Raw genomic sequence first — 118,655 nt, forward strand, 5'->3', positions numbered from 1 at the left:
GTATTAGCCACGCAGTATCCTTTAGCGAGCGCAATGTCCTGAACCTGTTCAGAGGATCGATAAAACCAATGGGATGTGGTATGCAACCAATCCGCGCCATGCACAGCTGTCACTTCGTGATTGTATCCTGATACTTTAGGGAGCACATCCATGTATATTTACTACCGTCTCACACAGGGGTTAGCTGCGTGCATACAATTGCAGTCAGAGCGATGTGCCTTGCGCGGTAACAGCCTTGCCCGAAAGGATCTTACAGTTTGAAAGGGGAAGAAACATGCCGGCCCTGTCCTGCTGGATTTGCATGCGCAAGCCCACAATGGCGTACACCTGATGATTTGCTTGAAGTCGCATACATGGAAGGTGAGGGTAGCGGAGATAGCTTTACGTTGAACAGAAGAGAAGAAAACTTGGACTCTCATTCCTTCATTGAGCAAATGGATGTGGAACTACTGCTCCCCTGCAGTGTGGGGTATCACTCAAGTGAAGTAAGGAGAAGCCCGCAGGAGAGCGCCGGCGCCAGCTAGTTCTTCGTACCCTACTCCAGTAACCGTATTCTTGCAAGCCTCGACTCGTCGTCAGTCTTCTTGTATGAGTGAAATGCATGTGGTACTCAGGGTGAGGCAGACTGTGTGCCGTGTGGTGGACCAGTCGCATGTCCTACATCTTCCACCAGGGAGCATTGTTTCGTCCCCTTTACTGTAGCTCTACCTGATAACCCAACGGAATGCGTCCCGTGCCCCGCAGGTACAGCATCTAACTAGATGTTTGCACTCTGCAGGGCGGGCTAATAGCTCAATAAATTGCATTGCGCAATTCGCATTTGATCTCGGCATAAACTCAATATTTTAAGCACCGAGGTCTCCCACCGCTCATGCATATTGCAGGGCACTACCACCAGTGGTCACATGCATAGCGATTCTAAGGTTACAGTTACACGACTATGACTTAAACATTGCCATGTGAATGCGCACAAATAAGGCCGGTTACGAGTGCACATGCTTACTACCCCATAATGCAATTTTTCTGCAGGCCACTCCTGCAGTAAAGGTGCAGTGGAGAGATGCCCGGACTTCCACTATGCCAGATTAGGGGACGGACTCTGCCGACTATGCAAAGGCGGTTATTTGTGCAAAGGCGGTGCAGACGCTCCGGATGAGGGCGAGCTAGTTCCGGTCGGGTAAGTAAATGGGAGCATTGTGCTTTGTTATTTTCAACGTTTGAAATTCCTACAGTGTGACCTTAATCCCGTGCCTGCTCCTTGTGTTCGGAGTACAAGAAGCACATTCTTGGGTAATGCTTTGCTTGGAATCCAATTCCCCTGCGTGCTCAGATACTACCGGTCTGACCATGATACAAGTGCACATCCCTGCCCAAATGGCACTCTGGGATTAGTGGCTGGAGCAACTAGCGTACAGAGCTGTTCCCCTTGTCCTGCTGGGTATACTTGCGAGCGGACGGATAACGGAGGGGAGTATACAAGAACGGTGGCAAGGAGCTGCCCTAAAGGCCACGTTTGCATTCCAGATGCTGTCCCGTGTCCCGTTAGTAAGCATGTTTTACTGAAAGGATACGCATTACAACTGCACGCATATGCCACATAAATACAGAAATGCTGCTTTTTGCCTTGAGAGGCAGCACTAGCTGCTTTAGCAGATGTAAATTTTGGGCTTTGTCCCGTAAGTTCTGCTTGGATACAGCGTTTTACCAATGTGAAAGCTTTAATGTAGACATAACAAATGGACGAATATTCCACGGAGCGCATTGTGTTTGTTTCTTCATTTTGACCAGATACTGTCCAGCCTAACCTGGGGTCAACAGCAACAGAATGCGATGTCTGCATGTCTGGTACTTATACCCGGGGTTCTGGGCAAGTCAACTGCATCGCTTGCCCAACCGGCTATTATTGCATTACAGGGGTGGGCCCTTTACCTTGTCGTTATTCTACTACACCTGGCTCATTCCCAAGTAAGTTGGACAACCACACGAAATTACAATGGTGCTATTTTTGGTTGGATTTCGAATACCAATATGTGCAATAACACCACTTCTTGAGACGTATGCCTTCTCTACGCTGCGATATACAGTTGAGAGGCTCGATATGTGTTCCCGGCAACCTGGGGAGTTCGTCGTGCAAAAAAAGGAAAGGATGTTCACAAACACGGACACTTGCCCCGACGGAAGTACGCACCCTGATAATCTTAATGATGGCACTGGCTTGTTTAGCATGGAGTCCTACGCCAGCTGTTTGAGCTGCCCTGCCGGATATGCCTGCCCTGGTGGACCGGTCCCCACAAAAGCAGAGAAGTGCGTGAGAAGTATGTGATGGGGAATCCAGTCACATTATAATTGAGGGCTGGGTAGGGTAGGAGTGATGATTCTGAAGGAGCGAATCGCTAACAAAGAATATCACAGGCCACTCGAATAGGTGTGATTGCTTTCCGTTAACCAGTTCTGCCGTTAAAATTGTTCCGAGTCCGCAGGTGCGGGCACGGATTCTTCTGTCCTCGAGGGACCTCGACCAAATCAAAATTTAGCTGCCCCCCTGCAACTGAAGGCCATGGCGATACGCTGGAGAGTTACTCAGAGTGCAGCTTGTGCACAGCGGGGTTTGTGCGTCAAACTGTTGGAATAACATTCTTCACCATAGCAAATCACTTTGTTGCTAAGCTACATGTGTGCGGCCACATTGTATATAGTGGTTGGTAGATAGAAAAACTGGAATTATGCTTTTCATGCCAGGCATGCACAGTAACTTCGAAAGTTGGATGCCCGGCAGGATACTATTGCCCTGAAGGTAATGAATTTTAAAGTGTAGCCGAACACCCGCCGAAGGATGCTTGCCTCTGACCTGCATCAATTGATGGAAGAAATATTAGCAGTACTCGTTGTTGAGAGCGCCCTTGTACTGGTAGCCCAATTCTTTTCGGTGTCTGAGAGGCTCACTCTTCACACTGGCTGTGTCCTCCAGGGTCGTGGAATGCATATCTCCATCCTTGCCCAGCGGGCACCTTTTCAGCCATTCTAAACGCAACCTCAAAATCAGTATGTGTGAGTGTTCTTCCGGGGTATTGGTCTTCTCCTGGAACGCTCATTGCCAACCTATGCGGCTTTGGAAACTACTGTCCCCCTGGGAGTACGGAGCCTATACCATGCCCAAGGAAGACCTATTCGACCCTTATTAGTGGAGTCAGTACAAAACATTGGTCAAGCTCGTACATCCCGTGCACTCTAGCAGCAAATGTGTTATAACATCTGAGAACACATGCGAAGGAAAATATATGCATTGGTCATTGTTGCTTGGTGCATTACAACAAGATGCGGACGCTCTATCCTTTGCCGTGAAACAATTGCGCCCATCAGATTTTAAATGACTGCGTATCGTGCCCCGGAAATAGAATTTGCCCGGAAGGATCAACAAAGACATATACATGCCCAAAAGGTATGCCAGTACAATCCTCTGTCACAAAATTGGACGGTGTGTCGAAATTCCGTAAGTAGGGAATTGTATGGGGCATGTTTCCACATCGTTAGCTTGAAGCAGAAGTTTTGTGATAGAATACGCCACAACGTACTCATACTGTGAAAAATTACAGCTGGAGGTGGTAATCGTGTTAGGGAGCCGGACACCGGGTGGCATCTAAACCTTACTTGCTTATGTTCTCACTATATCCTTGCACGTAAGTTGAATGTGCCACTACGGCCAATGCCAACAGGCTGGTACTACAGTGATGCCGGCAATGGAGAATGCGTAATTTGCCCCTTGGGATACACTTGCTCAAACGGTACACCTACTCTCTGCCCCACTGGCTACTACGGAGCGTATATGCCGGAAAAAGAGTCACGGGGATGTGTTGCTTGCCCACAGGTAAAGCTGGCCTCAAATGTCTCATTGAAATACACTAGCACGTAGCAGAGGCAAGAGCCAAATATGCTAATTTAGTTTCTATCCTCAAATTATTCACAGAGGGGCTATTGTCATGGCCTGTTGTAGAGGTTGACAGCTAAAATCATGGGATCTTCGACAAACGCCCGTGCCGCTTCATTTGCATAGCACTAACAAAAACAAAAGCTTCTGAAAAACCAGGGTACAGCCACGGGTACTGCATTGCCATTCACTTCGGAGCGCTGCAGGGCTACTACTGCGATAGTGTAGGAATGACGGCATCGTCACTAAAGCCTTGTACCGCTGGGTTTACTTGCCATACTACCGGACTTGGTACGCTCTTGAAATGTCGTGTGCATTGTATTGAAAGCACTGCTCTCTATGAAGCATGTCTTCAGATGCTAGACAGATCTGTTGCATGGACTCCTTACACAAAGCTACAAACAACATGAAAATTTGCTCTTTCCTAAATGTTCTGCGGCAGTGGCCATTCCTATCGCCTTGTATGATAAGCTGAAGCTGCAAAGAAAGCTTACCTATCAGGAGATGGCATGAATGTGTGATAAAAGGGATTATGAATGCGCTCGCAGAGAGGCCGTTGACAAAGTGCCCAGCAGGAACCTATTGCCCATTGGGGACAGCCTCCCGCCTAGGTATACCTTGTCCACCGGGGACGTGGAGCAATAAAACAGGACTCGCTTCCATGTCAGAATGCATGCCCGTTCAAGCGGGGTCTTTTTCGTACGAAGGAGAGACGAAGGAGGAGGGAAGCGGGCGATGTTCCAAGGTTCGCTCTCCCATGATAAAGGCATATATTAAGGTTTTTGCCAGAAGGAGCTTTTACTGACCTACTTCAGGTCAATGATTTAGTTCAGGGCTTGCCGCTACTCCTGGGTATGTGGTACTAATGGGTTTGCACTGAAGTGTTTTCTTACCGTCTGCACAGGGGTACTATTGTCCTGAGAGGTCGACGACTTCCATGGCCGTAGCATGCCCCCCGGGGTAAGTGTGGTGTTGCTGTAGTGCTTTGAAGCAGCTATATACATAAACAATTTACATGAACTGCGACAAGTGCGCTGTGCACTTGGCTTGCTGGAAGGTGGCATTGTTGCAATGGTGTCGCAGTTCACACAGTTGCTTCATCCGATGGCGAACAACCCCAAGTGCCTGAACGTAATACTCAACTTCAACTCAACTGTTTCTGCGAGTGTGCGTGGCCCATCGCTACAGAACATACAATCCCAATGATGGAGGAGCATCGATTGAAGACTGCCTCGAGTGTCCTGGAGGAAAAGACTGCAGTAGCAGTGGAACCGCAGAGCCCCTGCCCTGCCCAGCCTCGTACTACTGCCCTTCGGGCTCGTCAAAAGTTTTTGCTTGCCCTGTTGGGACGTTTAGGTAGACTATAGAATTATGCTGCTATATTGACCTGGAAGCAACTGTGGTTGAATGAGAGAATTCCATTATTGCGCACAAGGTGTTGCTATAAGATTTCTCGACATCACTGTTCATGCCTACTTTCAGCAATGAAGTCGGACTCGTTTCAAAGGACCAGTGCACCCCGTGCCCAGCGGGGAAATTCTGCAGTATTGCCAGCTTGGCAACTCCGTCCGGCAATTGCGAACCCGGTTTTATATGCTACGGCATGGCAGAAACACCTACACCTACAGACGGCAAGACAGGTGAGAATATTAGTGCTCATTTGTAGAAATTACGCCTGCACTTTGTGTAACAAAATATGTGCTCTGATGAGTTGCATTCCCGACATTTGGAATGCAATGCCACCGGCTTCAAGATTGTCAAATAAATCGTGCTCGCAAGGTTTATGCCTCATATTGCCAGCCAGTGGCGTTAGAGAACCATTACATGTGTGCTTCGCAGGAGATATGTGCCCTCCCGGAGGCTACTGCCTGGCTGGCGCAACAGAAGTCACTCCATGCTCACCTGGGTTTTACAATCCTAGATATGGTGCTACATCTGCCGCTGCTTGCTTGCATTGCCCTTTCGGCTCATATTGTAGCGGCAGTGCAGTGACTGATGGAGGTATTACGGGACCATGCAGAGAAGGTTACTACTGTAAAGAAGGGTCAGCGAACGACCAAGCCTATCCCGCACCACAGGGCTCGTTTGCTCCAATGCGCAGTAGCAGTCCGATCCTCTGCTACCCAGGGACATTTCAAAGCGCTCAGGGCCAGGCCAGCTGTCGTGCATGTCCTGCTGGAAAGTACTGTCAGAGGATTGTAGGTCATTGAGGAACACATACAAACACCATGCTGCCATGTAGAATCTCCGTATTTCTCAAGAGCAGTGAATGATTGCATGTAGCATCAGCCATGAATACGGCGGCCGCAAGTATGGCGCTGCTTCGAAGTAGATGTCTACCCGACATATCGTACATGTGACACCAGGGTAGCTGCATTACTATTATGCATGTCGTGTAGCTAAACTGGGCAGAAGCACGTGAAAGAGCTTAGCCTAGAATGCTGGCAATCATGCGAATAGTCCAAAAAAGGCTGTATATGTAGTGATTGAAGGTTGACAATAGCGTTGCACGTACAAGCGTATACTGCGTGTCTTGTAGGCGCACGTGCATTTCTACTCAGGGAATGACTGATGGGACGGTGTGCCCAAAATCATCATATTGTCCAGAGGGGTCTGTAGCCCCTGAACTTTGCCCTGCAGGAACCTATTCCAGCAAAGAGGGCTCGCAAGTCAGTTCGGATTGCTCTCCTTGCTCTGAAGGAAAATATTGTGGAGCGAAAGGCCTTATGGCTCCATCTGGAGCCTGCCAAGCTGGATTTTACTGCGGCGGAGGAAGCGCCTCATCTGCTCCACAAGTAACTTTGTATATGCCGCCAAAGTTTTGTGCTTGTAGCTCTACCGCGGAAAGGGGCCAGACAAAAGCAGGCAATATAGTAGTAGTGTGTGGGCTTTGCGCTTTGTTTAACACAAGCTTCGTAAGTGTTTTTTTTCAGGCCCAAAATGGGGGTAACCAGGTGTGCCCAGCAGGACACTACTGTCCAGCTGGTAGCCGAGAACCTTCTCCATGCCCAAAAGGGACCTATCTTGGTTCACAGCAGGCACAAAGTGAAGCTGCATGCCTTCCTTGCAATCCAGGAATGTGAGAATTGCTGCCCGCTCTCACGATCCATGGCGCAGGGTCCACCAACCTACAACACTCTTCAGGCAGCCATGACAACTACACTCTGGTTTTCTCTCCTGCTGCGGTTCAGGAAGTGTTTTATTGAAGGTCTAGCTGCTCCGCAGGGACCGTGCCCTCCTGGACACTACTGTCCAGCAGGTAAGGAGCTCTGCCTGATAAGCACGCAATTCTTGGCAAGGCTCCGCGGAGCTGTTGATTTATTGGACTACTTACCACCAGATTGAAACTCTGTAGACTAGTTGCCTTTGCTTGAAGTGTGGATGACTCTCTATTAAATTATGTGAGGAACAGGCCAACAAGCAATTCCGTGCAAAATAGGCCACGAATGCCCTGAAAAATCTGCAGAACCCTCTCCTTGCAGACCCGTAAGTGAACTCAGCAAACTTCGGCAACGGCTAGTGACGATTAAAAATCTATAGAACCTAAACTACCAAACCATGCGATAATGTCTGCGCTATGTAGGGGACATATGCAGCTTCTGAAGGAAGCGCTCAATGCCAGGAATGCCCTGCCGGATATTACTGCTCCGATGTCACTGTAGTCCCAGAGGAGAGTAAAAAGTGCCCTAGTGGCTTTTTCTGTCCAGCAGGTACTGGGTATGAGAAGGAAAATCCCTGTCCACAAGGTTCGTCTTTTTGCCGTGACGTTGCGAGTGGCAGCTCCTGAAATGTTGATGTCTGATACCTCGTGGGAGTCCCGCCAGTCTTGGTCCTAAAGAAGGAGTGCTGCCTTGGTCTACTTAGGTCCCTCCCCGCCAAGAGCAGAAACTTTGAGTCACGATTCACTCCTACATTTTTAGTTGTACCCGGACAGCTTACTGTATTCTAGTCGCACTTAAAATGCTGTTTGAATCTTCAGGGATGATGAATCAAGAAAGCGGTGCTCACTCACTAGACGCCTGCCAGCCGTGCCCAGCAGGCGGATACTGCACAGGGCCAGGCGCTGCTACCAAAAGTGGACAGATCGACGGCGGATACTATAGCTCTAGTGGCGCGATATCTTCCAAACCAGTTCCCGGTAGCAAGATGCTATAATAAATAGCTGAAAATTTGTGCAGAATCTTACTGAGAGCCCTTATTTAAGTGCCTTGTAACCTCCACAGAAAATGGGGGAAGTAGTCATGAATCTGTTTGTAATCAGGCTGCAGATTGCTCGCAGCAGTTTTTGGGGGGCAATCGACACCATGCACAGGATTCGAAGGCTCGATAGAAACATTTGTCGAGGCCCAGTTACAATGCCTTAATAATGACCAGTGCCAAGGAATAGTCGAGACTCCGGATGGGGCCTTTTTCCTCAGGTTAGACAGGAATAACATCTGGATCCGCACCAGAACCTGCGACGCTTTTGATTAGGTAGACTTAATTGCTATATAGTTTAGCTACAAAAATCGCGGAAAGTTTAGGCACCGTATGTATGGGCGACCATTACACAGTGGCTAGAAAGTCAGTACGACAGAACGTTGCGCCTTTGCACGTGACAGAAATGATCCTGTACTGCGAGCGACTGCTTTCCAGTATATTTACTAGCAGCAGCTCCATTGTCTGGCTGATGAAAGAGAGTGTTTGGAGACAGAAATCTTTTTGCAGGTGTGGAACCTATAGCAAGGAAGGGGACCAAAAGTTCAACTTGTTTTACCCAAAACACTGCACTATCGGAGGGGTGTGCCAGCCGGGGACGTACTGTCCACCAGGATCAGCACAACCACAGCCATGCCCTAGCGGGAAATTTTGCGCTGCTTACGCCCTCGAAGTGCCTTCTGGGCAATGCACCGCAGGATACCTATGTCCAGAGGGTACGTAGAGTGCCTTAAAAGCCTGATCCAATAGGGGAGGCATGGGCACATCAAGGGAATGTGGAACATGGATGGACACCAGTGAATAATTGTACTTTTGTTGAACATATGCGCTGCAGGTGCAAGAAGCCCGCATCCCGCCTCGGGTTTGTGTCCATCAGGTCACTATTGCCTGGTTGAAACGAGCGCGCCCAACCCTTGCCCAGTGGGAACAATAATCAGTGGCCTGTGAGTAGTGAACTGACACAACCTAAAAACAGGGGGCATGCATATGAGCGCATGTGCAAAGTAACACGAGTGCTATGTGGGGAAACTGTTGTGTCCAGTGGGGGATCAGCAGAAGCCGATTGCTTGCCTTGCCCACCAGGCTTTTACTGTGACATGCAAGGGCTCTCTAAGCCAAGTGGCCTTTGTCCAGCAGGTATGCATACTATTAGAAAGGTTGATGCCGTTTTCCCTTTGTGAAAGTAAAGCTGTTGAAAAACTGCGTAGGTAGACGGACCACATCCAGATACGTTTGAAAGTTGGTCTGCAGTTGGAGAGCCTTTCTGCGGCAACACTTTCGCAAAACTTTTAACTAAAATAGCCAGACTCATGCGTATCGGAATCTCTGAGAACAGGAAGGTTTTGCCAAGCAGGAACACAGAGCGCACACGATGCTGAGGAATGCAAAGCAGGCCACATGTGCCCAGAAGGAAGCCCCACTGCTATACCATGCCCTCCCGGCACGAAGCAGCCGTCTTTGGGGCAAGCAACATGCATGGAATGCGTTGCTGGTAAGGCTCAAGTAGAGCTCCTTCCAGCTTAGAAAAGCATGCTGTCAATCCTTATGACAATACAGAACACTGGAAAAACTTGTACGCACAGCCAGGAGACCACAGAGTCTACCGCTCAACTTCCTCCTTGAAGGCAGTTTCAAAACACGAGGGGTTCTAAAGAGTATTTATGCTTGCTCGTATCCCTGTCGAAGGTTTTAACGGGGCTTTTGCATGCGGTTCATCAGGAGAGATATGTAGCGGGGGAACTGTAAATGGAACTAGGTGCCCCGCAGGATTTACATGCCCAGCCGGGACCATCGTCTCCACTTCATTCCCATGCCCTGTGGGCACCTATTCCCAGGCGTCCGGCGAGAGTTCCTCGATTTGCATTCCCTGCGAGGAAGGCTTTTACTGCGACTCTCCAGGACTCACCACACCTACAGCAAAATGCACGGGTGGTGAGCCTTGTGAACAAAGGTGGAGGCGGACAGACTTTCCAGGGCACCCTACATGCAGCTGTGCCTCTATACTATTGTATTTATCCCTCCAGGTTCACTCTTTGTGCGTGTTCAGGTTATTATTGTCCTCCCGGTACCTCATGGAAGGAGCCTATTACCTTTTGTAAGCATGGAGAAATATGCCCACCTGGATCGGCGGAACCACAAGATTGCCCTCCAAATCACTATTGCAACACCGTAAAGCTTGCGGAACCATCGGGTCCGTGCAGTGGTGGATTTATTTGCATTTCACGATCCACTACTCCCAGGCCGACTGAGGCGCAAAATGGGAGTGCATGCGAAGAACAAATGGCTGGACGGCCTTGCCGGAAAGGCCACTACTGCCCTCGACGTAAGATAAAAGCTCCTATCCTCCGCACTGGGTGTAGGCTGTTACCCATATGCCGAAGTCTTTACGCATAAGTAGCTGTCTGCCTGACAATACATGCAGGCGTCATGCTCAGTGCTTCCTATCTAAAACACTGTGCATACTGCGGCAACTGTTGTGGACTCATCACAGCGGCGTCTCCCTTGGTGGCAGGGACAGGATTCCCTGGCACTGGTGGTGACGGACTCCCTGGTCCGCAAGCGACCCTGATGCTGCCTGCATACGCTGTTGTGGACTTGGCTAGTCACGACGTATATATTTCGGATTACAGCAATTTCGCTGTGAGGGTGGTTTACGGCGATACAGGTATGGGGTCAAGTGCAATGCAATGAGAGCCCGCGTTAAAGGCATGTGGATGGAGAGACCCTTCACAGTTGTAGCCCGAACGATTTTTGCAAAGCTTATTGCCGTAGGGTACAGGTATCTACTAATTTCCAGATATGCCTTCCCAGGTACAATGGATACCGTGGTGTCGGCAGCCACTGCAACGGGATCCCTGAGCTGGATTCGGACAGCTGGACCTGTCGGTCTTGCTTTCTGCACAAATACGAGAAAATTGTACATTTCCTACCCCGGTTCGTATTCAAAAATTTCGCTCGACCTGAATCGCTGTGTTTGCCTGTATAGGGCGAGAGGCACTGTGCGCCAATTGAACTATTCCATCTGCAATAAATTATGCTCCTGACTTCCTTTTGTCAGGTCGAAACGCTATTGTGGAGTACGATGTGGCATCCAAAGCGCTAAAGCCACTGGAGAATATTGGTGCAAGCCTTGCGAATCCACTAGGCTTGGCGCTTGATGAGGACTGCACTAACTTATATATTGCCGACAGTGGAAATCACAGTGTTGTGAGACATACGTTCGGCACTGATGGCATCACACGCATCATCGGGACAGGCACAGCAGGTCAGTATATTTGGTAGCATAAAAAATGACCACAAGCCTTTTTCATCGGTGCATGGCTTTGTGACATGGCAGTTACACCATGCAACGGTGCGCTGTGAGGCCTTAGGGGAGAACGGAGTTGAGACGCCTCCCGACACTATCCAGCTTAATTTACCATCTGGGGTGGTCGTAGACAAACAGCAGCTTTATGTTGTGGATTCAGGCAACAAGCGAGTAAGCTGAGATAGCCTTACTGTGCTTCTTTGCTTGGGACGAGTGACTAGTCCTATGTAGGCTTTTCGCACTGCATACAGTGTAGTTATATTCCCTTAGCGGGCAGCACCTTTAGCAAGGGAAACGTCCCTGCTTCTGCCCCATATTACTGCTTTCAGGTGCTGCGGATGGACATGACGAGTAATCAGCTGCTTAAGTCGATTGGGAGGAGCCTCCTCAAACAGTCATCTGATGCTGTTGGAACGGTATCAGATGCTGATTTGACTGCCGCATTGCCGAACACCCATGCTTCTATGCTCAGTAGCAGTACTGGCACTAGCGTCCGAGCTTCATACGCATACTTCGAGCTGCCAGTATCTGCAGCACTTGCTCTCCGGAAGGTAAGGCGGCCAGGTGAAGGGCACAAGTAATGTATTTCGATCTATAGCCGATGTCACAGTAAAACACAAGGCAAAGCTGGATGCGTAATAGCATCCCCTATGCTGTGTGCAGGACAAACAAGTGCTGGTGGTCTCTGATGCTGGGGCTAGAGCGTAAGTAACACTGATACAAGACATGCGTCTTCTTGCAGTCTAACGAGCTGGGCCTAGCCTCCTTATTATTGCACGTATCCGCATCCTTCTTGATAAATTGCCGGCTTGTTTAAAAGTTACAAACTTCTTTTGTCGTGCAGCCTTCGAGAGGTTGATCTTGACGCAGAAACCATGTCTACGTTAGTGGATTACTCTTCTTGGGAATCTGCTGTAGTTGAGAAAGCAGCAAAGAGTATTGCAGCTACAGGACTGCACATGGCATTCCACGGCGTCAGTACTTTCTACGGGGTAAGGATAAAAAAGCGTGACAAATGGCTAAATATGTATCAGTGTGTAGTAAAGCACAGATCTTGATCTACTGTGTTGTTCATTTTCGACAGTTGCTGCTATGCGTTGTGATAGGCAGAACAGAAGCAAACAGGAGTTCTCTTCGCTGATAGTTATATGCACCGAGTTCGCCGAATCGAGATAGAGACAGATCTTTACTCGCTAGATCCGACCGTTGATATCCCATGTCCTGCTGGTAGGACCAAGATGCGGCTAACAGTGGTAGCCTCCGTTGTGCCAGCAGGTCCCCGGGCTCAAACAGAATAGTACTGAATCAGGCTTACACAGCGTGAAAAACGCTTCGATTTTTTGGGCCGATGACGTCACGTAGTCATTTATGTGGCACAAAGGCTTTTTTCCTGCAGGAACATATCTACCATACACTGGAGCGGCTTCGGAGTCTGAATGCATAAAGTGTCCTTATGGAATGTACTGCGCCGAAGAAGGACTCAGCGAACCACAAGGAGCTTGCTATGAGGGATATTACTGTCCTCGAGGATCGAATTCACCCACGCAGGAGGAGTGCACTGCTGGCCACTTCTGCAAAGCACATGCTGGTACAGCAAGCACCCCAATGTAATTTTGCATAAGGCAGTCTATGCCCACTTGGTAAGACCCCAAGGACTTTGCTTGGGGTGCTGGCTGCTCAAGGTGTTGGATATGCTTTTAGGCCTCTACAGCTCTGATGTATGGTGCCTCCTACAGGTGCTGTTAGCATTTCTGCTCCGTTGCCCACTACTGGAACGCTATTACGCTTCCTGGAGGCTAAAACGGATTTGGAGGTGTCTGCGAGAGCAAGAACACTCACATCTGGGTGGTTTAGAAGTGGTACCACTACTACGTGCTGTAGAGCTGAAGCGTGCCTCAATAAATTGGATGGAGACACGAAGGAAGAGGATTTACTCGTGATAGAGCTCGAAAATCCTATGGACCTCGTCAACATTCGCATTGAAGCGCAGGGGGATCAAACGAATACGGTGGGATAGGGCCTCTACTCACCCTCTTACGCAGACCTTTTATCTTGCTTTAGTATTATACCAAAGTGCAAACCCTTTTTAGGGGATGGTGCTGACTTCGTTTAGCAGATATCCTTTTTGAAAACTGCAACAGGCCCTTTCTTGACGTGATCCATCTGGGTCTCTTCACCTGTGATAAGCAGTAGAGGGCATTTTATAATACTATTTCTACTCAATGCAGTCCTTTATTGGAGCTGAATTAAGGCAAAAGGGCAGTTGCTCCAGTTTCTGCGGGAGAAATGTCGAATCCAAGGAATCCACATGGCCCGTGACCAATATGCATCAAAAGGGGAAAGGAAGCCTATCTCTACCAAATGCAAGCCACTACGCCATCAATGTAGAAAGCAGCGCTGAGGCGATGACACATGTACAATCAATCGTTCTGCGCTTTCATCACAGAAATTCATCTGGCCTTGTGCGTGTTGAGCTTACAACTCGGGATACCAGAGGTCAGCCTATTAGATAGCATAATTAACTCAGTTTGACTTGAGATACAGTTTTGAAGTTATCCTTATAGCTAGCAAGCAGTAGTACACCTCAGCCCCGGAGCACTTTTGGAATAACGGCATGGATCAATTGCTTTTCAGCCCTTGCGCAATTGTCGATGGCGCCTCAAAGAGCTGAGAAGTTTGATAATCTTTGCGAGTGTTTCTGCTTCCAAAGGCCCCGTAGCACAGCAGCAGTGCCAACCAGGAACATATCAGCCAGATACCGGAGCAGCGAGCTGCGTGGTATGTCCCGATGGCTACTACTGCGACGAATTCGGTCTTACTACACCTAAAGAGTGCCCAGTGGGCTACATATGCCCTAGGGGCTCGACGCGAGCCACATCGCATTATTGCAAACTTGGATGGATATCTACAGTAAAGGCATCAACAAATACAAGCTCTTGCGCACCGTGCGAGCAAGGGAAATTCTGCGCTGAAAGAGGAGCGAGCGCATCCACTGGTGACTGTTCAGCTGTATGTACTCCGTATGACAAGACCAGTCAATGCCCCTTGCAGGGGCGGTGGCTCGAGCTACGTGTGTAGTACATTCTTTGTCTTCTACGGCACTCTGTTAGGCTTTGCATAAGAACAGTTAAAGGTAGGCGCATAGTGCTCGAAACCGCCCTCTCCTGATCAAGATGCTTTTCCCAATCTTCAGGGCTACTACTGCACAGAAGGATCTTGGACTGCCACGCCATTGGCTGGCATGATACATCCAGACACAGGAGAGGAGTCAAGTGTTGGTGATGTGTGTCCACCAAACCACTACTGCCCTCAGGGAGCATCGAAACCTACTGCATGTCCAAGGTGAGAATACCGAACCGTTTGGCTCTCAATGAAATCAAAAACCTCTAGTCTATCTGAGCCGTTCGGACACCTGCTCATAAAAGAATTCTATGCGGACTAAACTTGAGCATCGCTAAGGGGGTGTGCAAAAATATTAGGGGCATCGGTATCAGGGTCGCCAACAGTGGTTCTGGTGTAACTCTTCTCTGCCTAGTAGGGTCAGTCATTAGCAAAATGGGCAGTCAAAAGCCTTTTCCGGCTGCAAAATAATTTTCAGCACTGGCGCCCTCCGGACATTGTGCCACAAGATGCTTGCTTGACTGGCGTACTTGCAGAGGAACGTTCTATCAAATCGGAGGAGCCACTTCTGCTGACGAGTGCTTTCAGTGCTCAGCAGGATTCGCTTGTGTTAGTGAAGGTGTACAGATCCCGTGTGCAGCTGGATATGTTTGCTTGGAGGGGGCAACCACAAGTACACCTACAGAACTGCGTATGGGCAACAAGTGCCCAGCGGGCTCTTACTGTCCGGAAGGTTCATTTGCCGAAAAGGCAAGGTGTCACATTCACAAAAGATAGCGTTTGGATATGAGCAGTGCATGAAATAAGTCGTGAAACGAGGTTGTGCCATTCTTCATGCCGGAAATGAATGCAGCTGAAATCTTAGTACACAGATTATGCGGCACTAATGTAACTTTGCGCTCCTCAGCTCTGCCCTGCTGGCACATTTAGCGCTGCAGGCCAAGCGTCCTGCACTCCATGCAGCAGCGGCACTTACTGCCCTAGTCCAGGAGCTACAACGGACGGCCTACCTTGTCCCAAGGGTCACTTTTGTGGCAAACAAACATCCATACCAAACCCATGTACTCCTGGGACACTCCAGGACGAGATTGGCAAAACCTCTTGCAAACCGTGCCCGCCGGGCAAATACTGCTCAGGATATAGGGCAACAGCGCCCACTGGAAGCTGTTTTGCCGGAGTAATCTGCGTTGAAGGCGCAACCCATCCGCTTTTTATCGAAGATGTGTACAGGCTTGAGGACAAGAAAAATGGGCTTTGCCCCCCCGGCCACTACTGCAACGAAGGGGCACTAGAGCCAGAGCCATGCCCTGAAGGACAGTTCCAGGTTTGATACCAGACCCTAACTTCAAGAATGTGTGCATAAAGCGCTTGTGTCGCGTGCGTGTGATCATGAGCTGCTTCTTGAAAAGTGGCTAAGCTACACTAGACACGCATTACTGAGTAGGTATATAATGTTCGTGACTCAACGCTGATATGCTTGGTTTCGTCTGCAGGATAAACCCGGAGCTAAGGCTTGCATGGACTGTCCAGCAGGCAAATATTGCTCTGGGAAGGGAAACACAGCTCCTACTGGGCCGTGTTTTCCGGGTTATGTTTGCTATCGAGGCTCCTCAACTGGACAACCGGACGATGGAAGCACAGGAGAACTTTGTCCAAAAGGATGGTTCTGTGAAGCTGGCACAACCCACCCCACTGCGTGCCCTCCAGGCACACATACTGACAAAGCCGGTCAGCAGACCTGTGATGTATGCACAGAAGGATTCTATTGCAACACAGCTGGGGAGGAACCAAAAATATGCCCATCCGGAAAGGTCTGTGAGATGCACCCTGCCAACCTACCCTTACTAATACTTCCTGATGCCATGTTTTGGTGGGAACTAAGCAATTGTCTCCAGAAAGTACGATGTTAGTGGCTTTCTGGCGTTGGTGCGAGCTTCAGATATGCCCGGAGGGCAGTGCACAGCCTATGTTGTGCCCGCTCGGCTCAATACCCAGTGAAGAGCCTGACGCTGACGATACCTGTGTTCCATGCCCGGCTGGAAAATATTGTAGGGGGGCGATCATTGCTGGGGAATGCCTTGCAGGGTACGGTATTCAGCATGGATATAGCTATCAAAGTCCCATTCAATCTGTTTGCATTTAGAGTATCGAACCCACTGCACGCATTTCACAAGGAAGGCAGATTCGCTTTGTGAAGCAGCTTCGCTGCGAACCACTTGTGCTAACACAGGTTCTTCTGCGGTTTGGGAAACTGGGTGCCTAACCCGTGGATGGAACAGGTGAACAATGAACCGTACGTGCCGCCCAGAATTGCTTCGCAAGGCAGCATGACGATGCTGACAATGGAAAACTGGCAGGAAACTGGAGAGGAAGGATATGGTGGCATACCGTGCCCAGCAGGGCATTACTGTCCTGCTGGAACCACAAAACCAATTGCGTGCCCTGTTGGGAGCGTGCGGCAAGGTTTAATGGGCCGGTGGGAGACTGATTGTTCGATCTGCCCCAAAGGGTGAGTTGTAATGGGGCGCCATTGATGATTTGGCTTTCTGTGGATTCCGCGGGCGTTACCAAGCCTGTTAAAAGTAGGATGCGTGGTAGCTCGGAACATGCATTAAGTTGTTTATTTGGGTAGATGATCTCGGCATATCGTGCGTAGTTGTGTTTTGCAGTGCATTGGAATGCGTGGCATGGTGAGTAGCGGTGACTCAGCCCCTTAAGCGCGGTGTTTATTAGTTGACTGACTACAACCTTTCAGGTTCTTTTGCCCATTGCTTTCGCTCGTTCCTGAGCCCTGTCCAGCTGGTCACTTTTGCCCTTTGGGCTCTACGAAGCCACGACCTTGCTTTGGAGGCACCTATAACCCTCACCAGGAAGGTAGTGGGACATCTTCATGCTTACTGTGCTTGGCTGGATATCTGTGTCCTGGTGAGGGGAATGGTGAGCTTGGACCAGAAAATCAATGCCCTACAGGACATTATTGCTTGGAGGGGAGCCAGCAACCTATCCCTTGTCCACCAGGAACTTACGCAGATGAGCAAGGCTTGAAAAGTGAAAGCGGCTGTAAGCCATGCTCAGGTGAGTAGCCCTCTCCCGTATTATGGGGCTTACTGTCCAAATAATTTTTTTCTGGTAGTAGGAGCTAATTGATGAAGAGCTTGAAGGTCTAATGTTGCGATGCACCGCTGTAACTCAAGCTGTCTGCCCACAAAGCATCCCACCACATGTTCATCACAGATATGGTCAACCCTTATAGGATAATCGAGATGTCTTTATATGCTACAGTACAGAGAAACATCCCTGAAAAGTCTTGCAAATACAGGGCTGAGTTAGTGAAGAGGTGCTCTTTATTGTACGGATGCGTGACGAACGAAACAGTTAACTGATCAACATGTGGATGTTTTAATGCGCAGCTGGAACCTATTGCCCTTCGGACGGCTCATCAGGGCCTGGGTACCAGTGCCCCGCAGGGCATGTCTGTCCTTCAGGCACTGCGATCCCACGAAAGTGCTTGCAGGGGACCTGGTGTCCTGCTGGAAGTGGCGAGGCGCAAAAGTGTCCTGCTGGAGCAGTGTGCGCAATAGGTTCAGGAGCACCACAGTCATGCCCCCTTGGTTCCTACTGCCCTCTCGACAAATCAGTTCCTATCCCGTGCCCAGCAGGCTATATAGGCTCTGTCGACCGGTCCGATACCAGCTCATTGGATACGGGATGCACTATATGCCCGAGGGTAACAAATGCAACGTTGGCTGCACAACTAGAAGAGTGACAACCTTGAGACAGCGTACTGTACGTTGCAAGAGCCAGTTGAACAGAAGACAAAGCGCACTATTAGCTACAAGGAGTGCGTTTGTTTTGCCATATTTTTGAAGGGTACTTACTCGGATGAAACAGGGATGAGTGAATGCCTGCCATGTCCCCCTGGCTACGTTTGTCTTGAAGGCTGCAGCGCCAGGTAAGACGCAAACCAGGAGTGCAAATGACCAGTCACTATATAAGAACCGGTGAAAGAAATAGAGCCCGCTGTTGGGGAGTTGGGGCAAGTATCAAAAAAGGGAAAACATTTTCTAGGCATGAGGGAAAGCTGCAGCTATCCATAAGATCGCCGCCAGCGCAAATGTGTGCAGCATGCCAACAAGCATAGAGAGAGACAAAGGCTACAGGTGTCCACCTGGGACATATTGCCCCTCAGGATCTAGTAAAGAAGTATTATGCCCTTCAGGGACATATGGTCTGCAAGCGGGTTCCTCAAGTATTGACTCTTGTTTCCCTTGCCCTGTAAGGCTCGCAACTTTTGGTTGCTAGTAGGCTGTGAGGTACGGCATTTGAGTAGCTGCGTGATGAGGAGTATTAAGCGTCTTGCACTCTCACAGGTTATGTGCGGTGCTGCAGTCAGGAACTTACAACAATATGGAGGGCCAGACAGGCTGCATACTTTGCGGGGCCACTGCAACATCAAATTCACAAGCAACGTCTTGCTCCTGCAAAGGGACGAATAGATCGTTTCAATCAGCTGACAGGTCATGCGTATGCCTATCAGGATTCCATTATATTCAGGGGCAGCAAGACCTCAGTGATCAAGATGGAGTTGAGCCTTGTCAACAAACGGTATGGCAATAATCATCCAAGGAACGTGCTATGGACAGTCCCACAGACTGAGTTTGCCTCGTTCTGATTCTATTCGATTCACAGACAACTACCATTGATCAAAAGTGCTAGTTATAAGGCTATTTGTGTATGCAGCTGTACGACGAATGTGGGGACGACACTTCACGTGACGCTACAGGGGCGTGCAAGACCCCGGATGAGGTTTGCACCAGTCAGTGCGGACCTGGCGGAGGCAGCTTCAGCAGCATTTCAGGCCTGTGCATGTGCGCCGGCAGAAAATCGCTGGATGAGGTGTGTGACGAAACATGTAGAGCAGCACGTCCTCAAATGATCCTGAATAATTCGACGATAGTACTCGACGATCCTGAAAGCCTCACCGGCGATAGAGAGTTTGCTTTGGATGAACTAACATCCCAATGGGGCCTGGCTAGCGGCGCATTCAACTGCAATGAGCGCACAGGATGCACTGTCCGGATTTTCGACACCACTCTAGGTTAGCCTTTTCAAGATATCTGATGTACCGATTCACCTGGATGCTCGGTTTCTGTAAAAAAGAAGCCATCAACAATGCAGTTTTCGGCGATCCAATAGAAGCAGCTGTCATTTCGTCGACTAAGACATATGAGCCTACTGCCCTCTAGGTATTGTCTGTGCAGTTGTCACAATGATGTTGTGCTCCAATTATGCAGCGAACATGAACGGGCTCGTCGGCGTACCACAAAGCCTCGTGGATGATATCGATGAGCGAATTCAACAAGTATCGAAGGACCAAAGCAGGCTGAGTGCAGAAGAAATAAATATACATTCGTCTGCAGGGGGTTCGGACTTTGGCTATTTTGGTGTGTCAGATCCAGTGCAATGCTTGCCACTGGGTACCACTGTAGCTTGGTACATTCGCCCGAGCCCCAACCCTATTTATCCTGTGTACCTCCGGAACAGTTTGCTGAACACGAACAAAGAATTCGATTATGGAGCATTCAGGTGAGATAATGCTGCCAAACCCAGCTGTGCGCTCTCATAAGAATGTAGGGGCATCGTGACTGCACAAAGTAAAATTTCGATTATCCTGTTCTCAGGAGCCTCGACAACGAAATGCAAGCAGGGGAGCAGAGAATCCTTTTCCTTTTTACATTCAATGAATCAGGGTTGTACACGTTTGGCCTGAATTCTGACCAGAACAAAATTTTGGTGCTTCGAGTTATGGAAGCTAGGAGGCTGTGCAGGGAAGATGCATTGCTTCCCCAGTTGAGAACCGTTGAGACCTTGGCTGCCGTCGCTGCTCAACTCCCGTCTAACATAGAAGCTACCAGCTTGTTCATGGCTGCGATACTCGCTATAGCCATTGGAGTGATGGGAGTGCTTGTCTTTCTGGCAGCCTGGATATTTACCCACCAGCGTCTTGAAAACTTTAGAGCATGCTCCAAAGCCTTGAATATCCAGTTGCCGCCTAGAGCAAAGTTAGTCCAGCCATAAAACTCATCATGCAGCCAGCTGTAAGTATCAGCCATTGTTTGCTGTGCTCACATGGTTGTGGAGTCTGATGTACTGCGAGCTGCTTATGCACAGTGATGCTACCGTTGATGAGATGGCCGACCTTGTGCTCCATACTCAAGCTAAGGTATCAAGGAAGGAGGACCCTGGGGTATTGCGCGCAAGGCAAGCTTTGGCGAAGAGGCTAGATATGCAAGATCCACGTGTATTTATCGCAGTGCTTATATTAGCAAAAGATATTCAAGAGAAAACCGAGACTCAGTGTGAACAGATAAGAACGCAACGTTGTGAGGGTCTCTCGCAACTGGTCGAAATAACAAAGTCCATGAAGCATGAGCTTGTTAACCAGATAAAGGAAGCTGTGAACTCAGAAGTAAGACTTGCTAGATAAGAAAAGGACACCTTCAATGATACACATGCGCGAGGGGTAGAGGGCAGAAGCAGCTATCCACTAGTCTCAAGAAACCTACTTAGTCAAGTACTTGGAAGCGCTGCCGCAAGGATCAGCTGTCTAAAGCATTACTCACGTTCCGTTACCAAAGCATACAGTTGGTCTACAGAAGTTTTGGGAGTGCTGTTAACCAGATAGCTTTAGCAAATCGACAGATGCAAATATCTAAGTGCCCCGACATACTTTGGTTCTATGGTTACACGATGTCGTATTCCGTTTAATCCATTGTGAATAACTAGGCGTGGAGCAAGGAGGCTGATGAGCTTCGAGAAGATATCCTTTCGTCTCTACTCAGCCTTTTAAGCCTCAAACGAATTGATCTAATCAACAATCTAGCACGGATGGGAAAGGAACACGAGGAGGTCAGCTGGATTTGGTAGAAAGCTTCTCTGTTGAGAAAATAAATCTTGCTCTCCTGTTGGGTAACCGAATAGGATGCACGGTTGTTGCACTAGCTGTGTGTTACAGGTTATGGCTCTGAAAAAGAAATGTACCCAGCTACTTTGTCTACAAAGTACAAGTGAAATAGGGTCACAGACAGATTCCTTGCACTCAAGCATGCTGCTGCCAGCTCTCGACGAAAAAGGACAGGCGTCAATGTCATCTAACAAGCCCTCAGTAGAAGAACAAGTGGAAAGCCTTCTTGAGGAGTTTAGAAGAGCGCAGGCGGATGCTGATGACAAGTTGCCTTGTGTAACTGAGCTATACAAAGCAAAACTGAAGACCCTTCTCAATGACGTGAGAAAAAGATGCACGAGACAGGACGGTGACCTACATCGATACTAATATCCCTTGGTGCATGCTGTGGATTTATTGCCTTTCCCTTCCGAGTGCGTGGCAAACAGATACAAGAAGAGACCCAAAGTGCACTGAAGAAAGTAATTTTAGCAAACATCGAAGAATTTGTAAGTGTAGGGCTTTCTGTTTCAGCCACTCATCAGTTGAACAATTTACAATGCGCTGTTGTTTCATCACTGAGCCTGCTTCCTCCACATTACCAGCATGCGGGTTGATGCTACTGCTGCTTACGCACTCAGCTGATGATTGGCAGCGCAGAGCTGGAGCTGAGCTCGGCCAAGGCCAGTCTAAAAATGCACCAAGATGAGGCCGATGAGCGCCTAACGGTTGGGATTTACAACATCGTACGCTGAACAATAGGCATCCTGATGCACCGATGATAGCGAGCACAAGGTCTCGTCTCACCATTAAATCAATGCGCATTGAGAAAAAAGAGTACACTGCACTGAGTCCTATATGTGCTTTTCAACGCTGTTCCCTTGACGAGCCAGATGTGCAAGGCCGTTCGGCAATTTGAGATATACGGAGCCGCCATTGAGCGTGAAGTTAACACCTGTATCAAAGCAACAAATAAGGCTTTCAATGATGCGAAGGCTACGATAAGCACAAGCGCTATGAATTCAATGGAACCAGCCAACGTGCTGAGGGCAGCTGTAGCATCGAGCCTCAAGGTGAGCTTCGAACGCTCCAATGTAAACTCCAAAGCAAAACTGTACTGCCTAGCGTACGCAGAGCACGGAAAACTCTTTTAAAGTTACATATAACGTTAGGGGTGAAGTCTGTTTTGAGGGGTAATCTTTATTTGTGGCTGGGTAATGGGTGGATACAGGAGGCACGCTCACGAACGCAAGTCGCCGCAGGGCAAGCCCAGGATATTATCTCCACGTTGGAGGCAGAGGCACTAGAACAAATTACATCCTGGAACACAGACTACCAATCAGAATTCGAACACATGCATGATGTAAGTGTCACCAGAGTCACCCATAGGGATTAATTGTCTCTGAAATAGTCGAGACCAACTTTGCGTGGCTTGTACTCATCTCACGTGCAATGACCTCAGACTGTTATTACGGCACAAAATGATGTTCTCAACCGCGCCTATGGCACTGAAACACGACTACTCCTGGCATCGATGCAAACTACAAGAAGTCGACTGCTGGAGCAAATACACAAACGGTACAAGGCGATTGGCCTTTTCCAGCCTAGCAACAGGTGCCGATAATATGACTTGTTCACGGGGTCTCTCCAGTCAAGGATGGAAACGCGTGTCAAAGCACTGTTTCACTTCAGGCATGAGCGAATCCACGCCATTCGATGCTCGAGCTTATTGGACGAGCTGCAAGTCACACTAGATGCCAGTATTTCAGTCACCGGCCGCAAAAAGCGGCAACAGCAAATCGATGAAGCTGTTGACGAGGTGGGCCACACTTCAACCAGCTTGGTGGCAGCCTCACATTTCTATAGGGCAGCCAAAAGTTATGCCTAGTATCGGCAAGCATGCGGCATGCAGGTATTACCACAAAGCGTGCTCCGTTTTACAAAACGCTAAACAGCTTGGTGGACTGCTGCACTGTACCAGACCTAAACCTTTCGCATGTGTGGATATTGAGGTGTCATGGTTGCTACAGCTGTGGAAAGTAGATGATGAGAGACACGCCCTTAGAGTTCCTGAGGCTTTTGTCCCGCTCTTCAGGATGCTGCGATTATGTGACTCCCAACATACAGGTTTCAAAAGAGCTGGGCCGACTTCGCGATTCTGAGTTGGAGTCAGCAGCTACTACGCTTGATCGCGCAATCGCTTCAAGAGCAGAGACTGTTAAAAATAGACAAGCTGCATTCAGGTCCCACAAGCTTTTAGTGCTACAACGCCTGCGACACGTAGCCATACAACACAGTTCAACCAAAGCACAGGCTACGTTTGCGCTAGTGCGCCGAGGACTACTAATCCTTTCTGCCCAGTTAAAGGTTAGTATGCGCTTGACACCACGGAAAAGAAGTTATGCCATCTGCGGTTTCGGCAACGCATCCTTTTAGGGGCATGTGTCCAATTGTGTGTAGCTTTAGTTATAAATATGGTAACCCTTCTGTGTCCTATGAGTCCAGGCAGCCATGCACTGCGAAGCAGCACTCTTTCAGCATTTGGCAAAGTATGGAGTAGACCTGGCGGTAGGGAAAGCAAATTTACCGATCATGTCAACCGTAGTATCTCGAACAAAGTGGACACATAAATCGTAAACCAGACGTAAAGTAGTTACTCAAGACCATCGTTCGCTGGTAATACTCATTTGCTCTTGCAGACAGTACTTCAGAAGAATCCCGATAATATTAATGCGGTGGGGACCATGCGGGAGGAGTTGCAGATTCAGCATCGGAGCGTACTGGCTGAACATAGAGAGAAGACGCTTGAAAGCCTCCGAAATCAACGGGAAGAAGCAACTGAAGAGCTTTGGGAGCTGGAATCTAGTGCAAGGAAAAAGCTTACCGAGGAGCATCATGATCAAACAGAACAGATCCAGCTTACCCGTGTATGGATCGAAGAGTACGAGCGGTCTAGAATACGTTCTTTTCCCCAGCACGAAGCTTTAAAGCTGTCTGCGTGCCGCACTACATATTGACCTCACACGGAAGCTTGAGGGAGAGCCAAAGGAGAGTAAAAGGCCAAATGGTAACTGGTTTCCATGTTTTCAGGTCACTGCCAAATTTCTGCAAGTGAGGCTTGTGAGCGACATGTGTGCAGCGCAGCTGCGCAGGAGGATGCCGCAAGAAATGAGTACGAAACCAGTGTTTTCAACATCAGAAAACAGCACTTAGAAGGAATCCGAGAGCTCGACCATATCAAGCTGCTTGCATCATTCAAGCAAAAGTTGCTGAACAGGATTAATGGGGAATTTTTGACACGCGCAGCTGAGGTACCCTCATAGAATCCCAACTTAACTCGCAGTGTACACTCTTATTCCCGCAGTTAGCAGTTTCCACTTCTTCTAGTGCTTTTCTACCCCCATCCAGCTTTTCTTTTATAGAACACTGGCTACAAATATCCAAATAACAAACAGAATGCCAGTTGGACGGCATATGCATCTTTTCACCCAGGCAAGGAGAGATGGCCTAGATTCGGACGCTGAAGAAACACTGCTGGTAAGGGCATGTGACCTATCCACACCGCCCAAGCACGATGTGAATATCACCGGTACCTGTTTGCATACATACAAACCATTTTAGTAAGGTCGTTACTTCTTCATGCAGACAACACCCCACAAAAAACCCGCTACACGATAGCCTCCGCTTTCGTCATCCAGGTTGAAAGTTCCTCATATGTGCCTCTGCACTTGTGACCGTTGTATGCAGCAAAAGTGGAAAAATGCAGCAGCAGATCTGGAACATATCATAGCTCGCGAAAGAGAAGTATATCGCCACTATGCTGAGAGAATGTGCATGGTTCAGAGAGAAAAAAATTTCGAAGCGTTTGCTGATTCACAGGAGCGTCGGCTGAGACAGACAGCTTTAACAAAGTCTCTAGTGAGAATCTACACATAGCCTCATTGTGAATCAGACCTTCCTACTAAACTCTAAATCAGAAGCAGAGGATACTGACTAGTCAAGGTGACACTACGCCGATATCGTGGCACGATAAGGGCTAAGCTTGCATTTCAATAGACTTTCCCGTCGCCATGAACACAGCATGTAAACAAAAAGAGGCTGCAAGGCCTTTGATAACAATATAATAAAAGCTCAGAATTAGTTTAAATCAACGAGAAACCGTATATTAGCTGTCTGCGGGTTTTGCGCTTGTCGGACCCAAATCGTCTTTCTTAACGGTTAGACATTAGGTTGTCTCTAAACACATTTCGCTTCCATGCTGCTGCAGGAGCTGGCGGAAGCACGAGAAAGCGAAGAATATCTTCATGAGAACCTTAGGTTCAGCATGAATGAAGTACAAAGGATCGTGTGGAGGAGTTGTGCCCTGTCAGGGGGAGGCACTACTCTGCAATCGTATGCCGATGTTCACCAAGTGTGGATTATTGCCCCTGGAAATAAGCTTTACAAAACAGCTACTGAGTTGCAAAAGCAGCTACGCTACCGTCGCAAGAAGTGTATTGACTATTCCACGATAAAGCAAAATTCTGTTGAAAGCGGGTCTAAAAGAGCTATAGCAGTACTGCAGAGTCAATCCATTCAGGAACTATCTGATGATACGAGTGATACTGAAGAAAGCAGCAGGTAGGAAATCCAGCATGACGATATAGTAAGTACCAGCGTGTGCAATGTGTTTCAATGCCGTTTAAAACACTTCTTCCACAAGGCCCCCTTCTCTGGTGCTGACATTCTTCAGGGGTGCTGCCGTTTTAGTTCAAGCGGATGCACCAGACACCATTGCAGATATTGTATCAGATGCACAACGAAGACTAGAAGAGGTGCTTATTGAGATTGCAAAAGAGCAAGAGGTACATCAAACTGCACCACTAGTCCCAATGTAATCATACTGAGCACTGTATCGTCAGGTGGCCCACAGAACCACAAATGTATTCCATTTGCCATTGTGCTAGTCTTATTCGATGATCATGTTTCCAATCTTAGGATGCAGCGGAACAGGAAAAAGTCGAGATACAACAAGAGTCGGCACAACTGCAAAAGATGCATGAGATCGCCAAGCGGAAGCTAAGTGACGAACATAGAGCAAAACTGGCACTGGTGACTGATGATGCAAAAGAACAGCTCCTCAGAGGTACGCAACAGTGCCATCAAAAAGTCATGGAAGTGCCACCAAAGGTAGCTGGGTTTCAGCTATTTTAATTCATCTGAACATGCCTCTTGAATGCCGCACTGGTAAGTGAACTGCAGCGGAGTCTGCTTTACTAGAAACGTGGGATGCAATATTGCAGAGCATGAGAACGCGCTCAGCCAGATGGACGCAGCGCTGGAAGCTGAACAGAAGCAGCAAGAAGAGCGTGCTCATTGTAAATTTATTGAGCGCCAGCAGCGTCTGCTGCAAAAGCGCCGCGAAGCCGAGGAGCAGAAGCAAAAGGCAGTCCAAGCCGCCGAGGCAGAACTTGAGGCACGCCTCATCGCTCTGGCCAGCAAGGTGCGTCTTAAACAGAAATGCCACTGCAAGGGCAATACATGTATGTTCTGATAAGCACATAATCTACAAGACTCTTGGAGTGTGGCCTTTGCTTTTGAAGGAGAAAGCTGTTGAGCAGGAAGAGCTGCAGCGCTTGGCCAATCAGGGTACCGATACTGCTGCAGTAGTCGAGGTGGGGATTCGGCTGTGCTAAATGGCACAATGTTGCACATACGCGTTGTACACGACAAGAACAACACATGTTCTGTTCATTATAGTCTAAGTAGAAAGTAACATCCCATTGCCCCATAGGCTGCTATTGCTGCAGCTGCTTGCTCGAAGACATAACAAGGAGGTATCATGCCTCCTTCAAGAGCTGTCTTTGAAAAAGGCAGAAGACATAAGCGCGAAAATCGAGCAGTTCTGGAGTGCCAAAGGAGGGAGGAAGTTCGTGACAACATAAGTGCCCTTCGTTGACGGCAGTGCTCACTTTAGCTGCTACCTCCTGCCCCCTTTCTTCGTATTTACGTGCTAGTACCAAGCCAAGCCTTCGCGCTTGTTTGTCTACTTCCTTGCAGCTGCGACAACCGCCCCGATGATGTGCAGATGTTATACAAGGTAAGCTAGTACACTATCTGGCGAACAAGTCCTTTTCAATTCACAGATATAGTGACGTTCAAACGTGTCGAACTCGATGACCGTTTGCAGGCCGAGCTACAGGAGCTTCTTTTCGTGGAGACGCAGGCGGTATGTGTCTTGCCCATGTATCGGTTTTTAAAGTCACCTAGTTGCACTGAATGAATTTATATCAATATTATAATGGGGGCTGGGTCCTCTTAAAAACAAAATGATATAGCCCGACAGGGCAAATTGAAGACCGCACCACGATTGGGTCCTTTGTATGCCAGGCCGAAGACCGTATGACTTTGCAGCTGCAGGAATTGCAGCACAAACAAGCTAGTGAAATAGAGGACATTTTAAAGCATATGGAATGTAGATTGAAAGCGAAGCAGGAAAGAAAAACAGTGCGCTTTGAGGGGATTTGAATCTACCACACACGCGGACACAGTTCTCTAAGAGAACACCTAGTAGTCTAGAACGGTGGAATAAACATCTTTAAGACCAATAATTTTGTTCATATATAAGTCAAGTACATTTATCTGCAGAATCTGTCAGAACAAGAACAAGCCTTTCAATTGAACAAGGAGGCTGAAGCTGCAGCACAAGAAGAAATTGGAATCCTTGAACAGCGCATGGTGGAAGAAGAGCAGCAAATCATAAAAGAGATGGAAGAAAAACGCCATGCATACGACAGGCTGCTGGGACAGCTGCGACAGCGAAGGGAGGCAGAGGAACGGCGACGCGTACTACGGCAAAACCATGTGAAACGAATAGAAAGAGAGGCGCCGGGCAGCGAATTGAGCCATCTTATGGGCCAATTCGCCGAAGATACAAAGTTGCTTGACAAAGCATTAGCAGAAGAAGCTGAACGGCAGCACAGCATTATGCGGAAGAGGGCACTTCTTAGAAATGCCGAAAAATCTGAACGCTTGAATACGAAGCGGCTCGTTGAAAAGCAACGGTTTCTTATTAATCAGAGCGAGATTCGGAGACGTGAAATAGCGCTTGTGAGTGGCCGCCCACCAGCACGTCAGGTGGTAAATAGCCCAAAACAGATAAGCTACGGGATGAGGTTGACCTTTGCTGCGGGATAGCCCTTTACAAAATTTTTCCTGTGGTTCTTTGCATTTGACTCCCCATGGGCTTGCTGCTTTTTTACAGAACACTGCGAGAGCAGGCGCAAGGACCCAGAGGCATATGGTTGAAACAATGAACAAGAAAGAGCTGGAAAAGAGGTATAACTACGGTTGCTAAGACGTTCATATGGCTGGCATTCCTTGGTAGATAAATATTTGAAACTGACCAAACTGGGTCAAGCCTTATCTGGTGAAAAACAACCTGCAGGTTTTAAGTCCCCCAAGTCTTGTTCTACCATCGAGTATTCAGTGCTAAAGTAATTATGGAAACAATGCGCTTTTTCATTCAGAATGGAGCTTGCACATCGGCTAGAGGAGCAACGGAACTGGGCTCCTATTTGGCGGGAGATCTTTGAGGAGGAACAGAACGCCGGCACGTTCGATTCTTGGGAGCATGATGATGAGCAAATTACATGTGAGCTTTGCCAGTATTAGCCAGGATTGGAGACTCATAGCAATAGGAGGGAAGCAACAACCGGAGAGTAGCCCTATCAGGAATCGTAACTAAACAAAGTATTTTCTTGTGAGACCTTAATGCTCAGTCGCAGGGCACTTTGCAACAAATCTGTTGCACACGGAGCGGATACTCATCAGTGAAGCGGCCTTCATGCGTGAACTTCTTGGAGGTTTCCGAAAGCTGAGTTATATTCTTTCATTGATTAAATTGGCTCCGAACACGGAGCCCATGCGCAGTCAAGACGAGATGCCAGGCACATCTTCCGAGAGTGAATCCTCTGTCGAATCCACTGGCTCAGAGGTTATTACGACCAACTTGAGCAATAACAAGAGCAGCAGCAAGAGCAGCAGACTGGACTCGAGTAGTGATTCATCTGCCTCCCAGGTCTCCTTAGGATCTAGTTCTGGCGACAGTAGAGTTAGCGGCTTTGAGGTATCGTCGAGCACCAGTGGATTATCAGCCTCAGAAGGCAGAAGTCAAAGCAGCTGCACTTCTGGTGACTCCAGCAAAAACTCTGCCATCAGTAAATCAGGAGATATAGCTGATGGCTTGAGGGGCAATCCGAATAGGGGATAGACTGAGTTAATATCCTGGAAACTTCTGTTAAAAAACTTACACGTGTATCGTGCGCAGGAGGGGGGAGAATATGCCCGAATCTTGATATAGATTTGCCAAAGGACTAATTAAGGCCGAGCCTTGTGTACTTTGAATATACTGTGGTTCATGAAGACATATGAAGGCATGTGCATTGAAGGTATTTCCAGCTGCCATGGTGCACGTATGCTCGCAACAAGCAGCTGCGTCGTTTTTGCCCGTACCCTTTGGTAGGCATAGGTAATTTACTGCTCTGGCAGGCCATAAGAAGTGCTAGCATCACACCTTTACTTTGCCGGTGTGAAATTGAGGCTCCCGAGTCGCAGAGGGGTCTCTGCTTCCATTCTAGGCTTGCAAAAGCAGCTACATTTTTGTACAGTGGCATCTTAAATGTGGTTACACGCCTTAGACTGCAGATGGTCCTATTCTCCTGGAAAATACTGCTACATCATGTGATATTGGATGCAACATGGGAAAGATGAATTAGACGCTAAACGCGCACTAAACCGCCCGGGAGCGTTCAAATTTACTGAATAATTTGACCTGACTTTTACAGAAGTACTACGAAGAGACCCAAGTAGTAGAGATGTACTTCACCTAACGTAGAGGCAAGATGGCAGCATGAAGCCGTTTCTGGGCAGGGACCATGTTTCCAGCACTCTATCCAGTAGTGTCTCTTTTGTAAAGAAAAAAATTGGCCAGCCCGTAATCCGAGCTAGTCCTATTCCTCGTACTTCGACACAGACAAACGAACATGTATAAAACCCATTGTGGTAGTAGGAAAATACCTGCGGGCTCTTTCGCCTTAGAGTTGCAATGGTAGAATGTCTCTTTGAGGTTCATTCACTATCGATTCGCAGCATGGCATTCTAACCCCTAGTGTGTAGTTCGCATTTGAGCCGTTCGCTCAAAGCACCGACTAGCTGGTGGGGTGCCCAAGTAGCATGATCACGGAGCCTTGTTTTTGTGAGTACCTTCAGCAGTGCAGAAGGATTGATGCGTAACGTATCAACGGTAGCAAAAGCTTGCGTGACATACAGAGTTATCAATTTACGTGCTCAAGTTCCTATACGGACACCTGTACCGCATAAGCTCTGATTCCTTTCTTTGTGTATTTGTATCTTCCGTGGTACAGACACTGCTGCTCTTGCGGAGCTCAATGCTGATTAGCAGGGTATCAGGTGGTCTCAGAGCTACAGGTGGTGAAGGCCGTCGGGAGTCGAAGTGGAAGCACTCCTGCAGATGCCGAACACGCAGCGCCGATTTTCGTACAGGCAAACTCCACCTTCAGGTCAAACTATTTGGTGGTGCTTCTATAGCTACGTTACGTGCTGCTGTGAATGTGAACTATTAGGCAACTAAAGAAATCAAGTGATGGTATTTTTCTCGGAACACTCACGCTCTTCAAGCGCATTTTTGGCTTCCTCCAGTAATTTTACACCCCTTTTGAGGACATACACCAATCCATAATAAAAGAACTAGGTTGCTTAAACAACAGTTCGAGATTGCCACCTGTTCTTGCCATCTTACTGATTCTGTATGCTCATATTTCGATCCACTGTGTGAGACTTACACTGACGGGGGATCATAAAAAATTCCTGAGCCTGATCTCGGCAAGCTCCAGGAGCTAGTAGCTGAACAGGCAGCGCGCAGCCTCGCATAAATGATTGCAACGCCTGACACAAAACTGGCAATAGTTTCGTGCGTGGTGGTCCGACGCCAGGTGCTTGATGGTAGGCGAAATTACCAAAGGAGAGTCTCAAAATTTGTATGAGACTACGCAAACACCTTCAGCATTCCGGTGTATTAAAGACATGATAGCATACCACTCCTTCGTGAGTGGCTCTGGAGGATTTGCCGCTTGAGAATATTGGTTGCCACAGGCTCAACCTCCCAGTTAGAGTCAGGGACTGCTTGTGGCGTTCCTTCTCTATTCGCGCGAGTTTCGCGTGTAAATTCGATACGGACTGCCTTGCAACCTTCCTCAAGCCCAAGAGTTCTGGTCTTTGCAAGAACCTTAACCGTTGTGTCACCGTTCAAAGTTTCTCGCTCTGGGCTTTGAGATATTAGTGCCCCTAAAATAGCGACTGGAGCGGTAACGTGAGGCTTTGATTCAGGGCGGTCTTGTAATAATACTCTGGCTGGCACCACCTGCAAATTTACGTCGCATTTGTGCTGGGAATGTAGCAGTGGCTACCTGAGAGGCTGGACACTGGCGAATAACGGTAGAAGTAGATCATGAAATGCGCGCAGTTCTTTAAATTGTCCTGGGAAAGGTTGCAGGGCTGCAATGTGCCATATACAGTGTGCGCACTTTGGTATTTACTCCCACTGTCGATAGCTGCGTCCTCTTTAGGATTGATCGTGGAATTTGGCTAAGAGCACCACGGCTAGCTCCTAGTTCTCTTTCGAACTTTGGATGAGTCTTGCGTGTAACCATTCCAGTGGGCACAATCTGCTTACATCGCAGCGTTTTCAGCCCGACGGAGTCAAACCAGTGCAACACCGGTCTTGTCTGCCTCGCCTTCTTGACTAAAAACACATTAAATTGCAATAAGTGAGCATTTTAATGGGCAGCTCTGGGAGCCTCTATTGTAATTGTAGCTTCCTATACATCCATACCTATACTGTGTCTGTCACACAGCAAAACTTTACTTGCAATTCAATGCGTACAGCTGCTCAGACAGCAGCACTCCTCCAGCACATTACAACCACTTATGGTTTTTCGAGGCCTGAAGAGCACCTGTGTGAGTTGTTGCACAACTGGCGTTTGGCAAAGTGGCATTTAAAAGAGTGTTGTGAAGCAGTAAGCTTTCAGCGTCCGTTGCTGGTGTGGCTGCAGCACAATTCGGAATTGCAAGGACAAACCTTTCATAGCTGTGGGCCATACCAGGCTCGAGATCTTGTACAGAAAGAATTGTTCTTTGACTTGTACCACGCGAAGAAGATAGGTCGGAAATATATAGTAGCCGAAATGTAATTCACATGCAATTGAGTTAAAACCAAAGCATAGCCTAAAAACCCCGAGTTCGCGCGAAAACTTATTCTGTGGGCATGCAGGAGGAGCCAGAGTCGCGTTAAGCTCCACTGTGACACAAATATCACTTGGCTTTACTGTTGAGCGACATGCTCTCAAACAGGCGACTTGCGGCAAAAGAACTTGCTTTAGAGAAAGTATCAGAGTATGATAAAATCAACAAGGGGCACTTACTTCCAGCTAAAGACTGCAAAAGCAAGCGCTGCTTTTGTGCCGACTCCAACAGCGCCATGGCATCTGCCCGGAGCTGCAATGGAGGCCTTCGGTTTGAGAAAAACTTGAGACAAAGGGCCAGAGACCATCCAAATCTGCGTACAAAGGTTGTGGAGCCTTTCTTCTTCCCCCGGGAAGGCACTCATCAAGCGACACCAACGCCCAGAGACAAAGCACGGATTAAACGTTTCTTGGATACAGAGCAGGGCTTGTTTATGCCATTCGATTAGCAAGGGAACAAATCTGCCACAAGCCCAGCAGCTTTTGTTGCCTGTCGAGAATGCCGGAGCGAAGACCGCAAAGTACATGGCAAGAGGCAGCAACACTATTCCCACGCACAATTGTGCGATGTGCGAACGCAACAAGGCGTATCCATTTACGATGAATTGAGTTGCTTACTTCACCACGAAGTATGCTGCTGCTGCAGTTGCCGCTGTGGCTAGACAATTGGAGGAGTGCAGTAAACAGCTTCCTCCGAGTTCGTTGGCTTCCTCTATAAAAGCAACAGCTGCTGCCATGTCTACTAGTCTTTGTTCAATAATGTTCTGTGTGAAAGCCGTAAACACACATTGTGGCCATGCTGTAAAAAGGAGTGTCGAACTTGGCTCAAGATGACAAATAAACTTCCTGGGTTTACGATGTGATGTGTAGACACAACACGGCAGGACTTTTATCGAGGTCATACTGGATCCTGGGATTTCTCTTTGATATTCCAGTAGAGCGTAAGGCTACGGGATGGCATCGAGTTTGTCTTGCCCGAATTCGCGCAGGACCGTGTTTGTTCGATTCTCCGCGGTGATCCTTCGTCAATAGCCACAATATGAGATACTTTGTTGGCCTCCAGAAATCCATAGTCAACAGATACAGAGGGTGGACCAAAAAAAAGTCCATCCTTTAGACGGATTGGTCCAATGACTCGGTTTTCGTTTTGGTCAAGCAATCTAGCACATGTCACAAAATTCGTGTCGGATTCATTTAGGTGCATGTTCTTTCTCGAGAGAGCCCACAGGGGAGTAGCAGATGGTGTATCCTCTGACACTGCAGCATTCATGCGCACTAATTGACATGGGCTACAAGAACGAACTTGTTCTATCCGCTGGGTGCCCATTGTAGGTGGTCGCAGATACGACTGCCAACGCTGATGCTGCATAACGCATTAAACACTAGCAAGCTTTGAACTGGCTGGGGGACCTATAGTTCCGTAATAGTATGGTCTCATCATGACAGGCCATTTTCATATGCTTTCCTTTGCCAAGAGGAAACCCTTCTGCCATGCAGCTGCCTACTGACTGTAATGGCTGCTGGATGTGTAGTGTAAAGCGTTGCAGCGTCTTCTTAAGTCCTATGGTGAGTTGAAGTGCATTGTAAAAGGGGGACTCTCCGACGACTCGGCAACAGTAATTGTTGGTACTGCACCATTGAATACCGCAAAAATGCTGCTGGGGCTGCAACCTGCGGGCTAAGTGGGCAGAATGACCCTTGAATAGTGCTAGAAAGATTAAAATACACTACTTCCTGCAGCTGTAATCTGATATCGTGGCACATAGGATGCCGTGGCACTCATCTTACAGCGCAGCGGCTACCAGAATGGCAAAATGAAGTGGTCAGTGATCAGAGGAGAAATATTTTCCCCTAACCCTTGATCAGTACAACTGAACATAATAAACTGGCAAGTAACCAACGGAAGCAGTATTGATGCTTATCAGAAGCAGCCCCGCCTTGTCCTTTCCCACTTGGGGATGCTCGGAAACTATCCGGTAATTCAGAAAAATCTATTGACAAGCGTTGTAGGTTGACTCTAGAGAATGAAAGCGCCGAGTATAAGTGATAAAAGTTTCAGCTTTGTTGAAGGGTTAGTATTGCCTTTTCACACGAGCGTCGAGGACCCAACAAGACTGCAAGCCTCCCGAGCAATGCAGCGACTGGGGATGTCCGCGCGGTAACTTCTTCCGGTGTGGAAAGCTCTAGTAACAGTGAAGCATGGGTAACGTAAGGAGACATGTAGAAGCAATGGTATGGAAGGCGCTCTGCATAAACAGTGAAACACGCCTTCTTCCGGGGAAGATGCCAACAAAAGTGTTCCAAGTCAGGGCACACTATGAGCCGACCAAACAGACCGTAAATTTTTTCTTTGTGTTATTTTTATAGTTTGTGATAATTTTCGTTCTTCCAGCTGGGTTTTTGGTTCATTTGCTATGCGCCCGCGCTGTCGCAATCTGCTGTCTTCCCAAACCTTGATATCCGATCTTCTCAGTTCTACTTCACCGGACATCTTTTAGCTGCCTGTGATGTCTATTCCCAATTTTAAAACTGTGTACACGTAATGTTACATCTCTGTCGACTTTTTGCGGCCGTGTGCGACGATCTAGCCCTTGCTTTGGTGAGTGCTCTTAATATCACAAGGGCAATCCACGTTGAGCCATGTAAGGGCCTTTTTTTAGGGTAAACATTAAAATAGCTTCTACATAATTTTTGGACTAAAGAAACATCTCACCACACCTGAGCTTCTTTCCCTAGATGAGCACTAGGGTCGTGTGTGCTTTCTAGAGAAAGAATCTCAGGTGTGGTCACCGCCAACGTTCTGGAGCGTGTATGGTTGCCGAAGTGTGTTGACGAAGACACTACAGCAAAGAGAAGCGGCTCATAGGAACTATTACCTCTCTTATTTGCGTTTATCTGGGTGATGCGTCTGGCACTATCAAGCACTGCGCTCCAACGATTGTTCTCATTGTTCTTGGTGAAAGCTCACATGTCCTGATTAGCATGCATGCCCACATTACGTCTTCTAATGGCGGCTCAAGTTCTAAACTGGATTAAGGCTTTTGGTGAATGTTTTTGGAATAGCAGATCATAGGCCTCCAACGTCGGATGGGATGCTTTTCGTTTGAACGACTTAATGGTGACTTGCTTACAAGCCCTTTTTTAGCGTACAAGCTTCAGAGTGGAAGAGAAACTGGAAGGATCTTTCCGTCTTCTGAGCAGAAGCAAGAATGAAAAGTAACTCATGGCTCTTCAGACACTCAATGCCTCCACCCTACTTTGGTTTGACCCTTGAGTCGTAGCTACCGTAGACAACTCGGCTAGGTGCTGTTGTGTACCGCAAATGGCATGCAATTAATTGTGTTAATAGTTGAATTTGTACCTGTGCCAACCAGCAAAATTCCATATCCTACGGCCTCAGTGGCACTTGTTAAGGCTGCATTTAGTTCCAATGCCATTCGGAGAGTTGAACCTTTCCAGAAGGCCACTGTTCCTCTCCGACTGATCGAGACCCAATCGCCGGTGTTGCTTGAAAGGGCCAAGATGCAGAGGGCTGGAGCTTCAATGTGCATTAGCACATGAATACACTCTGCACTCTCCGGCCGCCATACACGCACTGTCCTGTCAAGTGATCCTGAACGTCAGAGCAGATGAAAATGCTGCCATGTTCCAGTACTGTACAAAAAGTCAGCAGAACACCAGTATGTACAGCAACGACCTCCATGTTGCTTTACCGGAGACAAGGAGGCCGTCAACAATCTTCAGTGCGGTGATCGAATCCTGGAGAGCAACAGGAAAAACTACAATGTTTGGTAGCTGGTAAGACAGCTAAATCTCAATAAAATGCATACTATTTATTTCTTCACATATCTGATTCTCACTCATGAAACGATTCTATCTGGACTTACAGAATGCCCCATTAGCCGCTTGACCATTGATGGGTCGTCCATGTTGTGCCTCCTAACATCCTTTCCGTTTCCGGCTACGTATATAGCCCCACACAGCTTGGAGACATCCAATATGTGAAGAGCGCATTCTCACCTAGGCCACGGCCAGCACGAGAGGATTATGAACGACTTGTGAATGGTACCCACCGGAAAAGAATAGGCGCCTATTTGGGCAAGCAGTAACGTAAAGAACCTCCGTGCATTCGTCTCCATTACCTCTGTACACTTCCTATGATAAATCAGTGAGAGGAAAGAAAACACAAAGCCGGAAGGGGAGATATTTCTTGCCCAAGTCTTAAATTAATGACTGGCACGACCTTGCTATGGATATTTTGTGTTGGGCGCGCAATATGCAGCATTTGATCTCATTATCCAAATAAGACAACAGTTGGTTTTTTTTGAGGCACTGTGAACATACAAGCTGTCTTGTTACAGGTCGATCCTCCATTGCGTTGACCGACAGAAGACAGATTTTCCCGTCGTAACCACAAGTCAGAACCATAAAGCTTTTGTACTTTATTTTGGACAATGGAGTGATATGCTGGAGGTTGTTTTCTTCCTTACTAAGCTCCCTTGTTTCGGGCCATGATTCAATGCAAGCAACTGTGTTTTCATGAAGTGGCTTTCCTGCGCAACGAAAGGCAAACGCGCTTGTCTTTCAATTTCATATCCCTAAAAAGTCGCCTGCCCATTTTTTAGTGCAAGAGCTGTCAGGAGAATCACATGCACTGGATAGTATCGAGGTTTATCGTTTAGGCAGCACCGTTTGTGACGGAATGGTGCATTGCGTGTTTTTGATATTGGCATAATGGTATGGTGAGTCCTTGCCTTTAGTATCTAAGATTGGGGTTGATATATCGCTTGGTAGTTGCCAACAGCGAACTGAGCCATTTTCATGACCAGTTAAAAGAGCATCCAGGCCAGACAGGAAAGTGAAGCTGCACGCAGAACACGAGCGCATTGCAAGCCCCTCCGCTTAGTTCTGCGGTTCTGCTGAAAGTATAAATAGACTTCTCAAAACACTTCAAGAGTATTTGAAGAGCAACGCAGAAGCTATGAGGATGCAAGGTTACATGCCTTGTAACTTCGCTGTATTTGCACTGTATCGTATTGACCTCGGCACCTCGCTGAATATCCCACCTGTATGTTCACATCGCATTTTTTAATCCTTCAGTTTAAAGTGCATATACCAAAAGAGGCAGTCATCAGCCGTATTAATGTACGACTAGTGTAGCGAGCAGCGAGCAAAAACCAAGCTTGTTGGCGCGTGGCTTTGACTGACAGGCGAAATGCTTGATCTGTTGCCACAGAAAGCAGCATGTGAGTACCTCCAATGGGCATCCATAGCAAGTGTAGCAGGGCACCTACGAATTATATGTCGAATCAGGGACACGAGCAAAGCGAGCTTTGTAAGTGGAGTTCAGGAAAGCCACGTAACTAGCACTGCCACAGGCCAAAACAAATGTTCCGTTTGCTGACAACAGTACCTAACCTGCGGTCCTGCCTACCTTCATGCCCAGATAGATTAAGGGTGTTTTTGGCATGCTGCGCTCGGACAATATAAATAGATTTCGTAGATGCCACAACTATACTCCGGGCTTCTGATCACATGCCATATTCGCACCTTCTTACAATGACCTGGTATAGAGGGGTCTTTGGGGAATGCTCGTTGGGATGAACGAGGGCTTGCCACCCGGATGGTTAGGCCTCTCTTACCTAAGTCCACAGAAATATGAACAATTTTGCTGTCGCAAATCTGTTGCGAGGCTACCCTTTCGTGCGAATATATGTTGAAATAACTCAACATGCCCGAGTCGTCTCCAGCAAGAAGAAGGCTTTCCTTGGCATCCCACGCTATAGCGGAGAAAGGTACGCCGTGGGAGTTTGTTTGTTTCCACCAAACCTGCCCTAAAAACGGATCAACAACGGCTATTCCAGCATCGCTTCCCACAGTGACGACTACGGACTCCAAGGGAAGTGCATATACCCGGCGCGTACACAGGCTATGCATCTGCATTTTGCGAATTATGGTAAAAGTTGCGTTGCTACGCCTAGAAGGCCGTGCTGAAGTAGACAAATTCGCTTCTGATTCCTCCGAAATTTGGTCTTTAAGATATTTATTGCTTTCCAGTAGAACTATAGAACCATCCGTTGACCCTGCACAAATCCTCACTTTGTCTCCAGCCCATCGTGCCGCAATGCTCTCAAACCATGAATGCTCCAATATCTTTGTACCTTTAGTCGTAGCTGAATACAAGCAAGGCAAAGCAGTGCCGTTCGGCTTTCCGATGGCGTGCTGCTGATTACATCAGAACATTATGTTGCCTTTATTACAGCCATGACTGACGGACATGTAGAAGCAGACCCATTTTGGACTTTCTGTACCAAGGTAAACGTAGGAACCTTTGTCCATGCAGCGTCAACGCTCCAAACCAGGAGTGCCCCGTCAGTTGAAGACGATACAAGGTAAGGGATGCAAAGACTGAAAGTCACAACTGTGCCACCATGCCCTCCCAACGTTTGGACACATTCTAAGCGTTTCTCAAAGACGCGCCAAACTTTAACTGTTCGGTCTGCTGATCCACTGAGCAGCCAAGGATCGGAGGTCCCCCAACTCTCCTTTCCAGAGCTTAACAAGGGAGTTACTCTAAAATTGTCTTGATGTGGATTAAGCACAACCTGCAAGCAATGCACCGCTCCACTGTGCTGGCAAATTTTCTTCACCGAGGCAGACCTTTCTGGAGGACCGGTGAGGTCATGCTGGAAATAGAGGATCTCTCCAGAGGTCAAGCCAATGAAGGTAATCTTGAGCTCAGATGACCGGAAAACAGACAGAATCTGATTGACGGTCTCTTCCCTAGTTCTGCAAGTTTTGTTTAGCAGGTCAAAGTCTTCTTGAAAGAAAGTGTTTGTTACAGTAAATGATACTTCATAGGACAAGTTAGGCGGGCGTTCCAGGGCGGCTATCACATCAGCTTTGGTACCCAGGGCAAGCGATGTGATTCTCTCTCTCCGAACTTGGTTTTTTGGTACAAGTGAGTGCCTCGAAGAGGCTCGCAACGGCCTGCTGCCGGGCTGCATTGACGAATGCGCCTTTTGGCAGCTTCCCACATAGTATGGGTGGCAGGACAGATGTAGCCTCCCACGCTGCCCCAAGGGAGGCAGCGCGAAGAGGTTGCTCTAAATGGTAAGGAAAGAACCTACCATGGGCCGATGCGTACGCTCGTAATACACAGTTTGCAGGTCAGCGGACAGTCGTAGACATACGCAGCAAGATTGGAAACAGTGGCACAGAGATAACAGAAAATACGGCAAAAAACATGAAGATTGCAAGAGGTTCCCACCGATCTCACCCGGAGAAGCGTGAGGCAGAACATGACGCAAAGCCCATCGATCCGCTGCTGCCTGCCCCAGTCCGCACAAAGCAATAATGTTCCAGGAGGTGCCAAACCAATGCAATGATCATGCATAGGAAAGAAGAAAAGCATCTTAATTAGGTCAAATATGGTCAAAAAATACATGTCAATGGCTGATCCATAAGCCTTCTTTCTACCAAACACTCCACCCGGGTTCTCCCCAGCCACCTTACACTGCAAACTAACTAGCGGCCGGCATCAACTAGTGCAAATCCAGACCAGATAACAGAAATGAGGAAACCAGGATGAACGCTCATGGCTCGAGAATGACATGCACACATTTCGAACATAGGGGGACGATGGAAATCCGAAGTCCGCTGTTCATAACCAAGACGCCCGCACGTAAGCAGCCTGTGCCTGAAGCGATCTTACACTCATTCAAAAGCATTGTATTTAGCTTCTTTACTAGTCAGTGTCTAGATAATGGAGCTATTAAACATTGCAATCGGGTTTTGTTATGAGTTTCATCCCATGATACAAGGCTGGGTCACCCCACATCCATCTGATAACGCTCGGAAGAGCTGATGCCGCTGGGCGAAGGACTAATAGGGGGAAGCACACAACAGAAAACACTTGGCGTTTGGCTGCTACTTAAGCGCTTCGGGTAGCTATTCATGGTGTCTGATGATGGAGTAAGAGCACTACTGCCCGTGCCCCCCCATGTCTTGGTGCTGATCGCCCTTGATCTATTCAATCGATAGATCCCCAGCACCAAATTCCGTAGAGAGAAAAGTGCTTTTCCGCCACCCAACTCTTGACTGTTGCTGATCATCTAAGCCCAATTTTCTCACAGTAGCCTCGTCTCACAGTCCCTTTAGCAGTACCTTTCTGGATGGTGAGCTGTTCTCCTGAAAAAAAATAGACCATAAATTGTACGCTTGTACCTACACAAAACGTAACTACACAGAAGGACTCTGGATATGTGAAAATAACTTTTGTGACAACCATAGGACTCCAAAGTCCTCCCAAACTGACATGCAGAGATATATCGCACTTTGCAACTGGTCACGAGATAGTAAATTACGTGCATATCTTATATGCTATCTTTTAGCAAAAATATAAAAAGTGCATTTTCAATGAGGGCTTTCCCCTTCTTGGGCCTTCCAGAAAAGGCATCGGGAGTGCGGAGCACGAAGTCCGGTGTCAATGGGGAGGACGGCCTTTTTCAAGATGTAGAGGGGCGATGTTTGTTTAAAGGGTGCACTCGTGCCTGGTAGGAGAACAGGCAGGGACTTCACTGGAAGTCAGTTCTGACAATGAGCATCTGGCACATCGATGGCGTGGCTCATATACCATATTGAACCGGGTCGGCTGTAATATTGAAAAGGACTGCTAGAGGGTGATTTTCGAAAATGGTTTTTTGGTGGACTCTCTTGCTGCAGTGTACCTCTAGAATGGGCTATACGAGAGTGCATGGTTTACGCGGTGCTGCTGATACAATGATGAAAGTGCTGTTATCACATCTATATATCGTGAAATTACCAAAGCAGGGTATCTTGCTGTATGCCAATCCGTTCTCTCAAATTGCCGCTTTGAAGGCGAGATGATTGCTCGCGCAAAGGTGCTGAAGATCGCGCCCTGTTACTCCACAAGCTACAGTGCAAACGGCGCTCATACTTTCAAGGACTGTCGTGCTGCACTAGAATGCGTATAGTTCATGTCGCGGTTGACACACTGACTAAGGACATTCTCACGAGAAAGAGAGCAACACCCTCCAGATCGCACCTGAAGTTAATTAGATTATATCCCGCATCCTTTATGTGGCTCTATAAGGCTTTTCGGCGTCAGAACAAGGCTGCTGGGTTGGCGACGTATCCCCATAAAGCGTGGCCTGTGTAAATGTACTTGTGTCAAGACTGGGTAGACTTCGCAAAAGCTTATGTGAGTCTGCCAGATTATAACCATACAAAGGTATCAGATAGGTGTGAACCGCTAAGCGGCAAGTAGTTGGGGTGACAGGAACAGCTTCCTCATGACCCACTGTAGTGCTGAACCTACCACATAAGGCGGGCTTCTAAATATTATGTACTCTTATTTAAGCACGCGGCCTCTGCCTCGGAACCATGCCCCAGTTAGAGTTTAGGATATGTTTGGAGACTCTGTGAAGCAACACTTACGAATGAAGAATTAGGTCACACACGGTGATTCAACAACTAGATTTCAATTTACGCCACCATCGAATTCGCATTCGCGCAAACATTCTACATACCCGGAAACACCCTCATTCCTTTGATATCATCTTTCATTATAAATTTTCTAGGCTCTCTACAAATGTAGGATGGTGAGCTCCCGTTCGAAACTGCACGAGGGGACTGATGCAATACCGTAGATAAGTGCAAACGAGATGCCATCTACATGCAGCATGTGCCATGGGTTGTAGGCTAATACTTATTGGATTTTACACAAATATACAACGGTTCATGCGGTAGTACCGCGAGTGTGTTAATGCCACCCCACTTAGCCTCATCGAATATCAGTCCACCAAGCATTCCTGCGGCAGCACTAGTGCCTCTAAAGGAACAGAATTGCCTCGGGTGAACATTCCTTTTACAACAGCAAGATGGTTTAGGGTGCCAAACTGAATTAGAATCCATGCTAATGTCATGCGTCTCGGGCGAGTGCCTTCGATGTACCCGATCAGCGCACGGTGACTGGACAAACTTCAGGAATCTGAAGCATCAACCTACGCACTCCGAATTGTAGACTGACTGCTTCGATGTGCCACCAATATACACTCAAAAATAGCATAATTTGGGTGTTGCGAGATTCTATGCCCAAAGCCAATCAAAAGGCGATCAACAGTACTCTCTTCGACTAGTGAGGTCACTTTGTCACGGCCAGCCCTGGTTACCAGCAAGCTTCATGCGCTTCGCGCATATACAGTACTACAGAAATTAAGCTTTTACTTAGCCAGAAACTGTCTATGAGTTTACGCTCACATTCAGTACATTATCATGCAAAGGCTTAGCGCAGCCCTGTATCGTGCGACTGGCCCGCACAGGTGTCACAAACAAAACTATGGAGTAAAACTTCAAGGCGGACAACAGAGCAAAATGCAAGCAGTAAATCGAAAAATGTCCGGAATATTTACCGTGCGGAGGGCTTACTAAGCCTGCCTGGCTGTTTACAAATTGATGGTGTTCAGGAGTCTTAGGCTGGTGGGCAGCACCATATATTTGAACTCTACCAGTATCCACTTTCTTCCGTGTAGCGGGGCCAGAAGAAGCACTTACTAAGATAATTTCAAGTTCAGCCGTGTATCAATGCAGTTGAGCTGCGTTTACTTGCAGTAGATTGCAGTAATAGTGTCTTTGTTCAAGCGTCGAGTTTGTCACGCTGCCTACCATCCAGCATCTCCTGTCTCAGGCCCTTCTCGTATACGGCAACCGGGTTCAACCCAGATCTTTGGCCTGTAGATGGCTTTGGCTCAATCCCTTTGAGGCAATGGAGGGACCTGTTTCCCGACTAGTGCCTTCTCTGCTGCTTGCTTGCGGCTCTGGGCCTGAGGGCTTTTGCTCTTTTTCGGATGGACATGTCTGCGAGGTCACCGGGGGCTATTTGCGCAGCACGAGTTTCAATGGCACCACTCAATATATCCCTCTGTACACCGATTCTTGTAAGATGGGACACGCGGCCCACAATATAGACGGATGTGGTTACGTGTTGTGTGCTAGTTGTGACGAGGCAAAGCTAGTTGCTTTGGGCGGGTCCGGTGTAGAAGGAGATATCCAAATGGTGCAGCTCTCGTGCACACCTCCGAAATCCATGTGGAAAAAAAAGCTTAGTGCATCATGCTCGATGGAAATTCTGTGTCTTGATTTTTCACCATGCGGAAACCGATTATTTTGCCTGTCATCTGGAAAACAGAAAGTCACCCAGCAAGAATTGCACAGATTTGTTGTGCAGTATGTAACAGTGCTGAGTGCAAGCGATGGGGCAGTGCAGATATGCCATCAGTTGCAATGGGACGATGTGTCGTCTTATCCCCGTAAGCTTCTTGCTGCAACTGGGGAGCTATATGCTGTATTATCAGATACAAATGTGATGATGTTCCAGCTATTGAAAAGTAGTGAAGAAGCATTTACCACGTCTGGGCTGCTTCTGCCTGTAGCTGCTGCTGCAGCTAGTGGGCAGCCAGAATGCCCGGCACGGAACATGACTATATGCGGGAGTTGCTGGGTAACTGCAAAAGGGTCTCACGGTGGCAACGCCAGTACATTCCTGTTACTGGCTGTCAGCACTAAAAAGCTCTTGGCGATTGGAGTGGGATGGTTAGGCGCAGAAGGGCCATTCCTCGCATGGGTCACCAGTACAGAGCAAAAGTACCTTTCGTTGGCAGCAGTGGACAGCAGGGGGATGGTGTTGGGGCTAACAGATAATTCAGTGATCCACATCTTCCAGCTAAATGAGCGAGCAGCAGCATCGCTGATGCAGAAATCCGAAGCAGATCGGCAGCAACACAACTTGGAGGCAAGCCTACACAAATCATTACCTAATATGAAATAATGTTTGGGGCGTGGCACTTCAGTAGACGGGGTGTGCCATCCAAAGAACGCAAGTAGCATAAATATTAACAGGATCTTCGCTACCAGTGACACAAATGTCAAGCCTGTTCAGCAAACGCAAGAGTTTTCCAGGCAGGCACTTCGGCTAATCAATTAGGCGGTGAAAGGGCGTAGTGCATTGTCAAAGCCTACAGGGACATCTAAACCTGTGTGCATTTCTAGGGCCTCCATGAGTATCAAAGGAAAGCTATAGCATCCTGCTTATTGGAGTTGCAACGGAGTTGCCATACTGGGATAAACGCGCCACCCTTGAAGTTTCCATCCCAAGAGAATGAGTTCACACCTGCGCCCACATCTGAGGACCCTGAAACACTGCTTCTCTTGCGTGATGAAATACACTTCCAGATTCCAACATCAGGATATATCCCTGAGAGATTCAGCCCCAACAAGTATGGCATAGACCCACCCCTGTCCAATTATATTGCCATAGTATCAGTACTGCTCGTTCCATCAACCAGCTACGCATGCGTTTAGTCGCGCCGCTGAATATACTGTAGGGATAAGTGTTAAATATTCGTGCACAGCCAAGGCACAACTTAGCACGCTAGGTATTTCGGTAGCTGCTAACGCACTGAGTTGCACAAAAGATGAGTTCCAGCTTCATTTTCTTCTTTCGATACCTCCTGAGCTTAGGAAGATCAAGGCCCTCCAACTGCTCAGCAGCCGTGTCGGGACGTTGTCTCCACCCCTTTTGGTGGATAATCTGGGCTGTGTGTGGAGACTTTGCGCAAAGCACTGTCCACCGGTATGCGAGTGTTGCCGCGCCATAATTCAAATGCCATAGGGCCACTACATTGACGCTGCACGCTGCATCATCGTATTCAAGGTGCAGCGACGGGAGAAAGAAAGTTAAGAAAGCCTACTAAAGCATAAGGACGAAAATGTAGAGAGCATATACTTCCTCAACGCAGAATCCTACGGTTGGTGTAATAGCATTTTTGCGCTTAGAAGGAACGAGGTAGCATCTGCGAGAGCATTAAACGGTTTGAAATGAATGCTGCTGCGAAGGCTTCCGACGGCGAAGAAAGAAGGTAACCCAACACAAAATGCGATAAGAAACAGGGCAGAAGAGCTTTGTAGCTCGAGTAGGAAAAGCTTTTATGTGACTTGCTTGTGCGTATGCTGCGCCCGAAGTGAATTGGAATCCCTCCCAGTTTTGGTTGGCACTTCATTCGGTGGGCTAGTTGGAATGAACATCGTTCCGGAAGGTGACAGCGCCAATTGTTCTCGCTTTCGGTTGATCGGCGCACAGCCCTGTGGGAGAGTTACGTAAGGAGAATCGATGCACTCTTCACAGAAAACTTTGCTGCTCTATTCAAATTTACGCTTCCTTATTTTTGTTGATGACCAAAGCGCCAGTCCCAAAGTCGTGTGCTGTAGCATGCTTGTTGGAGTATGGTTTCGGTATGGAACAAATTGCGCAACATCGAGGGCTTATGAGAAAATATCCATACGACAGGGAAAATTCGTGTTTTTCAATAATTTGTGCAGCATCTGTGTATATTTAGTTGTTCCTAAAATTCAGGGAGTGGCGGGTGGCATTGAAGAAAAATGGAGAGCGACACCACGTGTCACTCCGGATTTCTGGCTCTCTCAATCTGCAAGAGCCTATAAGCTGCGTTGGCATATCACCAGAAAATACCGTACGCAATGTGGGCCAGTCAGAAGAATGGGAGCAACAATCGCAGTGCATGCTTGGCCTTGCTGGAGGCGCCGTTGCCTGGGTGAACAAGGGAGGTATTAGAGCAATCTGCCAGTGCGTACATCTAGTTGCACTCGCATTCTTTGTGCTCTTAGCCGCCTAACTGTCTTTTGCCTAAAAGCTTTTCTGATTCTGTGAGTTAAAATGGGGACAATTGAAAGGATGGCACAGTAGTTTTAGTGTTGGAGGACATTTGTGCTGCAGCCGTCCCTTTGGTCGTACTTTGCGATTTAGGGTAGCCACCATACCAATTAAAATTCTTGTAGGCAACCAGTGTCTTGAAGCATCACTTGCCGACTACCGAAAGGGCAATGCAGATACACCAACAGGAGCAGACGTGGTACAACGGGCCGTGTGGGCTGCCGTGTGCTCTAACGGTCAAGTAACTTTCCTCATAGAGCCGCAGGAACATGAAGTGGAAGCGACAACGAATGGGAATAATGGCAGGATAAAACTCGTGCAAACGCTCTTCCTTGGCGCGTGTCTAGCTGGCGAGATCCAAAATGTACAGCGAATCCAGCTACAGCGCACACAGGCATCTACGGCTCTGCAGTCTAATTCTTGAGGTTTTTCTTATTGTTTATTCGCTTGATAACACTTGATGTTGTGTACCATGCTTCTTTGCAGACGTCTTCGGTGCAGCAAGGACGCCAGAGGTCGTCGGCTCCTGTTAACATTCCAGAAGCTTGCGGTTGCTGGCTAGACCAGTGTCCACAGTCATGGCATAAACTCCAAGAGCATGAATCACGCACAACAGGGCACGGAATGGCAGTCTTTGGAGTATTTGCTCTTGGGTTCGTAACCACAGCGTTTGGCGGCACCCAAAATGGCATTGCTTTTTTCACGCCTCAGCTCGAGGGCACTAGGTCTTCCCCGAATTCGCAGGTACACTAACAGTATATATTTTTTGGCTTGAAAAAGTTTGGCAACCACTTAGCTACTGTTGCAACCACATATAGGACGAGCAAGTGAATGCTTTTACAGGAAAAAGGTTAAGTTTTGTTCAAGCAGTATGCTGCACGTATCGAGGGGCTCTTAACCAATATGTCTGCATCCTGGTCGACTCCCTTTTTGCTTTCTTGGTGATATTTTGGCTGCCTACGTGGAATACAAGACTGTAATTAGCGGAGCGCTCTTTTGTTTGAAGCTGCGCTGCTTTTTTGTCTTCCCAGATTTGTTACAGCAAACTCAGTGTAGCACCGCTTTGTCTCGCCAGTCGAGGCCCCCTAATTGCGGTGGGCACAGCCTCTGGAGCAATACTGTTGTTTCGCACAGAAGTGCTAATCAGCACGTCCTGCACCTACTTTTCGGCATTTGCTGCTGCTGCCACAGCTAGACCGTTGGCATCTGTCCGTCCAGCGAGCTTTCCAATCCAGAGGGTCCAATTCCTATGCAAAAACGGAGACATTAGAGAAGATGCAGAAGAAGCGGGACAGTTTCACATAGAAAAAAGTTCTCTATACTTGCTGGCTCTTGGATTAGATGGCTCACTACATGAGGTGAAGCTGCAGAATGAAAGTCTTCAGAGCACGCCGTCCCATCTGCAGAATGCCGATGGGAAAACTAACTGCTACACAGCACCAGTCGTGCAGAGGGTCCCTGCAGCAGCTTCACCGCCCTTAATCATATCCGCGGATAACCACCAATGCAGAAGCACGCCTCTTCTAGTTATAGCACACGCCAAAGGAGGACCTACTACGGTGGTCACACTCTGGGAGTCAGGAATAATCCAGATGTGGATGCTCGCCGAATCCGCATCAATATCGGATGTGGGCCAGGGAATGCAAGCCAATCCACGCATGTGTCCTGTCACATTGGAGTTAAGATGGTAGGCTAGCACACATTGGGTACTTTTACCCTCATGATCGATGAACATTATTATCAATCTCCTGTAAACTGCGAGGCTACCATGGTGTCCAAGAGGCCCTTATCCCTGCTAAACATTATTGTCAAACACAGACCCAGCATGGGCTGAGACATTGCAAACTTGAGCAACTCTCGGTATACGCGTTATATATATGCAGCGTATTATCTTCCACAAGTTCACTTAGAGATGCTGATAAGAATGTCGGCCTTCATGGGGATCCCGGAGAGAAGCACACCGCTCACACAATGTCAAGGCAGAAATCGCATACTTTGGTGACACGCTTAAAATCACTTGCTCCAGACGTGTACGCTCAACGCGAGGATCTGATAAAGAGAAAAAAAGATATCCAAGAGGAATTGAAGGCGTTGGTCGACAGGGTGGCAGTGAGCGCATCTTGCGATTGCCAGTCCATACCTTGAAAACACGTTCCCGTTGGTTGCATGATAGACAAGGCTATGGCCTACGCTGCAGAAACGGGTGCATCACTGGGCAATACTTTTATCTCTGGCTGTTTGTTGTCGTTGTGGCTTTCTCATATCAGGAGAATACAGCATGCCGTAGCGTAGAAACGGAAGCTGGACAAGTGGACGAAGATGTACGGCTTTTAATTAAGCACCAATCCAATACCATTTTAAAAGAGAAAAAGCAGGAGCTGCTGGTTCTTCAGTATGCATTTGCTGCTTTCCATCGGCAGTTGATGGAACACCTATACTCAATAATTGTCACTCCACCAAAGGAGCTCAGAGTTGCGGCTGAGAAACCCGGAGATACTATCACTACTCAGAACTACTTCATACTTGAACAAAAGCCAACGGACAGGGCAATAGCAAAAAAGTTCTTATTTCTTCGGTAAGTCCAAAATATTCGTGCAACCTTCTAGAAGATAACAGGCAGCCACACTTCCTTGCGTGCTTACGCGACAAACTTTTTCGGAGTGGTAACGATAGGATTCTAATGCATGTACTCTTGATGTTTCAGTCGACTGCAGCTGAGAGAGGACATGTGGCTTCGTCAAGTGGTTCCAATCCATGAATCTATGTTACACATGCAACAGCAGGACAGTTCTCCTGTCCCTGAGGCTTTTGGCATGATCGCTCATGGCTGTGCCAGTCTTTATCGCATTACAGGTACAGTAAGTGGCTAGTTACATGGGGGTTTCTTGTTTGCGAACCTCTGGCTGGTGTTCTCCTGTTAATTCCTTTTGGCACTTGTTTGTGTGAGACTTCGTTGATATGCCGCTTGGTCTCGATCTGCTAGCAATCGGCTTAAGTTATTATATTTGGCGCGTATCCTGCAGTCATGTTCTGCTTCCAGATGATGTTGAGAACGAAAGTCCTGCTGCACCCGGTCCGGTCACACAGGCATCACCATATGCGAGAGGATATAATGTGGCGAATCACCGGTCTGCAATCTACTTGGACGAACCCTTGAAAAGCCTCACAAATATGCTGCAAAACCCGTCTCTACTTACAGCTAATTCTGCTCGTCGGAGTCAATTTTGGATATTACGCGAGGTGTCGGCTGAGGTAGGTAAAAAACAAAGAGCCATAAAAGCTAGTGGTAGATGCATGTGGCAAACCGTTTGTAGCTGCAGCTTTCGCCACACTGCTCATCATCTTCAAGATGTGACCGCATATAATCTTGAACATATGCTTATTTGAATAAGCTGCAACTTACTTACAATTTTCTTGAAGGCGCATGAGATTCACCCGTACTACAGGTTTGTCTCGCGGGGCTGGTACATTTGGCATGTGACTCTGCAGCTCCAGGCCGCTTTCAATCGCCGACTAGATGAGTGTCAACGGTGTGTCATACTAAAGATAGACAAGATGCAGCAACAAGCTGAAAAGGCAAAAGATTGCGTACTGCAACTGGGTGATTTATCCATAGTAGAGCCATGTCCAGAGATGTCAGTTCCCTCGCACGCTGACGTCGTGAAAGACCTTGTAAGTGGCAAAATACTTCATTTTCACAGTCACTCCGCACGTACGCCACACTAACAGGCATATGTATGTCTTCCAATCCAAAATATGCATTAATGCGGCTAGGTGTTGCCTTTCTCGAGGATTCTTTATGCGCTACGTAGAAAAATGCATTCGCGGGAGTGAAGAGTATACCAGGGGCAATAAGATTCACGGGGGAGGAAAGTGAGACAGCAATCTGTGAAGAAGGAAACAAACCAATAGATATGACAGCTCGGAGGGCTCTTAAAAAGATGATGGGAGGAAACTTGGAGGCCGGAAGCCCACCAAGTGCATTGGAATGCAAAGCCGACAAGTGGTACGGACGGAAAACCGATAAGCTGCATGCTACTTAATGTTGTATAGCGATGCAATGCGTTTTAAAGCAAGAGCCGAGCTCATGTAAGCAGTGCTCTGGTGTGGAGGGCTGTTATCGAGGCTAAGCCATTTGCAACTTGCACATGTTGAGAGTGCTACTGGTACAGGGAGGAGTGGATGGGGACAGTCCCTCCCGATACTATGACAGATGTCCAGGCAACCAAATTTGCCGCATACCGAGAGCAGGAGAGAGTGATAAAAGAGAAGCAAGAGGTACTGAAGGCTAGGTTACAGAGCGAGTTGAAAAAGCTGAGGTAGGAGAGCGACCTGTAAGGTACATGGATGCGCCGCACTGTGTTTCACGAATACATTTTGGGTCCGGCCTAGAAATGCTATAAGCAAAAACACACACTACTGCACTATCGCGTAGACGATGGTTGCATAATATCTTGTGAAGCAACCTGAAAGGTGTAGGCCGAACAAGGGAATTGGCACAGAACTAAATTGTGGCACGAGATCAGTTCAGAACGTGATTGGAGGAGTGCGGGGAGGTTCGAAAGAAAGCCCTCAGAACTGGGATTAATAAGACTTAAGCAGTAAGCTTATGCTGTTTTCCTTCGCAGGGGTGAGATTACTTCCACTGCTTTGCAGCTTCGCGATGACATGCGCGTCCTTAAGGGCTGGAAGTGAGACAATTCGATGCTATGCGAAAGGGCTTCTGGAGACCCACAGCAAAGCCTACAGTCACAGTCACTGCAGAATGAGCGAACCAGATCTAAATAATCGTGCAGATACCGTGTTGGCTGTAAAAACTAGGAAACGCCAGAAAGTCAGTAGCTAGATTGAGCTAGCATAAAATTGCTGCAGCTCACTGGTAAACCAAAAGTCGATTTCCCTTTGTTTGCACCCCTTCACGGTGACACGAGTAAGGCAAGCCACCTAAGGCATCAAGGGACTATGAAGTAGCTTTTGTGCAGCGCGACTGTCAGTGTTGTTGGTGGAAAATACCAGGGACTTGTACGAAGAGGAGCTGCTCCTCACACAGCTAACTGCTTCCCGTCTTGCAAAAATTATAGCACAAGAGGCAGCACAAGAGACGGTGGAAGGCAAGCTACAAGTCAATCTTGACGCTGCCAGGGCAAAGCAACTAGAGCTTCATACAAAGTTGCACACACAACAGCAATCCTGTTGGCTATTGGAGGAAGAGCTAGGTGCAGCAGAGCATGAGCAAAGGGAGAACGCAGCTACCCTAACAGCTATTCTTGGGAAGTATCATGTCCATTCTGAGGCGCTAACCCTCATAAATAAAGCACTCAGCAATGCGTGAGTAGAGGATTGGACAGAAATGACCGCTTTTCAAGATAAACCTTGGGTAGTTCATTAACAAGCTTTACAGTTATTTAGATAGTTGAATTATTAGGTATTGTTGAATATGTCTGGTAAACAGGAAACGTGCTGTTGCGTGCCGCGACTGCAGAGTTGGTTCGTACAAAGCTCAAAAATTGCAAGATCCAGTAGAGGCGCAAGAGAATCCAGAGCAAGCCCTGAGGAGAGGCAATATCGCTTTGGAATATCATCTGGAGAGATCAGCGGAAGCTATAAAAGTGCGCAATCAATGACAAACTGAAGAAGGGAAAGTCAACTCACGCTACGCCATATAGTCTTAAATACAGCAGCAAACAAGCGCCTACATCATCAGCATAGAGTCGAATGCAAGAAATCAATAGCAGCAGTCCATCGCCACATACACTGGCCTTTTGTACTTGCATCAATTACAGGAACTACGTGGACTTGATCCTGATACCCCACTACGAAAAGTATTGGCGGCTTCAGTATGCAGTGTCGCTTCTCGAGAGCGGCTTGCCTTTGCAAGCAAAGCCGCCGATGCTGCGCGCAAATGCCTGGCTCTGCTTAAAAAGGTATTACAAGGCACAGGCAGAAATACAGCTAGTGAAGCCAATCAGCTTGTCGGTAATTATGTTTGCAGATCCAAACGCACGCGATGTGATAGTGTCGCATTGACTGAGTGGTGATTTTTGCATCGATAGAAGATGATTCAAGCTCAGAGAGAAGAACTTTCACTCAAATGCCAGCTCGAAGCCGTTTCTGAAGTGCTAGAGCAGATACATTATGATGTAGATTTCCTTCTAAGGATTAAAAAGGGGGCTGTAGGAGAGCTTCCTGAGTCCGTTGCGGAGCTAGGGGAGCCGTTCAACTTTTCCGATTCTTGTCTTGTTGGACAAGACATCATCGATCAATACAAACAAAAACTTTTAGCTGTTGGAAGGATGAAACTTAGTGGCCTCGAATCTGTGAAGGTAGGGCAAACTGTTCTGCACTTATTCATCTCTAAGGTGATAAGATGATACATCTTGAGCTTCCGCAGAGCCTCTTGGAGGAAGCAATGTGGTATACACAATTCTACAGGCACTTCGCCACCAACTGGAAACAGTGAAATGGAGGACCCAGCTAGTGGACTTAAAGTCCAGGGATGTGATGGAGAGAACGAAGGACGTTCACTTACTTCGAATTACCAAGAGCATGCAGAAGGTGTTACAGCCATCATGCAGGTTTCCACATTCTGTAATACAGGAAGTTTTGATGTAATATGCTTTTCTAGTAGTTTCATTGTAGGTACCGCAATACAGAACAGCATAAGCGCAGTCAGTTGCTGCCTGCCAGCTCCTTTAGAAGTAGCTGTATAATTTTTGTGAATGGCGAGTTATCCTGAAGCCTGGTAATCCCTGACCAGAGGGCGGATGCAGCGAGACACACCTTGCAGGTATTGTTAGAAATGCTAGAATAAACAGCTGTTCTAAGGGTTACATTGATAATATGTTCAATGCAGCTTTGAGTGGAGCGTCCAATGGCCAAAAGGAGCCGCATGGCGGCCCATCGAGCTGCCGTCTAGAGCCGCCGGTGCCTACAGACGATTTTAAGGAGGTTCAAAGGAGTGAAGGAGTTAGAAGGCTAGAGGAAAGAATAACAGAGCTCCAAGATCAATGTGCTGCACTGCTTAAGGAAGTTTGCCATAGGGTAACTCTCTTCACTCAGTCTTGTTATCTCTGACAGGGACACAGTAGCGTGCTTTGTCAGTGCATATTTAGAACACACTCTTTATCTGCTGCATCTATATTATAAAGGCAGCATTTAACGCTTCCTTTTTCTATGCAAACAAAGAAATTTAGTTTGACGCTGGAGCACGTGGTGTACCAGAAAACAGGAAGTGGCATTTGGTGGTCTGTGAGTTTGGATGAGTCACAGGAAGCAGCAGTGGAGAAGACTCAAGGGCAATTGCACTACCTGGAGCAGAAAAGAGACTTTATGGAGCGTGTAGCATATCTAAGACGGGCTCAGGAGCGTGAATCTATAGTATGTACGTTTTTTTTGGTTGAGCAGGGTGGCATTACATCATGTTTTCTTGCAGATTAACAGCCACTGAAGGAGATTCACCCGCCTCAAGCGCCAAATCTGCATTCGTACATTCCACTGTTTAGGCCAAGAGTTTTGCCTTCTGTGGTACACTCGTACGAAATACTATGAGTAAGCTCAATTTGCTGTTTTCTACGCGCAGACACCGGTAATCTCGCACATTATGCAGCGTGGAAACCCGCCGATGCGGTCAGAACAATCTCGCAGCTTCAAGACAAACTTCGAGATAGGACATTAATCGTAGAGAGACTCAGAGCAAAGCTTAAGCAATTGGGAGCACGCAGCGTCATACTGTTTCAACACCAACCGAAAGCGAGCGCTCTTAAATAGATGGTTTTGCCGTAGGCAGCCAGACATTTTTCTTGAACAGATTGCCGGCGATTCCTGCTATTGATCTTGAGGGGTGCGAGTTTAAGCCTTTAAGAGCATGTGTTCATCTACTGCTTGATTGTGGCACTGCCAAGCATTTCGGAGTTTATGCTAAAGAGTATCAATCCTCAACAAACCAGGCATATGGCTGTTTCCTTATAAGCCTGAGGCGTCCAGGTTGACTTCTCGTAGATACGTAGGGAGACCTTTCGTAGTTCTGAGGGTCATCCAGAAACTCTCTTGCTACTATCTGCAGCAGATGAGATAGATGGAAGCGCTCCCGTTGTCAAAAATGAAGAGGTGGAGTGCCCAGGGTTACGAAAAAGAGCTTTGAAGCTATGACTTTTGCTGCAGCGTGGCGTGGTTAGCGTAGTAGAGCCTTGGTTCAATGGATAATTGCCAGACGCGTTCAATCATCATCGCACTTGTGGCCTTAATCATGGGCTAGAGACAGCAAAGAGAAAATATCTCTTGCACGTGGCCTTGGTCGGCTGCTGATACTTTCTTAGACATCTAGCTGAGATGGATCCTGTTCCCGTTGTTGCAATAGAGCTCGCGGAATCCTGCTACACTTAGCTTTCAGTTGGCGCATGCTAGTCATTCAATGTATGGCACTTGCCCACAGCGTCTTGTTCTTAAGTTTCTACAGTGCTACGTGCAGCATATCAGCCGAGGGCGCGTTGCTTGCACAATGGACTATCCTGGCAAAGAGGTTGCCTCCATGTTGTACACACAGTCATTTATGCAGCCTGCTACGGTACGCTTGGCTCTAACCCACCAACCAGGCTTCGCAGCTCACAAAGCATTTGCCGCACCATACTCACAAGGCAATGGCTTCCTCACGTCGGACCTGGAGCTGAAGCTGGCTACGCTGCCTTATAACGCTGCCATCCAATAGAGCGCTTGAGCGTTATCAGGCTTTTTGAGGCGTGAGCAGCCAATAGCGTGGCCGATAGAGCCATTATGCTTCCATTTTCATCGAGCCTCTGCTGCCGACTATTCGGAGGATGGGGCCCACCGCAGATATCTCGTCTCTGAAGCAGTGGCAAGTGCACAAAAAAATCGCATCAGCATAATATTAGAATAGGTGCTGAAAGGATATTTATGTATCATTCAAACGGGCAGCTTTCAGGATACGGTGACCCTGTTTGCACGGTCTCGAAGCCCATGGCTAAACATGGCGGCACAACTTCACGTGTGTTGGTAATATTCTTATACAAGATATGAAATGCATTTAGTGTGGTTGACAGTATCTAGGGGGACTCAGCCAAGATTACCTTCTACAGATATTGGCTCTGCTCTGCCTCTAAAGGCCCCACAGAGACCCACGGGCTGTAGGCAAAGGTAAAAAACCTGTCTTTGCTGGCATCAGTGTGAACATTTAAATTCAACACAGAAGTCAATAATGGGTAAGAGCCTTTTTTTGCAGGTTAGTCACCCTAAAGAGGCAATCAACTGCAGTTCAACCACAACCTCAAGCAGGACAGACGCCACGCCAAAACTATATTTTAACCAGCATACCGTTTGTTCAATTGCCATTTCGTGCAATTCAAGGTATATCAGCAACTTAAAGCAACAAGAAAGACGCTTTTATCAGTGGTTTGCTGAATACAAGGCTATCCTGTCCAATAATTCCAAGCCAATGACCATGTGTGCAGGCCTACACTTGCTACAGTTGGTGCATGGGGACATATCGCGTGGAGTTGTTATCTTTGACGATAATTTTTGAGCGTCCGAAGCACTGAATGGCCTATGTAATTACCTGATTGCACTATCGACCTTTTTAGTCAAGTGACGGGCATGGTTGAAGACGCTAGGGCAGGATACGTGGTGCACTAACGACCTCTACGCATGAGTTGCACAGAAGACTCTCTGAAGGTAGCGTCATGTGTCTTGTAAGGCTTTCAGAAAATCATAATTGTTTTAGTGATCAATAGGGTTCATGCTCGCGCAGCCCCAAGCCGAGACAATCACGCCGTTCAGGAGCCGGAGCTCAGATATGGGAAGAAACAGTGTTGTCTTTCCACAGCCTGCTACAGCCACTATGAAGCTAAGATATATTCAGAAGTGAAATTCAGGATGCCTGCGACCTGAGGAGGCGTACCGTTGCCTTTGACTGTCTGAAAAATCACACGCATTCCATTAAAGTCCCTCCACTCCTGAAATCCAAGCAAGAAAGTAGCCCAAACAAAGAATGAACGGACGCGTGAAAATGATCTCTCTTGATCTATAGTGAACGAACTAGGGCACAGCGAGACTCGGCATCTAGCTCTGCGCACAAGTGGTTCGGTTGCCCCATCGATCTGCAGTCAAGGATTAACCTCTTGCATACAGGGCAGAGCGTGTACTTCTGAAGCTATTGATAATGCCAGAAGAGATTATGGATCAGAACACGAATACTCCAGAGGCTGCCTCGGATCCATCTGCGTTGGCACTGGGAAGGAGCATGGAGTCGTTGCCCGAGAGGAACGGCGCTGCCCCTGCAGGGCAACGCTTAGCACACTGGCTCATAGCACAGATCCAGTTGTCTAGTTTCGTGGCCGACGAAGATTGGACACCCGATCATACGCGGGAACTATTGAACTTTTGCAATGACAATCGCCGCAGCCAGTGGTTTTTGTGGATGTCGAAGAAGCCCCAACTAAATCCCTTAGAACGCGGCGAACAAGGAGTACAACGGGAGAAGCCAGAGTGCAAGCGGCTTGCCTTTAGTGATAAGCTCCCTCGACACTGCACTAATTATCTTCAGCAACATACATCATCTAAAGATGAATGTGGAGACGGACTGGTTTTCTTAGGAAAAAAATGTACGGGTGTGTTTAACGCAGAGGCCCCTGGTGAGCATCTCTTCTGCTTCTCATTGCGCAGCAACATTCTTGAGCATGTTTCAGCTTTTATTCGGGGAGTATGCATTCCTGTGCTTGAAAGCAATGCATTGTGGCCTCAAAGCTTCAAACAGGAACTTTCGAGAAAGGTAGGCTGTCAGCATTGCAGTGGTGCAGTTGTTGCTCCTTCCCCGTAGAGTAGCATGTACTGTCCCTAAAACGCCTGGTCAAGCAATATTCTTCTGCAGCAGTTTATCACACTTTAGATTCGGAAAGAGAAACGCATGTGCCTTTTGCATAAATTCTGTAGCTCGTCAAGTATGTTGGTCATTTGACTGACATAGTTCATCGCGCCCAGGGCTGCTCTAGACTTGTTCTTCCATTAGAAGACCTTACCAATATTACTAAGTGCGCAAGCGACCGAGAGCTTGTTCAAAGGCTGGAAGCACTAGTGAATTCGTGGACTCGACAAATGAAGGAAATTCTGGCTGTCCAGGTATGTAAATACGCTTGTGGGGTATATGTTATAGTCATTGGGCTCCGCCACGCGTCTCGAACAAATATGCTTCCGACTCACATGACTAATATATTCCGATAGCATGGCAGCCTACCTTCTGTTTGGGTAAGTACTGCTTTCAGGATGGACCAGAGGGGTCACTAGAGTCATGCCATCTTGGCGAGATCCAGCGGTGGACAGAGCGTGCCCAGAACCTCAAATCGCTGATTGAGCAGTTCCATGAGCCAGATATACAAGCCGTAATAGACGTATTAAATGAGGCCAAATCATCTTGCGCAAAACACTTCCAGTGGGTTTTTACTTTTGTCGTTAAGACAAATGTAAGCTGTCATCTGAGCAGTGCACACCAATAAACGTACAGATATATTTGTATGAATGCGGATCTAGCTGGGCTGTGCTCATACCTATTCTAGCAGCTCTACAGGCTTTCAGTTTCTTCATGCCGCAGATCAGTGCAAAAAGATATTGTTGCTTCATCGCGGGTAGTTCATGATAATCTCAAGTTCTTGGAGGTATTACGGGGCCCATGCCAAGCTCTTAGAGAAGCGGACCCCACGGAAATACCCATGGTAGCCACACAGCTTCTGATGGCTGTTCGAATTGTTGCGACACACAGCAAGTATTATACCACTCCAGAAAGGATAAGCAGTAAGTAGTGAAGCCATCCTCTAACAGAAAAAAGCAAGATGAACAAGCGTCTATGTTTGCATATTTGAACAGCGATTCAGTGATATGCCTTTCTCAGTGGTATCTTATTCTAGTCGGATGTGAAAAGCCACGCGTTTCCGGTCAGTTGTACGCAGCTCTTCTACGTAACGTCGCAGCCGAGGTCATCCGGCGTGGTCAGGCTTCAGTGGATATTGACTCGATATGGGCGGGAGATGTGGCACAGCCAATGGAAAGTCTGAGAAATGCAGTCGAGTGTGGCGTCACTCTTAACAGAGTCTTCAAGCAGCTGTCTACGCTGATAAAATCAGAAGGAAAAGCATGCTGCTGGGATTCTGCTGCCGGTGCAGCGTTTGCAGAGGTGGCTAATACTCTGAAAACACAAAGTACACATGGCAGGGGAAACGTGGGAACGTATACATATTAAATAAGGGAGCTGTGTCTGCCCATTGCTTAGGGGATGTAACTTTGGCATACACCACCATAGTATCCTTCCAACTCGTGCTTACAGTTGTGGCATATGCTGTGGTTATGCACTAAATAGAGCGATGCCTTCGTACAACGATGCAGCGACCTACTTGATGTCTGCCGCGCTCAGTTCCAGTTCAGCCCCACAGCTCAGTCGAAGCAAAAAGATTTGATGTGTTCATCAGCAGATTCAGCAAACTTATGCTCCACCCCGCAAGGTCACGTTTATTTTCCAACCTTTGGTCCATTCCAAACAGAAGTAATCCGCAGCAACATACGGAACATACAGCAAGAATATGGGAAAGCTCTTTCAAGGCTTAGAGTGATGGGCCGGAATATTTTGAATGTGAAAGCTACAAGCTGGCATAATGAATATGCACAGTTCAAAGAGCAGGTACAAAAAGTGCATAATCATTAAGTCTAATTTTTAATTAGTTACACGGCACTCAGGCATTTCTGGAGTGTTGTCTAAGCATGAAAGGCGACAGGTGCACGCCTCATGAAAATTGCCCTTGTAGTGTGTTGCCCTTAAGGTTCGTGACCATGAGAGTATGTACATGAACGTCATTGCAAGTGCTTTCAAAAGAGCAGCTACTGTTGAAGAGGCGTGTGAAATCTTTGGCGCCTTCAAACTTTTAGCAAAGAGACCCAATATTCAGAGGTTTCTGGAGAAAAAGGCTTCGGATATTTGGAGGCTCTTTTCTCAGGTAAGCCATAATTCACTAAGGGCTGACGGATGTGTTTGCTCGAAGCCCTGCCGTAAGCCACATGGCTACCCATGCCATAAGGGTAGATAATTAACATGTCAGCTGAGCATTTGTCGCGTAGGTTATCCAAAGTGCTGCTGTGTGTGCACGCATGCTAGTCTTTACTCTCCATCAAACGACAATTCGATCTTTTGAAGAAATCACGTGGACTCTTTCTGTCAACTAAACTACTTCACCCTTGCAAGTCTGGCGGAGCCCTATGGTGCCGAGGAGCTGCCCTGCACTTGCAACGACAGCTGCACGACATTCGTGAAGTCACTATTTCAGAAGACGGAAAAGATGCTGAGCAGGCTTTACGGCTCTATGAGAATGTGACAGACATGCTTCAGGTGCAATGCTTGTCAGTGGACAGCTAGTAGAATGTAGTTAGTACTTTCTTCGAGCTGTGCATTGCAGATCTGGACCTGCATGGCCTTCTGCACTGCGCTGTGACGGCTATGCGCTAATAATCTGCAGACATTTGTGGAAAAGTCGTTCCAGGAGTGGCTGCAGGAAGCTGAAGCCGTGCATCCGTCTGGGCATACTATTCATTCTCCTGACATTCCACTGTTTGGTTGTGACAGGCATCTATTTACTAGAACCAAAGGTTAGCTGTTCTTAAAATGAGTAGCGGGGACCCTTTTTTATTTTGCTGCTCGCATGCTTATTCAGCCGCATAGACGACATCCCGAATTGGCAGGGCAGTAGAGGAGCATCTCGCGGATATACTTCGCCACATTATTGTTCAGGAGCTTCTTTGAAAACTGTAGTACAGTCCCTCCAAGCTTGTATTTTTGCGCTCTCTGTAGGTGGTGGGCTTGAACTCAACTTCAACAAAGAACTGCATCGAGTACTGCAGGAAGCTCATTTTTGGCAGTACATGCAAGACCAGATTATCCGCCTCCCTTTCACCGTCCTCGAGCTCCTTAAGCACCGGGATCGCCTTTTCCTCCTTCAGCAACATATACTTGGAGTTGTAAAGGCCTACAATGCTATTGCCGAAGGCCTCACGGCAAGTTTCATGCTTAGCAATATTATGCCGATGCCAAACTATTTATGGACTGCGCATTGCGCGAGGAAGGCTATGCCTGCAAGGCGCAGGCCGAAGTGAACAACAAATAGACGAGTGAACAGCCGCCAGCGCTCGCATCAATTGACCGAATTTTAAGATCCCCTATGAAATGCTGCTATGCACCCACAGCCTGATGAACGACGGCTCTTCCAGCAACATGTTGGTAGCCTGGACAGGAAGATCGCTCCGGGTATAGAAAAGTTGACATGGAATTCTAAGGTAGGACTCAGCTATAATTTTAATGTATCTGCAAGAGCCCAATGTAGGCAGCATCACCTTATCTGGTAGAATTAGAGGGTAGCGAAGCACAGCAGAGACAGACTAGTACTCAACCCGTGGCTGGTGTCGACACACAGGGCATCAAAGAGTACTTTGTTCGAGACGCATGGAAGGACTGCCAGGCAGTCTGCGAATACGTTACCCGGTTCTTATATGAAAAAAAGGCAATCACGCGCATAATTGAGGAGTCAACGCATACTCGCTTAATATTTGTTGACAAGAAGAATACAGTGGAATTAGAGGGCTTCCTTCGTCAACAAGGAGAGACACAGCAAGCAGCTGTGCTGGCCTTCCAGCGCCAACACTCTGAAATTGTTGGCAAGCTACAGCGCATCGAAGAGGTGCAATCCCAGCCCACTGGTATTAATTAATAGCTTTCTAAAATCTTCTTTGACATTGTTTTCTAGCCTGTTCACATTCACTCGTGCGTTTAACACTTTGTGGTCTAACTGTGGTCCCTATGCAGTTGTTTAAGAAGCAGAGTAAAGATGTGCAAAAAGAATGGCTTGCATTCATCAACAGACTAGACAACGAATGGAGGGAAGCACTGCGTAAAGTGGTTCGGACGTCGCTTTTGGTACGCTGGCATGTGCAGAAAGCGCTAGGTACTTTGATTAAAGCACTAACTTTAGCCGCTGTCGCTGGTACATCATGCATATGTGAACAAATGCGCAATCGTGAATGAGTTCGTGGTACACACCACATACACTGTGGACATCCCTCGCTGCTTGCAACACATGCAGTCACGCAAGCCTCTGATTTTGACTGTTTTAATAGGAGCTTGCGAATAGCCTCTCCCCCAAAGAAAGCAAACTAAATTCTGTTGAGTCGTATCCCCTGGTGCGAGTGTCCGCTGCTCTCTGTGTCGACGGAGCTGGTAGCAGTGGGAGTCAAATGGCTTTTAGGCCCTCTATGGATGAGCTAAGAGCAGCGATTGAGAGGACGTGCAATGAAGCCGTGCTTGCCCTGCAACGCGTGCCCAAGCTTTCTAGCTTCTTGGAGACTAGGTGACACATGGAATTTTCAATTCCTCCCTCCGCACAGAGCCTACTATAGAAAAAAGGCTATATTGTCACTGTAACCAGTGTGTCCGCCCCTTCGTTTCGCGTTGCAGAGATGCGCCTGCTTCGAGTAAGCTTCTTAGTTATCCCTGCAAACAGCAGGACGCCTAATCACATTGTCAGATGGCGAAGACGATATTCAGTTATCCGCCTACGGGTCAGCGAAAAGGTCGATAGCATGGTCCAGGTGGAAGTGCACTTATGACCGCAAGAATTCTTGTTTATTCTGTTTTTCTTTCGTTCGCAAACTGTTCTGTGACATGCCGGGGCTATCCCTTTTTGCAGTATGTTAAAGCTGAAATGCTTGCCCTTTCAGGTGAAGAGGCTTCATGTGGAGGACAAATATGCTGGTACTCAGAGCTTGTGACTGACGAAAAAGTTACACAGCTCATTACGCAGGTCAGATTACAAGCATTCGAGGATGAGCACAGTACTCGGCTGCCAGACCTGGTATAGTATCCAAAGAAATATTAAGACTTACACGAGGCTGGATCCTACGCAATTGCTCGTGCAGGTGTCACGAAACGTATCCAACACTGCGTGCAAACTCAATGAACGATTGAAATGGTGGAGCACCAACTACTCATGCCTTCTTGAAGGAGCTCAGGAAGCCCCAGATTCGCCGCTTCATCTCTCAGAGCGGCCTTTACATTTGATTGTGTCCTCAATCCAGGACTACAGTGACTATTACAGTGACATACAGCAAGAGGAATCAAACGTAATTCGCTCAAAATTCAAAGATTCACTGTGTTTATAGAATAAGGCTGGCAGTGCTTTCACTGATTTTCCCGTTTGCATTTCAACATGCTTTCATGCTTTCAGACAGTTATCTGCTTTCTAGAGGCTGATTTTCAACAGTTGAAGCAATCTCTTTTAGACCGCTGCCGCATGAGACAGACATCACTAACTACGTATCTACATGACTGTGCTCGAAAAGAACAAAATGACATTATTGATTACATTGAACGTAAGTGTTTAAACTGGGACGACTGCAGCTTTGAGCGAACCTTTCACAGCGTGCAACATTACCTTAATCTACTGTATACGTGGTCTCTAACTCTTTGAGTGCCCATTGATCCGTGCATCATCCATTGCAGAAAGCACAAATGCTCTACAGCGCGTACCTCAGAATACCGAGGAGCTACGGAGTCAAGTTGAGCTGTGTAGTAGCTGCAAGCAACAGGTATCTGCGCTCCGCGGTAAAATACAACCTATTCAAGCGCAGTTTGCAACTCTCCGAGAGCTTCGAGGTGCGAACCAAGATTCACAAGCTCTATACCACAAACCAATGGGAAACGTTTGGCAACTTGCTTTTGCTGCGTTTTCGGGTATCTGTGACAGTCTTGGTGAAAGGCGCTGCTCAATCCGTGCTGCCTCCAAAAAGTGCAACACATATCGTAGTTATGGAACAACGCAGTCAAGCTTCTGTAGAAACGATAACGTAAGACACTGATGAAATGAAGAGTAAATAAGTTTCGTGTCATGTAATCAGTGAATGTCTTGGAAGAGGAAGAAGCGCTGCTCGGGAAACTCAGTCCTGCAATTGATTGTTTTGAGGATGCCTTGGAAGCTGCAGAGGCCATGCTCATACGGTGAAATAAACTCGTTACCGATATTGCAGAAGCACACGCTTATATAGTTCCATGCATTGTATGATTCTAAATCCCCTGCATTCTCATCGGGTTTATTGAGACTTCGGGGTATTGTGGCATGGGAGTAGACCACTCTGAAATAGTCACACATTCTGCTGCACCTTGGGCATGAAAATAAGAATGGTTCATGAACTATATGTATGAATGCAATTACTGCCCCTAAATCATACCATTTGTAGGACAAAAAAGGCTATGAAGCTAGACGCGGAATTGCTCGTTGACTCCATAAGCCGACGAGCGTCCGAGTTATTCAAGCATTTCATGACTTCCGCGCCGTTTGACGGGTCTCCTTTCAACTACGACACAGCGACAGCCTTCTCAATCATTCAAAGCTACGACGCTGAGTTAAACAAGCTTACTGAGTCTCGGAGAGAGTTAGACCCTATTCTAGACTTCTTTGGCATTGATAGCCTCCCCAACCGAGACCTTGGGCAGATGAAAAGTGATTCCAACAAGCTGTCGGAGTTATGGACATTGAAAGTAGGCAGCCTATCTTACCCAATAAAGGAGAGGCTAACTCTGAGCCCAGGTAGCTTGCGTGTGTCACCAGATTCTTGAGGTTGCAGTCAGGTAATCTGTTTTCGAGATGTCAGACTTTATGCTCTACGGAAACTGCGCAGCATGAATGGAATGAAGCATGGGATTCAATGAGTGCTAAACCACTCTACTCAATCAATGTTTCGGAGCTTCATGATCGCGGGGAACACTTTCATGATAGACTCCTAAAATTCACGGAGGCCAGAGGTTGGTCTATCTGGCGAAAGGTTCAAAGCGACCTAGAACAGTTTCGACAGGCCTTACCACTAATTTCAAATCTTTTGGACCCAGTGAGTGCAGGTCTTTGCAGAATGAGTCGAAACACCAACCCTCAATGGTAGCCCAGTCATGCTGCGGATCACGCATTAAGGAGCTGTTCCCAAACGCATACTGCGAACCTTTTAGATTGGTGTAAAAGTAGCGTGTTTCATAGCGGGTATACTACGAAAGAACGTTTTAGAGCAGCTTTATGGGCCTGTAGGCCATAAGAGATCGTCATTGGGACCGGATTAAAGCTGAAGTGGCGGAACGTTTCGAGCACCGCTCTGCAGAGTTCACTTTAAAATCAGTATTCTGCTATGACCTGATTCGCCGTTCAGGTGCGCAGGACAACGTACAAGTAGCATATTCAAACGCTTACCGAGAAGTGAAAACCTATTCATTGAATTGCTCGCGTATCTTTCTGTGCATTTTGGGTTATAACAGACCTTGTTGCACGTCTAACAGAGGAGGCGCGAAAAGAATATAAGATTGAGCAGGCACTCAACAACATTGTCGTTGTTTGGAGCTCATTGAATTTGAAGATTGTACCATACAAAATCAATTTGCTCCACGTCGAGGCAGATGAAAGCCTTGTGGCTACGTTGGAGGAGCATTTGCTGTGCCTGTCAAGCATTAAGAGCGATCAGTTCCACCTGCCCTTCAAAGAAATTGTCCATCATTGGGAGTCTACACTCTCAATTGTGTCTGAGCTCTTGGAGCTACTGCAGCAAGTGCAAAGGCAGTGGGCGTATCTAGAAAATGTGTTCAGAGGTAGGAGATGATACCTCGTTGAGTAGAGGGAAGCCATTCGGTTTACGTCGAAAGTAGCAAAAAGCTTGTGTTTCACTTTTGCACGCGTCGGTACAGGGTCCGAGGACATTCGTATTCTGCTCCCCCAGGAGGCGACGCTGTTTGACAGAACAGACAGACATTTTCTCAAAACACTTCGAGGCTTTCAGCAAGCACCCATGCTAGTCGACGTATGCACACAGCCGCAAATCAAGGAGGAGCTACAACTCATGAATGATGATCTAGAGGATATTAAAAAGTCTCTTGACGACTATCTCGAAAGGAAAAGGTCCGTATGTCCAGTGCACAATTCAAAAGATAGACCTGCTTGTGCATTTTTTTCACTTATTTTCTTCAATGGCACTGCTTCAAGGTGTTCGTGCTCACTTTGCAGACAAGAATTCCCCCGCTTTTACTTTGTCTCTAACACCGATATGCTGGAAATCTTGGGGGATGCGAAGGACCCTGAAAGAGTGCAGAAGCACATCAAAAAGTTCTTTCAAGGCATTAGAAGCCTGGACCTAGTGGCACCTGGTACCAGCCTCTAGCCATCCACTTCCGGCGGTGACTTAACCAGAACGCTGCGATCTGGTTCACTCGAGAACGTTTGTGCCATTATCCACTTGGTTTTAGTAGTTTATGTTGGCGCAGGGAAGCGGGGCAATAGATGGTGTGAAGCTGACGGCTTCACCTCATCAGAAGGAGAGCGCGTGAGATTTACGCCACGGCCTGTCACTTTAGAAGGAAGCGTCGAGCAATGGCTAAACAAGGTATATATGCGAAAAATCCAAATAGTAGTATTCAGTAAAGCCCTGCACCAGAAATTGTATTCGCGCCCAATGAAGCTCTCCGTTTAGCTGAAATCCTTCTTCAGGTCACAAGGGCGATGCGCGAGACATTAAAAAGGCAGCTAGTAGCTGTACACCAGCAATCTATGGTAACCGGCACGAAGAGGGAAAAGTGGATCCAGGATAATTGCTTCCAGCTTGTCATTGCATCGGCGCAGATCACTTGGTGAGCCATTTTCCCATTAGCTGCGGTGAAAAAACTTTCTGCGAATATTAGCAGCATTGTGGTGTAAGCAATAGCGATATGGACCGAAAACAAGCAGGAATCACAAAACAGAAACCGCACTTTAGGAGCGTGAATGCGTTTATCGCACATTATAATGACCTGAGGATGCGCTATCAGGGCCACGGAAACTGAATGTGCACTCCGCCGCCTTAGCAAGGGCAACAAAAATTCTATGAAAATGCTGAGAAGACATCAGTCACGACAGCTGATGCAGCTAACCGATCTTCTGCGGAAGGTGCCGAGCAACAAAGAACGATTAAAGCTGAACTCTCTTATAACCGTTGAAGTGCATAACCGAGATATCCACGTGAGTTCCACCAGAGTCGCATCGCAACACACGCATGGTCGCGGTGTTTTGTTGACTGTGGAAAAATCCGCATGCCTGTAAACGACCGCTCGGTGCTCTTCTTCCTTAGGAAAAGTTGATACAGAGTCATTGTGACGGCGAGCATCACTTTGCATGGACGTCCCAGCTTCGGCTGGAGCTGCGCGAAGAAAAAGGCGAACCGGAAAAAAGTAATCCGTATATACGTAATGGTACTCTGTGGATTTGCTACGCTGTTATGAGCATAAGCTACGCTTTTGACATCAAAACCATTCACCCACAAAGCCTACCAAGACTTGCGAGCCGCAGTTATCTGTGCAGGTAGTTTCATGGCCTCCTCCAGCCAAACAGGCTTTTCAGGCGCCCTACATTGTCAGTGCCTCCAGGCGGAGACTGTGCTGGCCTACGGTTATGAGTATCAAGGAATTTACAGACGGCTTGTGATAACTCCTCTTACTGATCAGTGCTTTATGGCCCTCACATTTGCTCTCTACTTGCGACTTGGCGGGTCTTGCCATGGACCAGCAGGCACTGGTAAGACAAATGCAGCTTTACAAAGGGCTTCATTGGACCAACTCGATGATTCTGCTCTTTGATTAGCCCCCATCTGTCTCTGTACTGTGGAAAACACTTGAACTCCCATAATGTTGCGTCATATGTGTTTGAAACATGTAATTGACTCTGTACAGGAAAGACCGAAACAGTGAAAGATCTCGGGAAAACTTTAGCAAAATTTGTGATTGTTTTCAACTGTTCTGATGCCTTGGATTACCTTTCACTTGGACGCATCTTCAGTGGTTTGGCTCAGAGTGGTGCTTGGTGCTGTTTTGACGAGTTTAACCGTATTGGCCTTGAAGTGCTGTCAGTGGTTGCACAGCAAATAGCAACCATTCAAGCTGCCCTTCGGTAAGATTGCGATGCAATCCTAGCGGCAACCTTCACTCGTACAGTATGGTATTAGTCACTTAAGTGTAAGTATACTAATGACTCATGTGCAGGGAGATTGCATCAGATGAACACACCCCTCATAAGTTTTGTTTTGAGGGCCAAAGAGTTCGCTTGGATCCTGGCTGTGGAATCTTTACTACTATGAATCCCGTGTATAAAGGGAGGGCAGACTTACCTGATAGTCTGAAGAGCCTTTTCCGCCCAGTTGCTATGATGAGCCCCGATCTTGCATTGATCTGCGAAATTTTACTTCTGGCCGAAGGTTTTGACGTAAGCTCGTGGTAACTGTAGACCCCTGTGCTCTGGTAGTGCGTGGCCTGTCCATCCTGTACATAATAATTTTCGAGCACATTTAGGTATGTTGTGTGCTACCGCAGATTGCTAGAAGCCTTTCTCGGAAGGTAGTGGCACTTTTCCAGCTGATGGCCCAACAGCTAAGCAAGCAGGACCATTACGACTTTGGGCTGCGCCCTCTTTGTACGGCGCTGCAGCGCGCTGGAGAGTTCAAACGACAAGCCCACGAAAGCACAACAGAACAGGCATTGATGATTCAAGCAATCTTTGACACGGTTGTCCCGAAGACCGTTCCAGAGGACTTGGATATTCTCTTTGCACTACTAAAAGATATATTTCCAGAATCCGAACTGCAAGCGGTATGTTCCACTTGTACTCGATGTGTGACTGTGAAACAAAATAGTTGCCTAACAAACATATGTATGCAGAAACGTTAATCTGCCTGGAGTCTTCAGAGAGAATCAGAGGAGCTGCGGGAAGCTTTGGAGGAGGTAATAAGGAAAAACGGTTGGACGAAGGTGGAGGATCAGATAAAAAAGGCACAGGAACTGTTTTACTGCATGCGTTCTCGCCACGGAAACATGCTTGTCGGGAATACCCTGTCTGGCAAATCTACGGTGTTGTCATTGCTTGAGGAAGCGCTCAACCATCTTAGTGCTCAGGGTCAGTCACTATGAACCTAAAATTGGCGATGCTATACCATTTCTCACAGTCAATTTATGCAGGAGTGAATGCAAATATATTTCTGAGGATACTTAATTAAGCGGTTGTGCCCACGAGACAAGTTGAAGACGCTGCTGCATACATCTACGGGGTTTCAGGCCTGGATTATTTTACTATAAAATCCTTTTTTGTCAATCCCAAATCCTTGGACGAAGCAGAGCTCTACGGCGGATTTAGTTCTGTCACTCGCGAGTGGACTGATGGCATATTTTCGTCACTACTTCGGATGTGTTGCAACGAGGTACAGGGCCAAAGCAAGTGCAACAGATGGGTTGTGCTTGATGGACCGGTTGACACAACTTGGGTTGAGCACATGAATTCCTTGCTTGACGATAACAAGACACTGACATTGACGAATGGTGATCGAATGGAACTACATTCACAGGTGCGAACCGAACAGCCATGCGCACAATTGTGCCAAGGTCATTAAAGTTACGCGCTATACGATTTCGATCTTAATTGCCTCGCTTTTTCCAACGATCAGGTATCTCTGTTGTTTGAGACAGAAAACTTGTCGGTAGCTTCGCCGGCAACTGTCAGCAGAGTAGGCATTATTTTTATGGACTCCACTAAGCTAGGTAGGCTGCTGTTTTAGTTCACATAGTTGCCGTGTATTATATTGGAATAAAAACAATCTGCACATTTATCAAAGGAAGAATAACTCTGGAGCGACGGAAAAGGAACGACTGGCCTACTCGACAGTTTAATGGGAGTTTACTACGTGCGGTCGCATCCCTGTAGGCTGGGCACCATGCGTTGACGCGTGGGTATCCAAGCGGTATGGCACCAGCGACGCTGCAAGCTATCTCCGATCGCTTTTTAACAAGTATCTCCCAAGCATGCTGCAGGTAGCCTCCTTGTCCCAAAAATGGATGATGGATTTGGTTGCATAAGGATCTTCGTAGCAGTTTGTTTAGTTTGCATAACTAAAGAAGGACCGCCTGAAGGTACTTATGATTGGACCACTGGCGAATTCGCATATTTCCTGCATACTTGCGGAGGCAAGCATACACCACCTTAAGGGTCGATATGCTGTTTCATGATATGTTTCTTCCAGACAATCAAAGAATGCGAGCAAGTTGTTGGAATATCAGAAATGGGGGCAGTGCACTCCCTTTGTCGTGTGTTCGAAGTACTTGCCTCTCAACCAAATGTAAACATTGAGGTAATGTGCCAGCACAATTTTGTTGAGGAAAATTGTGCAGTGCGTATGGGCAACTGCCCAACCTTGGCTATTGCAGCCCTCAAGTTTGTTTTCCCTACGCTTCCTTTCCCAAGTTTCGTATGGGACACTCTTTGATAATCAATTCTCATATGCTTAGGTCCATGGTGGTCAGCCGCTATTGGAGAAGGTTTTCCTCTTTTCCCTCATTTGGTCTTTGGGAGCCGCCGTGGGCGGGGGCAGCCGCCAACAAGTGGATGCTGCAATACGTCAGCTCAGCAGCAGCTTTCCACCGTCGCACTCCGTGTACGACTACGCACTCAGCACAGAAAAAGGAGATTGGACACTCTGGGAGGATCGCGTGCCATCGGCATACAGGTACCCTGGAAAGCTGTGCAGACGTACTGATTCGCGTAGGGGAATACTGAAGGCCTTTGCATTTTCCTCCGAAACCCACAGATGGGCTGGCTACACCATGAACTTAGTACTGCTCCAGGAATGTTGCAGTTAAACATCATTTGAGCATATATGTTGAAGTACTGTCATGGCTACTTTTGTGATGGGAAAACTACTTGGATGCCTACTCAGGCCTCTAGACGGCACGCCTTTCCATAGGATATTCGTTCCCACAGCCGATATAATGTGCCATGCCTTCCTGCTAAGTGGATTCGTACGAAATAAAATCCATGGCCTCGTTGTTGGAAGCCGCGGTTGTGGTAAAACATCGTGCATTCGACGAGCTGTTCTTGATGACTTACCGGAAAGCATTTATAACACTACTACCCTCACCTTCTCCTCCCAGACGTCTTCCAACGATGCTCAAGAGGTATTCAGACACTCGTTACAGATCCTTAACACCAACAACAAAAGTTTGCACATGAATTGCCAGGCAGTCACGGCAACTATATGAGAGTGTGACACAGGGTTTTGAAAGCAAGCTGGAGAAACGGGTAAAAGGAAAATGGGGTCCACCAGGGAGGAAGACACTTGTTTGTTTTATTGATGACCTTAACATGCCAAAGCCAGACGAGTTCGGTTCCCAGCCACCCCTTGAACTTCTCAGGCATTTCCTTGATTATGGCTCCTGGTGAGTCCGTCGCCGCCCATCAATCCTGCAGAGTGCCCTCCCTTTGAGTATTTACCTTGTGTGACTCCTGGGCATCACCGGACAGACTACTGTACTTCCAGCTTTGCTATACTCATTTGCAGGTATGACCGCGACCGACAGTCGCTGAAAGTGGTGCTTGACATGCAATTCTTAGCAGCCATGGGAGCTCCTCAGGAGGGTTACGCTTCCATAGCCTCTCGCCTACAATCACGTTTTAACACCATAGCATTTTTGGAGCCATCGTTATCTCAAGTTATCCGGATCTACCAAACGCTCGTACTCCACAAGTTCTCGGATTTCAAAGAAGTGGGCATGAGTATTTTAACAAGTGTTTGTGCTGCAGGTCTTCGTAAAACTCTAGATCAAGTCAGGCTCTGTGCCTTGTTTACTGCGTTTGTCAGGACGTGAAGAGCATTGCTGAAAGCATTGCAACAGCCTCCATTGCAGTGCATTACACAGTCCGCCAGACATTTAGGCCAAAACCAGAGAAACCTCATTACCTCTTTACAATGCGCGAAATTTCGAAAGTTGTGCAAGGTCTGTACCAAGCCGACCGCAGGTGCATTGAAGACGGAGATGTTTTATTAAAGCTATGGTATGCACAACCATGCTAGAGGAACACGCGGCAAGCATGTAACTGTAAAACAGAAGATTCTTCAGAAGACTATTCACTTCATCGGCTAGTGATGACACCTGACTTGTTTGTGGTTGGGTCATTGCAAAGGTATCATGAATGCCAACGGGTTTATCAAGATCGCTTGGCATCCTCTGAAGATGTCGCGCGGTTTGTGGAGACCTTGGAAAATATCCTCGGAAAAAGCTTCCAGATTCGCACAAAGGATTTGACAAAGAACAGGAAAATTATTTTTAGTCACATAAGAGCTCAGCAATCGCGAGTTTTGGCACCGGGGGCATATGAGGAAGTACAAGATTGGCAGGCGTTACAAACAAGTTTGCAGCTTAAACTAGATGAGATAAACGCAACAAGCACTACGGGAATTTTGAACTTGGTGCTCTTTAGGTATGGCTGGGGATCGCGACGTCGGTGTTAGGAATACCACCAGTCTTCGAATGCCCCCTGACGCCAACTTTTGTACACCGCCACTTGGCCGTCAGCAATACTGTGCTTCCTAGCACACAAGAACAAGTCAAGCACTATCAGATACAATATGGTAGCGTGTGTATTCAGAGAAGCAGTTGAACACTGCTGCAAGATTCATCGTGTACTATGTATGCCCAGAGGGCATATGCTGCTGGTCGGAGTTGGAGGTAGTGGAAGACAGTCCCTGGCATCTTTTGCGACCAAATTACTGGAGATGAATCTCTGCCATCTTCGCGTAACGAGGACCTACACGATTCGAGATTTTCACGAAGAGCTGAAGCATCTAATCGTTAAAGCAGGTGCATTTGATCAACAAAAAACGAATATCCGTGCAATGCTTCTTAGAATTTTTGAACACAAATAATACAGTGTTTATGTTACTGTGAGTTGCAGGCCTAGACGGAATCTGCACAAGTCTCTTACTCACGGATAAAGAGCTGAAGAGTGAAGCATTTTCAGACAGTTTGAACAGCTTACTCGCATCTGGAAAAATTCCGGGAATTCTGGATCCAGAAAGCCTTGCACAATTGCTTAAAGACCTTCAGCCTGCAGCGGAAGCAGCAAGAGTATCTTCGCAGCCTGACGCCTTGCTTGAATTTTTCCAAACCAGGGTTAGGGAGAACCTCCACGTGCTCCTCTGTGTTAGTCCAATAGGGAATAAGATACGAGACTACTGCAGGTACGAAGATGAAGCAGGAATGATCCAAAAAGCACCGTGCACAAAGCAATAGGTGCGGTCCGAGCTCACTCTTCTCACTACGTAGCCCCAGTACTGGTGGAGCCTAAATTGAGAGGAAAGTGCATGGCAGGTATGTATTGCGCATTGAGGGCATCAGGATGTTTCCAGCCTTCATCAACGAGACCCTGGTAGACTGGTTTTTTGCGTGGCCCCAAGAGGCACTTGAGGAGGTGGCAACAGTCCTTCTGGAACCTGCGGACCTGGATCCTGCAAGTAGAGATGCTGTGGCTCGCGCTACTGGCCGTGTCCACATGGATGCCATCAAAGTTGCAAGAACGTTTTATCAAAAGACCAAGCGGACAACGTCTATTACACCCACAAAGTTTCTTCAACTTGTTGGTGTGAGCAACAATTGATCAATTCGTAGTCACGGGCTCCTAGCTATCGTGGGCTTTGCTAAGGTATTGAGCGTCCGATCTTGTCAAACACTTTAAAATGCAGGGTTACTGTAACATGCTTAAGGAGAAACAAGAAGGAGTCCGAGAGAAAATAAGCAAGATAGCTACAGGCCTTAGTAAGCTGGTGGAGGCGCGGGAGCAGGTGGAGGCAATGAGCGAAGCACTCGAGGCGAAAAAGGAACATGTTGCAAAAATGCAACGAGAGTGTGATGAGTTGATGGCGATTATCGTGGAAAAACGAACTCTTGCTGACAAGCAAATGAAGCAGGTATTATCAGCGCTGCATACTGAGATTTCTCAGCTTAAGGTTCTGTCAGCTCGTATTTCCGGTCTCCACGCATTGCAGTATGTGAAAAATGTAAAATCAATGGGTTACCACCAGGTAGTTTGCATATATCTTGACTTGAGAACTTTAAAGGTAGCATTCTGTGCAAAAGATCACTGAGTTAGCAGCCAATCTAGATACACAGTGTTCAATCTGTTACTCGTAGGTTGAAGCGGACAGCGCCCGCATACAAGCGGAGGAGGTGGAAACTAAGATTCTCTCTGAAGATGCAAGGAGGGACCTTGACAAGGCTATGCCCGCTCTAGAAGCAGCTATTGACGCACTCGAAAAGCTCGACAAGAAATCTGTTGCGGAAGTTAAAGCTTACACGAAGCCGCCAGGTCCTTGCGATGCAGTCAATTTTCTCGGTTTTACTTTGAAGGCAATGGGCACTGCACGGTTTCATTTGAATTGATGATTCGTGCTCATCTGAGCTGTGTTTTGTGTCGTTGTAGATCTCGTAGTCAAGACCATGGCGGCTGTCATGACCGTCATGGAAAAGTCACCAACTTGGTCTCAGGCAAAAAGTGAATTAAATGACCCAAGCTTCTTGGGTCGAGTCAAAAATTTTGACAAGGATTCAATAACTAACGCGACACTGAAGAAAATAGAAAAATTTACTAAAGACCCATCCTTTGCGCCTCCCAACGTGCAAAAGGTATCCCGTGCTGCTGGTGCCCTATGTTTATGGGTACATGCCATGCAAATGTACGCGGAAGTCTACAGAGAGGTTGAACCGAAGCGCCTAAAACTGCGCCTTGCAGAAGAGCAGCTTTCGAAAAAGCAAAATGACTTGAAACTCTCTCGAGATCGGTAAGGACTGCGAATGTACGCTAACCAGGGCAGCATCAGGCACACCACGTACAATTAGCGCCAGTTACGTTTCATCTGAACTAGTCGCGGCTTTGGCTAGATCGGCATGTTTGAGTAGGCTGGATGATATCCAAGCACGCCTTCAGCAGCTTAACCATCAGCATGATGAAAGCCTACGGAACAAGAGCAACCTGAACAATTCAGCAGAAGAGCTAAGCTTGAAGCTTGGTAGGGCAGAAAATCTCATCACTGGATTGGCCGATGAGAGAGATCGCTGGGAACTATCCTTGGGAAGTTATCGGACAAACCTGAGCAATATCTTAGGAGATGCCCTTCTGGGAGCTGCATTCATGTCATATGCTGGCCCATTCACAGCATCTTACAGAGCGCAGCTCGTGAGCATGAGATCACTTGACCATGCAAGAGGCTGCGATCCAAGTTATGTAATAATGTAGAATAAGAACCTGCTATCGGCACCTACAAAACAGATCGAAATTTGGCTTGCCGCACTGCCAACTACTATTCGTTTGCCCTCAGGTAAAAGACCTTTGGACCTGCGAGCTGCGGGGTCTAGATCTACCATGCAGCACGGATTTCAACTTTACAGAGTTCCTTGTTTCACCGCTAGATGTTAGAGAGTGGCAGTTGAACGGGCTACCAACAGACTCATTTTCAACCGAAAATGGTGTTTTAATGATGAATGCTCCAAAATGGCCGCTAGTTATCGACCCACAGAACCAAGCGAACCGTTGGATAAGAAAGCTCAAGTCCTCAGAGATCAAGGTAACAAAAGAGACAACAATGCACAAATTGTTGGGTTTTGCACAGCAAGCGTAGCTGTGCAACAATCCGTTGTAACCGCCCATGTGCCGGCGACGAGTGCTTTAACAGTGCATTGTCACCTGTGGTTTCTGCGCTCTCGACTAGGTTATAGACCCAGCATCAAAAGACCTTCTACGCATTCTTCACCTCTCAATACAGGCTGGGCATTCTTTACTACTTGAGCGCCTGCAAACGCAGATAGACCCATCACTCGAACCGCTGATCACCAAAAATGTCACAGTTGTCAATGGCAGCAAGTTCATCCGCATTGGTATGGTAGTCGACGGATACGAAGCATGTAGATGGGTTTCCTTTTGGGACGCAGAAGTCTGATAAAGGATGGGATGCTGTTTTGTTCTGTCTACCGCAGGGGACCAACTTGTTCCCTACGAAAACAACTTTTCACTTTGGATGACAACTAAGCTGGGCAACCCTCAGTTCCCTGCAGAGATTGAGACCGAAGTCACTTTGATTAACTTTGTAATTATGCAGGACGGCCTAACTGAACAGCTTCTGGTTAGTGAGAAGAGAAAAGCGCTTTAAATTGGCTAAAATGGATCCTGCTTTTGGATCGTAGGCCAGGCTATTGAAATTTCTCGGTTGTGCGGGAGCTTACGACGACTCAGGGAGTTGTCGTCATGAAAGAAGAGCCAAGTTTAGAAGCACATAAGCATGCGCTGGTTTCAAGGCTTGCTGAAGGGCGGAAGCGATTGCAAGACGTTGAAGACCAGATTCTTCGACTGCTCACTACTGCACGAGGATGCTTGCTGGATGACTTGGAGCTTATTGAAGCTCTTCAGGTGTGTCCAAAGGTCACATAAACAAAAACCAAAGTGATTGGTATTGCCGACATGTACCAAAAGTACCAACAAATAAACCACATGTCACAAGGCTCAAATGTGCGCCATGCATGAGTCGCTACGCAGTGTAAGTCCACTCTCTTTGTACAGATTGTGTTGGCGCTGGAACATTATGACTCAGAATTCAAAACGAGTTGCAGCGGACGTAAGTTCCCAGATTGATACTTCCGAGCACACTATGAAGAAAATTGACCAGGCACGCGAGGCCTACAGGTAGGCACGTTGCAAGGGTAGTGAATGGAAAGTATTGTAGGCACAGAAATACCAGCCCTGGCACGGTAAGTATGATTGTGGCGTTCACCCGAGAAGCGCAAGTTCTCAACTATGATGCGTGCAGACCGTGTGGACACAGAGCATCTGTTTTGTACTTTGTGTTACAAGATTTAGCATCGGTAAACTCGATGTATCAATTTTCACTAGAGGCCTACGAAGGCTTGTTTGTGGAATCGATTAGTAAGGCAAAAGAGTGTACGGGCATGGCAGCGTCGGCAGAGGAACATGTCATGACGATAAACTCAGACCACACACATGCAGTATTCAGGTAAGAAACAGAAAATGTGTTTATGTCCTGGTCAACGAGCATCTCAATGTTTCAGCGAATTTGCAGCAACCACTACAGAAAGGCTTATGAATTTGTGGTGGTGATTTTCCTTTCATCTAGGCATGCACGACAGGGAGTATTTGAGCGGCACAAGGCTCTCCTGGGCTTGCATCTGTGTGCTAGCATCCTGCTCGCTGATGACCAGCTGAATCGCCATGAATACGCTTTCTTATTTACCCGTGGTGCTTTATTGGATGCTCCTTCACCGCCCACTAATCCTGACCCGGAGTGGATCACACCAGCTGCATGGCAACTCGTTTGTAAGGCTGACCAGCTGGAGGCTTTACAGGGACTACAGAGCTCCGTAGATCAGAACAGCAGGTAGGGTGGCATTTTAAAGTTATTTTGTAGCACCAGCCATGCTGATTCATTGCATAGCACAGTGAATGCACATTACTGGGTATTCCTGGCCCGTCCTGCGCCTTATTTGTGAAGTATCTGGTCCATATATTGTTTATACTGCTTGCAGGGAATGGCGTCGGTGGTTTGGATCAACTGAACCAGAACGGGCCACACTCCCTGGTGACTGGCAAGCCCGCCTAGATGCTCTGCAACGACTCATTGTTATTAGATGCCTTCGTCCAGATCGAGTAATCCCTGCAGCATCTCGTTTTGTTGCAGATGCACTGGATGCCAGATTCATAGAAAATATGCCGCTGGATTGGGAAGATCTGTTTGCTTCCTCGAAAAACACTGTTCCATTGCTCCTTCTTCTATCTGGAGTAGATCCTGTTGGACAGCTCATGACTTTTGCGACGTCAAAAAACGCAACCGTCAGTTTCTATATTCAGTTCTTATAATATGCGTATGGAAGCTCCGGCAGTAATTTTAATTGTGTCTGCATGACTGAGTACCGCTATGCTCGCAACTCTAGTTTTGAGCGAATGTTTGCTTACTGAACAGGTGGTTTCTGTTGCACTGGGCCAGGGTCAGGCAATGCGAGCCGAACAGGCCATTCGCGATGGTGCTCGTCATGGCTTTTGGGTTTTCCTAGCAAACTGCCACCTTGCAGTATCTTGGCTTCCGACACTGGAGAAGCTAACCGAAGAGATACTAAACATGAAACTGCACCCAAATTTTAGGTTATGGCTTAGCTCGGAGCCAACAGAAAATTTCCCCATTGCCCTTTTGCAACGGTAAAGCAAACGATGGTGTAAACAGCTGGAATCCCTAAATTGGATTTGCCATTGGTGAAGCTAAACCTCCACTTAGCCTAAAGCGAAAGAGATAAAACACACCCGAGTTTTCGCATGATGTACTCACCAGTGCACACTGGTGATGTGTAGGTCGACAAAGGTTACTATTGAACGGCCACGTGGCTTGAGAGCAAACCTGCAACGCCTATTGCAACACCGTACGGAAGAGGATATGCAGAGAGTTCATGGGGCGGCAGAACGATACCAGCGGCTTTTTTTATCACTATGCTGGTTCCATTCCTTGCTTATCGAGAGAGGGAAATTCCATAATACTGGATGGACTCGAGATGCTAGCTTTAGCGACAGCGATTTCTTTGTCGGAGACAGCATTATTGCCACGTACTGCGAACAGGTACTGTGGCAACTTAAGACCTAGAACACAATTTCTGCTACCCTTCACGACTTCGAATTCTCCGGAAGACCACGTATTGCGGTTTTTGCTTTTGCTGTCTTGCATCAGTCGCCCAGCGAATTCCCATGGGAAGCAGCACGATCACGAATTGTTGGGGCTTGTTACGGGGGCCGGCTTACGGACGAAAGAGACCTGCGACTACTCAGAGTGTATTGCAATGACTGCTTCAATCCCCAGGTCTTAACCAGAGATTTCAGGTTTCAAGGACTCTCACAGCTCCCCTTACCCGACGATATCTCATTAGTATGCTAACTCAAACGATGGAATTCCCGGGCAGAATAACTCTCATTCTGCAGCACTAGAAGCAATAAAAGACAGGTTTTTGCCATGGCGCCCCTTGGAGCACTACATTCATTATCCATTTGGACTAGAGATGGCGTTTTCATGGAGCCATTTGTGTGTTCATCTGATCAGAATGGCCTGAGACAGTATGCTCGTGATCTGCCAGCAATAGATTCTCCCGAAATATTTGGTCAGCACATCAATGCTGAAATCTATTCGCAGATAGAGGAAGCAGAAGAACTGTTTACAACACTTTTGAATATTCAGGCTCCTGGAGCCGATGAATTCGAAAGTGGAGAGGGAAAGTGCCGAGATACCATGGTATTAGTTTTGCACAGTGCTTCGGAAATATGCACCCGCTTCAGTCCTTTGATCACTGCTGGTCACCAAAGGTAGGGCCGCTAGATTGGCGCGTGACCGCTCATGAAAGCGAAATTTTCACAACCGATGATCATTGATTCTTGCGCTCAGATACTCAGGTGCTGCGAAAATCTTGAACAAGCCCTTCCAAAATGCCTACAAATGGATCAGATGCAGCACGCTGAACTCGAAAATCCCTCACCTCTTCGCACTGTGATGTTACAGGAGGCTCAGCGCCTCAACAGACTTCTATCGTGCGCCAAAGAGATGGTTCAAAACTTGCGGAAGGCGATTTCAGGATTCTGCACAATGTCAGATGATTTGGAGACGTTGCAATCCTCGTTGCTAAGGGGCGAAGTGCCACACTCCTGGTCCTTTGCTTTCCCGTCGCTCAAGCCCCTCATGTCATGGACCAACGATTTGGCCGAGCGCGTTGATCAAATTAATAAATGGGGGCTCGTAAGTAATTTAGGTCTAGTCATGCCATATATGCTAGCGTGAATCAGCTCTTACGGGTGGCTAGCTCCCGACCCACTTCAGGTGAGGGGCAGACTGCGAATCACTGGCTCAATGTATTACCAGTCTGTTTGGCTGGTTGTGGAAGTTTGCTGCACAAATCCATAATGCTTGACTTTGAAGAGAAAAGGACATGTTTTATGCAAGCTCTATATCATAACACTACTGGATCGGGTTATATATATATATATATATATATACATGCCAAATGTAAGTCACACAGCAAATATTTAGCCAACGTGATGCACAATAAACGCTTCAGGAAGGACAACCAAAAGTATTCTGGTTGGGCGGGCTTACCTACCCCAGCGCCTTCTTGGCAGCTCTGCTGCAGCAATTCGCTAGGAAGAATTCCGTGCCAGTTGATACTATAAGCTTCGAATTCATCGCGCAGGTAAGGTGTATGTCGGTTATTTGCTACGAACAGCCAAAGGCTGCTTCAACTGCGTGTCAGCAAATATACCGACAGTCATGTATAGTAGCACATGTCTTGCAAATAGATGCAATACGTCTATGAACCATCACTGACAATGGTATTTTCTGGCTGCAACTTCTTCAGACTGCCTACGACGAAGGCCTGCTACCGTCACCACCTCGGGAAGGAGCATACGTAAAGCGTCTGTATCTTGAAGGGGCATCTTGGAATCTTGAGGGCATGGCCCTCAAGGAGCCAGAACCGATGCAGCTGATCTGTGAACTCCCCATTGTACACCTCAAGCCAACAACACGCAGGCGCAATTTAACTGAAAAACTGTACATGTGCCCTATATACCAGTATCCATGCCGAAAGGGGACCATCGACAGACCGTCTTTGGTTACGATGCAAGAAATACGCAGTGGGGCCCAGGACCCATCATTTTGGGTCAAACGAGGCACAGCCATCTTGCTGTCTACCGCCACTTAGAGGCACACGCAAATTATCTCCCTCTGATGATTTTTTGACAGGGCATGCTAAGCCCTCCAAGAAAGTGTCAGCTTAGATGATGAGGGCCTCGCAGGATGTCTTCATGCTTCTAAGCATTGAAGCCAAAGTATTTTAGTCATCCACAGTACCTACACCAGCTTATCGATTAGCCGCTTCGATGCAGTGCATTTCCCGTCTATTTATCTATAGTTAAACAAGCAGGCGTTAAGAACATAAATATGTTAGCATCCTTCAAATGACTGTGTTCTCGAGCTGTATGGTATTCTCTGTATTGCAACATGTTTAATCAGTAGAAAATACATTAGTGCTAGAAGCACAATACAAGACATCTAGTGTGCCCTACCAGCCCTCATATGCCCGTATAGCACCAAACACCTGCCCAACGCCCATATGCGCAGACAGTTGGAGCTGCTTGTTTTGTAGATGGCGCTTTCGTAGAAGTGTTTGTGATCGAAGTGTCCCGGAAAACGTCCTCCAGTGAAGCGTGCGGTTGGAGGGTCCCGCATTCTCCGGCGAGGGCTGAACAGCAGCTGTGTGTATCGCTCGTTGCTTCCAGTCACTTCACACTAGTGGCAGTTTTCAACTCCAGGACTTCTATGACGGGTAGGCTATTGCTGTGTCTACTCGGCCATCCAGGCAATAATCTCGCTGTAACGCTGTTTAAGGAGCGCGATCAATTGTGTTGCAAAGAAGTGGCTGCTGGCCACAGCCCTCTGTCCATTTCATACTCGATGAAGTAGAAGTTACTAAATATGTGAGAAATGCTCAGCGAATTATGGTTAAACTCACTGAGTCTGGCTTTCAAGGAATCTCGGAGTGTGGAGGAACTCCTTTTTCCACGGATTATACCGTTCATGACTACTGTTTAACACAACTGGCCGCCAAAGCTTTTGCACCCACGTGCTTGTTATGTTGTAAACGTGCAAAGAGTTTTCTACAAATAGCAACTGGAAAAACCTTATGGGCTTCTCCAATAGCATTGCAAATCATATCTATAGTTGCATGCTCACTCGGCCTTTACATTGGACTGGCTCGCCGAAAGCATAGATGCTGATACTTACAATTCCTTTTTGGCTACGTCGAGCAATGTCCATCTCACACTGCAGTGTTGTGAGGGGCTTTTAAGCGGAAAACCAGATCATCGCGTCAGTAAGCCGCTGGCTAAAACTGTTTACTTACTAATAGTCCACGGCTTTAACGGATTCATCAGCACTATCAACTTAGACGCTCCAGCTCATGACACTGCCGTAAAAGCTTCTTATGGAGCTCTAGGGAGATGTGGCCATCATGTGCAGCTGCTGTATGCGCTTAGAGTCCTCATAGTAATGGCAGCTTACAAAACAATAAGGATTCTACAAGCAGCGTCAGTGTATCTCTTGCCAAGAAACACACGCGCTTTTGGCCAATTATCACTTTCATTTATCGGATCAGTGCGATCCTGTATTCACCGCTGTGGTAGGTATCAAAGCTCTTCCATGAGCTACTACTTAGGTGCTTTCCTGTTTTGCCCTGTACGCACGAGGCACGCGAAGAACACTTTTACACAATCAGCAAAGAAGCTGATACACCACATCTATCTGCTGATAGCATTTCCAACCTGCCAACCAATCCCTCGTACTTGTTATTGTAATGCAAGCATGTTTTTTTTTCGGTGCAAACGTGGCTGTGATAAGCAGGATATTAAGTGGAGGTGCAGACTTCATCTGTAAAAGTTTATTCGTAGTCAACGTCAAAAAGCACCGCATGAATGTTAGTCTTGCATTTTTGACCTAGCAGTCAAGGATGAGCGAACTCATTGTATATGAATCTAATTAGAGGCGAGAGGGGACTGCAGTTTCATGGATCATAGTTTTCTAAGTTCTCGTTGGCGAGCAGTTTGGCATCAGATGCGTGAGTTGCCACAGAGGCAAGTTCTGAATCCCCCATGTGCTTTTTGGCCCTGAGGTGACGTTCTCTCCAGCTATGGGCGTGGGCCTGTACACTTAATTTCATGCAACTTTAGATCTGAACTCAAGCTACTCCTCGCTGTGTATGGCGATTGTGTAGTCCAATATGGGTTATATTAGCGCTGAAGCTTTTGTGGAACAAAGCTTGTAATCATGTCTTATGCTGCCATAGTACTGGAGTCATGTGGTGTATGAGGTTGTCAATCGCACCTTCTGGTGGGGTGTGCCAAACGGATATGATTAGTACCCCTGTAGGGGCTTATACACATGATCCCTTAGAATTTTCAAATATTTGACTCAGTATTTCTTGGATAAAGCCCATTGTGCTGGGGTCGCTGAATTTGCTTGTAGAGCATTAGGACTGCTTGCAACTGGATTGCATGCAAATCTGATCTTTGGGGCTGAATGTTAGATGCAGCTATCTAAAAAATATACCTGGCCACGGAAGGACATTCTCAAAAACTTCAAAAGAAAGTGGTGCTAATTAGGCACAAACAAGGGGGCTTTGTGTATACTAGTTCCGAGGTATTAGGACTGTGAGGCTATGGTTCTTTAACGACACTACCTTTGTAGAGGCTCAGTGACAAGCGTCAGCCCATGACCTCAGTTGGCTTTTCAATACTGGTAAAACTGTACTACTAGTGGAGATATTACACTCTTTTTAGTGAACCAATGAAGAGTCCAAGGTTCCATTCCACTCTGACGTCCTATCTACAATGGGACTTTTGCAGCTAATGCATTCCTCAAGGCACATTCTGCATATTCAACAGCTCCTAGCATCCTCTCTTTCACAAGTGGAGACTCATTAATCGGATTAAGAGAGGGGTGAGTGGGTGTCCTCATTCTGCCCTACATTTTCCGGTCTCGCGTGCCTCAATTCCGGGTAGGTTAAGAAAGATTAGTGTCGTGGTGCCGGAAGAGTTGAAAGAACGTGCTAAGAGTAAGCACTATTTTATGCAGCCTCGTGATACCTCCAGCGACTGCTCTGCTGCTTCCTCCTTAATGAAGAGACGGTTCGCCTGCAGGTCTCGATGCATATAAAGCCAACGCCAACAGTCTTCCATTTAGCTTTCAGCAATTTTACGTTTGTTTGGCTCATGGTACATTCATTTGTGCGCGCAGGAAGATAGTATCGGTGGCCTGAGTCGAAACAGTGGATCCCTGACAATGCAAGTGTATGCCCCCCATGGCAGTAGCCTTCTTTTTCGATGCTGTTCCAACGTCTGCACGGCTGGATTTAGCACCATGAGGCACATCTAATGTCCGTGCTTGGTTGAAACTGTAGTTTAGGAAACCGTCAAATTAGTTTGAGTAAACAGCGTTGCCGGCAACTGCTCTAGCTTTATTTGGATTTATTCGCTTTGGCATGAGGCACCTCTAGTCGAATTGCCTAATGCCGGACACCAATAGACGCAAAATGAACATGGAGCAGTCTTCAATGAGGACGACTCATGTTGGGGGGCACGATGTTACAAGGCAGCAGGTGCTGATTGTCAATAGCAAGACCTTGCTGTGCATTACCAACACCCACGCACTTTTGTACACAGTTGAAGCTTTGGCTCAAGCCAAAGCGTCAGTGAAATCTCAGCTTGGCAGCAGCCTGAGCCTCGGGAAATCATATTTACTGCACCGTGCGAAATCTTTTGAGGATGACATGGGAATTTCAGCTGTGGCGGTGGATAGAGATCACGAACTAATAGCCATCTGTGGCCGGAGTATAGGAAAACCTGCAGGTTCGAAAAAGGCACTCTGTGAAAGCAATGTGAACTTGTTTGAATAGCGCCACGGCAACGGATCGCGATTTCTCTTAAAATTAACCCCATGGAGGAGAGACGACCAATCAGCCAGTGCAGTCTGTAGATGGTAGAAGTCAAGGACTTTTGCTAGAGACTTGATCTGCGCCTGACATTTTGTATCCATACACATTGATTCTCCTGCACACCATTTCTGTTTTTTTGAGTTCCTTCCTACATTTTGACCTCTGTGCCTGTTTATGGAGAATCCAGGTATCTATATTTATTCGTCGAAAACCTTTGCACTAGTGCGACGTTGCAAGGCATTTAGCGAACGCGGTTTTTCCATTGCTGCCTTCCGAGGGAAGTTTCCCTTTATCGGACCAGATGCTGGGCATGCTGTATGTGGTCTCACCGAGAATGAAGGCAATTTGGAGAAAGGACCAGCTTCTGATGACAAGTCCACGATCGGACGTGGCGCGTCTGATATCACACCAAGTCCACAGTACACAGACGAAAAAGGGCCTCAGGAAGTACCCAGAGTTGTGGTAGATGCAAAGGACATCCCGGCGGACACTACTGAAAAAGATGAGCTACTTGATCCTGTCAAAGTACCACTCCTCGCTGTAGTTGGATGGGAAGGGGATGATGGAGAAACTTCCTCCCTTTCCACTTCTTACATAACCCTTTGGAACGTTTCCGACGGCACCATATTCCTCCGCCTGAGGGCACCAGCATTGCAAGTGCTTGCTCTTGAATGGTACAAGGAAGAGATTTGACTTTAGTCTTGTGCATTTTTTCCGCCCAAGACAGTACACCGTGTAACGCTGCAGATGTAGACAAGTGTTGGTCTAGTCCTGTCAGCCCGTAGATCTACAAATTTTCCTCCGCTTGTGTCTACTATGCTTGGGGTGCGCTGTAAACAGGTCCCCTTTCTTTGCCTATCAAATTACTGCGTCCGGATTACGTCACGTTTACGTTTGGACAGCAACGCGAACGTTTACCGGACTAAAGCTGAAGGTCGGTGTGTAAAAGTATATGCCCATATTCCTAGTTGTAGAAGCTCGCATTTTCTTGAGGCATTGTGCTCCTTCTACCTCGAAGGCATGCACCGACAAGGAGTATGCGTGGTGTGCGGGCGCCTCCACCCAGAGAAGTTTGATCCGTCGGGCTCGTGAATACAGACCCTGGAGGCACTTGTGCTGCGTGTTTATGGCGCTTATCGTAGGGGAAAATGTTCCACTTCAGGCATTTGGCAGTCTCAGATGTCTCTTGTTTTGTCGAGCTCACGGGCTCCCTCCTGATGTCCGGCTCGGACTCTGGCAGCCTGCTCCTTTGGGAGGTGAGTTCCATGCAGAGAACATTGACTAATCAGAGGAATATTCATTCCGTGTATCTCAATGCTAAGACACTCATATTATCGCTGTAATTAGCTAAGATTGCACATTTCGGGGGCGTTGCCCAGATGGGCAATGGGGAAGCCAGTGCACTGCAGGTCAAAGCAAAATAGCATTCCTGTAGTGCTGTGTATGCACCCACCCTCCAGAATGGCTATATAATGGCAGAACTGCTTCAGTTGTTGCCTGCGTCCACAAATCTTAACGCACAAGACTCCGACGTCGCGCGAGAACAGAGTGAGGGAGGCCAATGGCAATGCGGGTTTGCAGTGGCATGGCGCACCGGGGTGAAGGCGATATGTTCTCAGCGGGCAAAATGTAGGGACTCGTTTCATGATCCCGTGGTAATTGCTAATGGAGAGGAGGGCAAATGTGCTTCTTCAGACTCTTCTAACGCACAGCTTGTGTCCTGCCATAAAGGAATGGTGAATAGCCTGTTTAGGGACCCGAAGAATACGGACCATATTGTTTCCGCCGGCACCGACGGTTGTATAAAATGGTTCGTAGTTGGCCCCCTCATATTTAACTGGTAACGACGGCGGAGGTTGGCTTTAAATGTACGTCCCGCAAAGCTGAGCACTCAACGGCATGTACAAATGTGCGTCCCCCAGCATTGTTACGCACCGGTGTGTTAGAGTTTGCTACAGGTGGGCCGCTCATACCGTGCTGAATGCAGTTGAAGCCATGGGTCAAAACACTACAATCTCAATTTCTGCTCTTAGAGCATTCACCATGCCAGGAAATCTACCAATCAAGAGTATCCTAGCCGACAGGTACAACCGGACGTGCTCTCTGTTTGTACAGCTAGGGAGTTGCCAAATTAGCGTCGAGTTGACATTTGATGCAGCTATCGTGAAGTTAGAAAAAATAGGCTCTAGGTATGCTGGTAGAAAGCAAACGTAATTTAATCTACCATCTGCTCTCAGAGCTTCTTCGGAGCTATTCTGGGTGGTAGTGGATGGACGTGGCACTACATGGCTCTTTTCGCCGACATCTGAAAATCTGGTCAAGGTTAGCCACTCTGATGTCTCCTTCCTATACTTATAAAGCTGTACTAAATTACCATAGGCCAATTATCTGAGGGCCTTGTCTATCTCGACGCAATAGAACATGCAATGCTGCGTTTTACAGGTATTTGACTTTCATGCCGGTAGTATCCTTGCCCCAATCGAGGTCGCTACTGGAAAGACGGATGCAGGCATGAAAAACGAATACGGTGGGTCTAAAAGAAGTCTACCACAAACCAAGCGATCGACGTTGAGATCAGTGGGCCCTACATAGCTTGACCAATCATCCGAAAAGTGTACAAAGCTTGTATTCACCCCTTTGCCCATTTGCATATGACAACCCATAGAAAATCGTGACGTGTTTGAACCCGCTGTTCAGCCTTGGTAACAGTTGGCAGCGATGGCTCCATACGTTCCTGGGGAGGTGCTCCTTGCCGGATGGCCTTGACATGCCGGTAATCTGTCTGCCATACGCATCGTTGTCTTACCCAGTGGCTGTTGAGGCTTTATCGGTTGGGGCTACTCAATTAGCCTCTTAATTAGATTCTTTGCTTTGAACAACGCATCTTTTTGGCATGGCTGTGCAGACGCTGGCTTTGTAGAATTCGTTGTGTCGCACTGATGCCATCGGTTGAAGGGACAACATCTTCCCTCGTATTTATGGGCTTTGAGGACGGAGTTGTACGGCTAGTTGAAGTTTCCGTGAAAGGGTCACAGCTCTTATTGGCCATAAGGACTCACAAACGCGCCATTGTGGAGCTGGCTGTGGACCCTTCAGGTAGCGTACAAGTACTGTTGAGCCAGGGGGAGAATGGTGCATGCGTAAATCGTGAAGCCCTTTAATGAGACTCAGAGTCGAATCGCTGTAAACAAGTTGGCGCATACCAAATATTTTAATATGTACGCATGCGGGGAAACTTCGGGCAAGCATGCAACTATGCAATACGCTTTAAGTTACATCAATATAGCGGGCCTCTTTCAAATAAGCAACGAACAAGCTGAGATGCTAACGAGCTAGAGCTCTCTCGTTGGAATGATTGTCAGGGGAGCGCCTAGCAGCACTAGGAGAAGATGGAGTTCTACTACTTCTAAAACTTAAATCTGGTGCCCCTAAAGACGAGGCAACAGACTCATATACATACGCAGGAGTTCGAAACTGCTCCGAAAGGAGCTGGGAAGCGGAGCCTTTAGGATTCATCAAGGCTTCTGAGCCTCTGATGCACCTTGCATGGGAACACCCGTTGCTCCTCCTCGGTGTTGCAGCTGATGCAGCGCTAATAATCCTGGATGGGCTGCAGGTTCTTAGTGAAGAGCCAGCGCAACGAGCAGCAGCGGAAGATGGTGGGGCAAACCTGGGAAACGGCACCATAGTAGGAGAGGGCGCTGGGGTAACTTCCGAAAGTGACGACCTTGAGAAGGTACAGGAACCCACGAGTGAAAGTTCGGGCCAAATTGGCGACGAAGGCACGCCGGAGGAAGGCAGTGCTTCAGATGAGGAAGCAGCCCAGTGTCCACCAAAGGCATCCAGGGTCCCCAGAAAAGACCCTTTAGATCTTACTGGCATCCTTTCTTTCAGGTGAGGTCAACAGAGTAGTGGCATGATTGCGCATTTGGTTTTGCGGGAGGCTACCGAAAGGATGTATGCCGCCTGCGACTTGAAGCCGGCGTATTCGCTGCCGAATTTTATCTGCATGTGTTAGGCGTATCGATGTAAAAGTATCAACTGCTGGCCTCCGTGGTGCTCGTTCGGAGGGCCAGAATGACAGGGAGGAGGAAGACTTGAGTGGCACTGAGAGTGAATCGGAAGTGGTTGCCGATTCAAAGGTCAGAGTCTTTAACACGAACGAATACAAGACGAAACGAAGTTCATCTTATGAATGCGTCGAAAGCAGAACGGCGGCTGAGAGCAAAGCACGACATTCAATTGCATCAACAGTAGATCAGCAAACACGTCACCGCGTGGAGGTCACAGCAGCAGCCCATATTACTGCATTAACAACAGCCAAGTTGGTTGCCTGCCCAAACAATCCTGACAAGCCAACTTGGAATGCAAATGACAACGGTCTCAGCAACGCATCGACACCTAGGATCGTTGACAAAATGCTGATTGCATCACGTTTTTTCTTGCTGTTTTCTGGAACCAGTAAGATGCGAAACGCCATTTGGTGCTTTTCGCTTGAGAGACTATTGGAGGCGGGAACTCCGCAGCACCCGCCGAACCCTCAAATCCGTACTCTGTTGGCTCACCCTATGGTGTTGCTTTCCAAAGTTCTCCAGCAGCTCAGCCCCAGACATTCGGAGACCAGCCGTGCTGAATGCCAGGGGCCTTACCTTACTAAGCTTGTGGCGGTCTTTGACGAACGATTGCTTATCGCCGGCACATCCGATGGACGAGTACTGCTGTTCCCTGCCGACACCCCCCAGGCGTGCGTTGTGGTATGTCAATAGACAGCCCTCTGTACATTTCATTTCGTATCTTGGCCTAGCAAATGGTTGCAGTAAACTACCCTGTTCCATGAAATTCAATATTATGTATGCCTTGTGCAAATCAGTATATGAACATCAGGTGATGATCCCCTTCGATCGCTTTTATGCCAACTTGAAAAAATTGCGTGTGTGCTGTCCATCGTCAGACTAGGGTTTTTGATTGTCATACTGGAAGCATTACCAGCATCTTGGCGCGGCCTATTGGATGCAGTGGTAGGTGGGCTCTAAATGCAGCAGCTCAAAGTGGGACCTGGTGGAGGTGCGAGTTTGAATTGGCTGATATCTTGTCGCGATGCCAGAAGTCGCAAGAAGCTGAACAAGACGCGCAGAAAGCTGAAGCGGCACAAGCCAAAGCAGAACACTCGCAGGCACAGCATTTCCGCTGTTTTGAGTCTAACCAACAGCAGTCAGGAAAGTATGAGCAACAGCAGCAATTTCTCCGTCGCTTGCTCCAGTCAGATATGGCTATCGAAAACGCTCAAGTCGCCGTCGATACAGGTTTCCCAGCAAGTTCGATCACTCGCAAGTGCGTTTGTGGCACAGCCATATGCATCCCCGACTGACTCCCAGGCGCTGCTAGTGCATCGTGATAATTAGCTAAATCATCGATGCAGCTCGTATGGACTGCAAAAGTAATGTCACAGTGCTAGCTGCATTTGTCTTTTGCCTTGCATTTACAAGCGCCACGGAGGGTTTTGCAGCTTAATATTTGCCTCAGAAAAGCAAAGGAGTTGGAACCACCTTGTCCAAACCTTGTGCGAATCGATGAACTCATGGAAGTAGAAGCAAACATTTTTGGGGTTCTCGAGACAAACAGAGATTCCGCGTTACCAGATGAGTCCGAGCCATCGGCTACTGCAGACATGGCAGCAGACATTATCGACAATACAGAACCCACAATCATGGTGTGTAAATAGATGGATAAGCAAGTACATTAGTTAGAGGGGCTACACGGCCTCCTAGCAGGCGCTACGACGGGAGCGGCATCAAGCGCGTAATTGATCCCGCAAAGCCGCACTACCTTCCCCACCTTTTATGTGATTTCAATCATTATGCTTCGTTCTTTTCGCTACCTTTAGAATCGTAGCATGTGCCTGCCTGAACAGGAACAGCACAGACTACGAAAGGACCAAAAAGATGATTCGGTGATGAACGCCGCTGAGCACCAAGAGAGCCGCCAGTTGCAAGACCTATCTAATCGCTATAAGGCAAGGTTGTGCGCTACCTTAGAACTCCATGCGCACATCGAAATGCGGCCTTGTGGATAAGTAGAACGGGATACTGGCCGTGCTGTGGAACAATGCGGCCACTCTAATATGCCTTCACAAACACAATTTTTTACCATTGCTGGGGGTACACGCTCAAGACGTCCAACAGCAATTTTATATGAATATGTGTGCAAGAACGCTTCGTAAATAGACTTTCCTTTTTGATTGTACTTGCTGAATAATAGGATTTGGTGACCGAATTCAAAGCCTTGCCAGGGTTTAATACCCCAGAGATTCTGAAGGACTTAGTGATTTGGGATGGCCTTCTTCGTGAAAGTGAGGCTGAAAGCGCGCGATATCTGGAGGTAGTAGAGCAAGAGATACAAAACGCAAGGGATCAGCATCAAATTTTGATCTCAGATCTTACGGTACGCATTCAGCAACTGCAGCGAATTTCCAATTAGAAAAGCTATGTATGTTTATCTAATGTGCGTTCTGTACGTGACTCATTTGGTGATGATCTAGAGGGCAGGCTTAATAGGTGGTCACTGACGTCTTTCGAAGGGCCACCAAGTGTGCATGTCTAACGGTAACCATGCTGTGCTGCATATCGCCGGTAAGTGGTCGCAGTAAACGCTTGACTGTATTTGTGATACTACGATGCACGAGACTTGATATGAATCTGCAGAAACTCCTAGGTGGAGTTCTGGAAGGTGTGGCAGTGAGCAGCATTGGCGATGGTCTTCACATCTCTTCGTTCCCCACTGACCAGTCATCAATTGTGAGCCACTCTGTAGACGCACTACACACTTGCCCTCCAGCCTTTGCACGCTTCTACTGGTTCGGTCCTGTATGTTCCGTGTTTACGTCAGCAAATCCAAAAGAGTCTGTGTATAAAGTTCTCGAATGGCATAGTGCTGTACGCTGTGCTGTTGCTCCAGGACGTACAGACACTTCAGGCAATAAAAGAAGACCAGTGCGGCTCCCGTGAAGCTGATGATATGGAGGCGCTCTTCGAAGAAGCACGAACACAAGAGCTTAAGCGCCTCCTTATGCCTGAGCGTGCGCCACATCCGGAAGATCCTGGTAGGCACATGAACCTAAAAGATCTGCAACAGAGATGCTGCCTTGCAGCAGGGACTGCAAGGAAGTTACTCCAATAGATTAAATTCAGCTAGCCCTTCAAAATTCTTGCACTCTTGTTCTATTTAGACTCCGTCAGAAGGCATACCATTGAATCAACATCGTATACATACGCGAATCCCGAAACAAAGCAGAAGACAGGTGTCTGTTGTGGGCCGAAAGGCTTCATCCAGCCCATGCAGCAGGCTGAGATCCGCAGTAAAACAGGTCAGCACAGCTGACAATCTGTGGATGCTGATACAGCTACAAATCCTTACCTCAACATTTCCCAGTTCCACTGAAATTATGTCTGGGTTCAGCATAAAGAACTGTTGTCTTAACTGCTAGCCTTATTGCAAATCCTTGTTGCCATCGGCAGTCAACGAGAGCCAAAATGATGTGAACTGGAAAAAATACTGCCCACAGATGCCCGGAGGCAACACGTGCAGGCGATGGACGAGTTACTCAAAGCAAAGCCGCAGGAAGGCTTGACCGATCCTCAGAGTGACTCCTGCATTGCAGAAACGATCAAGAGCCTTGGCGCCTACAAGCTCACTGCCTCTGGTACTCTGACAGAGTGCTCGTTGTAAGCCCCTTGCAGCTCACGCCCTGCCCGAAAAGTCGCAGCAATACTTTTGTGCTCTGCGTGAGGTCAACGCGCTTCGCTCTGCAGGAAATCCGGACAGCTTACCAGAGAGGGGGAAGAGCCGAAAAATCATAACAGCTTGAGGCTAGATATGATGTCCTGTGGCTATCAGGGCTTTTTCATCGAGAAAAAGAAGCAAAATGCTGGACCTTGTTAAGTGGACAACAACTAAAGCTATTTGGTTTAACCAATGTGTTGCTGTAATGTCCGAAATACGGAAGGAGCTCCTCAGCACTTGCTTACGCCTACTTAGCGGAATCATCGACTCCCTGCACATCGCCCAACTACAAGATTCCCCAGAGGGGCTTAGAGCCAAAGCGCTAGTACAAACAGTGCACAATGCAGCATTGAGCGAACAATGCAAAGGATCATTGTGGACCGTTGACAAGAAACAGCTCATGTTAGTGCAAATTAATGAGTAAGGTTTAGCGGAGCCTTTTACTGAGCCCCTTACGCGACTTTATATCAGTTGGATGCTTATTTGGTTTCAGAAATTTCTTAGAAGGGCGCCGAAAGGAGCTTAGCAACAGTGGAGCACTATACGAAACTGATGCTACCAGGGCCGAGATGGCACAGCTGGAAACTACACTTGGTGAAGTGCATCGGTTCCCAGACGACTTCACTGTATCGTTTGAGCATTTGCGCCAAATTGCATCTCTCTCCGGCATAGGGGTGCAGGCCTGCTCGGTAGGGGAAGAACCCCACGCATGCAATGCATCTGTTGGACACCTCAGGACGTCAAACCCTCTGTACACCGGTGGCGTTTGCGAAAAAGGTCTCGAGCTTAAGACGCGTTTTATGGATATCCTGAACAGCCTCAGAAAGTGCGAGCTTGAGCAAAGCCGCGTGGCCTGCAGAGTCTTTGCTTTCCAAGAGAGCGTAAAATGCTGCCAGCAACACTTGGAGAAATCGGATTCCTGTGGTCCCTTGCCTTCCGAAATAATGGACCGGGCAAAGCTGCAGAGCCTGGAACTCCATGCGCAAGCTAGTAGATTCCTCGACGCAGTAAGATCTGCACCCCAGGCGCACAGGTTACTGAATGGCAGGCCATGCGCAAGAAAAGCAGCAATACTGGAGCTAGTGAACACGTCCATGCAAAGGTCTCTCATTTTTAAGCCCATACTGTGGCTGCGTCTGTAGATATCGAGTGGGATTAGTCAGTTCGACCAAGAAGTACGATGGCTGCTAGAGGAGCGTACGTCTGTTCAGCAGGAACTACTGCTTGCACGACTAAATCAGCTCGTAAGACGGTTGTCGGACTGCTCACAATATTATCTGCGATCTATAATCTCAAAGAGGCACTTGTATGTAAGTATACAGGAACTTGCTTGCGAAACAGGCAAGCTTTTTCTTTTAAAAAAAACCATGTTATCTCTAAGATGGTATGCAGGAGCAATATCGTGAGCTGACGATAATTGAATCCATGGAACCACGCAGATCACGACTTCAACAGGACTTCTCAGATACGCGAAAAGAATGCAAGGAAATTGAAGATCGTCTTAAAGCCATTGAAACGTGCATGACTGAAAAGAAGCAGGGCATTGAAAGCTGTCATGTGAGGACAGCATTGTGGTGCATCTAACCTTACGATCTTTGCCGATCCCCGAGCTGCTATTTCTGATCCAGCAAACCACAAGCAGATGCTGTCTTTGTCTCAAGCCTGCGTGGGCGTAGGATTCTATCGTTTTTCTTCATTTGCTTCTTTCTCCCGTAGGCGAATGAAGTAGAAATACGCCGACGGGCCATGGAAGCTGTCGAACCCAGAAATCAACAACATGCCGCACTAATGGAAATTTTTAATCGCAATGTACTCATATACCCAAATATTCCTAAATCTACTTGTGCTAAGATGCTGCAACAAAAACGGCCTTCTAGCTTTGCTTCCATTTGTATCCCCTTCCCTTTATGGTTTATCCGCTAAAGTTCACTCTATATTCAGGTGACGCCGAAGGTAGTCTCGCCCTCCTTGAACCTCCGAAGTGCCGAAGGTGAAGAGAACGATCTCGAAAGTCAGTTCAATCCGTATGGAACCGCACCCGGCTTCGAATGACGCGTTCTCAGTTGTTCGCTACGCCGCTGTATGACAGAGTGTAGAAACAGAAAGGCAACACCCTTGCAGAAACGCATGTACCCGAGGCGATTAGCTGCAAAAGCTGAGCGTGTATGACACCTGAATGGATTAATGGGTGTGCTGTGGTTCTAGCTGAAATCGATGAGACCGAGCGCGTGCAACAGGACTCAGAGAGCATAGAAGATATCTGCCCCGTAGGATGTGACATGGCAGTCTACGAGGCCATCTTGGAGCTCAGGTAAGCTCGCCAATGAGCGTGCACAATAAAAGATTTGAGTGTATCGACTAAGAAATGCATTGACGCTGAAAGGTGGACGTGAGTTCAGGGACCAGAAAATGGCAAACGCAGCTGCACTCACGCTTCATCAACGGGAACTGGACGACCTGAAGAAGGTGAGCCAGTGTCTCGGAAAGCACTCTTATGGCTTTCTAGTTCTACTGTGGCAACCAAAAATCCAAGTTCGGAAAGTACTCTGCATACTCACTTGTTTCGCAATAGGAAGCTATTATGTTTCACAGGTTGGGGAAAGATTGCTTTGTAGAACGTTTGGATAATGGGGGTTTAGAGTAGCAGAACACGAAATTAGAATTGCAGTACTAATCGGCGCAGCCAAGTTAATAAACGTATTTTGACACAAAGACAGCTGCGCTTAATCAGATGCGACGATATGGTCCCCACTTAATTCGCTTCAAGCGCATGTCCACAGGAATATGGCAAAGTCCAGGCTTTGCAACGGCAGCAGGCATGCCGCTATAGCTCTGCGGAAGCTGCGATCCACAAATTTTTGAGAGAACTGCAGGGATCCCTCAACGACGTTATCACGACGGCGCCTCTGCGAGCATCCCAGGTGATAGGCTACGTTGTTACAGCAAGGTTGGGGCTTCCGCCTATCGCTTGTAGAAACAAAAACTGCCCTTTAGTGCTGGCTGCGCCTACGATTGCTAAATGACCGAAAAGTGCTGGTTTTACTTTTCTGTGTGAGCATTCCAGTGGTTTGCTGCCCGCGACTCGCCACCGTGAGCCAATGCCCTACTAGCTTTATGTACTAGTGGGGTGCCCCTTGCATACGCAGATCCGCTGCTTGATATTTGCTGACGATGCATGGCAGCTCCCAGAGCAGCTCGATTATGCAGTGCTCTTTAGTCATAAAGGATTTTCAGCTTTAAACCAACGGTAGGCGCACCTGGAATCGAGCAGATACTTCTGTTTTAAGAAGCACTAGTTCCTGACTTGCCGCACTTCAAGCTCACCGGGAAGAGCCAAACTGGTTGTAGCTCCAGTAAAATGAGCAGTGATTGTTCCTTCGCCTCAAGGGACTTGCGTAATCAGGGTGTTGGGGCTACAGCAAGAAACAGTTCTTGTTGCACACGACATGAGACAGCTAAAATACGCAATATCAAGCGCGAAAAAGGACTATAAGCAAGTACTTTGAGTCGTAACACTAAACCCTACACACGTCCCCATGCAACCGTGGTATCACGACCTGCGCGCCCCAAGCGGCAGAATCCACAAGGGCTATAAAGTCGCTTACTAGCGTTTATTCAGCAAAGGAGGCCACATGCACCCTTTGTTTATGCGTAGTCTGTTTGACATGCAGAGCACCCAGCGCCTGGAATCACTTGAGGCAGCATTTAAAGAAGTAGAGCGTGTGCGTTTCGGGGATTCACTAACACTAGAACAAGTTGAAGCAGCAGCCAAAGCCGCAGAGAAGGCGGAACTTCAAGGATGCAATGAACCGCTGAAGCCAGTGTTCGAGAGAGATGTGGAGCTCTTAAGTGATAAACGGGTAAGGTTACACTAGACTCATGTATTATTGAGAGACTTGCATGTGGTACTTGCTAAGTACACCGAGACAACAAGAGCAAATACTCCTGAGAACGCTGCATATAGCTTAGTGCGTTGGATCTCCGCTGGACCCTAACTGAGCGTCGGCTTCCAATTAGCTTCAGTTTGACTCTCCTTGATCACGCTTCATTTTTCATGGAGAGCTTCAGGCTCGACTCAGGCAGCAGCAGCAGACCAAAGCGAAACTAGAGCAACAGCGTCAGGGGATCATTAAGCGTCACACAAACTTGTTGCATCGATTCGCACTAGCAAGAGAGAGCACCGTAATGCTCTCCCAGCAGCTGAAGGAAAAGAAGTATCTTCGCGTAAGCTTCTGGGCAGGCCGAGTTGCTAAAAATCTATTTACTGATATGTTCAAGCGCTAATTGAAACCTATAAAGTCAAGCGATGCACTGCATATTGTCACACCAGTGTACTATGCCTGAAGAACACAAGCAATGATGGCACTGTGGAAAGAAACCGGCTAGAGAAGCTGACACGCCTGAAAGCAGAACTGAAGAAACGAGACTCTGAGATTAAGAGACTGCAAGGACTACTCAACCAAATTGAAATTAAAGGCAAGTTCGTGCTTACGCAGGGATTTAGAGTCTTATTTTGGATTGAGAGCTTGATGTCGAGTACTTGACTTCATTGAGTGCACGTGCTACTAAAATTTAATCAAGGCCTAACCCGTGCAGACCCCTACAAACAACTTTGCACTTTTCGTTGTAGGTGCACACGTGGACCCCTCAGTATTTTGGGCCGAAGACACCACAACGCTCCGCGGAAACTGCTCTTAGGTGCTATCGCCCCTGTACAGTAAATCTTGGCAGCGTTCCCTCCACCCATACTTTGTCCTCGCGACAAAATACAGCAAAAGTAGACGGCACTATTACATGTTTTCATAAAGAAACCTGTGGTAGGGGGGAAATGTTGTAGCGCAGCACCTTGCGAAAAGCGCTCTTTCACCAGTAGTGGCAAATCGGGCTGCTACCAGTGCATACCCGAATCCGACCAGTCGTGAGAAGTCCGCAAATCATCAATGCCACGAGAGCGTACCCAGCATTAGCCATTTTGCATCAATATGAAAACTTACCGCAGAATCCTCTGGAATATTGTATCTAGAGACAGCTGCAGAACAGGCTAGTCCTTACTCTATAAAGACTCCATTCTTTGATCAGTTGGCTTGCTTGGCCGACTCTATTTTTTTTTCTGGTCCGTCACAAACACTGGACAAAATATTTAGCTACACAAAGTCTAAAGTGCATCAGGCAGAAATGAATTTTTCGAGCGTTTCAACTCGACCCAGCAACCAGAGCACGCCTTTGGTAGCGGCTAAATTATGCCCGATAACGTTACTACGTTGGCAATATTCTACTAAGAAGTTGTGAAGAACTGAATATATGGTATGTCTGGTGGTGTACCTCATTTATTGCAGAGTACTGTTGGCTGGATGCACGAAGCCTCACCGTCGTGTGCATGTCCGCAAGATGCCATGTGCAATTAGCTAAGAGTGCTTGGTGCACTTCTGGGGCGAAACAAAGCGTACCCTAGCTGACTCTATCCCCTCATGTCGGTGCCTCTGTGGGGTAAAAGCGGGAGAAAGGACGGAGTTTTCTTGGTAGACAACCAACTTTTACCGAGGTCATATCGAGTGTGGATTTAGGCATTGTCCTGCGGTGACTTTTGGTGTAGCATCATAGTTGCACTGCGTGGTTTGGTGCAGCTGTACCCCACTCATCCACTTTCTGCAAATACAGTGGCATGCCAGGTTTCCCGAGTGCTCTTTGATTTCGATAGGGCTATTCGATAATCCCCTCAATTTCTTGTTTTGGCCACAGTCTGAAGAAAGAACGCTCTGACTACAAAGTAAACGCTGGCACAACCCCCGTTGAAGCAGCAGAGGGAGGTCCGAAAGTTAATGTAATCACAGTAGCCTTACAGCTGGTGCAAACGTATAATTTATTAGCCGATGAAATGATGATATATCCATTGATTAGGCTATGTATACCAAAAAGGCAGCCGTAAGCATGGACGCAGGCTGGAAGGTTTCGTCAGCCATCAGGAGGAACTAGTGCCCCTTGCAATATTTATTAAAAGGAGACGAAATTTGGCGATGGCCCTATTCATGCAGAGAAAGTCGTTTGCTTGCAGGGATGACTACAGTTAGCGCCTTTGGGTCACCAGACATTGTCGAGATCAGCCCAACAGCAAGACTTGGAAGACCTCACAAAGCTTAGACAGTAAAATTTGTCAATATAACTGTATACTAAGAACTATGAAAGATTATTTTGCAAGCCCGAGGTATCTACCTAAGTGCGATGTCCGATGGCTGCAACATTGGCAGTGAATCAGCGAATAAGGCTGGTGGGACTTCATAAATACTGAGACAGTCGAGGTGTCGAGACCAAATGAGCGCAACTCTTGTGCTTTTGACTGAAAAGAAGGAGCTCAGCTGGGATTTAGAACCTGTGGATCAGGGATGTGCCAACTGGCCCTAGCCTCAGGTCAAAATTAGAGTTCACCAGCTCTCCGGAGCAGCCCCATGCACACCCCCAACAATGCCCCTGATTCTAATTAGCAAATCGGGATATGTATGTTGAGCAGTAAGCGCGTAAACAGGTAGAGGACTTGAACAACGAGACTGTGTTGAGCGGAAGCAGGCTGCTTGCCAGCCAAAGAAGATGCACCAACACAGGCTGTTTCCGCATTTTTACAAACCACACTAATGGCCCAGAATCGACAGTGTTATGTTACATTGGATATGAACCGGTTTCCGAGAAGATCGTGAAAACGTGCAATCTGCCTGTTTTCTCGTTAGCGCAGCTCATGTGACTCAAGTTCACTGGTGGGCGGCAGAATACAAGGACCGGCAACGCTGGGGGTTGCTAGCTGCCAGTTCAGGTAGGACTATGTCATTCCAGCATGACCCGTTATTACACGGTAAAGTGGTATACTATGAAGTAATCCTAGGAATTCCATGGGTGACCCAATGGAATACGCATATGGGGAGACCGCCAAGCGCTGTTGACGTTGGTGTGCCCTAAGGCACCAGGAAAAAGCACGTCCTGGTCTGCTCAGCAAGGCTTGCTCCATCTCCGCTGATAGAAATAGGTTCAGTATCGCACCAGTGTGAGGCACTCTTTATTTAGGCTGCTTAGCAGCGCAAGGGCACCACAAAAAGGCGGTTCTGTGCAAGCAGGCTGTCTTAATTGGGTTTGAAGGGGCTCGTCATCTAAAAATTTGACAAAAGTCTTGGTCGTAGAACAGCACAACCAGGGCAAATATCAAGGAGTTCACGGACGTGCTAAAAATTGACGAGCTGCTAGCAGCCTGGCCTCGTGCTGGTTGTTCAGCGCACCGTATTCTGCAGATCCGTGGGTTCCTCTAAAGCTATGTTCTGCTCTTTCGAAAGACCTCAAAGCACAAGAGGAGATTGGGCGGCAGGTCCATATTTGTTGGGTAAAAGTACAGAGGGCGGGAACCGACCACCGACTTTGAGCACTACCGAACTACGCGGATCAGCAGTCTGCTTAATGGCCAATCTCATAGACGCGTCCTAACACCAAATGCTATTCACCGTGGTGACATGCACAGAACGGCGTTACACACCCATACTCGCATACTCGTGTATATCTGTGTGCCGCTTGTAGATTTCTATGCCCCAGTCGCACTGCCACGGCAAGTTGCTCGAAATTATTCTGAGCGTAACAAAAACAGCTGGATAAGTGTGCATATGGGCGACGTCTTAGTATACAACTGAAACCTCAATAATCACCAAGTGCACCTACAATGTGCGTCCTAGCCGTTAAGGGGCAAGCAGTAGTAATTTAAGGCGCGCAAGCGTTTGAATCCCAGAGAGCAATTGTGTTCCTGGGATTACGCGTGTTGGCTGCAAGAATTGAGCCAGATTCGACAAAAACTGAAGCAATCGGGGCGTGGCCTTTACCTCTTCTTTGACCACAAGGACGCTTTGTTGATCCATGACCTTGTGCCTTTTTGCCAGAATATCATTCCTCGATTGCTCGAATCGCTGCGCCCTTGGCTATCAACTTTGGAAAACACAGATGGTGAGCTGGGCAGAGGAGGCCTATGTCGCAGAAAAGACGCTAATCAGGTACCTTACATCTCCGGTCCGTTTGCTGCCGGATTATGCGCATCAATTTTTTCCAGACAATGGTTGCTAGTGACACAGCTAGACGTAGATGATGATGCTTCTCTCTCTCAACAGGCTACGAGCTCTCCAGGGCACTAAGTTACCGCATATTTTCTCATCACCTTGCCGAAACCGAGCAGTATCCAGTGGAGGAAAAGGAGCTCTGTACTGCGTGATAAGCCTTTAACGGCGCTAGTCTTATTCCTGTGAGCATCTTTTTGCTGTCAGGTTCGACCCCCAGTCTTTAATGTAACTTATTAAGACTTTTCAAGACTATGATAAACCTAGAGTTGGTCGCTGGCTTGAGTGTATCCTGTAGCACTACTTTACAGCTTTGCAGTCAATTTTATCAAAGCAACGGCGAATGTAGGAGCCGACCCGTTCCCATAAAACTCGAGGTACTCATCTATTGTGCAGTGCAACCGCTCTTGTTTGTGATGATATACGTTTCTATCAACCTTGCGTGAGTCTTATGCTATTGACAACCATGGATCCGCTATTATTGCCAAAGGCCAGAATGGCAAATTGGCGAAACACGATGACGCTAAGGATGTCCCTCTGTGGTTCGAAGAAAAGTGGGAACTCCGACGCTCTACCATTAACACTTCACTCCGCAATGCTGCCGTGCACAGTGCAGATGATCATGCACTTTCAAGCCATGGCAAGATTCACACTAAAGTGCGATGGCCCTTATGGCCCTTCTGGTGGCCTAGGTGCGTTGCGCGGCAGGTGAGTGTGCACTAGCATGCCCAGATTGTCAGTCGCGGAGGCTGCGAAATATCCTGAAGGCCGGTCATTCGCAAATCTTCCGCTTCCTGAATGCACTTGGACTGCCCTGACAATGGAATGTGGTGCTGCACTATTGGACGACAAAGCTCAACACATCATCTACAATGTTCTCCGCAGGTTCAACAAATGTGCCCATTTCATGACGCTTTAACTCTGACTCAGGCAGTCACCGAATTTTTCTTAGCTCATGTCAGGGACCTGCATGGAGTTCCCAGAAGTACCATTGTGAATAGGGATCCAAAGCATATTTTGTGGAATTCGACGTGGATTGCTGACTCGCCTGCAGATTGATTATTACATTTACACTGAATACCACTCTAAATCAGATGGAGAAGCCGACGCATCAATCGCACTCTTCTGCAGTATCTTTTACACTATGATCATAAAATACCAATATCTTGCCTTGTGTTTCTTTTTGTGGTATGTGGCTTTATATGCTGTACTCACCTGTCCGTTGCTCTCGTCCATCCCTAGCCTACACTGAGCAGGCCCCATGATCGGGGTGTGAAGCCGGTGCTCCGGCGTCAGCAGCTACCCTTTGCAGCGGAAGGTTTCATAAAACAGCTTGCTAGAGTATGCATATGCATTCGCGAAGATCACGAGGTTCAGGCAAGAAATTATGATATGCAGAGATCGGAAGTGTACTTTGAGCTTGAAAAATCGACCCTGATTGGTTGGCAGGCTTTAGGAAGTGTGACCAGAAGTTGACCAGACGAAGTTTACGGTCAGGGAGCTACACTTGTTCTCTATCGGCTCACGAGTCAATGACCTTTCTCACTTTATCGATTCTTGTAAAAATCGGGGTGCCAAAGACTACATAAAAATTTCGGCGTCATAAAACGTTTCAAAATCCCTAATTCAATCAATTCAGCGCAAGCAAGTGACCCATGTGGAGTAGCAGTAAAATTGTTTTGTTCTATATCTATTCAGTGCGTGAAATACTAGAGGGGAGCTACTAGTGAAGTATGTTGGGAACTGTTAGCCTCAGCTGCTGAGGAAAGATCAGTTGCGGGCTTCGCTGCCTGTGGGAGAATGGTTTGGCTCTATTCAGTTCACAACGATAGTCCCCTGGGACGCTGCTATCACCTTCCTTGCTAATTGTCCTTCTGCAGCGCAGGTTTTGCCATCATATGTACACGGCTCTTTGATTGATGCTCGAGGAGGCTCCGGTTTTAGCTTTCAAAGGGTTTTCTATAATAATATATGTACGAGGGCACACAACGGTATGTCGTCCCTAAATCATTATCTAGGCCTCATTGGGGGCTTTGAGGTCGGTTATGCTCTATGCACCGTGTCTTGCTTCCCTCTACACATTTTATATTATTTTTTTGTGTTTCTCGTATTACATGGCCCACATTTTTCAGCGCTCCGACGACCGCAAGCTGTTGCACCTCCGCGGTGGCATTGGCTTGGTCTCTCGTTCGTTGACAGCTGGTGTGTTTGTCTATTCCCTGGTCGATGAGCCTTTGCAGTTGACGCACACATTTTCGTCTCTTATTTGCATTATCTCCGCGTTGTTCAGGATGCCTTTAGAATAGTGCTATGTTGGGAACATTTCGTTTGTCTTGCACACTGTTTGTCTGTCCGTACGCTGTTTGAAGTGGGAGAGGGGGAAGGGCGCGGGTACATGGGAAGATGTAGCGGCTTAGCTACGCCCAGTCACTTTCTACTATCCTACTTATATTTAGCCAAGACCTTGCAAAGAATGGAATATGTGATGTGCCATTCGGGATATGTCCTTTATTCCAGAGTAATGCTAGCTCGATACACGAAGCGGCTGGGTGAAAGTGCGCTAGGTCCAATGCGCTACTAGCTTTGAGTATTAGGACTTTTTGAAGGTTGCAGCGAAGCACACGCTAGCTGACCCTCTTCATCATGTTGGTAACTTTGAGAGGTGCAGGCAAAGAAAGGTAAATTTTCTGGTCGGCAGTAAATTTCTATTGAATTCGTATTGACAGAGCCATGTATCTCCCAGCGGAAATAAAAGAAATTATTGCACACTCAGTACACCCACAGGTCCAATTACTGCTAAACAACTCGGAGGTTGTGTGGGCAGTCTATTTTCTCAAGCAAGTATGCGATCAACGGGTGCTTACCTGGGCATCACTGCCAAAAGTGTAGTTGAAGATCGCAGACAATAGTACTTGAGTATTGCGTTAGGCCCTTACTAGGAGGACTGTTAATAGCTCGATTATTCAGAGTGCCTAATTTTTTGCTTTCTTCATTCAGTATGGGATAAATTAGGGCAGAATTTAGGGTGGACTTAGTGCAACAGCGTTTATACCGAACCCGTAGTTAAAAGGGGACGTAAGCAAGAATCTAAGGTTGCCCCGGGGCATTTGCGCCAGTCATTAATGCTATGAAAGGAAATAAAGTAACTAGAAGGCCCCGCGTTTTATTAGTCATGCTGTCGTATCGAAGGCACCGCCCGTAGTGTTACGGTGTTACCAGGTCCAGAGCTCCCACCAGCCCTGTGGAAATGGAACAATGAGCCCAGTGCACCCAACACCTCTTATACAATTCTTTGGCCTGTCAATTTGCTTATTTGCCAAGAGTTGATTCTGCATTCTCTAGTGATGGCGATGATGGTGGGAGACCACTGACTCCTGCCAACCGCAGCAGCAGACCCATGATAACACCCACATCCACCATCTCACACTCCTGTCCTGCGGCCGGGACTAGGGGGAAAACCCTGCAAATTGTCAGCTAAAAAGTGAAAGACAGTGATAATGCAGGAGTTTACTGTCGACCTTATTCAGCAGGTCATCCCATTCCGCTCCCCTAACCCTCTCGAAGACCCGCGAGAGCATCGGCTCCGCCTGGTAGGTCCACCTAATAGAGGAGATGGTTATTCGATTATGAAATGTGAATCTAGGGACCTGAAATTCATATAGCGTTAATAAAACAATGCGTTTCCGATGGCCAGCAGGTGCTTTAGTGGAAATCCAATTAAAACCCAGGATTGCCTGGTGGTAACTATTCAACTAGTACGACTTAACTTTGGTACATGGCTAAAGCATTGGTTCCTCGTCATTAGAAGCTGTGTTACCGTTGATGCGCAGGTGGAGCGGCTGGGAGGCGGCACCTATGGAGATGTGTATCGTGCAGTGGAAGAGCCGGAAGATGGCGTTGGCGGAGGAGAGACCTTTGCTGTGAAATATTATGTCGATGAAACGCGAACAGTAACAGAAGAAGGACTTGGATGCACCACGATCCGCGAGCTTTCCACCATTTCTGTATGTCTCATGGACGGTCCAACTGTCCACCGGTAACAAATCACGCAGGTTTGCTGGGATGTGTCAATAGCCAACCCTCCATCTCAACGAATGCATGAAAATTGCGGTCGCTTTTCGTTTTGTTTCCTCAGTCGTGCGGCACGCATCCAAATCTCGTCCGTATGCGGTATCTCTTCATAGACCAGCTTCCACGTTTGGTAGATAACATCAATCAGCAACGAATCCACTGGGCACGCCGGCAGCACGCGGCGGCAGACCGTGAGTCCCAGGAACAACTAAGACGCGATCTTCAGGCGCAGCTGGCGGTCGAGGAGCTGAAGCCAACGCAAGTCTTTGTCTTCGCCGCATACGAGCTGTGTGAGGGGGGTGATCTGAAGAAGCTTCTCGCGAAGCAGAGAGAAGCAAAGCCCGCGACAGGCGTCTCTCCAGAGTGGGGGCTGCCCCTCAAACATGCAAAGCTTCTGGCCTTTCAGCTGCTCAATGGATTGGCATTTCTGCACAACGAAAAGGTCAGGCCACGGTGATAGGTTGTTCTGCCTTGCTTGTGATGCTCTGCACAGCGTCTCAATCAGTACTGCGATGTGTACTGTGATTTTCTGTCTCCACTCTCTTTTGGTTCCGCCTGACAGTGTATTCTCTCTCGTCTATCTCATATGCATTTGCTCTCTGGTGTGGACAGCTGACAGTCACACGACTCGAATCTTGGTTGTAGCCTTACGCGTTATTGTTTACATGCGTTCAGCTGTGCCACCGCGACCTGAAGCCCGACAACTTAATGCTCACCTCAGTGAACGAAAATTGTGTACTGAAGATTGGAGACTTGGGGTTGTGCAGGAGCTTCCGAGCAAATGCCGGTATGCAATATTAGTAGCACCACTGCCTGAAATCGCCTTGACTGCTTCATTCTGTCAGCCCCCCGCTGCCTCCCCCCCTTGTGGCAGCTGAGCGTCGTGAGCCCTACTCCTTTCTATGATCATTTGGCCGTTAAATGGGTATCCATGCAGGCGATATATACGGCGGCTTTTGGATTTAAGCTTTGGTGCTGCAGGAGAGGTTACGCCAACTGTCTGCACTATTTACTATAGACCTCTGGAGGTGCTTCTGGGAAGGATGCGCATAGACGACGGCAGCGGAAACGAGGTTTGTCCTACCGCTGGTTTTGGTGGGCAGTAAACAGAAGAGCAGAGCTTGTGCTTTTGCGGTTCTGCCCTTTTTAAGAAGTCAAGGCCAGCCCGAAGTCTTAACGCCTATTCGCTGCCGTGCAGGAAGCCACAGCTTTTTGATTCCACCGCCATCATCTAAGTACAGAATATGCCTGGTGTATCTGCACTCTAATGGTTCAGGAACAGGGAGTACACTACGGCTTAGGAGCCGACATTTGGGGAGCCGGGTGCATCATCGCGGAGATGCTCCGAGGCATCCCTCTCTTCAAGGGGACTCAGGAGTTCGAGGTTCTTATTCGTGTTACAAAGATACTAGGCACACCTACAGAAGCGGAGTGGACGAACTGCACAGCGTATGCCTGCACACTGGTACTGCTTGCAGATACCAAGGGGTGCTGTCTGCTGCCCCCGCGCAGCCGGTGTTTGCTTCTTCTCTCCTCCATTTTCTGCAGTTGCCTTTTCCTGCCACCGTCTTTTTTTGGCATTTATTTGCCGGTAAAACGTCCTCTAGTGCTGCCTCCCCTTCGGTGACTCTGCATGCCTCAGGCTGCAGCATTATCCCTTTGGTAACCGCGGAGAAAGCCACTTCTTCAGCGAGCACGACAAGAGGGCCAATTTGAACGCCGTGCTTTTTGGAAAATTGGACTTGGACGGGCTGGATCTTCTCGCCAGAATGCTCGACTTCAATCCACACACAAGAATCTCAGCCCAGGAGGCACTCAGCCATCAGTGGTAAGGCAGCAAGCACCTCTCTAGAGAAGTCGCAGCTGGGGCCTTGAAAGAGGTTTCGTACAGCCTCCGAAACTAAAATCAAGTCCAGGAGGAGCCGCCAAAGAAGATTGTCTTTGGAAATCCTCAGAACGCTCATATGCGGGGACTCTAATGATCCCCTCAACCTTCTTCCCTGTTGCGTGTAGCTCACTGTGTCTCGGTTTTAGCGTGTGCTGGTGTCTGTCTGCGGACCGATTATTCTGTCTGCGTTCCATTCCCCAACTTGCACTTTCTGCTGCTCTACTCTGCTTTGCGTGTTGTCTCAAGGTTCACAGACGTGGCTTTCGGGCAGCTGGATGGCGTGGGCGTGTACAACTGGTTCGTTGATGTGCTAAAGTTTCGACTGGGGGAAAAGACCTACGCGGCAATGGAAAAGCACACTCCTGGGTGTCTGTCCACCTCAAAGGTCTCCCACATCTTGTGCCAGAGAGGCTACAGAGGTGCAGTCATTCAGAGGATCGACAGGGTTTTTGCCGAAGTCGGAGGGTTCCAAGAATCTGAACAGAGCCATCACTGGAAACAAGGTCTGCCAAACTCAAAGCCATGCAGAATCCCTGTGCGATTCATGATGCCTTTGCTTACTACATTCTTCTCCTTGCTGGGGCTGCCGCATCACCTGCAATGCTTCCGTCGGTTGCTGCTCCTGCGCGACTGCGGATTTTTGCTACTACTGTTGTATTGGTAATCTTGTTGCCGCGGTTGAATCTCTTGCATGCTCAACGAACTAAGCCTTTCACTAAAAATTCTCCTCGTAAAGTGCTTCCTCAACCCCCTTCTCCGTTTTCTTGCGGATTGCCAGTTGTCGCCGCAGAAAAACTTGCACGAGTACGACGGCAGCGCAGGCAGGCGGGGGCTGCATCGGCGACCTCGGGGGCTTCTGGAGTGCCCCAATCCGAGCAAGAGAATGCCCCTAATCATGGAAATCTTCAGACAACGCCGTATCCGACAACAAGGATCTCCAGCAAGTCTCAGGCAGGCTCCTCTGGACCGCCACCGTCAGCAGGGCCCACACGTAAGGGTCAGTCTCTTGGTTTTCAGCACGAAGAATGCGCTAAATACTCCTGGCCTGCAGAGAGGGGCATTGCCTCACTCCTCTTCTCAAATATTCCTCTAGCGGGGAGCAAAGTTTCCACGGAAAGCTCCGCGGGGGCAGTGGTTCCCAGGGGGGCACCCCAGCAAGCAGAAGATGAGCCCCAGCCTGTGGACTGCGCATCCATTGCGGCTGCCATCGCAAGGGCCTCCCAAGACATGGGGGACTTACCTGCGCTTTCAGAGAGTGCAACAGAGCACGGAGAAAGTTGACTGAGACAGCTCCCTTATCCTTGTAAAACCAAAACAGGCAGATGCGGGTAGACTTGAATGTGCGTCGATTTCTGGTTCAAGCGCCGACGCAGGTGTGCACATAGAAGTAGGAGGCACGTAGGTGTATCTGTAACGGTATTCACACATTGCCAAGGGAGCAATTCTAAACGTTACATGTTCCTTCTTGTCACTGCCTTTGGGTACTTGTGCCGGTAGTCTTGGCGAGAGCTCTCGTTCGCCTTATGCTATGCCACGGTCCTTTGGAAATGTGCAAAGAAAACGTTCGCATTAAATATGGACTGCTCGGGTATCCAGCTTTCCGAGCATATTAGGTAGAGGCCTTGTGTGTCGCAGTAGGATCTTGATTAGCCCTCCAACTGCTCCACCCGTTGCACGCTCCCTGTCTTTCTCGTCGTGTCTGCGGATTTCTTTTCCCCCCACCCCGCGAGGAAATGATAGGGTAAAGGGGCCGCTACTGGGCATCTCTCCTCCAAAATGGACCATACAAGCAAAAAGGGGTTCTGCCTTGGCGATGGCAAGGAAAAAAGTCCCTCCCGTTGGATAAGGAAGCTCCAGCCGCGCCTTATTAAAGTACAGCATGCCAGTTTTTTAACGGATAACTCTAGACATCCGAGGGAAGTCCTCACACTTGTTTTACTTCGAGGCCACCGACGATTACTCAGCGTCAACTTGGAGATCTATTGAGCTCCCTGAAGACTCTGATATCCCCTCTGCTGCCGAACACAGATGCATTGCGGGCTGGAACACTCCAGCCTATGGACTGCTTTCCAATACTTCAGCCCAAACTCTAAACATTGAGTTCTTGACAAAAAGTGCAAGCGTTGAACACTAATGCCTGAAGTGCCCTTGCTACGCCCTTCCTACTCGCCACTAGACCTAAGATACTGAAATCTGCCTTAAGAGGGACGCTAACTTAAAACCCTAACTGCGTTAAACGGCCAGTAGCAGCTTTGAAAAGTTCCGCAAAATGCCTCGACGAAGATCATGCTTATCTGCTTTCGTCAAGAACTTGCAGCTCTCCCTGCTATATCGGTAGGCTGCAATCCGCGCATCGTGCACTGCTGGTAGCGTGAAAGAAGCCAGCGCGGGACATATTCGTGCTAGGAAATAATATTGAAATGAATTTGTCTGCTTAGTTCCTGGGATCAGGTGTCAGTCTGAGGTACCCCTTGCCCGAGGGCAGTTCCTTCTTCTGCATTCCCTTGGGTAGCTTTTTCTTTGCTTCCTCCTCAGACAGCTGTGGTATCACACAGCACTGCCCACCAGCGGTCCACTCCACAGGGGTGGCTACGGGGTACTCCTCGGTCAGCTGTGCCAACACACACGCAAAAACTGAACTCTGCTGAGTTGCCGATGTGACTCAGTGACACCCAAACTTGAATGCCTCACTCAATGATAATGAGTACAGCTGCCTGTACAATTGCACAAGTGCACGCCGGAAAGGTTGCACCCCTCGGAGAGCCCACCCAAGTACCTGCAGTGAGTCAAGAACTCGGAGGATTTCTTTGAAGCTTCTGCCAGTGGTTGCTGGGTAAAGAATGGACGCCGCCAACTTTTTTTGAGGGCTTATGAAGAAAACTGAGCGGCATGTGAGGGGCAGTCCAGCTTTGTCCTTCTCCTCAGGATCCATAATTCCCAAGGAGGCTGCCAGCTGCCGGTTCGCGTCGCACACCATGGGGAATGGAAGATCGCCACAGGAACCAGCAAATGCCATAATATCCTTAGCCCACCCCTGAACCAACAGGCAAATACCAACGGAAAAGATAATGCAGCTCCACAGGCGACCCCAGTCGTGTAAGTCAGCCCTCTAGAGGCCTATTGGCTGACAGGAGACGCGCGCCAGGCCCACGTGGACGAAGGCTTTAGCCCCTCGAAGGAAGCAAGCAAAAGATGCGCCATTCGCCACACATGCCCTACTGTCTTCGGAACCCCCATGGTACGCTTGTGCTACATCCTCCAAAGAGAGAAGTTGCTAGCCAAGGGAGTCCGTTCCAGTGGCTATAGCCTGAGGGACACCCCTCAGAAGCACCTTCTCCCAAGAGAATGAGCCCTTCGCTCGTGCGTTGGAACCATGCCTTCTTATTTCACTGTCTGACTTTGTGGCTGTCGATGTCATTGCACGAGAAGCCGAGAAGTTTGCAGTTCTTGTCTTTGAAGGTTTGGTGCAGCTTCACGGCTTCTGCCAACTCGGTGGTGCATACTGGCGTGAAGTCATTAGGATGGCTGCGCACACGCCCTAATAATGACACCCTAAAGCATGAGACTGTGCTAACTACACAGTGCTCGAGGACTGCGAGTCCACTTTGTGCAATCTGGAAGCGCCCCACAGAAATTCAGATTCACGGTGCTACTCGGAACTTTGCATGCCTAAATACTTTAAGGCTATGCGCATAAAAGTACAATTAGCGACATTTAAGCTTTCAGTCTGGATACTTCAGATCTACGAAGTAACTGCGGGTTCACTGCTTAAGCCAGGGCACTACTGTGTGTGGAACTTTACCTGAACATTATGCCCCAGTCGTTGCCCAAGTAGTCGTATAGATTAAACTTTTTGACGCCAAGGGCTTCAGCGTCGAAATTGGGGAAAACATCTCCCAAGTGGAGTGGCATTTTCAAGAAAACTGCGCGTGGGTCTACGAGTGTGCGTGTGGAAGGCGGAGGGTTTGGAATAAATTATGGGAAACCGGCAAAATAGAACTCGGTGTTAAGGCTGTAATATCTGCTTGCGAACCACTGACGCCGCAGAGGTGAAGCGAAGAGCGCGAAGGCTCTTTAGCAGTTGCCAGAGGGGTCGCCAACTAGGGGGCATACAAATACTGGAGCATGATTATGTACTCTGGGGCACAGGGTTCCGACTAATTTGTTATTCTGATTCACTGTTAATTGAGGAACGAAATATCTGAAAATTTACACGCGAACATTTGCGTGCGGGGTAGCAGGAAAACATCCGTGCAAAGGCAGGCAAGCAGCGTTACGTCGATTATTGGCACGCGAGTCTGCTGCCGTCTACACACAACGCCGAAAACCTCAATAGGTGCCTCTTTCACCATTCCATCTCCACAAATAATGATACATATGCTGAAAAGCAACCGGCTACTTGATTATAGAACATAAATGCGCAAGACACTGCAACACTGTTCGGGTTCCCTCAATGAGGGTGGAGCCATACGCCAGCGCGCGTGCTGTAATTTGCCCCTTTATTGCGCTGCTTATACCTGTTTACTCACCTGCGTAGGCGCATAGTCTTTGTGCTCCCTCCTTTGTTTGATTTGTGTGCACGGAGAGTACTATTCTAGTTTTATCCGCCCAGCGCTCAGCGAGAGCCGCGCAGATTTTTCCGAGTCAAGGCACAACCTGCTTCCTGAGTGCTGCTATATATATACTTAGACCCGCCGATCACGAACACCGAGAATTCCCCATGCGATGGAACCCCGGATGCAGAGGACGCCAAAGCTAGCTCTCTCCCTTGCTGTATGTTGCCGTATGTCCATCAAATTCACCAAATTCGCACCCCTCCCCTAAGTTGTAGACATCCCAAATTTAGGGGGATAAAAGCGGAGGCAGTAATTACCCAAACCGCTAACAAACAGCGTACTGTCATTGGCAAAAGCAGAAACTACCTTGACGTTGGATGTAACTGCTCCCTGAAAAGCAGCAAGTGTTGCTAATGCCTTTGGTCAACGTACTCACGTCCATATTTAGGGTCCGTGCCACTATTTCGTTTGCCTGTATCGCTCTTTCTCCCCCTCTCACCGTAATCTACCCATCGTGTCATTCTTCTCTCCGTGTCCGTTCGTAAACTGCTCCCACCGGACCTTTACAGGTTCACCTGGAAGACGGTAGGTTTAGTTTGACATCTTGACAACCTGTGACCAGAAGGTTTAGGGCATGAAGGAAAGCGAGGGAGCAAGCGTACAACTCAGTACGTCCGCAGAGCAGTTCGGAGCTTTATTTACGGGTACTCACTACACTGTCGCACATGAATGATTTCTATTACACTAAAAAGCGCATGCCTTCATTGTGAATAATGTATGAACGCGAATGCAGCGTTCCATTAAAGGTTTTCATACTGGCTTACTCGTCCATACTCGGGTGTTGGCAATGGTATACATGCTGTCTTGACCCTTTACCTCCTGTAGCCCGACGATTAAGTCCATGATCGAAACAGTTTATCTACCTCTGGGAGCCGGAATGATTTGAGAGAGATTAAGCTTAAGGGAATTTCGCTGCTTTACCGGCTGACAAGCTGGTTATGATTGTGCATAGTCCTCAGCCGCGCGACGCATCCCAGGCCACCAAAAATCCCTTGGGGGGGCTTCTGCACTGTAGGATGAAGCTCATTATGGCCTACAATAATATAGTCATCTGAGTTGCGCAAAGCGGCACTGACCGACTTCCTGCTTTTTGATACATAGCAGGGTATTTTAATGTGGTAGTGCTTTACTTGGATTTTGGCAGTGAGAGCGGATACATGGGTGTAAAATCTATCGGACCCACATAACTTTAATAAAATCGTGAATCATTGCACACAAGAGTGATTTGGCTGCGCTACACAATAGTTGAACAGCTGGAGCTTCACAAGAGCACGTCAGCTAACACGTTCGAGATGCCCTTCATGTCACTGTAGAGTCGTACTACCAAGCCGGTGAACAACTCGAGGACTATCACAGTCCTGAAACTTTTCACTAAGAGACGTTACAGATGTGATGGTCCTTCTTGACAGTAAAGTAACGTTCATGTGAAAAGTGCTGCCATATTTCAAACCTCGCCATACCGCGTTAAGTTCGCTTTCCTACACTGGTAACTCGAGGAGAAAGACTAGCAGTAATCGAATTTTCTGGAGAGCCCATAGCCTGTTCAAAAAAAGAAGTCGGCAGCGCGCGGAGGTGTAAGGTGCCTGATACGTGTCTGTGCTGCGCCATCAGCCTCTTACGCCCAACTCGGAAACTGAGTTTTCTCAAGTAGACTAAAAGAACAGCAATCTCAGCAGAACGCGCTTGAATATTGTGGCAACAGTATGCGTGCCCATATAATTTCGCAGTGTGTTTGCAAGTTCGTAAAGATAGTAGCCACGCCTTGAGCGCTTAACGTTCGAGCGATCTGACTCCAGTCCTGCAGCCGGAACACGAATTCCCAGAAGCGCAATTGGTATTTTGAGAATGAGCATTGGCGTTCCTTTGCATACCAGTGCTTGCCTCGCAACAGCTGAAGCTTACGTTGTAGCTGCCCTGAGTGATGTCTTACGGTTCGGCTGAATACGAAGACATCGTCCGTGTAGACAAACATCAACCCCACCTGGTTCGGCCTTTCAAAATCTCGATTAAGCTACAATTTCAAACTAAAAGGGGCATTTATAACTCCAAACGGTGTACAAGTATAGCCGGGTTTGCAAATGCAAGTAGCTTTGTTTGTTGTCTCCAGGATAAACAGGTTTCTGTAGGGAGCGCCTCTGTCAAATAAAGTGCCCAGTTGGCTGTTGATCTGTGGAAGCTCTTATAGAAAGTCTTCTTCAAGGGCTTGAAGTCAACGAGCATGTGTCGCCTTGCATCCTTTTTTGGTGGCAGCACCGGTTTTCGCTTAAAACCCTAGACGATGCCTGCACTTTGCTATTCAACGATTCAGCAAACTGCCATTCAATCTTCTCTTCATGATTTAAAGACTCTCAATAGCGTGGAACATGGCTTGAGGATTGCCCAGAGATACGCTCAATACGGCGTGCTAAATTACCGCACATAGCCTGCCTGCTGGTAGCTCGTCATTATTCAGCACTTTCCCGAAGTCCTCGTTGACATCTGCCACTTTCGGTATCTTCCGCCTCAGATTATTTTAGGATTCTTCAAGATAGAGCCGGGCGTGGAGCCAATAAGGCAGGATACATGCTCAGAATGGTCTTCTCTTACGGTGCTGCTGGTTGGCCCCACGGAGATGCTGAAGCACCGATTCTAGCCCCCTCTCCAGGGATGAAATGAGCATTGTTGGCGAGACCAAACGGGTGCTTCTTCCTAGTTATCCTTGGCATACCAACTTCCACAGCGCTTCTCTTCGCGGTTTCCGCGCTTTGCATTGGGTCACCTATGGAGTACCCGGGAATGCTGCATGGTGTTAATGCCCAAAATAGAAGTCACAGAGCATGCCAATAAAGCCGAATCCCAATTGAAGTGGCACCTGGCCGCCATAACCTTGCCAGTCCCTGCAGTTTTGTGCCCGTCAGTAGACGTAGCTCGCAGGAACCGCACTGGAGAGTGAAAAGGCAGATATCCTTGGATATCAGATCCACTCAACATCCAGTGTAGAGGAACGCTGGCAATTCTTGTGCATTGATGTGGGCTTCTATCAGCGCATGAATGATGGCGGCTCCCCAACTGCAGCTTTGCCCTCAATACTCCCCTTCAGGACGCCGCAACCTGCATGGGCAACTTCTTCTCAGCTGGCGTGCCCTTATTTGCTTATCAAATAGCCTGCCCCCGCTCAATCCAGTTCCCTGGCTCAAGCTTTTTGGCTTTTTGCATGCGCTTAGACTTCCCGATTATAAGGCCAATTTCGCACGCTACAAGAAAAGTACATTGTTATGGGGCTGTTTGGAGCCGGCAAAGGAGCTTGGGTAACTGTGATTTTCCTTTCCCGATCACCGTAGACTGTAACCAAGAGCCAATTGATACAGACCGGACATCCAAAGAATATCTAAACTCCATTATCCCTCCTTTTCAGCCAATGGCGCAGGAATTGCCCTCATTTCTTGCTTGAACCTCAGATAATGCAGCATTTGTGAAGCCCAATCGGTGGGGTGTTTAGTCGCTGACTCCTCTACTATCTTGCAGCCACCCGATATATGACACTTCGGGCAAGCCCTAAGTAAACCACCAATAAACCGATCTGTTGGTCTACTTCGTGTTCTGCGAAACAAAATTTTATATTCGTCGATACATCGAGTTACGGGTAGGCTTCTCTTAGCCATCTGAATTTTAATCCCAAACTTTGGTTTTGAGTTGATCTCGGGAGAAAAAGGTGATTAAGAGCGTGCGTAATGGCTTTCACTGTAGTAAGCTCTGCATGTAGACGACCCTCTTTGCACAAACAGAGCCAACCTTACCTTGCTTCTCCATAATTTGGCTAAGAAGTACTGGCTACCTTCATCTAAGTAGTACAAAGCGTGGTGAATTCCAATTGGATAGCAAAACTTTCGAGTGGTCAGCCATGCTGATTGCCTCTCCGTCGCCAGAGGGTATGCTTTCTAGACTGTTGCGAACGCAAAATAGATTATTGAGATACCGAATGGTCCGATCGAAACCATAGAAGTTTTTAGGGGCACCTCAGATGGCACTGCATCCTGGGAATGTGGATGGCCCGGTGAGAGCTGCATTGAAGCAAGCGGTGCTGCCAACTGTAACGCTCTATCTAAAGTATCCCCGGTATAACTCCTCCCTCCTGGCTTCCTGCAAAGATAGAAAGTTATGAGCGTTTGCAAATGCACTAGCACCTTCCCCTGCCCGACACATAAGGATTTTTTTCGCAGTAGGGGAAAGGGGCAGCTACAGTATGCGTTAATGCACCCTCGAAGCACTCCGAGCATTTCACAGCTAGTTGCATACAGCATCTGGCGCACACGCCGGCATTCCGCATTGAGTCTAATGTATCGCGCTGACTGTACACCGCAAAAATAATATATATGACCATACGAATCAAAGAGGCAATTTTTTTTCAATTCTCAGGGGCACATAACTAGTGTAGCAGAAAGTTTTAGGACGTAACTTAGCCGGCTACCATCAAGGACGCCGCTAATTGGAGGGGTGGGCACTGGTGGGCTTGCTTAGCAGGACCCAGTGAAAAGGAGTTTAGCCAAAAATACAACCCACAAGGGTGGGTGCAATGTGAATCACTTATGATCCGTCTGCTGCAAGCGATGTTCAACAACTTCGAGCCCGCGAAGCCGCTACGGGAAGGGTTCATGTTTCTGCGCTTTCTGGTTTGCCACTGAAAAGAAAGCTCTTTGTCCGCAGGACTGGACGTAGACGAGTTAAAAATATACGAAATTGTGTCGCGAAGGGAGGCCCCAGCGACGAGCCAAGCACATGGAAACCGACATGCAAACTCTAGAACGCAGCCGGAGTGTGACACACCGGGGCATAGGAGAAAAACCATCGACTCCGGGCGTCTCAGTCCTCGGTATAAAAGTTTCTCCTTATGGCATTTAATAGCATTAGTCTTAAACGGGGAAACTAAAATGTTGAGTGTTTCACAGAAGCCTCCTGAGGACCCCTAGCCCCATGCATCAGCTGTTCGTGCAGCATGAAATTCGTTTTATAGAGTGCTGCCTCTATGTATCCATATGTATCCAATGCCTTTGGTTTTTGGCTTAAGAGTTCATGAGCACCAAAGTGTGAGGCTACCTGGACCTTCCAGCAGTGCCCTGCAGCCGTCGCGCGTCGACGTCGACGAGACTTGGGTCTAGTGTTCAGGGACTGCGGCTTACGATTTGCAGTGTCTGTCAACGTTTCTTTTTCAGATGCAGAAATTTGAAGAGGCAGGCCGCGCCTTTCCTTCGGCTGGTGCCAGCGCACCAGAATTCCAAGCCCTCGAATCCTGTCCCTTACACCGAAACATCAGTAGGCAGCGCTGAACACTCACCCAGGCATCCTGCCATCGGAGCACAACTTAGGGGGGGTTTTCCCCCCTCCTTGGGACCCTGCTGGTCTCAAGCTCTGGAATCCAAACTCCAGAGCGTCAGAGTCGCTCTCCTGACGCTGGATTCTCGTCTTCACGCCCTTTCGGGATGGCAGAGTCACATGTGGTCCGTCAGGACCTGTGGCCTTTGGGCATTTCTATCATTTTCTGTGGATCCCTTTCGGGGGCTGCCGGAGGTACTTTGCAAGTTTTCGCCCTAGACACTTGCGCAGCCCCCTCCTGGCGCGTGCGCCTGCAGATCTGCCTTCCTTCCTACCGACGCCGTCTTGTCGCTGCGCACGGCTGTCGCCTTTGCGCGCTTCACGGGCAGAGCAGCTGTGCCGGGAAAGGCACTCGAGGGTGTGCAGTGCGCGTGGCTTGTGCGGTGTAGATACAATGGTTCGTATGTCCTACAGCGCCGCGGGGCCAGAGCCTTCGGTGAGGGAGATGCTGAAGAAACCGATGTTTGTCATCGGGATGATCCTCACCACAGCGGTCGATTCGGCTTGCACGCTTGGCGCGCTCACCTTTGCTCCTTCGGTGAGCTTTCCTCCGCAGTCTTCTGCACAACCGTACTTGCACTCGAAACAAACGTCTTCTGAACAAGGCGCGCATGAGCCTTCCGAAAGCTTCCTCCCCCGCTTCCCTGCACCCCCTCAACCTGAACTCGCGGAAGAAAGCGTTCCTTCGCGCCTCTCTTTCCCCCACTTCGCACACCAATTTAACGCGTTCCACTGACGGTTCGCGTGCGTGTTTTGCGCCCTCCTCCGCGCCTGTGCAGCCCTCTCGCCTCTCAGCCCATGCGTAATTGGTGGTTTGCGTTCAGTCGATGGTCACTCCGTTCGCCGGCGTTCACATCTTCTGGGCTGTTTTGCTCTCGCATTTCTGGCTGAAGGAGAGTGTGGGACGTTGGGAAGTCTTGGGGTCTAGCTGCGTAATTTCAGGTGTTTTGCTCCTGGTGCTATTCAGCGGGAAGGAGACCGATATCACGTCGATTTCGCAGTTCAGAGCTGCGGCAAGCACACCTCTAGCTCTCACATACATATCCGTGGCAGCGGCTTCCACTCTCACGCTTGTCTTGCTGAGTCAAAAGTTGTATCCATGCTCTCTCGGCGCGTGGGAGGTGCCCATACAGGTAACCGCGCCGCGGGAAACGGGGAGGACTGTTGGGGGGGTTGTGGTGAGCTTTTCGGGGTGTATGTTCTCTTATTGCTTCCTTCCTCTGACGCGCATGCCTTTGCCAGTGTGTTCAGCGTTCTTTCATGGGTCCACTCTGCCAGGCTCAAGGCGTGCGGTGCGTGATTTGTGGATTTTCAGCGCCTCTCTCTGGCCTTGGCTTCCGGAGTTTTTGGGGGCAATACAAACGTGTCTGCCAAGCTGCTTACCATTGCTGTTACGCAGCTTTTTAGGGGCGACTTCTCAGTGCTCACGAAGTAATCCGCTGTGGCTTCTTCGTTGCTGCTGCATGTAATATATATATATATATGTGTGTGTGTGTGTGTATGTATATGTACACATATATATACACTTGTATACCTGTGTATTGCCAACTTTTAAAACATCTCTCACGCGCCCATAAAACACACTTTAGCTCACCCGTACATTATGCACACGTCCAGCACACGGATATCCTTTCTACCATGGGTGTCCTATAGCCTCTGTAATTCTCATGCTTTCTGGGAAGCCATCTCCGAAAAGCCTTGCGGTGTGCGATTCTTCCAGTTGGCAGGCTTACGCGGTGTTCTTTGCAACCATACTTTTGGCCCTTTTGCAGTTGCTATTCTTAAACACCGCCCTCAGGAAGTACGTGTTGGACTGTTAACTGTGGGTCGTTGACTTCGCCACGTGCCTCTGTGGCTGCAGAGAGCTTGTTTCGCGCAGCTGTACAGACAGTGTATATCGAGCAAGGGAGGGGAGAGCGTTGAGGGCTTGGGGCCTGTTGCTTTTGTTAACAGGTTCGAAGCAATTTATGTCATTCCCACAACCAACAGCTGCCTCGTTGCGGAAGGCATCGTGGGGGCAATTATGGTGTTGCGGGAGTATCCGTCCACGTGGGTGTGCTTCCTCCTTGGCCTCCTGCTTTGTGTTGGAGGCATTCTCGTTCTCACCATCAAGCACAAAACGCTGCAGACACCCCAGCCGAAGACTGCTCCGCCGGAGCAGGTCCGTCCTTTCGTCCACGAAAAGGTTCAGCGCACGGTGGTCAAACGCGGAGCTCTGTTAGAGACGATGGGCAAAACACACTGCGGCTTTATGGTTCTTCTGAGTCCGCACAGAGGCTGCGGAGCAAGTTTTTTGCGCCTGCATCCTTCGCTACTGAGTATCTGCATGCGCAAGGGTAGGCCAAGTTCTAGCTGAGGCTTGTGCTTGCTGCTTTGCAGGTGCTTCGCCCCCTGGAGGAGCCTCCGGAGCCTCAGAGGTCGTGGGTGCCCAGCGAGCCGCACCTTGCTGCTTCTAGGTGGGGAACGCGCTGTAGGGCCTGACTGCGGGGCTGTTGCTCCCTTGTTGCAGTCGCTTGCTAGCCTTTTAGACCCCCCTTTGGTGGTGTAGTGGCTGCCGCCCCACGCACAACTGAAATTCCCGTTCAAGCGGCCTTCGGGCTGCTCTGCCTGCTCACTGGGGAGGCTCCTATCTCGTTTGTCGCCTTGCTGCAGGCCGGCTGCTGGCATGGGCTTGAACGAATTCTTCCCAAGCTCCACGGCTATCCTCACAGTGCACGCAGTTCAGCAACTATTCCCTCCGCTGAGCTCCAGAACCCGTGAGTTGAGCCTCGGAGGGCAGCGTGAAAGCGCTGAAGTTTTTCACCGAGAGAAAGAGCCACAGCGAGCAGCGCAAGTGGCCGACCTCGGAGGCGTGCTCCTCCGCTCCGCCTTCCCTCCCCGTCTCCGAGTGCCTCTTACTCCGCACA

General features: G+C 48.0%; 14 protein-coding genes across 14 annotated transcripts in view; 11 read left to right on the plus strand and 3 right to left on the minus strand.

Moving 5' to 3' along the window:
* LOC34621618 overlaps nucleotides 1-1,727 on the plus strand; it is a 6,589-nt gene extending 4,862 nt beyond the window's left edge. The window contains exons 13-17 of the mRNA XM_026335860.1: nucleotides 234-485; nucleotides 615-744; nucleotides 1,030-1,177; nucleotides 1,331-1,545; nucleotides 1,630-1,727. Of these exons, the coding sequence (XP_026191645.1) occupies nucleotides 234-485; nucleotides 615-744; nucleotides 1,030-1,177; nucleotides 1,331-1,545; nucleotides 1,630-1,727 (843 nt within the window). The remainder of the gene's footprint in view (nucleotides 1-233; nucleotides 486-614; nucleotides 745-1,029; nucleotides 1,178-1,330; nucleotides 1,546-1,629) is intronic.
* A 3,403-nt stretch (nucleotides 1,728-5,130) lies between these two features.
* Nucleotides 5,131-5,591, plus strand: LOC34621619. Its single transcript, XM_026335861.1, has 2 exons — nucleotides 5,131-5,281; nucleotides 5,416-5,591. Exons 1-2 carry the CDS (start codon nucleotides 5,131-5,133, stop codon nucleotides 5,589-5,591), a joined length of 327 nt encoding a protein of 108 aa, XP_026191646.1.
* A 70-nt stretch (nucleotides 5,592-5,661) lies between these two features.
* On the plus strand, nucleotides 5,662-7,008 carry LOC113146958 (signal peptide, CUB and EGF-like domain-containing protein 3). Its single transcript, XM_026335862.1, has 2 exons — nucleotides 5,662-6,123; nucleotides 6,487-7,008. Exons 1-2 carry the CDS (start codon nucleotides 5,662-5,664, stop codon nucleotides 7,006-7,008), a joined length of 984 nt encoding a protein of 327 aa, XP_026191647.1.
* Nucleotides 7,009-7,909: 901 nt separating this feature from the next.
* On the plus strand, nucleotides 7,910-29,743 carry LOC34621620. Its single transcript, XM_026335863.1, is given in 53 exon segments — nucleotides 7,910-8,063; nucleotides 8,187-8,343; nucleotides 9,165-9,259; nucleotides 9,459-9,614; nucleotides 10,170-10,445; nucleotides 10,614-10,787; nucleotides 11,181-11,387; nucleotides 11,494-11,600; nucleotides 11,759-11,980; nucleotides 12,093-12,133; nucleotides 12,274-12,421; nucleotides 12,536-12,656; nucleotides 12,826-13,036; nucleotides 13,176-13,437; nucleotides 14,623-14,787; nucleotides 15,457-15,873; nucleotides 16,043-16,447; nucleotides 16,907-17,025; nucleotides 17,305-17,624; nucleotides 17,960-18,276; nucleotides 18,419-18,501; nucleotides 18,674-18,824; nucleotides 18,939-19,154; nucleotides 19,290-19,647; nucleotides 19,844-20,135; nucleotides 20,231-20,593; nucleotides 20,691-21,072; nucleotides 21,336-21,458; nucleotides 21,565-21,834; nucleotides 22,134-22,238; nucleotides 22,386-22,565; nucleotides 22,724-22,855; nucleotides 22,955-23,070; nucleotides 23,185-23,311; nucleotides 23,620-23,859; nucleotides 23,998-24,060; nucleotides 24,192-24,433; nucleotides 24,632-24,803; nucleotides 24,985-25,029; nucleotides 25,240-25,410; nucleotides 25,760-26,112; nucleotides 26,225-26,336; nucleotides 26,470-26,617; nucleotides 26,775-26,974; nucleotides 27,075-27,146; nucleotides 27,282-27,400; nucleotides 27,532-27,571; nucleotides 27,662-27,700; nucleotides 27,862-27,978; nucleotides 28,120-28,581; nucleotides 28,736-28,809; nucleotides 29,001-29,125; nucleotides 29,253-29,743. Coding segments are annotated over 53 exon segments (10,257 nt in total).
* Nucleotides 29,744-31,287: 1,544 nt separating this feature from the next.
* Nucleotides 31,288-34,119, minus strand: LOC113146959. The gene is made up of 8 exons (XM_026335864.1): nucleotides 33,697-34,119; nucleotides 33,411-33,556; nucleotides 32,973-33,058; nucleotides 32,776-32,905; nucleotides 32,474-32,638; nucleotides 32,257-32,293; nucleotides 31,647-31,912; nucleotides 31,288-31,537 (listed from the first exon to the last, which is right to left on the minus strand). Exons 1-8 carry the CDS (start codon nucleotides 34,117-34,119, stop codon nucleotides 31,288-31,290), a joined length of 1,503 nt encoding a protein of 500 aa, XP_026191649.1.
* Nucleotides 34,120-38,243: 4,124 nt separating this feature from the next.
* LOC113146960 lies at nucleotides 38,244-39,799 on the minus strand. The gene is made up of 2 exons (XM_026335865.1): nucleotides 39,070-39,799; nucleotides 38,244-38,965 (listed from the first exon to the last, which is right to left on the minus strand). Exons 1-2 carry the CDS (start codon nucleotides 39,797-39,799, stop codon nucleotides 38,244-38,246), a joined length of 1,452 nt encoding a protein of 483 aa, XP_026191650.1.
* Nucleotides 39,800-43,578: 3,779 nt separating this feature from the next.
* Nucleotides 43,579-45,173, plus strand: LOC113146962. Its single transcript, XM_026335866.1, has 2 exons — nucleotides 43,579-44,604; nucleotides 44,862-45,173. Exons 1-2 carry the CDS (start codon nucleotides 43,579-43,581, stop codon nucleotides 45,171-45,173), a joined length of 1,338 nt encoding a protein of 445 aa, XP_026191651.1.
* Nucleotides 45,174-45,689: 516 nt separating this feature from the next.
* LOC34621621 lies at nucleotides 45,690-49,929 on the plus strand. Its single transcript, XM_026335867.1, has 10 exons — nucleotides 45,690-45,730; nucleotides 45,834-45,968; nucleotides 46,315-46,459; nucleotides 46,541-46,858; nucleotides 47,029-47,286; nucleotides 47,574-48,229; nucleotides 48,426-48,651; nucleotides 48,810-49,117; nucleotides 49,396-49,484; nucleotides 49,583-49,929. Exons 1-10 carry the CDS (start codon nucleotides 45,690-45,692, stop codon nucleotides 49,927-49,929), a joined length of 2,523 nt encoding a protein of 840 aa, XP_026191652.1.
* Nucleotides 49,930-50,025: 96 nt separating this feature from the next.
* On the plus strand, nucleotides 50,026-53,804 carry LOC113146963. The gene is given in 11 exon segments (XM_026335868.1): nucleotides 50,026-50,214; nucleotides 50,355-50,548; nucleotides 50,715-50,861; nucleotides 51,171-51,233; nucleotides 51,559-51,870; nucleotides 51,995-52,184; nucleotides 52,275-52,466; nucleotides 52,596-52,865; nucleotides 53,017-53,113; nucleotides 53,330-53,583; nucleotides 53,736-53,804. Coding segments are annotated over 11 exon segments (1,905 nt in total). The 5' UTR covers nucleotides 50,026-50,097.
* A 2,909-nt stretch (nucleotides 53,805-56,713) lies between these two features.
* Nucleotides 56,714-80,185, plus strand: LOC34623557 (dynein-1-beta heavy chain, flagellar inner arm I1 complex). The gene is given in 66 exon segments (XM_026335870.1): nucleotides 56,714-57,322; nucleotides 57,484-57,669; nucleotides 57,813-57,963; nucleotides 58,144-58,338; nucleotides 58,572-58,717; nucleotides 58,901-59,218; nucleotides 59,358-59,562; nucleotides 59,859-59,920; nucleotides 60,048-60,177; nucleotides 60,410-60,582; nucleotides 60,772-60,861; nucleotides 60,999-61,262; nucleotides 61,388-61,498; nucleotides 61,699-61,928; nucleotides 62,036-62,052; nucleotides 62,299-62,381; nucleotides 62,497-62,700; nucleotides 62,805-62,953; nucleotides 63,084-63,232; nucleotides 63,475-63,574; nucleotides 63,814-64,114; nucleotides 64,255-64,461; nucleotides 64,653-64,770; nucleotides 64,877-65,203; nucleotides 65,300-65,510; nucleotides 65,616-65,755; nucleotides 65,873-65,991; nucleotides 66,096-66,235; nucleotides 66,413-66,602; nucleotides 66,712-66,811; nucleotides 66,942-67,154; nucleotides 67,310-67,439; nucleotides 67,619-67,838; nucleotides 67,946-68,221; nucleotides 68,318-68,468; nucleotides 68,684-68,970; nucleotides 69,070-69,124; nucleotides 69,327-69,433; nucleotides 69,643-69,750; nucleotides 69,908-70,125; nucleotides 70,336-70,573; nucleotides 70,671-70,834; nucleotides 70,957-71,161; nucleotides 71,257-71,450; nucleotides 71,580-71,813; nucleotides 72,045-72,256; nucleotides 72,351-72,636; nucleotides 72,794-73,037; nucleotides 73,138-73,362; nucleotides 73,586-73,760; nucleotides 73,875-74,232; nucleotides 74,351-74,627; nucleotides 74,770-75,015; nucleotides 75,160-75,325; nucleotides 75,425-75,570; nucleotides 75,681-75,854; nucleotides 76,036-76,127; nucleotides 76,252-76,455; nucleotides 76,576-76,836; nucleotides 76,985-77,288; nucleotides 77,419-77,651; nucleotides 77,802-78,063; nucleotides 78,172-78,366; nucleotides 78,538-78,726; nucleotides 78,877-79,224; nucleotides 79,841-80,185. Coding segments are annotated over 66 exon segments (13,167 nt in total).
* Nucleotides 80,186-83,590: 3,405 nt separating this feature from the next.
* On the plus strand, nucleotides 83,591-96,294 carry LOC34623556. Its single transcript, XM_026335871.1, has 29 exons — nucleotides 83,591-83,885; nucleotides 84,159-84,645; nucleotides 84,812-84,905; nucleotides 85,432-85,781; nucleotides 85,930-86,055; nucleotides 86,209-86,293; nucleotides 86,414-86,529; nucleotides 86,892-87,067; nucleotides 87,334-87,865; nucleotides 87,990-88,725; nucleotides 88,923-89,286; nucleotides 89,500-89,681; nucleotides 90,230-90,412; nucleotides 90,526-90,903; nucleotides 90,935-91,070; nucleotides 91,533-91,692; nucleotides 91,865-92,152; nucleotides 92,244-92,757; nucleotides 92,893-92,994; nucleotides 93,143-93,324; nucleotides 93,412-93,422; nucleotides 93,477-93,641; nucleotides 93,956-94,061; nucleotides 94,150-94,216; nucleotides 94,531-94,692; nucleotides 94,897-94,997; nucleotides 95,154-95,247; nucleotides 95,422-95,610; nucleotides 96,055-96,294. Exons 1-29 carry the CDS (start codon nucleotides 83,591-83,593, stop codon nucleotides 96,292-96,294), a joined length of 6,621 nt encoding a protein of 2,206 aa, XP_026191656.1.
* Nucleotides 96,295-102,668: 6,374 nt separating this feature from the next.
* LOC34623555 lies at nucleotides 102,669-107,065 on the plus strand. The gene is made up of 10 exons (XM_026335872.1): nucleotides 102,669-102,723; nucleotides 103,318-103,415; nucleotides 103,656-103,829; nucleotides 103,961-104,338; nucleotides 104,572-104,683; nucleotides 104,878-104,969; nucleotides 105,173-105,345; nucleotides 105,539-105,724; nucleotides 106,031-106,287; nucleotides 106,563-107,065. The coding sequence occupies exons 1-10, from the start codon at nucleotides 102,669-102,671 to the stop codon at nucleotides 107,063-107,065; spliced, it is 2,028 nt and encodes a 675-aa protein (XP_026191657.1).
* A 1,153-nt stretch (nucleotides 107,066-108,218) lies between these two features.
* On the minus strand, nucleotides 108,219-109,696 carry LOC34623554 (peroxiredoxin-6). The gene is made up of 4 exons (XM_022736672.1): nucleotides 109,587-109,696; nucleotides 109,183-109,309; nucleotides 108,561-108,818; nucleotides 108,219-108,395 (listed from the first exon to the last, which is right to left on the minus strand). The coding sequence occupies exons 1-4, from the start codon at nucleotides 109,694-109,696 to the stop codon at nucleotides 108,219-108,221; spliced, it is 672 nt and encodes a 223-aa protein (XP_022592283.1).
* Nucleotides 109,697-115,856: 6,160 nt separating this feature from the next.
* On the plus strand, nucleotides 115,857-118,205 carry LOC34623553 (probable magnesium transporter NIPA1). The gene is made up of 7 exons (XM_026335873.1): nucleotides 115,857-115,944; nucleotides 116,139-116,287; nucleotides 116,574-116,882; nucleotides 117,065-117,180; nucleotides 117,446-117,550; nucleotides 117,703-117,966; nucleotides 118,085-118,205. The coding sequence occupies exons 1-7, from the start codon at nucleotides 115,857-115,859 to the stop codon at nucleotides 118,203-118,205; spliced, it is 1,152 nt and encodes a 383-aa protein (XP_026191658.1).
* The last annotated feature ends 450 nt before the right edge of the window (nucleotides 118,206-118,655 follow it).

This window comes from Cyclospora cayetanensis, unplaced genomic scaffold, assembly GCF_002999335.1.
Source record: "Cyclospora cayetanensis isolate NF1_C8 unplaced genomic scaffold, CcayRef3 CcayRef3_contig_83, whole genome shotgun sequence".
NCBI lineage: Eukaryota > Apicomplexa > Conoidasida > Eucoccidiorida > Eimeriidae > Cyclospora > Cyclospora cayetanensis.

What these genes read in the sequence shown, in the direction of transcription:
- LOC34623555 (XM_026335872.1), top strand. Translation starts at nt 102,669, where the DNA reads ATGCGATCAACGGGTGCTTACCTGGGCATCACTGCCAAAAGTGTAGTT. An exon ending in GAGCTTCCGAGCAAATGCCG is followed by an intron (nt 104,684 to 104,877) that starts GTATGCAATATT and finishes TTGGTGCTGCAG; the next exon opens with GAGAGGTTACGCCAACTGTC. An exon ending in GAGTGGACGAACTGCACAGC is followed by an intron (nt 105,346 to 105,538) that starts GTATGCCTGCAC and finishes TGCATGCCTCAG; the next exon opens with GCTGCAGCATTATCCCTTTG.
- LOC34623556 (XM_026335871.1), top strand. Translation starts at nt 83,591, where the DNA reads ATGAGGACGACTCATGTTGGGGGGCACGATGTTACAAGGCAGCAGGTG. An exon ending in AAGAGTATCCTAGCCGACAG is followed by an intron (nt 86,056 to 86,208) that starts GTACAACCGGAC and finishes ATCTGCTCTCAG; the next exon opens with AGCTTCTTCGGAGCTATTCT. An exon ending in TTCTAGCTTTGCTTCCATTT is followed by an intron (nt 93,642 to 93,955) that starts GTATCCCCTTCC and finishes CTGTGGTTCTAG; the next exon opens with CTGAAATCGATGAGACCGAG.
- LOC113146962 (XM_026335866.1), top strand. Translation starts at nt 43,579, where the DNA reads ATGGAGGGACCTGTTTCCCGACTAGTGCCTTCTCTGCTGCTTGCTTGC. An exon ending in GGCAGCAACACAACTTGGAG is followed by an intron (nt 44,605 to 44,861) that starts GCAAGCCTACAC and finishes GTGCATTTCTAG; the next exon opens with GGCCTCCATGAGTATCAAAG.
- LOC34621619 (XM_026335861.1), top strand. Translation starts at nt 5,131, where the DNA reads ATGGAGGAGCATCGATTGAAGACTGCCTCGAGTGTCCTGGAGGAAAAG. An exon ending in TGCCCTGTTGGGACGTTTAG is followed by an intron (nt 5,282 to 5,415) that starts GTAGACTATAGA and finishes TCAGCAATGAAG; the next exon opens with TCGGACTCGTTTCAAAGGAC.
- LOC34623553 (XM_026335873.1), top strand. Translation starts at nt 115,857, where the DNA reads ATGGCAGAGTCACATGTGGTCCGTCAGGACCTGTGGCCTTTGGGCATT. An exon ending in CCTTTCGGGGGCTGCCGGAG is followed by an intron (nt 115,945 to 116,138) that starts GTACTTTGCAAG and finishes TGTGCGGTGTAG; the next exon opens with ATACAATGGTTCGTATGTCC. An exon ending in GTGGTCAAACGCGGAGCTCT is followed by an intron (nt 117,967 to 118,084) that starts GTTAGAGACGAT and finishes TGCATGCGCAAG; the next exon opens with GGTAGGCCAAGTTCTAGCTG.
- LOC113146960 (XM_026335865.1), bottom strand. Translation starts at nt 39,799, where the DNA reads ATGCAGCCCGGCAGCAGGCCGTTGCGAGCCTCTTCGAGGCACTCACTT. An exon ending in AAATGGGTCTGCTTCTACAT is followed by an intron (nt 38,966 to 39,069) that starts GTCCGTCAGTCA and finishes GCTTGTATTCAG; the next exon opens with CTACGACTAAAGGTACAAAG.
- LOC113146959 (XM_026335864.1), bottom strand. Translation starts at nt 34,119, where the DNA reads ATGGGCACCCAGCGGATAGAACAAGTTCGTTCTTGTAGCCCATGTCAA. An exon ending in GCAGCATACTTCGTGGTGAA is followed by an intron (nt 33,059 to 33,410) that starts GTAAGCAACTCA and finishes CTCAAACCGAAG; the next exon opens with GCCTCCATTGCAGCTCCGGG. An exon ending in TTTGCAGTCTTTAGCTGGAA is followed by an intron (nt 32,906 to 32,972) that starts GTAAGTGCCCCT and finishes TTTTGCCGCAAG; the next exon opens with TCGCCTGTTTGAGAGCATGT.
- LOC34621621 (XM_026335867.1), top strand. Translation starts at nt 45,690, where the DNA reads ATGAATGCTGCTGCGAAGGCTTCCGACGGCGAAGAAAGAAG. An exon ending in CAGCCCTGTGGGAGAGTTAC is followed by an intron (nt 45,969 to 46,314) that starts GTAAGGAGAATC and finishes AGAGCCTATAAG; the next exon opens with CTGCGTTGGCATATCACCAG. An exon ending in GGTCTTCCCCGAATTCGCAG is followed by an intron (nt 47,287 to 47,573) that starts GTACACTAACAG and finishes TTGTCTTCCCAG; the next exon opens with ATTTGTTACAGCAAACTCAG.
- LOC34623554 (XM_022736672.1), bottom strand. Translation starts at nt 109,696, where the DNA reads ATGCCACTCCACTTGGGAGATGTTTTCCCCAATTTCGACGCTGAAGCC. An exon ending in GACTGGGGCATAATGTTCAG is followed by an intron (nt 109,310 to 109,586) that starts GTAAAGTTCCAC and finishes GCGTGTGCGCAG; the next exon opens with CCATCCTAATGACTTCACGC. An exon ending in GAGTTCTTGACTCACTGCAG is followed by an intron (nt 108,396 to 108,560) that starts GTACTTGGGTGG and finishes GTGTTGGCACAG; the next exon opens with CTGACCGAGGAGTACCCCGT.
- LOC113146958 (XM_026335862.1), top strand. Translation starts at nt 5,662, where the DNA reads ATGCCACCGGCTTCAAGATTGTCAAATAAATCGTGCTCGCAAGGTTTA. An exon ending in GAAAGTACTGTCAGAGGATT is followed by an intron (nt 6,124 to 6,486) that starts GTAGGTCATTGA and finishes ATTTCTACTCAG; the next exon opens with GGAATGACTGATGGGACGGT.